This window comes from Oryctolagus cuniculus, chromosome 13 (genome assembly GCF_051225735.1).
Source record: "Oryctolagus cuniculus isolate XC-2025 breed Fujian yellow rabbit chromosome 13, ASM5122573v1, whole genome shotgun sequence".
NCBI classification, from domain to species: Eukaryota; Metazoa; Chordata; class Mammalia; order Lagomorpha; family Leporidae; genus Oryctolagus; species Oryctolagus cuniculus.
This window is the reverse complement of record NC_142879.1, coordinates 94872356-95016534: the sequence shown is the minus strand read 5'-3', so window position 1 is coordinate 95016534 and position 144179 is coordinate 94872356. Positions and strand designations below refer to the sequence as shown.

The 144179-nt window shown below is 41.0% G+C and overlaps 2 long non-coding RNA genes across 6 annotated transcripts; one reads left to right on the top strand and one right to left on the bottom strand.

The window, feature by feature from the left end:
• Positions 1–42699: 42699 nt before the first annotated feature.
• LOC149122759 (uncharacterized) lies at positions 42700–75356 on the bottom strand. The gene is made up of 3 exons (XR_016219846.1): positions 75222–75356; positions 44769–44849; positions 42700–42966 (listed from the first exon to the last, which is right to left on the bottom strand). It is a non-coding gene; the product is annotated as an uncharacterized LOC149122759 (long non-coding RNA).
• LOC149122758 (uncharacterized) lies at positions 74942–103512 on the top strand. Of its 5 annotated transcripts, none has more exons than XR_016219842.1 (3): positions 74942–75350; positions 76112–76307; positions 76464–77251. It is a non-coding gene; the product is annotated as an uncharacterized LOC149122758 (long non-coding RNA). The 5 variants fall into 5 exon arrangements; XR_016219841.1 differs by lacking the exon at positions 76464–77251 and having other exon boundaries at positions 74948–75132; positions 75251–75350; positions 76112–76453; XR_016219843.1 differs by lacking the exon at positions 76464–77251 and having other exon boundaries at positions 74959–75132; positions 75211–75350; positions 76112–76453.
• The last annotated feature ends 40667 nt before the right edge of the window (positions 103513–144179 follow it).

Here is a 144179-nt window from a genome sequence, read left to right as displayed (position 1 = left end):
GTTCAGATCCAGACCAAAAAAGAAAAAAATGGAAAGAAAAAAAAATGGAGGTTCGGATCCAGAAAGGAGAGTGCCAGCCCTGGCAGACCAGAGGGTAATCCTCTGGTCCATGGAGTGCTTGGCAAACTGCTTTTGAAGTTCCATGCAGAGAAAAAAAATAAATGAATAAATAGGGAGGTGGCACACATTCCTCTCCCTCCCCACCCCCCATCTACAGGGACCAGCAGCCAGCCAGGAGAAATGATTCCACTCCTTTGTTTGGTTTTTGGTGTGTTTGTTTGTTTGCTTTCTATTTTTGGACACAGGCAGGTGGCATGCGCAAGGGGAAGCCCCGCCTTATCAAAAGCATGTGCCCAGCCACCACCAATGAGAACTGAGCTGGGTTCCTAGAGGTGGGGACTCCAAGCACATGCCCAAGACCCACAGACCTATAGCAACTCATAACAGAGGGAACCATGCTCACAGGAAAAACACCACAGATCAAAGGTGCAGTTTATTAAGCAGTGCGACCTAGTGTTGAAAACACCAGGAACTAACACCAGGGCATCTTGCAGCAGTGAGGAGGACAGGTGACATTAACAGAGGTGAAAGCCCTCCTCCATCAGGATAACCAGAGGAAAGCTACAAAGCCCCATGAGGGCCTTATCTTGGATACTTGCTCCATCCTGGAATACTGAACAGAGCACCCAGGCCACACCCAACACATACCTCTTGTTACTCATTGAAGTTGGTGGGAATGCAAATTGGTTAAGCCACTATGGAAGTCAGTCTGGAGATTCCTCATAAACCTGAATATAACCCTACCATTCAACCCAGCCATCCCACTCCTTGGAATTTACCCAAAGGAAATTAAATTGGCAAACAAAAAAGCTGTCTGCACATTAATGTTTATTGCAGCTCAATTCACAATAGCTAAGACCTGGAACCAATCCAAATGCCCATCAACAGTAGACTGGATAAAGAAATTATGGCACATGTACTCTATAGAATACTATGCAGCAGTCAAAAACAACGAAACCCAGTCATTTGCAACAAGATGGAGGAATTTGGAAAACATCATGCTGAGTGAATTAAGCCAGTCCCAAAGGGACATTTATCATATGTTCTCCCTGATTGGGGACAACTAACTGAGCACCAAAGGGGAAACTTGTTGAAGTGAAATGGACACTATGAGAAACAGTGACTTGATCAGCTCTTGTCCTGACGGTTAAAGTACAATGTAATACTTTATCCATTTTATTATTTTTTTTGTTCTAGTACCATTGGTTGAACTCTGTAATTAACACACAATTATTCTTAGGTGTTTAAATTTTAACTGAAAAGTGATCACTGTTAGGAATTTGGAAAACATTATGCTGAGTGAAATAAGCCAATCCCAAAGGGACAAATACCGCATGTTCTCCCTGTTAGGTGACAACTAACTGAGCACCAAAAAGGAAACCTGTTAAAGTGAAATGAACACTATGAGAAACAGTGACTTGATCAGCCCTTGCCCTGACTGTTGATGAACAACTTAATATGTTATCCCTCTTAGTATTTTTTATGGTTTGTTCTACTTAATACTTTTGGTTGAATACTGTAATCAATACACAATTCTTCTTAAGTGCTGAAACTTAACTGAAAAGTGATTGCTGTTAAATGTAAGAGTGGGAATAAGAGAGGGAAGAGATGTGCAATTCGGGACATGCTCAAGCTGACTTACCTCAAATGGTAGAGTTAGAAACATACCAGGGGGTTCCAATTCAATCCCATCAAGGTGGCATGTACCAATGCCATCTCACTAGTCCAAGTGATCAATTTCTGTTCACAATTGATTATAATGATAGGACTAAGAACCAAAGGGATCACATAAACAAGTCTAGTACCTGCTAACACTAACCGATAGAATAAATAAAGGGGAGGGTGATCCAACATGGGAAGTGAGATACTCAGCAGACTCATAGAATGGCAGATGTCCTAAATAGCACTCTGGCCTCAGAATCAGCCCTAAAGGCATTCGGATCTGGCTGAAAAGCCCATGAGACTATTTCAGGCATGGAAAGCCAAGACACTCTGGGAAAAAAAAAAAAAAAAAACCTAAATGAAAGATCTCTGTGAGTGAGATCCCATTGGAAAGAATGGGTCATCAAAGAAGGAGGTACCTTTCTCTGAAGGGAGGAGAGAACTTCCACTTTGACCATGGCCTTATCTAAATATGATCAGAGTCGGTGAACTCAGGGGGCTTCCATAGCCTTGGCAGCTCATGACAAGAGCCTAGGGTGATTACTGATGCCATAAACAAGAGTGTCAATATGTTAAGTCAACAACAGGAGTCACTGTGCACTTACTCCTCATGTAGGATCTCTGTCCTTAGTGTGCTGTACATTGAGATTTAATGCTATAACTAGTACTCAAACAGTATTTTTCACTTTATGTTTCTGTGTGGGAGCAAACTGTTGAAATCTTTACTTAATGTATGCTAAACTGATCTTCCGTATATAAAGAGCATCGAAAATGAATCTTGATGTGAATGGAAGGGGAGAGGGAGTGGGAAAGGGGAGGGTTGCGGGTGGGAGGGACGTTATGGGGGGGAAGCCATTGTAATCCATAAACTGTACTTCGGAAATTTATATTCATTAAATAAAAGTTAAAAATAAAAAAAAGAAATGAAAAAAAATTTTAAAAAAAGCCTATCTCACTGGAATGTTGTGAGATTTCAACCTTATAACATATACAAAGTTGTTAGCACAATGCTGTGTACTACATGGTTAATAAACACTAGCATTTATTTTTAAAAAAAGAAAATATAGAAGTCCCACTAAGCCACAAAGACACAAAATAAAGATAAAGGCAACCAGACCAAAATAAAAATACACAAATACCAAAAAACAAAGGAAGAAACTTAAATAAGGAAGACATTATAAGCCCCCCAAAGGAACTCTACAACATTTTAATAGTAGAAGGTGAAGATGAACAGATTGAGTAGATGCCAGTAATGGGATTCAGAAAATTAATCAAATTAATCATCAGATTACTTAGAAGCAACCAGAAGCTCTATTAGTTGTGACTGGTCAGGGAGAACATATATAATTTGTCCCTTTGGGACTTGCTGATTTCACTAAGTATGATGTGCACTAACTTCCCATGTAGGACCTTTGTCCCCAAAGAGTTGTATCATGAGACTTACTAGCAAAACTTGTTCTCCAGAATCACTTCCATTTAGTATACTAAATGGAGGATATTATTATGTTTCATAAGTTATAGTTGTGTCTAAGAGCTCACAAAAAGTGTATCATCCTTGGGTTCTTTAAAGGCAATTAAATGGGGCCAGCACCATGGCACAGTGGGTTAATCCTCCACCTGTGGAGCTGGCATCCCATATGGGTGCCAGTTCTAGTCCTGGCTGCTCCACTTCCAATCCAGTTCTTTGCTGTGGCCTGTAAAAGCCATAGAAGATGGCCCAAATCCTTGGACCCCTGCACCTGCATGGGAGACCAGAAAGAAGCACCTGGCTCCTGGCTTCGGATCTGCATAGCTCCATCCGTTGTGGCCATTTGGGGAGTGTAGCATTGGAAGGAGGACCTCTCTCTCTCTCTCTCTCTCTCTCTCTCTCTCTCTCTCTCTTTCTCTGTAATTCTTCCTGTCAAATAAATAAATAAAATATCTAAAAAAATAAATAAATAAAGATAATTAACTTTCTAAAAGGATAGAAGGGGGAAGAAGGAAGGAAAAAGAGGAAGTGGAAAGAAAGAAGCAAATTCACATTCAAGAAGCAATAACATAGAACAGCCCTTGTCTAGACTGTTAAGGAACAGTTCTCTTAGTTTTTTTATTCCATTCTTTTTTCTGTCTGTTTATTTTTCTTTCTCAGACTAAACAGGAGAGGAAGGAGGAAGTGGGAGAATGGGTGGGAGGGTAGGAAAAGTGGGAAGAGTTATTATGTTCCTAATGTTGTATTTATGAACTACATATGAATAAATAAATGAAAAATAAAAAATACTCACTTCATGTAAAAAAATAAACAAAAACAAAAAATAGATCTTAGCAAAAAATAGGAGTGGGAATAAAAGAGGGAGGATAAAGAGGGGGTGAGAGTATGGGTAGGATGGCAAGCATGGTGGGTAGAATCACCATGTTCCTATTTAGTAATAATTATGAAGTGTATGAAGTTTGTAACAGTAAAGCTGTATAGTTCTGCATACATTCCTACAAACTTATTTCTAAGGGTACAGTTTAAAAACTTGCCATTGGACTTCAAATCCCCATAAGCTGATTGGTAATAATACCATCTTAAGTGTTAAAGTGATCATACAGATAGAATTAAGTGTCTGGCAATAATAATAGATGGAATTAAAAAGGACTGAATGCTCCAACATGGGAAGCAGTCCACACAGCAGACTCATAGAATGACGATCACATTAACTAACACTCTGACCTCAGAATCAGCCCTAAAGGCATTCTGGTCTGGCTGAAAAGCCCATGAGAGCATTTCAGGCATGAAAAGCCAATACACTGTGGCAAATGCCCTACATGAACGACCTCGGTGGGTGAGATTCCAGCGGAAAGAAGTGGTCATCAAAGAAAGAGGTTATTTTTCTCTGAAGGGAGGAGAGAACTCCCACTTTGCTTATGGCCTAAATACTGACAGAGTTTCTGGATTCAAAAGGCTTACATAGCCTAGGCAACAGCCTTGTGTGATCACTGACATCATACATATGAGTGTTAATTGTTAAATTAACAATATGATTCACTATGTGCTAACTTCCAGTGTAGGACCTCTGTCCTCAAAGAGTTGTATTATGAGAGTTAACAGTAATTTTGTTCTTAAAGATTTATTTCATTTTAGTGTAGTAAGTGGAGAATATTCCTAGGTCTCATAAGTTTTAGTTATGCCTAAATATCCAACTCCACTGCTTATTTTCTTAGGTGCTTCCTTAATTAATCATAAAACTCATTATCAAGGATTTACTTTCTTTTAATGTAGTAAGTGGTGGATATTCTCATGTCGCATAAGCTATAGTTATGTCTAAGTGCTTGCAAAAGATGCATAACTCTTGGGTGCTTCTTTAAAGTTAATTAAGCTTCTTTAAAAAAAGAAGTGAAATTAGCTTTGAGATGCAATAACTTTGAACAGCCCTTTTCTCAACTGTTGAGGAACAAGTTTTCTCTTTTTTTTTGATGCAAATTGTTGAACTCTTAGAGTTGGTTCTCTGCCTATAAAGTTAATTGAAAACTGATCTGTGGCCAGCGCTATGGCGTAGCAGGTAGGGCCACCACCTGCAATGCCAGCATCCCATATGGGCACTGGTTCAAGTCCCAGCTGCCCCTCTTCCAATCCAGCTCTCTGTTGTGGCCTGAGAAAGCAGCAGAAGATGGCCCAAGTCCTTGGGCCTCTGCACCCACGTGGGAGACCCAGAAGAGGCTTTTGTTTTGTTTTGTTTTGTTTTGTTTTGTTTTTTTTTAGATAGAACTTAGTCTTGCCACTGTGTATCATTAGTGTAGTTAGTGTAGCTAAAGTGGTATGGTAGTGAGATCAGCAGGTAGTGCCCTTGTTATCCCTTTATTTTCTTAGGTATTGGAGTGAGGGAAACTCATTAGTTAGTGTTTGTGGACAGAAATCTTGGAGTAGATCAGGGAGACCAGCATGGAGGGCCTTGAGGACTTGGAGGCCGAAGCCAGTCCCCAACCTGAGCTCCAGTTGCTGTCCCTCTTGGGTTGGGACAGCTTCAGCATTGTATTTCTGGCCCGCCAGGCATCCAGCAAGCAGCAAGTGGCCATGAAGCTGTTCCAGGAAGACCCTGTCACCCCAGGGCAGCAGGGATCCTGAGCTGGATCCGGAGCCTCATCCTCCACCACTCCACTGCTTGCCTTTCCCCTCCCTGGACAGCTGCAATTGGAGAGGAGCCCTGGTGTTAGCCCAGCAACGGAGCCCATCCTTTGGCCGCCCCCTCCAGCCCCTGTCCCGGGAGCACTGGTGCCAGAGGTCCCAGCAGCTGAGCCTGAGGAGACTGGGACCTCAGCAGCTGCCTCTGTTATGAGCAAGGGCCAGCATGGACTCGACAGCAGGATTGGCGGGAGGAATGTCAGGTTCCTTCTGTGGGCCTGTTACATCCTGCAGGCCCCAGCCAGTGGCCCCGGTCCCCGCAACTGAAGTGGCCCCGGTAGCCTACCTTGGGGCACATCAAGAATAGGGGACTGTAAGCTGAGCTGCCTGAGGGTTTTCTTTTGCTTGAGACTTTTGTGTGCTTCTCAAAAATAAAAATCATAACTGTATGCAAAAAAATAGAAAGTACTATTGTCATAAAATTAAAATGGCATGTATTCATTTTTTAAAATCCAAATAATATCAAAAAGTATTCTGATGAAAACAGAAATCATCAACAATATCACCACTGTTCCTCCTCCAAAGGTGGGTACTATTATTATTTTTATTGCATTGTTTCCAGCTCATTCTTCTCATTATATAGTTCACATTTAAGATACCCACATATTACCACATAAGATATTTCACAATGTGTTTTATTTAGTACAGTATACTATGGGCACCTGTCAATACTCTGAGGAACAGCCCAAAAATAATCTCTCGGAGGAGAATTCTGTTCTGAGTTTAGCTGTTTCCTGTCCTGGCTTCAAAGAGAATTGTGAAGAGTCAGATAGATGGGTTAATAGGCAGGCAGGGTTGTCCCAGTGGAATCTGGGGTGTAGAATGCTTGCTTCCTCCCAAAAGGATATCTTTAGCAAGAGCAAAATGCCTTCTTCCTGAGGAATCTCCATATTTACCAGGAGAATAGCAAGGGAGTAGTGATTTCTTCCTCCTAAACTCGCAGTTTATTGTGAAAACGTTACCTATCCCATCCTTCTGGATGGCTTTTTGTTTTATCATGAGCAAGTCACACAGGATAAATGATTGTAAATAAAGTCTTTTGATGAATTTCGTTCCTACCTGGTAAGGGAATGCCAATCGGATTGTCAAGTTTTTTTTTTTTTTTTTTTTCAAAATTGCATTTAAAAACTCCAGTGCTACTGGGTCCTTTGAGCCCCCTCCATGATGCTCTGGCTAAAGGGTTTTGACTCTTAAATCTTTCTTTAAAACCTTTAAATCTCACTCTTCTCTTTGCCTTGTCTGCCTGGAAATTCTTCCATATGAGACAAAGAACTGAGGTAATAATGGGTTCTCTGCTGCCTTTTTCCCATAACAGAATCACCTTCTATTCTTCTCTGCTGAATTCAGGTCTTGAATTATAGCACAAGTTTTGTTCAAGTTTCTGAATTTCTGGAAGTAGACATGTCGTCTACTTGAAGAAATATGAACAGCTAAAGATCGCTACACATGGTGTTAAGCGTGGAGAGCACAGAATGGATGTGGTTTTGGCTTTGGTGTGGTAGATGCTAGCGGTCTAAAGGAAAGCTTAGCCTCAGATGGGACCTACACATGTATCTACTGTTAAATTACTCACTTGCATTTCCCTGAAATCACATAGAAAGCTCTTCTGGGACCCATAGGAAAAATTTACATTTATCCACCATTGTACTTTTTCAGAATGATCAGTAAACTCTTGTAAAGCTTTTACTTCAGGGAACCACACAACCAAAGTCCTGATGACTACTACTGAATCAATAAACATTTCTTTGGCTACAAGAAAAACAATATTCTTGCTCAAACCAGCACAGACACTGAGACATTGTTCCCTAGTATCAGAGGCAGAGTGCCTCTACTGAGGTAAGTAGTTCTATCATCAATTCTATCATCAATCTTTTTGTTTAAAGATTTATTTATTTATTTATTTATTCGAAAGTCAGAGCTACACAGAGAGAGGAGAGGCGGGGGAGAGGGGGTTCTTCCATCCAATGGTTCTCTCCCAATTTGGCCGCAATGGCCGGAGCTGCGCCAATCTGAAACCAGGAGCCAGGAGCTTCTTCCTGGTCTCCCACATGGGTGCAGGGGCCCAAGGATGTGGGCCATCTTCTACTGCTTTCCCAGGCCATAGCAGAGAGCTGGATCAGAAGTGGAGCAGCTGGGTCTTGAACCGGCGCACATATGGGATGCGGGTGCTTCAGGCCAGGGCGTTAACCCACTGTGCCACAGTGCCAGCCCCTGTTATCAATCTTGATGCATTTTCGGATGCACCCTCCTGCTAGTATCAAAAAGACCACAATAATTTCAGAAGTCACATCCAGACAACACAAAATCCAGGGAAAAGGACATCTATTGTTTTTCAGGATTTCCATCTTAGAGCTGCAGAAAATTTTTCCAGATGTCCCCAAGAAGTCTCTGTCTCCTCTGGTCTCCTTGTCCAGGGACATGGTTTCATCATTTTTTGGTTCAGGTCAATGAGGGACTAGATTTTCCCTCCCAGAGTTATGATAGAGAGAGGAGAGAGAAAGAGAGGGAGAGGCAGAGAAAAGACATCAGAACAAGCACAGGTTCCACAAGGCGAGCAAGGAAGATTTGACTGCTGGAAGGCAATTCACACCTCTGTGCCTTGATGTCCCCCAGCAGGTGTATAGATCATGAAGATGCACTACTAACCTTATTCTTCATTCCACCTTCTGGCACCCTCTCCTGCTCCTGTCATCCTTGTCTTGATTAATCATCTTATTTTATGCAAACTTGTAGGTCTCTCTGCATTCCTTCTGGATCATTAAAAAACATTGCTCATATATACATGAGGTTATACATGATTGCCGGCACATACACATTTTTGGCATTCAATTATACGGCAGCTTCATATACACAATTTCATTTGATTTACATAATAACTCTGTAAGGCAAATGGGTGCATACCATGATATACTTTTTAAAAATCAAGCATACAAAATAAACCTTGACAATGAGTAAGTAATATGCCCACTTTGAATTTGAACCACGTTCTCCAGTGCTTTTTTCTGTATTTTTTAAAACATTAATTTTTTCCCCAGATGGTGGATTAGGGAACAACATACTGTGCTAGGCTAAGGATGAACAGTAAAAAAAATAAATAAAAATAAAAAGTATAGGAAATACACCTTCAGGGGAGAGCTGGAGAGAAAGCCACACTAGAAATCCTACAAGGTGAAGAAGAATGCTATAGACCACTGTAGGGGGTGTAGATGCCCAGCACAAACACGGTCTCAACTGTAGCTACTGAGGGCTGGAGCAGGCAGCAGTTTGGAGATGGAGGTAAGACTGAATGGCAGCAACCAATGGTGATATAGCCAGAGGGAAGGCATGGCGTGAATCCAGACAGGAGCCTTGGAGGCTAGAGGTTGCTAGTGGTTTCCTGCAGACCAAATGGAAATAGAGGGGGCGCGTTTATCTTGCCTCAACTTCTGCACAACAACACCTGGTGCCAGGCTGAGAAAGGAGGGCACCATTTTGGGTTTGGATGGCAGCTGCAAAAGGCTTTGTGTACACGTGCAGCAACTGAGACAGGAAGCCTTTCTCAGCAGTACTGACAGCAGTGGTGGGCAGGTAGCAACATTTGTCCAGGGGTTCTCGTGTAAGCCTGTGATCCAGAGATTCTAGTCGAGGAAACAAGCTATAGTCCCCACTGACTTTGAGCCTACCTTGGAAGTGGCTGGGCAACCATGAAGGACAGTGAGGCCCCCACAACCTTCCAGGATCAAGACACAGGGGTGGAGCTGTCTCATGGAACATCTGCCTCTCTGTTGACTAGACAGGGTGGCAGGACAGAGAGAAATCTCTGGAACCAGTGACTGTGGGAGCCTTGTGTGCTGAGACTGTGGGGACTCTGTGGTTACATGAGAAGGTGCAGGGTATAGGCTATTGAGATCTACCACACCCAACTTAGGTGTTACCCTGGATGCTCTCCCCATCTTGGAACACTGGCCATAGCTCCACTGCCACATCAACCACACACCTCTTGGTATTAATTGGAAGGGCAGACATTCCACTAAGACACAGAGTCATAGCTCGGAGATAAAAGCCATCAGAGGAAAAAAAATCAACTCCAAATGTCAAAATACAATACAGAAATTAAAGAAACAAGAATAAGGAAGACACCATGATGCCTCAAAATGAGCACAGCAATATTTCAATATTAAAATGCAAAGATGAAGAAATTGAGGAAATGCCAGAAATGAAATTCAAAAATTAATCATAGGATTTCTCAAAAGCAATCAGAAGCAAATCCATGTACTAAAGAAAACCACATGAAATGAATGAAAATTTTTCACATGAACTTAAAATTGTAAAGAGAAATCAAATGAATTATTTGAAGTGAATAATTCAATAGATCAAATTAAAAATGAAGTGGAAAGCAAGGCAGAAGAAAGGATATCTGAACTAGGAGACAAATCTTTCAGTCAGACAAAAACAATAGGAAGAAAATAGAAAATTAAAAAACAGTGTTGGAGATTTATGGGATACTATCAAATGACCCAACATATGGGTCTTAGGAGTTCCTGAAGAAGGAGTTCCTGGAAAGAAGGAATGGACTAGAGGACTATTTAGTGAAATAATCACAGAAAACTCCCCCAATTTGAAGAAAGAAAGGGACATCCAAGTAGAGGAAGCACACAGAACTCCTAAGGGATATGACCAGAAAATATCTTCACCATGACACATGGTAGTTAAACTTTCCACAGTAAAACATAAAGAAAAATTCTAAAATTTGCACAAGAGAAATGTCAGATGACTTTTGGAGAATCTTCAATTAGACTCATAATTGACTTCGCTCATCAAAAACCTTATAGGCTAAAAGGAAATGGCAAGATGTAGTCCAAGTATTAAATGAAAAAAACTGTCAGCCCAGAATACTATTCTCTGCAAAGCTCTCATTTATGAATGAAGGTGAAATAAATATCTTCCATGACAAACAGAAATTGAAAGATTTCATCACCACTGATCCCACCTTGCAAAAGATGCTTAAGGATGAGTTACACACAGAAACACAGGTACACAGCCATCATTATGAAAAAAATGTGAAGGCAAAAAAACTCCCTGTAAAAGTATGAAAGAAATCCAAAGTAAGTGATAGGAATGTTTATGGAAAAACAACAGGGCCAAGTTGTTACTTATCATGAATCACCTTGAAGGTAAATGGTCAACTCTCCAACTAAAAGATATAGACCACCTGGATGGACGAAAATAGCGAGACCCATCTATTTTCTGCCTACAAGAAATACATCTCACCAACAAAGATACAAGCATATTAAAAGGGAAAGGATGGAAAAAGGTATTTCATACTAACAGAGACCAAAAAGAGCTGGTGTTGTCATCCTAATATGAGAAAAAAATAGACATCAACATAAAAACTGTTGGACTATGTGATGGTTAAGGGAACAATTCAACAGGAAGATGTGACCATAATAAATATATACATACCCGATCACACAGCACTTGGCTATCTAAAAGAAATGTTGATGAATCTAAAGGCATATATAGAATCCAATACAATAGTAATGGGGACTTCAATACCCCACTTTCAGAAATGGGAAGATCAACCAGACAGAAAATCAACAAGCAAACCACAGTTAATCAACATTATAGGCCGAATGTAACGAACAGATATTTACAGAAATTTTCAACCCAGAGTTGCAAAATACATATTCTTCTCACCAGTATATGGGACTTTCTCTAGGAAAGACCATATGTTAGGCCATAAAGCAACTCTCAGCTAACTCAAAAAATCAAAATTATACTATGCATCTTCTCTGACGACAATGGAATAAAGCTGAAAATGAACAAACTAAGTATCTCTAGGTCTTATGCAAACACATGGAGACTGAATAGCATAGTCCTGAATAAACAGTGAGTCATAGAAGAGCTCAAAATAGAAATCAAAAACTTTCTGGAAACAAATGAAGATAACAATATGTCATATAAAAATTTGTGGAGTACAACAAAAGCAGTGTTAATGGGGAATTTTTTTAATAATCCATGCCTAAAGAAAGAAATCAGAAAGGTACCAAATAAATGAGTTATCAGTGCATAGAAAAACAAACCCAAAATTAGTAGAGGAAAACATAATTAAAATTAGAAAGTAAATAAACAAAATTGAAACAAGAAAATACAATGGATCAGTGAAATAAAGAGCTGGTTTCTGAAAAAAAGACTTGATACACCATTTGTGCAACTAACCAAAAAAAGGAGAGAGAATACCTAGATCAATAAAATCAGAGGTGAAAAAGGAAATGTAACAATAAATAACATAGAAATAAAAAGAATCATCAGAATTACTACAAAGAGCTATATGCGAATGAATTGGGAAAACTAAAAAGTGGATAGATTCCTAGACACATGCAATCTACAAAAATTGTGTCATGAAGACATTGAAAACGTAAACAGACCAAGAAGAAAATTGAATAAGTAATAAAGACTCTGCCAACAAAGAAAAGCCCAGGACTGTATGGCTCCACTGTTAAATTCTACCACACATGTAAAGAAGAGCTAACTCCAATTCTTCTCAAGCTATTTAAAACAACTGAAAGGAAGGGAATCCTCCCAAACTCCTTCTATGAATCCCGCAACACCTTAATTCCTAAGCCAGAAAAAGATATGACATAGAAAAAGAGACATAGACCAGTATCCCTGATGAATATCAATGCAAAAATCCTCAACAAAATATTACCTAATTGAACCCAACAGCACATGAGAAAGATCATTCACCTGAACCAAGTGGGATTTATCCCTGGTAGGCAAGAATGGCTGAACTTTTGCAAATCAACAAATGTAATATACCACATTATAAGCTGAAGAACAAAAATCATATGGTCTTCACAACAAATACAGAGAAAGTATTTGATAAAATATAACACCATTTCATGATGAAAACATTAAGAAAATTGGGCATAGAATGAACATTCCCCAAAACAATCAAGGCAATTTCTGATAAACCCATAGCCAGCATCCTATTAAATGGGGAAAAGCTGGAAACATTCCCCCAAAGATCTGGAAACAGACAAAGTAGCCCACTCCCACCATTGCTATTTAACATGGTCTTGTAAGTTTTAGCCAGAACCATTAGGCAAGAAAAAGAAACCAAAAGGATATAAATTGAAAAGGAAGAAATCAAACTATCCTTATCTGCAGATGACATGATTCTATATATAGAGGAGCCAAAGGACTCAACTGAGATTCTATCAGAACTCATAAAAGAGTTTGGCAAAGTGGAAAGATATAAAATCAACACAGAAAAATCAACAGCCTTTGTATACATAGACAAGATCATGGTGAGAAAGAACTTCTAATATCAGTACCATTCACAATAGCTCCAAAAAGGATTAAACACCTTGGAGTAAATCTAAGCAAGGATGTCAAAGATCTCTACGATGAAAATTGCAAAACACTAAAAAATGAAATAAAAGAAGACATTAAGAAAATGGAAAAGTCTTCTATGTTCATGGATTATAAGAATCAACATCATCAAAATGTCCATACTACTAAAAGTAATTTACAGACTCAATGAGATCCCAACCAAAATACCAATGACATTCTTCACAGAGCTAGAAAAATAATGCTAAAATTCATATGGAAACACAAGAGATCCCAAATACCTGACAATCTAATACAACAAAAACACCTGATTTCAAACATACTAAAGGGCAGTTATGATCAAAACATCATGGTACTTGCATAAAGACAGACTTGTAGAAAAATGGAACAGAATAGAAACTCCATAAATTAATCTATTCATCTACAACCAGCTTCTCTTTAACAGGGTAGCCAAAATCAATCCCTGGAGCAAGAACAGTCCCTTTAACAAATGGTGCTGGGGCTGGCGCTGTGGTGCCTGCGGCGCCAGCATCCCATATGGGCACTGGTTCTAGTCCCAGACGCTCATCTTCCAATCCAGCTTTATTCTGTGGCATGGGAAGGCAGTGGAGGATGGCCCAAGTGCCTGGGCCCCTGCAACCACATAGGAGTCTAAGAGGAAGCACCTGGTTCCTGGCTTCGGATCAGCGCAGTTCCAGCTAGTACAGCCATCTGGAGAGTGAACCAACAGAAGGAAGACCTTTCTCTCTGTTTCTCCCTCTCACTATCTGTAACTCTATCTCTAAAACAAATAAATAAAATCTTGGAAAAAATACAAATGATGCTGTGGAAACTGGATCTCCACATGCAGAAGTATGACACTAGATCCTTACCTTATACCTTACATAAAAATCCACTCAAAACGGGTCAAAATACTAAATTTATGACCTGATACCATCAAATCAGTTGAGAACATTGGGGAAATTGCAAGACATTGGAATAGGCAAAGAATTCTTGGAAAAGACCCAAGAGACATAAGTAATAAAAGTCAAAATTGACAAATGTTGGGGCCAGTGCTATGACGTAGTGGATAAAGCTGCTGCCTGTAGTGCTGGCATCCCATATGGGTATTGGTTTGAGTCCCAGCTGCTCCACTTCTGATCATGCTCTCTGCTGTGGTCTGGGACAGCAGTAGAAGATGGCCCAAGTCCTGTACCCACATGGGAGACCCGGAAGAAGCCCCTTACTCCTGGCTTCAGATTGGCACAGCTCTGGCCATTGCAGCCAACTGAAGAATGAACCAGCGGAGAGAAGGCCTCTCTCTCTCTCTCTCTCTCTTTCTCTCTCCTTCTCTCTCTGTGTGAAACTCTGACTTTCAAATAAATAAATCTTTTTTAAAAAACATTGATAAATGTGGTTACATCAAGCTGATAAGCTTCTGCACTGTGAAAGAAACACTCAGCAAAGTTAAAAGACAATCTACACATAAGAAAAAATATTTGCAAACTGCACAACTGATAAAGATCTAACATTCAGAATGTATAAGAAGCTCAAGAAATTCAACAACAAAACAAACAGCCCAGTTAAGAATTGGACTTGAACAGATAAGAGCGAAAATTCAAATGCCCAACAGACACTGCAGAAAATGCTCAGGATCACTAGCCATCAGGGAAATGCAAATCAAAACTGCAATGAGTTTTCACCTCACTCCAGTTAGAATGGTTTTCGTACAGAAATCAACAAATGATAAATGCTGTTGAGGATTTAGGAAAAAAGGTACACAGGTCCACTGTTGGTGGGAATGTAAACTGGTGCAACCACTGTGGAAGACAGTATGGAGATACCTCAGAAATCTGAATATAGACCACCATATGATCCAGCCATCACACTCCTGGGAATCTACCCAAAGAAAATGAAATCAGCAAATATGAAAGTGTTATCTGTACCCCCATGTTCATTACAGCACAATTCACAATAGCTAAGATATGGACTCAACCCATATGTCCATCAACAGTGGCTGGATAAAGAAATTACAGTGTATACACACTATGGAGTACTACTTGGCTATAAAAAAAAATGAAATACTGTCTTTCCCAAAAAGATGAACACAACTAGAAACCATTGTAATTATTGAAATAAGACAATCCCAAAAAGATAGATATCATACATTTTCCTTGATCTGAGGTGACCAATAGATTACCTGAAATGCAATGTTTTGAAGTGAAATAGACATTTTGAGATTCAATGATTGTTTGTAGCCTTTGTCTCCTCCATTGAGGAATAGTGCTTTTTTTCTCTTCATACTATTTGTTGAACTCTTTTACTAGAGTATCATTAACTATACAATCATTAAGAATAATGAAAATAGATCTTAGTAAAACTTAAGAGTGGGAATGTTAGAGGGAGGGGGGAAGAATTGTTGTAGCATGGGCAAGAGGGAGGGTGGGGGGGAAGTATCACTGTGTTCCTAAATCTGTATATATGAAATATATGAAACTTATACAACTTAAATAAAATTTTAAAAGTAGGCAAAATATTCATTTTATTTATTTGAAAAGGGAGGGAGAGCTAGAGAAAAAGAGAGGGAGAGAGAGAGAGAGATCTTCCATCCAGTAGTTCACTCCTCAAATGGCTGCAATGGCTAGGGCTGGGCTGGCTGAAGCCAAGGGCCAGGCATTTCCTCCAGGTCTCCCACATGGATGCAGGGGCCCAATGACCTGGGCCATTATCCGCTGCCTTCCCAGGCACATCAACAGGGTACAGGATCAAGAGTGGAGCAACCAGTACTCAAATGGGCACCCACATGGGATGCTGGCAATGCAGATAGTGGCCTTACTGGTTATGCCACAGCAGCAGTTGCAAATATTTTTCTTATAATCCTTCCTCATGTACATGAGCACGTGTCTACAGAAAACGCTCTGTACTTACGACAAATAGAAATCCTAAAGGTGTGGAAGTTTGGAATACCTGGAATATTCATTACCATTAGAAACAAGCTATTTAAAGCAAAACATGACTCAGCGACCTGATTTCATATATTGGACAATATAAGTAAAGAAATAGAAATGCATTCAAACCACAATTATTTTTTAATTTAAAGTTTTCATATAAATTTATAAAAGAGCTTTAATATGTTGAGTGTGGCAGGAATCATGAAAAGTCTTGATTGGAGGAAAAATGTTCCTGACAATGACTAAATATCTTCTACCTTCCTGCAAACTTCCTATTTGCTTGTCCTTCATACACTCATTTGGAGAACTGACTTGCAACAAGATACCAATCCTTAACTCAAATATTAAATAAGTACAGTTTTTTCAAATATTTCATAATTTTGGAAGTTAAATTTAATTATCTAAAATAGATTATGCACTATTACCAATAAGTCAGTGAAACTGAGCTGAGTTCCTCTGAATTCAAAACCACAGTGAGAATTATAACTTTCTGATAGCTATAACTTTAGTGTAATTTTTAATTAGGAAAAGTAAAATGATATAGGCCACAATTTCAATATATTTTCCTATTGATTCCTTCACAAAATACAGAAATTTTTTAAGAACAAGAATACTTGGCATGATGAAGTCTCTCAATGAATTCTAGTCTACTCATGTCTTTCCCACTTCTTCTAGGTTATGCGAGACTGGGCTCTTGTCTGCTTAATAGAGATGAGCTGGCTTTAATGAAATCAACATAATTCCATCAGTTTCATTTTTCTTACTGAAAGTCCCTCCTGAAAAGCAATGAAGCATTTTTGAAAGATTGAGAATTTCTTTGACATCTTTTCCAGTTATAAATAAAAAGTTTTTCGTTGCTAAAGCTGATTTCCTTGCCTTGAAAATATGTTGACAAGTAGTTACTATTTTATTTTCCTATAACACCCAGTTGTTTGTTTTTTCTTTGTATTGTATGTCTGCTTTTTTGGGAGAGGTCAGAGACATAGAGGCATCTGTTAAAAAGTCCACTGACCTCATTAAGATGATTGCTTTCCTAGTTGAAAAAAATAGGTCAGAGAAGATATTACATTAATTAAATTCACAAAGCCTAGAGACAAACCAATAGGTTCTAATTTTCTTTTGCCACCCAATAGCATCTGACAGAATCACTTAACCATTCTGTGCCCCAGTTGTTCTGAATTAAAGTGTTGATAATAAAGGTACCTACTGAGCAGGATTGTTATGAATGACAGATGCATGAATAAGTTAGAGAGCTCAAGCCTGCACATGCCATAGAGCAAGTGTCAAATTTGTTTGTTTAATAAAATATTTAAGTAAACAATATATTACAGATATAGTCACTTCTACTCTGAGGATGCATGATTTGCTTTTGGTTCTATGACACCCTCAATCATCCTGCAAGTCAGCAACTTTTGCCCTTTGAAATGCCAACATTGCTTTGATGATCCCAGTCCAATGTAGTCAAAGGAGTAAAGCTCCCACCAAACCATAACTCAATGAGTCACATGAAGAAAAAGGTTTTTGAGTATGAACTCTATAGATTTTATCTTAATAAAATCACAAACCTGAAAGAGATTCCAACTGTTACCTACTCGTTTCCCTGACCCTTCTAGTCTGAAAAAAGAGAAAGAACAATTTCAATATCTTGTGAAAGACTTAAAGTATGAAATGAGAGTTCAGGAAAAATGGTTTCAGAGGAAAGAATGTGATGTTTGCTCAGTTTGATATAATGTTTAGTTAATATTTGGAAGGGATCACATAAACAAGAATAGTGTCTGCAAATACTAGCTAATAGAATAAAAAAGGGAGAGAACGATCCAACATGGGAAGTGAGATACACAGCAGACTCATAGAATGGCAGATGTCCTAAACAGCACTCTGGCCTCAGAATCAGCCCTTAAGGCATGCGGATCCGGCTGAAAAGCCCATGAGACTATTTCAGGCATGGAAAGCCAAGACACTCTGGGGAAAAAAAAACACCTAAATGAAAGATCTCCATGAGTGAGATCCCAGTGGAAAGAACGGGTCATCAAAGAAGGAGGTACCTTTCTCTGAAGGGAGGAGAGAACTTCCACTTTGACCATGGCCTATCTAAATATGATCAGAGTCAGTGAACTCAGGGGGCTTCCATAGCCTTGGCAGCTCATGACAAGAGCCTAGGGTGATTACTGATGCCATAAACAAGAGTGTCAATTTGTTAAGTCAACAACAGGAGTCACTGTGCACTTAGTCCTCATGTAGGATCTCTGTCCTTAGTGTGCTGTACATTGAGATTTAATGCTATAACTAGTACTCAAACAGTATTTTTCACTTTATGTTTCTGTGTGGGAGCAAACTGTTGAAATCTTTACTTAATGTATGCTAAACTGATCTTCTGTATATAAAGAGCATCGAAAATGAATCTTGATGTGAATGGAAGGGGAGAGGGAGTGGGAAAAGGGGAGGGTTGTGGGTGGGAGGGACGGTATGGGGGGGAAGCCATTGTAATCCATAAGCTGTACTTTGGAAATTTATATTCATTAAATAAAAGTTAAAAAAATGGAAGCACTTTTTATTAAAACAGATGTAGCTGAAGGTGAGGACTTAGGTAGTCTCAAAGGAATTATAAAATTATTTACCAGTGATACATTCAGGTTAGGTCTATAAGAAACAAATAATACTTAATTAGCCACTTTCTGGAAAACTCATATTTGATCAAATTTACCAGGTGAATATCAATGACATATGAAGAATTACAATTCTGAGTCCGGTGGAACATTAATGAGATGTATCATAGAACATTGTCATAAAATTTCACAAATATCAATAAATACATAAAGACACCAACTTATTTTTGTTTTTTTTTAGCTTTTATTTAATGAATATAAATTTCCAAAGTACAGTTTATGGATTACAATGGCTTTTCTCCCCCATAAATTCCCTCCCACTTGCAACCTTCCCTCTCCCCCTCCCTCTCCCATTCACATCAAGGTTCATTTTCAATTATCTTTATATGGAAGATCAATTTAGCATATATTAAGTAAGGATTTCAACAGTTTGCACCCACACAGAAACACAAAGTGTAAACTACTGTTTGAGTACTAGTTATAGCATTAATTCATATTGGACAACACATTGAGGACAGAGATCCTACATGAGGAGTAAGTGCACAGTGACTCCTGTTGTTGACTTAACAAACTGATACTCTTGTTTATGGCATCAATAATCTCCCTAGGCTCTTGTCATGAATTGCCAAGGCTATGGAGGCCTTTTGAGTTCACCAACTCTGATCTTATTTAGACAAGGTCATAGTCAAAATGGAAGTTCTCTCCTCACTTCAGAGAAAGGTACCTCCTTCTTTGATGACCCGTTCTTTCCACTGGGATCTCACTCACAGAGACCTTTCATATAGGTTTTGTTGTTGCTGTTTTTTTTGTTTGTTTGTTTGTTTTGCCAGAGTGTCTTGGCTTTCCATGCCTGAAATACTCTCATGGGCTCTTCAGCCAGATCTGAGTGCCTTAAGGGCTGATTCTGAGGCCAGAGTGCTGTTTAAGACATCTGCCATTCTATGAGTCTGCTGTGTATCTCACTTCCCATGTTGGATCGTTCTCTCCCTTTTTTATTCTACCAGTTAGTATTAGCAGACACTAGTCTTGTTTATGTGATCCCTTTGACTCATAGACCTATCATTATAATCAATTGTGAACAGAAACTGATCACTTGGACTAGTGAGATGGCATTGGTACATGCTTCCTTGATGGGATTGAATTGGAATCCCCTGGCATGTTTCTAACTCCACAATTTGTTGCAAGTCAGATTGTGCATGTCCCAAATTGTATATCTCCTCCCTCTCTTATTCCCACTCTTATATTTAACGGAGATCACTTTTCAGTTAAATTTAAACACCAAAGAATAATTCTGTGTTAATTACAGAGTTCAACCAATAGTATTAAGTAGAACACAAAAAATACTAAAAGGGATAAAGTATTAAGTTGTATTATGAGACCAACTTATTTTTGAACATTTCCCAGAATGAAGATTCCATGGCATGACACGGTGTTTTATTCTATCATGCAATTTCTTCCCCTCTTTTTTTAAGTCTGAGAAACAACCAGACAACTGTAGACTTAAGTGATTTTTTAAGTAAACATTCCTTTTTCACACGGTGTTGGGTTGGAAAAAAAATCTACTGCAGACATAAAATTAATACCTCAGAGGATCCTGAACCAATTTTTCAGAAAAGATTTACAGATGTTCTTAGAATTATGAGATTGTCTGATAAGCTGCCATAATTTAAAATTAATGTGCACAGGTTATCAGTGTGTACTGACTAAAGATTTATGTTCAGGAAGATAAACAACAACAAAAAAAGAATCTATGCAACATGAATGGCTTCCGTGTTCACATCTGTGATGTGCTCTAAGGTTTTCACAAACATTTAGACCAAACTCAAACTTATTTCCCTCTCTTTTACTTAAGCTCCATTACAGATATTCTCTGTATTATGATTAATCCTTTCAAGATATAAAAAGATTGTACTAAGTAGTGTCCTGCTGAATCCTAAGCTCAGTAGTGGCCCCAAATGCACCTATCTCAAAAAAAAGTTAAACTAAATTGGTCAATGCCTAGAACACTCAATTTGAATTCTGTATATCTATAAGCAAATATGATCAACACTAGGATTTTACACAAATATGGTTTCATCTTACATGTAGCAGTTCTAAAACCTGGGAAATTTAAGTGCTGAAATAATCTTGGTTGTGAGGTTAAACAAGGAAATATAAGAAATAAACAGGGGCCATCACTGTGGCATAGTGGGTTAAGCCAACACCTGTAGCACCAACATCCCATACAGGTGTTGGTTCGAGTTCCAGCTGCTTCACATCCAATCCAGCTACCTGCTAATGTGCCTGGAATAGCAGAGAAAGATGGCCCAAGTGCTTGGGCCCCTGTAACCACATGGGAGACCTGGATGAAGCTCCTGGTTCCTGGCTTTAGATTGGCTCAACTCTGTCCATTGTGGCCATTAGGGAAGTGTAATAGTGGATGGAAGATCTCTCTCTCTCTCTCTCTCTCTCTCACTCTCTCTGTCTCTCTCTTTGCCTCTCTAACTCTGCTTTTCAAACAAATTAATATTTTTAAAAATTAAAAGAAATAGACAATTTCCAAGTATTTACTTATAAACAATTAATATATTTCTTTTAGTTATGGGCAAATTCACCAGATAAGAACCACTAAAAAAAATTGGAGTAAATTTAAATTTTAAGAGTAATCTTCCAAAACCACTGATAGGGAAATGATATGTTTTGGTCAGAATGAATTATCAAAATGAATTTGCTGATTTCAAGGCAGAAGAGAGCACTTCACAATCAAAATATCAAAGGCAAGTTACTCCAAGTTAAAAGAATAAAAATGTCTATTTTGAGCCCCTTCTTTTTTTTTATCCCCCCCATAACGTCCCTCCCACCCACAACCCTCCCCTTTTCCCACTCCCTCTCCCCTTCCATTCACATCAAGATTCATTTTCGATGCTCTTTATATACAGAAGATCAGTTTAGCATACATTAAGTAAAGATTTCAACAGTTTGCTCCCACACAGAAACATAAAGTGAAAAATACTGTTTGAGTACTAGTTATAGCATTAAATCTCAATGTACAGCACACTAAGAACAGAGATCCTACATGAGGAGTAAGTGCACAGTGACTCCTGTTGTTGACTTAACAAATTGACACTCTTGTTTATGGCATCAGTAATCACCCTAGGCTCTTGTCATGAGCTGCCAAGGCTATAGAAGCCCCCTGAGTTCACTGACTCTGATCATATTTAGATAGGCCATGGTCAAAGTGGAAGTTCTCTCCTCCCTTCAGAGAAAGGTACCTCCTTCTTTGATGACCCGTTCTTTCCACTGGGATCTCACTCATGGAGATCTTTCATTTAGGTGTTTTTTTTTTCCCCAGAGTGTCTTGGCTTTCCATGCCTGAAATAGTCTCATGGGCTTTTCAGCCGGATCCGCATGCCTTAAGGGCTGATTCTGAGGCCAGAGTGCTGTTTAGGACATCTGCCATTCTATGAGTCTGCTGTGTATCTCACTTCCCATGTTGGATCGTTCTCTCCCTTTTTTTATTCTATTAGCTAGTATTTGCAGACACTATTCTTGTTTATGTGATCCCTTTGGTTCTTAGTCCTATCATTATGATCAATTGTGAACAGAAATTGATCACTGGGACTAGTGAGATGGCATTGGTACATGCTTCCTTGATGGGATTGAATTGGAATCCCCTGGTATGTTTCTAACTCTACCGTTTGAGGTAAGTCAGTTTGAGCATGTCCCGAATTGCACATCTCTTCCCTCTCTTATTCCCACTCTTACATTTAACAGACCCTGAATAAAGCCGTAGTGAGCTGGGAATCATGGCAGTTGGACAAGTCTTTCCAGAACTGGGCTGAATCAGAGAGAAGGTACAGGGTCTTTGGCTGTTTTTCCCATAATTCATTTACTAATATGCAGCCAAAGGTATAAAGTTACAAAAATAAGTATCATTTTCTAAAAAGTTCATTCATTTTACTTATTTTGAAGGCACTATCTTTTTTGCAAATCTCTCTCTCTCATATCCATCAATAAACCTCACAAACCTAATGTACATATGTACAATTCCATTTATATAAAAACCATGTTCAAGATCAACAAATGATGATCAAGAAAGTCAGAAAAATGATTTCCTTTATGAGGCACAGGAGGGGCCGGCGCTGTGGAATAGTGGGTAAAGCCACCACCTGCAGTGCCAGCATCCCATATGGGCATCAGTTCAAGCCCCAGCTGCTCCACTTCCAATCCAGCTCTCTGCTATAGCCTGGGAAAGCAGTGGAAGATGGCCCAAGTCCTTGGGCCCCTGCACTCACATGGGAGATGGGGAAGAAGCTCCTGGCTCCTAGCTTCAGATCTGCACAGCTCTAGCCATTGTGGCCAGTTGGGGAGTGAACCAGCAGATGGAAGACCTCTCTCTCTCTGTCTCTCCTTCTCTCTCTGTTTAATTCTGACTTTCAAATAAATAAATAAATCTTTTAAAAAAAGAAGAGGCACAGGAAATTTACTTGATGAAAATTTAAGAAGCTGTATATTTATGATTTTTGCTTTTCTGTAGGTGAGTTATATTTTAATTTTTAAAATATAGCTAAATATGTTTTTAAAATGTCATCATCATTTAAAACTGTTCACTAAGATTAACATTAATAAATTTAAATTTTTAAATCAAGAGAAAATAGTGTACTAATCACAGTGTTGTCTTGCATTCTTGCATCAGGAATCTGATTTCTATGCAATTTCAGGACACTGTGGAACAATTGTTCCTTCTGTTTGTTCATTTAAAGGTCCTTTGGGCATGCAATGTTACCAGCAAATAAGTAAAAAGTCTATTGTGCATGTGGGTAAGAAAGACCCCTGGGAACCTGCTCACAAACAATAAATTTCATATAGAAATCATCAAAAAACAAATGTTGGTGAGGATGTCAGGGGAAGATACCCTACCTAATCCATTGTTGGTGGAAATGTAAACTGATGAAACCACTATGGAATACAGTATAGAGATACCTCAAAAATCCAAACATAGACCTACCATATGACCCAGCCATCCCAATCCTGGGAATTTACCCAAGGGAAATGAAATGGGCATATAAAAGAGTTTCTGTACACCCATGTTTAATGCAGCTCAATTCACAATAGCAAAGACATGGAATCAACCCAAATGCCCATCAAGTGGAGACTGGATAAAGAAATTATGGGATATGTACACCATGGAAGACTACATAGCAGTAAAAAAAATGAAATCCAGTCATTTGCAACAAAATGGATGAAACTGGAAAACATCATAGTTAGTGAAATAAGCCAATCTGAAAGAACAAACACCATATGTTCTCCCTGATCTGTGGTAAGTAATAGAGCACCTAAAAGATAATCTATAGAAGTGAATTGACACCTTGAGATGCAATGACTTTGAACAGCCTTTTTCTCAATTGTTGAAGAGCAGTTTTTATTCATACTATTGTTCAACTCTTTACTGAGTATAGAGTTAACCATATATGTATGAAGTTAATTGAAAATAGATCTTAGTAAAAAAAAAAGAATGGGAATAGGAGAGGGAGGAGGAAGGGGGTGGGAGGGTGGGTATGGTGGGAAACATCACTATGTTACTAAAGTTGTACTTATGAAATGTGTGTAGTTTGTATTCCTTAAATAAATGGTTTCTGGGGGAAAAAAGTTAAAAAATAAATAATCTGATGGTATCAGTTTTACAATTTTTCAAAATTTGTAACATAATATGAAATGTGCTCAGTTGGTTTAAATTTTTATTTATTTATTCATTTACTTATATGAAGGCAACAAATTTCATGTATTCATATATATGTAGTTTTAAGAACATAATTATATTCCCACCTTGCCTCTCTCACTCCTACGTTCCCTCTTCCTTCCTTTTTCCAATTAATGTTTACAATGAAATATTTTAAATTTACATTATAATCACTAGGTTAATCCTCCACTAAATTAAGAATTCAATGAGTAGCAAATACAAAACCACTGTTCCTCAAGAGTATGGAGAAAGGCTATAAACAATGATCAAATCTCAAGATGCCAATTTCACTCATATACATTACATTTTTACATTCTCTTCATATATATGTGCGTGTATATTATATATATATACACACACACACATATATAAACTACTTACCACAAATCAGAGGAAACACGTTATTTGTCATTTTTGGTACTAACATTTCACTAAGTATGATGGTCTCCAATTGCACCCGTGTCATGGAGAATGACAGGATTTCATTAGTTTTTGTGGCTGAGTAGTATTCCATAGTGTATATATACCAGTTTTTTTAAGATTTATTTATTTATCCAAAGAGAGTTACAGACAGAGACAGAAAGGTGTTCTACCCACTGGTTCTCTCCCCAGATGGCCACAACAGCCAGAGCTGGGCTGATCCAAAGCCAGGGATAGGAGATTCTTCCAGGTCTCACATGTGGGTGCAGGGGCCCAAACACTTGGGTCATCTTCCACTTCTTTCCCAGGCCATAGCAGAGAGCTGTATTGGAAGAGCAGCCAAGACACAAATCTACTGCAGGTAGAGGCTTAACCCACCAGGCCACAGTGCTGGCCCCTATACCAGTTTCTTTATAGAGTCATCAGTTGATGCACATCTGGGTTGATACCATATCTCAGCTATTGCAAGTTCAGTTACTAGAAACATGGGGGTATAGACAATATGCTGATTTCATTTCCTTTAGATAAATTCTCAAGAGTGGGATGGTGGGGTCACATGGTAGATCCATTTTCAGATTTCCTAGGAAACTGCATACTGCCTTTCATTATCATTGTTCTTGTTTATATTCCCACCAACAATGTATTGAAATGCTTTTTCATCCAAGACCCATCAACATTTATTTCTTTTTAATTTTTGGATGATATCCATTCTAACTGAATTCAGGTGAAACCTCATTGGGGCTTTTATTTGCATTTCCCTGATGGTTAGGATCCTGGGCATCTTTCCATGTGTCTCTTGGCCATTTGTATTTCATCCTTTGAAAAATGCCTGCTCATGTCTTTGGCTTATTTCTTAACTGAAATGTTTATTTTCTTGTTGTTGAGTTTCTTGACCTTCTTACATATTCTAGGTTTTAATCCTTGATCAGATATATTATTTGCAAGCATTTCCTCTCATTTTATCAGTTATCTCTTCACTTTATTGATGGTTTCCTTTGTTGTGCAGAAGCTGTTTAATCTGATGTAATCCCTTTTGTCTGTTTTTGCTTTTATTGCCTTTGATTTTGGGGTCTTATCCAAGAAGTCCTTTGCTAGTCCAATGTCTTGCAGTTTTCTTATGTTTTACTTCAGTAATTTGATAGTTTCAGGTCTTAGGTTTAGATTCTTCATCCATTCAGAGTTGATTTTTGTATAAGGTGTAAGGAAAGGTAGGGGTCTTGTTTCATACTTCTGCAAGCAGAGATCCAATGTTCCCAAAACCATTTGTTTAAGAGACTGTCCTTTCTACCAAGAGTGATTATAGCTTGTTTGTCAAGGATTAGTTTGTTGTAGATGTATGGACTAATTTCTGAGATTTCTAATCTGTTCCATTTTTCCACATATGTCACATATGTATTTTTGTGCTAGTAATAGGCTGTTTTTAATATAAATATGCTGTAATATGTCTTGAAATCTAGTAGTGTGATGCATCCAACTTTGTTTTAATTGTTTAAGACCACTTTAGTTACTCACTGAAAGAGGAAGGATTGAAAATGATATTCCAAGCAAACACAAGTCAAAAATGAGCAGAAGTACCCATCCTAATGTCAGAGAAAATAGACTTCAAAACAAAAACTGTTAAGAGACAAAGAAGGACATTTTGTAATGATTAAGGGGTAAGTTCAACAGGAAGATGTGACTTCAACAACTGATTTTCATCAATTAGACAAAAAAATAAGCAGAACAACAGAGCAAATCTACAATATTGGCCAAATAGATTAATTGATGTCTACTGAACATTTCATCCCACAGCTGCAGAATACACGTAGTTTGCATCAGTATATGGAACATTCCCTCGGACAGACCAGATACTAGCCCATAAAACAAGTGTCAAAAATTCATAAGTTTTGAAATCATACCATGACTCTTTTCTGACCACAATGGAATGAAGCTGGAAATTAACAACATAAGAGGCCATCTGCCACATGTTCATTCTGTGAGCATGCTGGCAGTTGGTCTACCTCTGTGAGTTTATTCTCTTTGGTTCGGTCTGGCTGAGAGTTCATAGTCTGTCTTCTCTCTGTACCACACCTTTGTCCTTACATTTGGTGCTCCATGTGAGGAGAGGAGCAAAGGGTCAACATATTTCCCAAACCAGACACTCCTGCATCCTCTGGGTAAGAACTGTGACACCCGCCAACCCTTCCTCCAAATTTTCTTCTCCTTTTTGAAACCCTTCCCCATTTTACTGTCTCTGCCTACCCATTACCTTCTCTGTCCTAGAACCTTTCCCCCTTCTGACCCAGATGGCCCTGAGACACGTCTCTCCAAAACATTTTCTCATGCCCCCTTGCGGCACTTTCTCATTTCCCAATGAATTCACAGCCAGAGCTTCTTCCAGATCTTATCACTACATGCCACATCGAACCAAATTCTCAATCCATCGGATTGGGAAGAGAGTTCTCTGTCACCTCAAGCACTCTGGGGCTAAGCTCTGACTAGTCCATCTCCCCTTAGAGGGCCTGGGGTGTCCGGTCAGTTTCCCTCACTAGGGGAAAATGCTCATTTACCACAGCTTATAGAACTGGGACCCTGATCTAAGCTTGGGGATTCTTGCTGTCTCTTCTTAGAGGACTCAGAACTTGAGTTCTCAGTTGGAGTGATTCTTTCCTGGCAGATACCCTGTGAGCGAACCCTCTTCCCTCAGGCTGTATTTCACTTAATCCATGGGTTCCAAATGTCAATTCCCCTCTGGCCTGCCTCTTGCACAAGCTGGGCCTGAAGGGGGGATAAAGTAGAGGCAATTAGTCCAACTATGTACTAAAATTTGCCTCAATATAAATTGGACAATGAGTCTTAAATGGCCAGAATTCTGCATTTTTGTCTCAAAATTCTCTAAGATTTTAATAACTTTACACGGAGAAATAGCAAATGGTCAGAAGTCACCTATTCCAAGTTTTTTCCTCCTTTGGGGTCAATATTCCTCACCATTTAAGTTCTCATGGAGGAAAAAGCCCTAGAGCCACCCTGAAATCTTCTTACTCCCACCCCTCCCTTCTCCCTCTCTCCTGAGAACCCAGCCTCTTAAGAACATATAGCCCTTTTCTCACTCCATTCTCCCTCTCTCTACTGCCTCCTCTCCCCTCTCACCAGCAGTCGCAGGAGCAATTACCACCCCTCCACTCTTCCCCTCTGCCCCGAACATGATATATCGTGTTTTCCCCTAGCAAGAGAAACCTCCCTGTAGGCCCTGCACACCACTGTTCTCTCCCTCATTCCATCCTCCCTGTAATACTGACCTTCTTCCCTACCCACCCCAGGGTCCTCCCAAGCAAACCCACTTGATTCCCCTACATCTAAGGCTTTGTCCCTCCTGAGGCCAGCTTTCCTCATCCCAAGCCCTTGGGCAGGAGAAAGGCTTGGAGTCTCCTATTGAACCCCTACTTTCCGTTCTTCTATTCTTGCTCTCCCCTCAGGGATGCTGCCTCCTCTGGAACATGATCCCCCATTGCTTTGTCCCCCTGTCTGGCTCTTCCCCACTCTCCATCACCGGCAGCCAAAACTGCCTCTCTCCACTTCCTGACCTCTCCTCCTCCATCTTGCCACTCTCTCCCCATGGACACAGAAAGGTAGCGTAAAGGCTAATAGAGTGTTGATTGCTGTGGGAAGCCCCACACCTGGGACATTCCAAACTCCTAAGACAATGTACTGTAAACTTCACCAAGGAGCCTTTCTCTAGTCTTCTTCCCACCTTATCAGAGTCCATGCAGTACCCTGCACCTCCCACAAGAAGCAGCTTGAGAGGACTCAACCTGCTGTTCAAATGCAATGAAGCCTGACTTCAACACACCCACCCCACCTCTGCCCTCTGTTATTACTCTCTTTACCATCCCCCATTCTGTGCTCCTTAAAATAAAGTCTTCTAAACTAGCTGCCTCCTCCCTGTCTATGAATCCAAAAATCCTAAAACCTAACATAATGGAGGCACATCTCACAATGCTACCCTGCCTCACAACTAAACTCTCTCTCATACAATGACAAAATCTCTGTTCCAACATCTCCAGCAATATATTTGACAGAGCTAGCAAAACAAAACAGTGATCCAGCTGATACAACAATGGATAATCAGTTCTTCTCAGCCCCTTAAAGTGGCCTTTGCAGTATGTTATGAGATGATTCCACATGCTAATTCATATTTAAGGTTTTTATTTCTCATTTTGGTGACAGACCAAAGAGACATCAGTTTTGTATCTACTGAGATAATCTTTGTATTCTCTGACTCTCCTTTATTTCTGATCGTGTATGGTTTGTTTGAATATATACTCATTCTAAAGCACTTCTGTAATTACCTCTTAACAATGGTCTATATTATGTCATATATTATGTCATGATGTTAAGGGATCTTGTTTCTATCAGATATTTTAAGCTTTCTTGGAATATTTGATAGGCATTCAAAAAATACCAAAGTTCAAATTCTTTGGACTTTGATATTTCAAGTTGTGGCCCTGGAAATATCAGAGGATATATCTCTCATCTCTCATCTTGTAGACACCAATAAGGCTATTTGGATTGTATTAAAGGTACTGTCAAGATGCAAAGAGGTGGCTGGTGCCACGGCTCACTTGGCTAATCCTCCACCTGCAGCGCCAGCACCCCGGGTTCTAGTCCCAGTTGGGGGGCCAGATTCTGTCCCGGTTGCTCCTCTTCCAGTCTAGCTCTCTGCTGTGGCCCAGGAAGGCAGTGGAGGATGGCCCAAGAGCTTGGGCCCTGCACCCGCATGGAAGACCGGGAGGAAGCACCTAGCTCCTGGCTTCGGATCGGCACAGTGCACCAGCTGTAGCAACCATTTAGTGGGGTGTACCAACGGAAGGAAGACCTTTCTCTCTGTCTCTGTCTCTCACTGTCTAACTCTGACTGTCAAAAAAAAAAAAGATGCAAAGTGGTGTTAAAGTTATTAGTCATGATGGTTATCTTAATGAAAAAGGCCCAGAGGCCTAAAATGGTTAAATGTTTTATGAGATCTTACAGGTGCTTTCTAAGATACTGTCTGGGGTAAGCAAGTGCCTCTTCTTGTTTGGTTAATGAGTTTATAATTTCAACCGTGGCTATTTAAAGTCTTTTCTCATCCACAGTTTTGTATTCTCCTCCAAGTACTAAAAATCAGGTTTACTGTTCATGGAAATTAAAACATGGTTGGTTCTGTGTTTAAAATGTGTCCTCTTCAAGGTTCTGAAAGACTTTCCCCTTGATTTTTATTGTATTCAGTACTTTGGAATAGTTCTGTAAGCAGATAAAGCCAATAACAGACTATAGGTTCAAACCAAGAAAAAGCATGTTTAATTCAGATTACTAAGGACAGGAAGTAATTCTAATAGATTGATTGTAATTTTAAAAAGCAGTTAAAGATTTTTAATAAGTATTACTGAAACATTTATTGTTCAGTCTTATATATTATGTTACATATGTGTACATATTTTATGTCTACATGGGGAAATTTATTAAGAGCTCTTTTAATTGGCTTACATTTGTATTAGTGATTCAAGAAATATTTCCAATTGCATGTACTCTTAAAATTTATAGAAGGCATTGGACCTTTTGGTAAATGTTTTTGTAAGTTGGTATTTAACAGTTAACATTTTTGCCAAGTTGTAGTTAGCATTAGTTACTAAGAGTAAGCCATCTGGGAAGCCTGACTCGCTCCCTCATTTCTCTGCTATACTCTTCAAAGCTGGAAGTCAACAAGGTGTCTTCCCTAAGGAGGTTCACACCTCTCTTATGATGTCTCTTCCAGTAACTCATATGAAGACAATGTCTGGATCTCACATACACCTGCCCAAGCCTTAATGTTCACCTGATTATTATCAGGCCTCTCCTGTCAGTTTCTGTCTGCCTCTCAATGGGAAACCCCCTCCTGGTTTGGACAGCACCTTTTTAATCCTCTAATGACTCTGTCTGTAGTTTTGGAACCTGTGTATCTAACCTGCTTGTTAGATTCATTTTCTCCAGACTTGAAGCAGAAGAATTCTAGATGTCTATGCACATGAAACCTCAAATGTAGACAGTTTCTATGAGATGGCACTGCAGCCACCTCGAGAGGCCACATTCTGCTAGAAACCTGTCTTGACCACAGGTCCCTACCTCACCCCTACTCAGCTTCAGTTCTTGCCCAAACCTCTAACAGCAGCCAGGGTTTCCATAAACAGAGGGAGAAGATGAGGGAGCCCAGGACTAGAAGCAGGCCAGGCTAACTCCATCCCACAGCTCCTTGCCAGCATGTACACACTAAACAAAATGGAAGTGTTCATTCCCTGTGGCAACCAGGCATACACCTGTCTGCCTATTAACTGGACGGGACTCTTATATTCCTATTTCCCCATTTGTCATCCTCATTTTGCCCATCTGTTTTCCATCATGGGCAATGTCTCTATTATCTCCTTTTATCCTTGTAATCATAGTGCTCCTATTTCTACCATGTATAATTAACTTATTTCAAAAGTTCTTGCAGGAACAAATAACTGCTACATCTCTCAAGTCTTTAAGCAGGATCAACACAAGACTGCTTGCTCTCCTTCTTCACTCAATCTGATCCACGGTATTGACACTCCACCCATGTCTATGCCCCGTATCGGCAGGAAGCAGCCAGAAAGAAACCAGCATCCAATCTCCTTATCTATACTCAAAGTCAAGATTGATGGAACAAGGACATAAGCCTCAGCCATTTTAAGTTCAGGTTCCCCCTGCATTCTTTCAAGAGACCAATTCAGTCTCACATGCTGTATTGTTCCCCACCACACCCCTGCATTCCTCTCTAGGTTTGAAAGCCCATGGTAAAGCCTGAAAAACCTGTGTGGAGAAGCTCATCTCAATCTACTGCCCCCCACCCCTACCCAAGCACCTAAGATATAAAAAGGCCCAGGCCCTGGAGTCATGTGTTCCGTCTGTGTGCATGCTGACAGTGGGTAAACCTCTGTAAGTTTACTTTCTTTGCATAAATTTGGTCTGGCTGCAAAAGCAAAATAAAACAAAACAAAATGTAAAAAACTCCAGAAGATATACAAATACATGGAAGCTGAATAACATGCTCCTTAATGAACAGGGGATCATAACAGAAATCAAAAGAGAAATCAAAAAGTTTCTAGTAACAAATAAAGATGACAACACATAAAAATTTATTAGATACAGCAAAAGCAGTATAAGAAGAAAGTTTATAGCAATTAGTGTTTATATCAGGAAATTGGAAAGGAATCAAATAAGTGATCTAACAATGCATCCTAATGTCACAGAAAAACAAGAACAAACCAAACTCAAAATTAGTAGAATGAGAGAAATAATAAAAATAGGAACACAAACAGATAAAATTGAAATTTGAGAAAGCATACAAAAGATCAGTGAAATGAAAAGCTGGTATTTTGAAAAAATAAACAAAATTGAGACACCATTGTCCCAAGTAACAAAAAAAAAAGGTGGAGAAGACCCAAATTAATAAAATGAGAGATGAAAAAGGAGTTGTTATAACAGATAACACAGAAATAAAATGAACCACCAGGAATTACTACAAACAGTTATATGCCAACAAATTGGAAAATCTAAAAGTGGATAGATTCCTGGACATTTAGAATCTACCAAAATTAAGTCATGAAGATAGAGAAAACCTAAACAGACCAATAACTAAGATGGAGATGGAGTCAGTAATAAAGATCCTCCCAACAAAGAAAAGACCAGGACTAGATGGCTTCACTGCTGACTTCTATCAGACTTTTAAAGAAGAACTAATTCCAATTCCTCTGAAGCTTTTCAAAATAATTGAAAGGGAGGAAATTCTCCCAAACTCTATTAGGCCAGCATTACTTTAATTCCAAATCCAGAGAAAGATACAACAAAGATGGAAACTATAGACCAATATCTGTGATGAATATAGATGCAAACATCCTTAACAAAATATTAGCTAATCAAATCCAACAAAATATTGAAAAGATCAAACACCCAGACCAAGTAGGATTTATCCCTAGAATACAGTAATGGTTCAACACATGCAAATAAATCAACATGATACATCACATTAACATTGAAGAATTAAAACCATACAATTATCTCAATAGATTCAGAGAAAGTATTTGATTAAATACAATATCCATTCATGATTTTAAAAAATCCTTAAGCAAATTGAGTATAGAGGAAACATATCTCACCCCAGTCAAGACAGTTTATGACAAACTCATAGTTCTGAAAGTTGTAGCCAGAGCCATTAGGCAAGCAAATTACATCAAATGGTTATGAATGGGAAAGGAGGAAGTCAAATTATCCCTGTTTCCAGATGATATGATCCAATACATAGGGGAACCAAAAGACTCCAGAAAATAATTATGAGAACTCATAAGAGGGGTTGGCAAAGTTCAGGATGCAAAATGAGTACACAAAATTAATAGCATTTGTATATGCAAACAAAATCATGGCTTTGAAAGAATTTGTAAGATCAGTCCCATTCACCATAGCTACAAAAAAAAACTTGAATATACTGGGATAAAGGTAACCAAGGACATGAAAAATCTCTACAATGAAAATTACAAAACATTATGGAAAGAAATAGAAGACACCAAAAATTTGAAAAAATTTGCTGTGTTCATGGATTGAAGAATTAATATCATCAAAATGTCCTGACTATCCAAAACAATTTACAGATTCAATGCAATCCTATTCAAAATATCAAGGACATCAAAAAATTTTTTTAAGATTCTCAAATCTTCTGGTAAAATTAATGAGTTCGTGTTAGAGCTGCCTTTTACCTTTGCACTGTCTATATAAACCACATCCTCCCAATTTTCCTGAAATAACTACACACACACACACACACACACACACACAAGGCTTCAAAAAGTTAGGAGACATGGAATTAAAAGATATTATGCATTTCTCATGAACTTTTCTCAATCCATCAGGTTAGTGTAGAAAAAAGATAGATCTCTTAGTTATTCAGCTTGCTATATCAAAATTCTCTAAACTGTGGATCAAGTATCAGCTTGGACACTGAAAATCCAAGATCCAGGCACCAACAGTTTCCATGTCTGGGAATAGCCAACTTCCTGGTTCAAAGATGGTGCCTTCCGGAAGGGGCAGTTGAGCTCCCTCAGGTCTCTCTGTCAGAGCACATTACTTTACACATGAGGACTCCAGCTTCAAGACTAATCCCTTCCCAAGGCCACACCTAATAACATCATTCTGGGTGTCAGCATTTAGCCTATGAATTTGAGAGAGACAACAACTTTCAGACTAGTTCAGTACTGCTGTTTCTGCAGACCAGAGAATGGTAAACAATGAAGAAATCTGTCTAATCATTTTCAGATTGCTAACACTTATTTGATAATTGCTCAATTTTCACAAGGAAAATAAGATAGCCTTATTTGGTATATAGATTCTGTCTTCTATTTTTGCATAGTCTTCATTGTCTAGTGAGGCCTTACATTTAAGAGAAAAATCACCACATAGAACTAGATTAAAATTTCACCATTTGCCAATTGTAGCATGAGACCTCTTAAGTCATATTCTTCTAATAATGTTCTATTCACTTATGCCTAAAATACTTTCATGTGGGTTAGAAAAAAATATGTTCCTCCATTTCTTGGCACAACCATTAGGGCATTTTTCTTGCCTTTAGAGAATCATTATCATTCTCCAAAATCAATTGAATGTATCTGTTTTTACAGATGACTTAACTGAACAAGAAATTAGAGTGGAATTATTTTTTAATGATATACAACCCTCCCCCTGCTTTTTATAGGTTGCAATAAAATTATGGAACTATTCTCAACGATGACATTCATGAACATATGCACTGTCCTCATTACTTTCCCTTGTTTTTAAACTACAGAGTTATTTTAAAGCTTTCTTCTTTTGAAAGCATTTATTTGTGTGTTTGCCTGATGTATTAAATTTAGCATTCTTCGAACCTGGGTCATGAGCAGAGATACATATGTACATGTTTGCATTTGGGGGCAGGACAGATAAGAGGGATTGCACAGTCCATTAAGCAAGCAGTTGGAGTCATAAAGTGAAGTACTGAAAGGATCTCATTTTGAAGCAGTTGTTGGTTCAATTTGCTTCTGGTGTACTTACAAATGGCAAGTTTGGCAAAGTTCCCTCATTAAGTACTTTATAAATTCTCCAAAAAATACACAAAAAATACGAAAGGGTAACACAAGACTTTAACACAGATTATCATAATAATATTTCAAAATAAAATAAAATCCTTATAGCCCATTCCATGGGATTTTTTTGGAAAGCAGAGATGCAGAGACAGAGAGATAAATACAGTTCCCATTCTCTAGTTCAGTTCTCAGATGCCTTAAGTAACAAGTGACTTAACCACTTGGCCAAATGCCTACTGTAATTTTTCAAACACTCAACTGTATGTTGTCATCTTTCACTTTACAGATAAAGAATACCAAATGCCTATTGAGAGTACTCTGTGACACTTCTCCCTTATCTTTAAAACAGGGCTGATACTACTCATTCTATAGAACTATTGCTAGGATTAGCTTATGTGTTTTGGGAAATTAAAACAGTGTATGGAACATAGTAATGCTTCGTAATGGTCAGCTGTTATTATTTACCTCATTAGACTAAATTTTATGAAACCTGCATTTTTTAATTAATGGCTAAATAAAATGCTTTTAGAATATTAAGAATATATAATAACTAAAATAATTTAATGAGTAAATTAGTAGAAGATTGAATACAATATGTTGTATAAAAAATTCTCAAAAGGCAAATTTTATGGTTATATAATCATATGATTTTGTTATGTAACCATAAGACCATAACATTTAATTTTGTATATTATATATATATGTATATATATATACTTAAGAGATTAATTAAAATTTATATTAGCCAGTAACAGGTGCATTATATAACTTTGAATCCAGTAGACCAAATAAATAATAAATCATTAACTGTGCTGCTATACTGAATAAGTATTATTCAACAAATACCTGATTGCTATACAGCTAATGTGAAATTGTTTGCCACTTACTCTTGGAAATTACTGGGTTTCCTTTATCTCAGATGTAAAGGGAGTAGTTTTTATTGCTTAATTCAAATTTAAGAGTTTGAGAAAGAAGAGCATAAAAAAGGGGGGGAAGAAGAAGAGAAAAAGGAGATAATAAAAAACCAGAAATCACTATATATAATAGATGAATTTGAAAATATGGTCTCAAAAACATTAAATAAAATTGATAGAACTCTCACAAGACAAAGATCAAAAAAAGAAAAGAAACAAGTCATAATTATTAGAAAAAAAGAAACATGCTATCACAACATATCCTACAGCCAAGCATCAGAAAGATAACAGAGGAATATTGCAAAAATAATACTTTAGGAGCAAGAGTTTATCCTAATTTAAGATGCCAGCTAGGATGCATGCAGCCTATGTCACAGGGACTGTGTTCAACTTTCGATCTTGTTCCTGATTCTAGCTTCCTGCTAATGAAGATCCTGGGAGACAGTGGTTATGACTCAAGTAGTTGGGTTTCCATCACCCATGTAGTAGACCTGTATTGATTTTCTGGTTCCACAGTGGCATGTGTCACTGGTGATATTGCCTGAGGGAGAACCTTGTGGACTACATGGACTTTGAATCCAGCCTGGAGCACTAGCAGGGGGCAGGGTGCCCACCTAAACCCATGAACCTAGAGCACATTGCCAGCTTCCAGTCTCCCTAGAGGGATCCCAATGAATAGCAGGAAAGAAGCACCCTCATAAAGGCAAGTACAGAGACCAGCGCTGTGGCCTAGTGGGTAAAGCCTCCACCCGCGGTGCTGGTATCCAGATGCCAGTTCAAGTCCTGGCTGCTCCACGTCCAATCCAGCTCCCTGCTAGTGTGCCTTGGAAAGCAGTGAGAAATGGCCCAAGAGCTTGAGCCTCTACACCCATGTGGGAGACCCAACAGAATTTTCTGGCTCCTGGCTTAGGATTGGCCCAGCTCTGGCCATTGCGACAATTTGGGGAGTGAACCAACCAATGGAAGACTTGTCTCTCTTTCTTTCACACTCTCTCTGTAACTCAGGCTTTCAAATAAATAAATAAATCTTGAGAGAGAGAAAGAGAGAGAGACAGATAGGAGCGAGGGAGGAAGAGAGGAAGGAAAGGAGGGAGAAAGGGAGGAAGGACAGAAAGGAGGAAGGAAGAATGAAAAATGAGTAAAGACTGCAGCAGCCCTGAGCCCACGATTTTATCTGAGAGATAAATCCAAAGTACCCATTGACATTCAGTCTGGCCTGGAATGTTGGCAAGTGTCAGGGGCCCATGTAAGTCTGGTAGGCACTGCTCTCCATTCTATACCACTGGTGTACATACTTAAATGGCCAAAGCAGAACACCAACAGGAAACTGGCTCTGAGAATGTCTCAACTCTCTATGGACAGAGCAGCCTCAAGGGAATGAGAGTGGATCCCCTGCTCCTTGTGCAGTGACTGGGAATTCTGAGACGGCACAGTAGGGCGTGGAATATAACTGAGTCTCTGGGCAATCACTGTGTCTAGATTCTGAGACTCAGCAGTGCCTTAGTGCCTGGCTTGGGTCATTGCAGAAGGTTCTGTGCTCTCAGAGAGGACCACACAGATCCTTTCTGTGGTACTTGTGAATGTTTGAGTGTGTATCCACTGTGGACTCAACACGGGCATTGATCACCTTAGCAGAGAAGTATTGCATCAGCCAATATGATCATACCCTGCCCACTGCTGACAATCAAGGAGATCTATCACACCCAACGTTGATGTCAACCTGGACTCTTGCACCATACTCAACCATACTAACCAGAGTTCCCAGGCCCCAACCAGCAAACATCTCTCAATATTCACTAAAAGACAAGACACAGATACATATTTCAAAGATAAAAGCTAACTGAGGACAAAAACCAACAAGTGATTTCACAAATGCCAAAAATAAATGTGGAAACGCAAGGATCATGCACAATGGAGACAATATGACTTCCCCAAAGGAACACAACCATTCCTCAATATCAGAATGTGAAGACAATAAGATTAATGAAATGCCTGGAAAGTTACTCAAAAGAATGATCATAAGATTACTCAAAAGCAATAAGAAGCGTCCGGCGCCGCGGCTCAATAGGCTAATCCTCTGCCTGCGGCACCAGCACACCGGGTTCTAGTCCCGGTCGGAGCACCTCTTCCTGTCCAGCTCTCTGCTGTGGCCCGGGAGTGCAGTGGAGGATGGCCCAAGTGCGTGGGTCCTGCACTCGCATGGGAGACCAGGAGAAGCACCTGGCTCCTGGCTTCAGATCAGTGCAGTGCACCAGCTGCAGCGCGCCAGCCGTAGCAGCTATTGGAGGGTGAACCAACAGAAAAAGGAAGACCTTTCTCTCTCTCTCTCTCTCTCTCTCTCTCACTGTCCACTCTGCCTGTCAAAAAAAAAAAAAAAGCAATAAGAAGCAAATCCATGAGTTACAGAAATTGATACATGGTGTGAATGAAAATTTTCCTGCAAGATAGAGGTATTGAAGAGAAATCAAACTGAATTATTAGAAATTAAGAACCCAATACATCAAATAAAAAATACAGTGAAAAGCCTTAACAGCAGAGCTGTTAAAGGAGAAGAAAGAATATCAGAGCTAGAACACAAATCTTTAGAATTATCTCAGTAAAAGGGAATGTTTACAAATTGGATGTCATCAAAGTTAAAGGCATATGCTCTGGAAAGACCTTACTAAGATAATGAAACTGAATGTTGCATCACAAAAAAAAAAAATAAGTGCTTGAGATGACAATAACCTAAATAATGATTTCATCATTACACAAGGTGTAAATGTATTGAAATATCATATAACAGGCTCTAAAATTCACAGTGATAGAGGCAGGATAGAGGCAGGAAAGACAAACTCAAACTAGGACAAAATATTTGCAAATTACACAAAAAGGACAAGTACCTAGAATATATTAAGAACTGTATGTATAAGCTCAAAAGAAAGAAATAATCCAACTAGAAAATAAGCAAAAGAGATAAACATTTGATTAATGAGGATATACAAATGCTCATGATCATAGGAAGAGAGGCTTAGTTTCAATAACCATGAGAAAAATATATTCTAAAATCAAAATAAGGTTTCAGTATGCAGCTAAGATTATAAAATGATATAGCCACTCTAGAAGAGTATAGAAATTTCCTATAAAAAACTAAGAATTTAATTAGCAACTGTATTCTTGGCCATTTATGCCAGAAAATTAAATATGAGTTCACAAAAAAAAATCCAAATGCAAATGTGTTTGTCTTCTTTATTCATGAAAGCAAAAGCTGGAAGAAACAACTCAAATATCTTTCAGGGCAAATAGTTAAACAAATTGTAGCTGCATACATATTTAAGCAGTAAAAAGAAATACATGCAACAACTTAGTTAAATCTACAGAAAATGGTACAGAGTGTAAGGTATCAGTTCCAAAGATTACATACTAATTCCATTCATATAATGTTCTTGATTTGAAAAAAAATGTGGAAAATATTTTGGGACTTTCTAGCATTAAATACAGCAAAAGATGGTGAGGTAGAAGTGAGAGAGGTATAGGGCGTTCATAAATTGGCTTCATAAAAATCCCAGTGGTTATGGGATGTCCTACATCTTGACCATGGTTCTGGGTACACCATCCTGCAAGTATAATGACATTTCATACAACCAAACACACACACACACACACACAAATTCATACAAATAAAACCGGGGAAATCTGAACGAGACTGATAAATTTTGTTAATGTTGATATATAACGATCATGACATGATATTTTGGCATATTTTTAAAAAATGGTTTTCTTTGTTTCAATTAATTAATGTGTTCTATTTTGTTTCTTAGAAAGACATGGTGTCTACAGCCATACCATCCTGAACGTGCCTGATCTCGTCTGATCTCAGAAGCTAAGCAGGGTCACCCCTGGATAGCACTTGGATGGGAGAAAGGGTGAAAGAAATACAGAGAGCTCTCCCTGCTTCAGTCCCCCAATTCCAGGCCAAAGCCAAGAGCTGGGAAATAAATCCAGGTCTTCCACGTGGGTGGCAGAAGTCCAATTACATGAGCCATCACTGCTGCCTCTCACATTCTGTGTTAGCAGGAAGCTGGACTTGAGAGAGGAGGCAGAACTTGAACCCAGGATCTCTGACCTAGGGCACATGCTTCTGAACTAACCTCTAAATTGGTAAGCCAAATGCTGGCTTCTTTGGTGTAGTTTGGTTCAATGTTATCTTTAGGGGAACCTGAGTAAAGAGTCTATGGGATCTCTGTGTCTCCTTTCTGTCTATAACTCTGCCTTTCAAATAAACAAAATAAATCTTTTAAAAAAAGGAGGTCTACAAGATCTTTCTTGGTTTTTTTATATTACATGAGAATTCAACATAAATAAGTCGGCCGGCGCCGTGGCTCACTAGGCTAATCCTCCGCCTGTGGCGCTGGCACACCGGGTTCTAGTTCCAGTCAGGGCGCCGGATTCTGTCCCGGTTGCACCTCTTCCAGGCCAGCTCTCTGCTGTGGCCAGGGAGTGCAGTGGAGGATGGCCCAAGTGCTTGGGCCCTGCACCCGCCTGGGAGACCAGGAGAAGCACCTGGCTCCTGGCTTTGGATCAGCGCGGTGCGTCGGCCACAGTGGCCATTGGAGGGTAAACCAACAGCAAAGGAAGGCCTTTCTCTCTGTCTCTCTCTCTCACTATCCACTCTGCCTGTCAAAAAAAAAAAAAAAGATAAATAAGTCATGATTAAAAAATTTTTGAAAAACATGTTTAGAGCAATTCAAATATCTTCAATAGAAACAAATGGCAGTTATGAGTGAATGCATTTGATTCCTGCAGTCATTTCAACCACACTGCTATAGAACATAGAACAGTTGTACTGTGATGGTCTCTGCCCCATGTAATTTCCACTTGGCTACATGACAACTTGAGTTGAAGACACACTCATGGTTTGCACAAACGACTGCATTATGTCTCATTAAGGATCATAAATACCAATCAACCTAATCACAAAAGGGCTGTTTCAGTGTTCGTAGGGCTATTTATTCTGGGGCAATGGTGACAAAGATGAATAATTTTACTGTTAAACATTCTGTTTACTACTACGGAGAAGAGAAGCACAGCTCTTATGTTGGTTTGAATGAGCCGTATCTGGAATTTTGCTTCTGAGACTTCCTCAAGAGAGAGAGAGAGAGAGAGAGAGAGAGAGAGAGAGAAAAGAAGAAGGAGGAGGAGGAGGAGGAGGAGGAAGAGAAGGAGGGAAGAAGGGGAAAATTGAGCTAGAAAGAGTGTGACATAGAGACATGGCAGGGGGAAATTTAGGTCTGGAGACAGGCTAATCTGAGTTTGAGTTCTGTTTCTGCAACCACATGGTCTTTAAAAAAATTAACATTTCTGAGCTGTTTCCCCATTTGTAAACAAATAAAAAACAGTATTCAGTCCTATTGTGCTGATTTGGGGAGAAAATAATGAATTAAAGCTCTTAGCTCACACTTATTAATTAATAGTTGATAGCCATTATTTACCAATAAAGAGTAGTCTGTGTACTTCACTTTGTACTCAAATTTAATTTAATCCCTGTTTATTGATGGGAGGACACGTTACTTCCAATGTGTTCCCTTCCACCGGAGGTTTCTCTAAGATTGCTAATCACACGTTTAACCATTTTAGATTCTGAAAAAAAATCAAGAAATAGACATGAAGGATAAAATATTTGCTCAACATTGAAAAATGTCTTAAACCCACTCTAAAGCGTGCTTATTCTCCTGTATTCCCCCATCTAGGTGTGGACAGGGAAGAATGACATCCTCAGAGAAAACATGTACACAGCTAGCTATGAAAGTCTCTTCTCCTGATTACCTTTATATCAAGAACGGAGGAAGACAGGCCCCAGTGTTTTGCTACCGCTAGAAGACACACTGAGGACAGGAAATGCATATGTCTAATGGAGAGGTGGGTCTCAAAGAGAAGTCTGCAAAAAGGATATTGATGCACGTGCGCAGACCTTCCAAAAACCTTACCACCAGAAGAGTCACTTTAACGTCATCATAGCAAGACTGGCACAAAGTCCAGAGTCCTATTTCCAGTACCTCCCTGAGAAGTCACAATGTGACGGACGTCAACAGAGACTCTGAGCAGGAAAACACAAGTCATTCTGCGGATGCCATCCTCTTTCTGATTTTTATACAAACCAATGCAATTAATCAATGACAGTGTGGGGGATTCTCTGCAAAATATCTTTCTCTGTCTGATACATCAGAAAGGCAAAAAAATATTTTATGGCTCTATGCAGTGTATAAGAGAACTTAATTTTTGAAGGTTGGCTTTTTCACTGCTCCCAAGCTGCTACTTTTGAAAGTTAAAGAGACCTGGCAAGACCTGGCAGAGTATATCTGTTTTCACAGGGAAACAATTGTCCGCTTGAAGACATTGACCTTTAATCCCAAGAATTTTGTATGAGAAACTGAAGAAACACGAGGCCTTGCAACCAATCTTCAAGTTCATATACTCTTATTTAGTTACTTTCATAGCTGTGTATCCGGAGGCTTTGGTTTGAAAGGGGGCTTTTATTGGCATTCTGGCATAACTTATTTTAGCAATATCAGTGTCCTAGCAAGATGGATACCGGGTACTCAACACTTGTTCGTTTGGTAATCTGGTTGACCTCACTCATATACCTAGTAGCTGATGTTGAGCAGATAACAGAGCCATATGCCTCCCGCTGAATTTCCTGGGCTTCTTTCCATGGATCAAAAAGAGTTCTTAGAATCAGAAAGGGGAATGCCCAATGAGAAAGCACAGTTTAAGTTTCTATTTGATTTATATTTGCTAAATTCCCATTGAGTAAAATAAATCATATGCAAGGATTATACAAGTGTGTTGACACAGGGAGGTATTTGGGGGCTGGGGGGGTTACAGAGCAGCCTGCCATCCAGACTCCTTGGTTCATGTCACTTTCTTCTACAAAATACACTCATCTCCATCTAGCTCCAAATTCATAATCTGGTGACTTGCTTGAAGTTCAGATGTTGATGAGGTTCTTCAGGTGAAACCTTTCTGCTGTGGTTCCTCTTGATTACATTGGAACAATGGCCACATAAATGCACTAGAAAGTCCTATTAAAAAGGGGATTGATGAGCAGTACATGATAGTGGCCAGATCATAGAAATTCTGAAATCTAGCCAGCTACATCTTGCCAGTCCCATGCCTCTGGGGAAATTTCTTCATTAGAGTCCATTTGTGCTGAGAGGGGACTTCCATGCACTATTTCTCATGGATCTTAGCCAGGCCATTGGTCTCCGAGCACCACCCTCTTGGATATAAATGGGTTGTGTTTATAGCTGAGTACATTTTTCAACCTCACATCTCCTTATAAAAAGCTGGAAGCCCAATGGCACTTATAGACTTTTGAATAGTCTAAGTTGATCCAACTTTTTTAAAAATGTGGGTCTCCGACTTACCTTCAGGAAACCATGCCACGCTATCAGTTATATCCTAGTTCATTTTGAGATAGCATTGTTTCTATTTTTAGAATATCTATGTTGGGGCCGGCGCATAGCTGCAGCAGGTTAACAACCTGGCCTGAAGCACCAGCATCCCATATGGGAACTGGTTCGAGACCCGGCTGCTCCACTTCTGATCCAGCTCTCCACGATGGCCTGGGAAAGCAGTAGAAGATGGCCCAGGTCCTTGGCCCCTGAACCTACGTGGGAGACCTGGAAGAAGCTCCTGGCTCCTGGCTTTGGATCGGCACAGCTCCGACTGTTGTGGCCAACTGGGGAATGAACTATCAGATAGAAGACCACTCTTTCTCTCTCTCTCTCTCTGCCTCTCCTCTCCTTGTGTAACTCTGACTTTCAAATAAATAAATAAATCTTTAAAAAATAATATCTATTTTAAACAACTCCTTTAGAACTCTTAGAAGACTGCCCTTAAATCTTGTGGAAGTTTTAACAAAAGGCCTTAATACCACACTTTGTATTTTATCATGACATTTGGTCAGATCTTACTTTTAGAATCTTTATTTTCCCAACTATCAAATGCTGAGCCCTTCAAATTTGCTCTAAATTCTGTTTATGAAATGAACAGTTTCTTCCTCAGTTCATTTTTCTCTTGCAGTTTTTTATCCCATATCTGGTAACACACAACAGAGAATTTCAACATGCTCTTTATATGTAACTTCTGAGTCCAAATCAACAAATCCCTTAAAGACAATTTTTAATTCCAAAATATGACAGCCATTTTCCCAGGTCTCACACCATGACATACTACATGGTGCCCTTTTTCCAAGCCTCCCATAGATGTTTCCTCTTTCCTATTCCAGCCTTGCCCCATCACTCAATTCTAAAGTTATAACCATTTTTCAAGTTTTAGCTATAGCATCCCATCTTAAATTATCTATTATTTCCCATTTATTGCTAACAAAAAAACATCCCCAAACATAGTATATTGCTTATTTATTGCTATTTGTTTATTTATGTATATATTTGAAACATGAAGAGACCCATTTCCCATCCACTATCTGCTGGTTCACTTCCCACAACAGCCATAGCCTGGCCAGGTCAAAGCCAGGAAGTGGGAATTCAATCCAGTTCTCTCCCATGTGGATGACAGGGAGACAACTTCATAAGCCCACACCTGGTGCCTCTCAGGGTACATATTAGCAGGAAGCTGGACTCTCAAGTGGAGCTGGAACTTTAATCCAAACGTTTCTATATGGGATGTAGTTATCCCAAGCAGCGTCTTGACCTCTATTCTAAATGCCCATCACCCTAAAGCATGCTACTTATCAGCTCATAATACTGGAGGTACGTAATATGGCATATGGACTAGGTTCAGCTGGATGCCCTTCTGTTTTTTTACATTTACTTACTTAAGTATCTACAGTTATCTGAGAGCTCCTCTGGAGCTTACTTGCCTGCAAAATCCTCATTCATTGATCTGAATTGAATACCGGTGGACAGGTCCTGGCTTCTTCACATGGAAAAAGAAAATATCTCTGCAACACAAAAGGATAAACCCTGACAAATATTGCTCAAGAAAATATCTACTTCTAGTTTGTTCCTCTCCAACTAACTGAACCAAGACATATGGCCAAGCCCAGAAACAATATGTCAGGGTAGAGTATGAGTCCAAAAAGGCCTGGATTCAGGGAGGCATGACTGTTCAAGGGTGATCATGGCAGTACTATACTCAAGGTCGTGAAAATAGTGAGTCTATAATAGTGCCTAATAGTTACAGAGGGTTGAGTTGGAGCCTTGCCAACGTCTTCTCCCATACTCTTCCTCAAATACTAGGAAGATGCTACCAGCAAAACAACCTTTGGAAAGATAAGAAAATAAGTTTAGAGATGTCTATGACTTAGGATAAAGAAGTATTTAGTGTTAAAGCCAAATTTCAACCTAAGGTCTTTCTGATAGAATCTGTGTTGAACCACCGTATTATGCTGCCTCCCTGTGTGTCATACTTCTACTGAGAACTTCAAAAATACTTTTGGGTTCTGACTGACTTCCTTTTTACAAAGATATGTGAGGCAGATGCTTGGTGCAGCCATTATGACACCACTTGGAGCACCTGTATCCCTTGTTGGAGTGTTTGGATTTGAGTATTGACTCTACTTTCAATTACAAGTTCCTGCTAATGCTCACCCTGGGAGTCAGCAGATGACAGATCAATTAGTCGGGTCTCTGCCATCCGTATGGGAAACCTGTATCAAGTCGTTGGCTCCTAGCTTTGGCCTGGCCCACCTCTGCTGTTGTGGGCATTGTGAGCATTTGGTTGAGTAAATCAATGAATGAGAGTGCTCTCTCTCTCTTGCTCTCTCTCTCTCTGCTTTTCAAATACATGTGTGTATGTGTGCATACTGCATCATTCAGGCAGAAAAAAAGACTTTTTCTATGTTATATTTCTATAAAAAATCAAGAAAATCTTTATTTTTATATGCCACTCTTATCAATCAACCAATAGACATTCGTCAGACCCAAACTTTCAAGTTAGTGAAATAAACACTAAACTTATAGTCAGAATGCCTGGTTCGAACTCTAGCTCTGTCACTGAACACATGTGCGAATTTTGGTGAATACTCTATTCCATCTAAGCCTCTATTTCCTTGTCTGTAAAAGAAGGGTAGGGACCAGTGCTGTGGCTCAGTGGGTTAACGCCCTGGCCTGAAGTGCCAGCATCCCATACAGGCGCCAGTTTGAGACCCGGCTGCTCCACTTCCCATCCAGCTCTCTGCTGGGACCTGGGAAAGCAGAAGATGGCCCAAGTCCTTGGGCCCCTGCACCCGCATGGGAGACCCAGAAAAAGCTCCTGGTTCCTGGCTTCGGATCGGCACAGCTCCAGCCGTTGTGGCCTATTGGGGAGTGAACCATTGGATGGAAGACCTCTCTCTCTCTCTCTCTCTTTCTCTCTCTCTCTTTCTTTCTTTCTTTCTCTGTCTCTCCTCTCTGTGTAACTGACTTTCAAATAAATAAATAAATCTTTTAAAAAAGGATTAAAAACTTTCTCACAGACTATCCTGAGGATTTGTGGAAAAACACACTTTATTAACTGTAAAGTACTATATAAAAATACAGCATCTTAAATTAATTTTTAAAAATCTGGACTTCTTTTATGTATACCTATCCCTTCTTTTGATAAAATCTCTTTTTGAGACTGCAGCAATGATACAATACAGTGACAGATTAATTTAGGTGGAATTAGTTTTTCTACCTCCTAGCTAGAAAAATCATAATAAATATTTAATGTAGCATTTTTATAACTTTTTTATTCACCTTTATTCTCCTTGAATCGTTATTTTTTTTATTTGTCACTACTGGGTAGTTTACCTTTCCATTCCTACTGCAAATCTGAATTAGGAAGAAACTATCCTTTCTTATTCCCTTTCTCAAACTATCATTCTCACCCAGGTCTCTCATCATGTTGATCTACGTTCACATTTACAATGGAGTTCAGCTTGTCTCTCATGCCGTCTTCCACCTCTCTCCCATCACATTGCTTCCTATTTACCCATTGAGATGCTATGTGTAACTCCGGAGCCCGTCTTGGAGAAGGCAGTTATCACACATCACTGTCAAAGTACTTCCAAGGATAACCTATTTCTGTGAACCACTGCCAGAGACAGGAAGAGCCCTTGAAGAATTGCTTGATACTTTATGACAGCATTTAACCTCGCCACAAAGAGCCCACACTATTTTATGAAGCCAGATCCCTCAGTAAATACTCAATAAAATCCCTTTTTTGGATACATTTTTATAGAGCAATTACCAACTCTACAGCTCTAGGCCAGAGAACAAATTAGAATTCTCATCTTCCACGGATTTAAAATCTAAGAGGAAATATGATAGCGTTTGGATGTGATTTGTCGCATAAGGGTTTGTGTGTTGCAGGCTTGGTCCTCAGTGTGGCAATGCTGGGAGGTAGGACCTTTTAACAGGTGGGGCCCAGTGGAAAGTCCTTAGACCTTTGAAGACATCACCCTTGGAAAGAAATATGTGTCTCCTGAAATGACTCTTGTGAAAGGAGGTGTTTATAAGGCCTAAACGTGATCTCTGATTCTCTCTCTGGCTTCCTGTTTGAAAGCTGATCACTGGCTCCCACATGTATTCCCACCATTAACTCGTGCACTAAGATGCATGAGGACATGATGCAATAAGAGAGCTCTCTGGTGCCAGCGCTACACCCTTGAAATTCCAAACTAGGAGCTGAAAAAAAAATCTCTTTCATTCATGAATAGCCTGGCTCAGATATTTTGCTATAATGATGAAAAGCTGACTAATAGAAAAGGAAAGACATCATTCTAACAAGTGTCGAATGGTAAGCAACTTGACAGACAGAAATGTTGTGTGCTGACATAAGGAGGATGTTCTATAGTCCAATCAAATGAGTTGAGAGCCGGCTGCAGATTTATTTTCAGGGTCTTTTACCAAACTTGGGTGAGCATTTTTTTAGCATACACTATAAGTAAGTACTTAGCCATTTGGCTCGCTTAGGGTTTAGTAAATTCCTCTAGGTGCTCATTTTGCTTTTCTTTGCTGTTGTTGTTGTTGTGTTACTTCACAACTTTTTCCCCCAGAAACTTTTTATTTAAGGAATACAAACTCCATGCATTTCATAAGTACAAATTTAGGAACAGAGTGGCTCTTCTCAGCATACCCACTCTCCCACCCACACTCCCACCCCTCTTTCTCCTCCCTCTCCTATCCCCATTCTTATTTCTTACTAAGATCTATTTTCAATTAACTTTATACACATATAATTCTATAATAATTCTTAAAAGACTTAAATTGCTTCTCTTTGAATCTACCAAAATGTAAACCTATAGAATATCTTCAATATTTTTTCCTTTGTTTTGCTTCTACTGACAGAGATTCAGACTAAATATACTGATGTATTCATCTTATCCATTTGTTATGGGTTTTTAAATTTATTTTTATTTATGTAAGGTGAACAAATTTCATGTAATTCATTTATGCAGATTTAAGAGTATAATGATGCTCCACACTGTACCCTCTCTCCTACCCATGCTCCCTCCCTCCTTCTTTCTTATTTTTTCTTTTGATTTTTACAATGACATACTTTCAGTTTATTTTTTAATCTTTCACTACATAAAGAATTCAACAAACAGTAACTTGAAAAACCCCTATTGTTCAAGAGTGTAGACAATGGCTGTAAACAATAATCAAATCTCAAAATGTCAACTTTGCTCTTACAGATTTTTTTGTACTCTATATTATTACAAATCAGGGAAAACATATGATATTCATCTTTTGGGGACTGGCTTATTTCACTAAGCATAATCATTTCCAGTTGCATCCACTTTTTTGTAAAAGACAAGATTGCATTCTTTTTTATGCCTGAGTAGTATTCCATTGTGTATGCACTACAGTTTCTTTATATATTCACCAGTTGATGGACATCTATGTTGATTCTACATCTTAGCTATTGTGAATTGAGTTGCAGTGAACATGAGGGTGCAGATAACTCTTTAATATATTAATTTCACTGCCTTTGGGTAAATTCCCAGGAATGGGATGTCTGGGTCATATGGTAGATCTATTTTCATATTTCTGAGAAATCCCCATACTGTCTACCACAATAATTATACTAGTTTACCTTCCCACTGACAATGTTTTTTTTTTTTTTTTTTTTTGGACAGGCAGAGTTAGACAGTGAGAGAGAGAGACAGAGAAAGGTCTTCATTCTGTTGGTTCACCCTCCAAATGGCTGCTACAGCCGGCACGCTGCACCGATCCAAAGTCAGGAGCCAGGTGCTTCTTTCTGGTCTCCCATGTGGGTGCAGGGCCCAAGGACTTGGGCCATCTTCCACTGCCTTCCTGGGCCACTGCAGAGAGATGGAATGGAAGAGGAGCAACCGGGACAGAATCCAGTGCCCTACTGGGACTAGAACCTGGGGTGCCAGCGCCACAGGCAGAAGATTAGCCAAGTGAGCCAGGGTGCCGGCCTCACTAACAATGTTTTAAGATACATTTTCCCCCACATTCTCACCAACATTTGATTTATTTAATTATTTTTGGATGATAGCCATTCTAACTGGGTGAGGTAAAACCTCATTGTAGTTTTGATTTGCATTTCCCTAATAGCTAGTTATCCTCAGCATTTTTTCATGTGTCTGTTGGTCATTTGAATTTCATCCTTTGAAAAATGCCTGTTCATGTCCTTTGCCCATTTCTTTACTACATTATGTGCTTTGTTGTTAAGTTTCTTGAGCTCTTTATAGGTTCTGGATAATAATCCTTTATCAGTTGCATAGCTTGCAAGTATTTTCTCCTGTTCTGTTGGTTGCCTTATCACATATGCAGTGCAAAGCTTCTTAGCTTGATATAATCCCACTTGTTTATTTTTCTTCAATTACCTCTGCTTCTGAGTATTCTCCAGTTATAACTGTCCTACAGTGGGATTTCTTAATTTTTGCTATGTTTGAATATTGCAATCAGCTTTTGCTTTTGTGAAAATTGATTCAGTTAGCTTATTTTAACTGATTTACTGCAAGTCAATTCATTATCTGATACTCTTACTGCTTTAGCCTACTTAACTACTTTTTCTTGATGTGCAGTGCTGATAAAAAGACTTTAATAATACATCTGTAATTACTGCTTTCCTTTTTCTGGCCATTTCTTTTTCCATGAATATAGATTTTTGCAATACAGTGGATTAGCAAGCACTCTGCTGCTCTGCTTTAACAAGTTGTGCAGCACTGTTGTAAGACCTAAGTTTTTAATGCTATCCTTTGTTGCTAGTTAGTCCTCACACTTAAATGACAGTATATGGGAGAATTCTTCAATTTCAGTTCAAAGATTGGCTCCTATAGAAACTTTTCTTAACTGTCTAGATAAATGTTGAAATTTATTCTGCATGTCTACCTCACTTTAGACATACTTTAATTTTATATAGTTTAAAATATAGTTGGCATGTCTATCTCATCTCTGGACTGTTAAATTTTGTATTTTTTACTGGTAGCATAGTGAGATTTTTCAGTTCTTCTATATATGCCCCCTCTCTTCGCTCCATGCTCTGAGATGCTGATTTGTACCATTTCTTGGTAGCCTCCTGTTGGACCTGGAAGATGAGCCCTAAGGTATGGAAGAAAGAAGTAGAATAAGCTTAGAGCTTTCATTCTTCCCTCAACACAGGAACTCTTCAGAAATTCCATAGACTAGTTGCCTTCCTTAAAAATCTTTGCCCTCCATATGTCTGATTTCAAGTTACCATAACTGTAACCACTCCAGAGCCAGGTGGTCACTGACCCTATTCTTTAAGTCCTTGATTATTTTTTGTTTGCTTGTTTCTATACAAACTCCTCATTATTTTATAAATAGTACCTTTATTAATCTCTTTCAAATACTCCATTTTAATGTGCCTAGTTTCTTTTCTATGACACTGACTTATGTAACTAGTGACTACCCCAATTCATAGCATATCAAATTGTCTTATTTATTGAACAAAATAGATAAACATATACTAATGATACAATATTTCCTCCAGGAAAAAATATTAAGGAGAAAGGAATTAACTTTCTGATTGCATATCTGTAACTGGAGAATACGGAAGTAATAGGTCAAAGTTTGAGTTGTTCTATATAAATTAGTTTAGAGATTTAGGTTGCCTTGTTCTTCGAGACAGAATCTAAAATAAAGAATTCCACAATGACTCATATATTTATGACCTCAATTTTGCCTTTAAAAATAAATCTGACCTGTTAGAAATACATTTTTAATATTGGCCCCATTTTTGTGTCCTGGTTGTAGTTCATCCCTGGACATATTCAGTACATGGGTCAATGTGTGGAGTCCATTCTTGACACAAAAAGAGAATGATGTGACTCACAGCGCATGTTAAGCCAGAACATAGTTTAAAGTCCAAATAATATTAGAGCTTTATTTTACTTTATTTAAATTAGTATATAGGTAACCAGCCAATAAACTGATTTAATTTTGTTTTCCTGAAATGAACTTATATCAAGACATAATGATTTTCCCCAGAAGCCTTATTTGTTGACAACAAGAAAGATCAAGTCAACAAATTAGCTCTGAGTGGTTACAATTACTCATCTGGGAAAGAAGGGGTAGTTAGGAGGAGACTGTCAGATCCAAAGAGACTAGATTTTGAGTTCCAGCTCTACCTCCTAGTTGAGGAAGTTATTAACTCCTCTGAGATCCAGTTGTTTCATTTATCAAATGTAAATAGTGTATTAATCTCATATTCATCTGAGACAGAAATGAAATAATATCCACAAACATTCCCAAAAGTGTACAGTAGGAGCCTAATAGCCATGAGTATCTTTCTTATTGGGTTAGCAAAAAGTAAAATACTTTCTTGTTGCAATTTCAAAAATGATTTTTCTATGATTTTCATTAAAATGATTAGCTAACACCTGTCTACCTGAGGCTTTTGAAAACCTGCAGCCTGCAAAATTGAATGTGTATTGGTGCCAAGTAGATTGCTTTTAGCCAAGTACGTGGATTTCTCATCTGACTTGGGCCCCCAGTGGAGCACAACCTAGATGGAGTGCATATATTTTGTTTTAGACATACAGAAACATCCACATGGGAGCAGACATAAGATGTAGAAAGGAAAAGCTTAAAACAATGAATGCATTATTGATCCAGTCACCATAATAAGTCACTAAAGTTAATCCTACAGAGAAGCTCAAGAAATTATGTGACATGTGCCTTAGAATCAAATAAACAAGAGTGAAGGAAATTTAAAACCCATTCCCACATGTCAGTGAGTAGGTGCTACATCTTTGAGGAGGTGGGCATGGAGAAAAAGCAAGCCCAGCAACCTGATGGCAGCCCTCTCAGGGCAACAATGATGTTGGCTCTCAGACTAGCTTTTCTAGAATTGGCCAGTGGAGCTGAGTTCATGCAGAGCACCAGTAACAGCTGCATACTCTTTATATTTATCCACGCCTCTGGTCAAGTTCCCTCTATCTTTTCCTCTGCCTATTGCCTGATTGGAATACAGAGAGGGAGAGAGAGGGAAAGGGGCAAAGAGAGACAAAGAGAGAGAGAGAGAGAGAGAGAGAGAGAGAGAGGGAAGGAGATAGAGACATGGAAAGAAAAAGAAAGGAATAAAGAAAGGAGAGAGGGAAGGAAGGGCAAGGTCAGTTTTGTAGAAACGTTAGTGAGACCTACTATAGCTCCTCCCAGCTGCAGTGTTTCCACTGTTAATCATCTTTCCTTCCCACCCATTCTAGACATCACTTCAGCCTTAGTCAGCATTACTGCTGCTTTAGATGAATGACATGCCCAGTAGGGAAAACCCAGGCCTTCATGTTTGAAGGAGTTGACATCCCTGGTTGAGGTGCCTTTGTCAGGTTGTGGCTGTTGCAACTTCTTGTTTACAGTTATCACTGGCCTCAGATGCTTCAAAAGGCACTCCAGTGACTCAATCTGAACTCTGTATACACCTTCCACCCACATCGGGAGCAGTAATCCTATCTCTCAGGGAAAATCAGAGCCCATTCCTTCATCTAGTAGTATGATTTTTTTGCCTACTTCTCAGCAACCAGGATTTGTTCAAAATATGGAGTCCTACAACGAAGTTTAAATTCTGTGGGAAGCATACTGAGACACCTGGTTGAAGTATCCCTCTCTTGGGAATCAGGACCTTCAGATCAGCAGAGCCAAATTTTCAGAAAACAGGACATGATCTCAGATATGCACAGAATCTTGAGGGAAAGCACTCTAATCCATTGCACCCCAGGTGGAGCTTTAGGAGACCATGGGCATATCTGGTAGTCCAGTATTTCAAAATGTTGCATTATACGGTATTGCCTGATCATGGACTCACAAGCTTTCTCATGGCTACATCTTTACTATGAATTGGGTATGTAAGGCAGAAAAATGTTCTTACAAAAAATAAGTCTTAAGAAAGTGAGTGGGGCCATCATTGTGGTACAGTGGGTTTAGATGCCACCTGCAATGCCAGCATTTCCTAAGAGCACCTGTTCCTATCCTGGCTTTTGTACTTCCAATCAAGCTCCCTGCTAATGTGCCTAGGAAGAAAAGCAGGTGAAGATGGTCCAAGAACCTGGGGACCTGCAAACCATGTGGGAGACCTAGATGGAGTTCTAGGCTCCTGCCTTTGGCTTGGCCAAGTTCCAGCTGTTACAGCCATTTGGAGATTGAACCAGCGGATGAAGAGCTCTCTCTCTCTTGCTATCTCTTCCTCTCTTTGTGTAACTACCTTTTAAATAAATAAATACACTTTTTTAAAAAAATATATAAAGTTAGCTTTCACTTCAAACCCTAATTTCTTCACTTATAAAATGTCTCCAAAACCTGTTAAATGTCTTGCATTTTGAGCATAGTAGGAATAGAATTGTTAGTAAATTTACCTTAAAATAAGAGGATTGACCTGAATTGTCCAGATGACCAAGGATATAATCACAAGAATCTTTATAAATGTAAGAGGCAGGCAAGGTCAGCGCCGCGGCTCACTAGGCTAATCCTCCACCTTGCAGCACCGGCACACCAGGTTCTAGTCCTGGTCGGGGTGCCGGATTCTGTCCCGGTTGCCTCTCTTCCAGGCCAGCTCTCTGCTGTGGCTCGGGAGTGCAGTGGAGGATGGCCCAAGTGCTTGGGTCCTGCACCCGCATGGGAGACCAGGAGAAGCACCTGGCTCCTGCCATTGGATCAGAGTAGTGTGCCGGCCGCGGCGGCCATTGTAGGTGAACCAACGGCAAAGGAAGACCTTTCTCTCTCTCTCTCTCTCTCTCTCTCTCTCTCTCACTGTCCACTCTTCCTGTCAAAAAAAAAAAAAAAAAAAAGAGGCAAGCAGTAGAGCCGGATTCAGAGTGAATTATCATGAGAAAGACTTGTCTGGTTCCTGGTGGCTTGGACATGGAAGACAGTGCCAAGAGCCAAGGAATGTAGATAACCTCTAGGAGAATGACAAGACCAGGAAAGGATTCTGCCCCAGAGCCTCTCAAAGGAGCACAGCCCCACTGGCATCTCAGCTGCAGCCCAGTGAGACCCATTTCAGACTTCTGATCTCCAGAATTATGAGACAATAAATTTATATTGTTTTGGCCAGCGCCGCGGCTTAATAGGTTATTCTCTGCCTGCAGTGCCGGCACCCCAGGTCCTAGTCCCGGTCGGGGCGCCGGATTCTGTCCTGGTTGCTCCTCTTCCAGTCCTACTCCCTGCTATGGCCCAGGAAGGCAGTGGAGGATGGCCCAAGTGCTTGGGTCCTGCACCCGTATGGGAGACCAAGAGGAAGCACCTGGCTCCTGGCTTCAGATCGGCACAATGCACCGGTCATAGTGGCCATTTGGGGGGTGAACTAACGGAAAAGGAAGACCTTTCTCTCTGTCTCTCTCTCTCTCACTGTCTAACTCTGCCTGTCAAAAAAAATTATATTGTTTTAAGATACCAGATTTACAGTAATTTGTCATAGCAGCAACAGGAAATTAATTCTGCAAGTTTCTTTTTATGCAAACCTGTGAAGAGCAGAATAAATAAGGCAACAAAACAATCAAGACCCTGTGATGTGGATGCTAGCCAGGACATCACTGCAGAAAGTTGACAAAACCCAGGGTATGCATTGATCCCAGGGAGTGTAAGCTCTGCTTGGCACCACAGTGGAAATGCACTTATTGTCGTAAACATGAAACATGAGTCTGGTGGACCTCCTTAAGGGCATTCAGCAATGACTGAATCAGTGAATGAGAGGAAGCCCATGCGTGGGACCCATGTGTAGCCATTCAGATCACCATGGTTACCCACTTATAAGCCCATTTTGCCAGCACTAGAGTGCCCAAGCACAGAGGCCCATTAACCTTCACTGGATGACTCATCCCTATGGACAGGACTCACTCTAGGGAACGTTGACATAAGACTCAAAGAACTTTGCATTTGGTTCATCTTTTAAACAGGCGTTTATTCTTAAATGCCTCACTCAGATCTGCCACTCTTGCTACTAGGATTCCAACAAACAGCAATGCCATTCCTCTCTAATAAGGGCCCAATCAAACCTCCGGTCAGTTTTCCCTCCAATGAAATTGATGATAAACTGGCAACCTGAAGCAAGGTCACCCATGAAAATTTTAACTCACCATTTCTTTTCACAGCCACTCCCGAAAGGTGATTTAGGGCAGCTGGAGGCCATTTTTAATTTTTATCAACTCATCAAAGGAACAGAAGTAAAGAACACAGTGACACAGAGAGAGGATGGCATAGCCAAGAGCCATCTGGCTATTCAGCCTTCTTGAGTCCTTTGGATCCATTCAGACTTGCAAGCTCTAATGCTGAATGTTATGGTTTTTGGAGCCTTTGAGAGGTTATCAATTATTAGAGCAGGTCCCCATGATGAGGTTGGTAGTTTTATAAGAAGAGAGACTCAGAGAAATCTTGATCTTCCATAACAACAAAAGGCCTTGTGAGAACACAATCCAGAAGGCAGGAGTCTGAAAGCCAGGAAGACAGCCCTCAACAAAAGCAAAATGTTTTGCACCTTGATCTTGGACTTCTATGAGGAATAGAGGCTGGCTTTGTGGGATAGTGGATTAAGCTACCAACTGCAATGCTGCAGTTCCATATGGGTGCCATTTGTACTTGACTTCCAATCCAGCTCTGTGTCAATGTACCTGGGAAAGGAGTGGATGATGGCAAAAGTACTTCAGCTCCTGCTACCCATGTGGGAGACATGGATGAAGTTCCTGGTTCCAGGTTTTGGCCACAGCCATTGAGGCCATCTGAGTAGTGAATATCAGATACAAGATTGATCTCTGTCTCTGTCTCTCTGTCTTTCAAATAAATATATAAATAAATATTTTTAAAAGAGAGAGAGAACAAATAAATGATACACCATTGGAATCCTACCCTCAGGACCAGCTTCAAGGAACATGTGAGTGTCACAACATTCATGGTTAAAAAAAAACTGAGAAATCACAAAAATACATAGTGCAGAATTCTAACAAAACAGCAAGAAACAAAGGTACTTCTTGAGGAGATATTATGGTCAAGGGTTATTACCAGGAGTTATTATAGATTCACAGTCATCTAGATCTACTGCACATAATGGGGAAATTGGGTTCCAATCACTGTGTAGAAGATTTTTTTAGCAGATGCAAGTGTTGGGCAATGGAGAGAAGTTGGAATCTCAGATATAGAATCCATGAGAGCGTACAAAAAGTGCTATCCACATCCTTTAATTGGATATATTTAATTGGATGTTTGATATACTAAAGTACAGTAATGACTTTGTATGTAAGCAGACTGCTGTCTTTCTGTGAATTAGAATGATTGACAATTGTAAAACTGATAGATGTCTATCAGCATCTGTAATTTCCAGATGCTTATATAGCTGCAGATGCAAGATATAAACACATGAAATGTTTCTGAGAGAAAGAGAAAGAGAAAGGGGGCAGAGAGAGAGAGAGAGAGAGAGAGGAAGGAAGGGAGGGAGGGAGGAAGGAAGGAAGGAAATGAAAAAATAAACTATTTAATACAGTAACACTGGAACTGTCTCAAGACAATACATGATTAATTGTCAAGTGAACAATACAAAAGGAGAATTCTCTAGGAGTTCAGAATATTATGAATTCTGACTTAGTCATAACAATATTTGTTAAATATCATGATCCTTCATCCAGATGTTGGTTCCTAATCAGAAGTGCATTATACCAGACATGGGAACATCTGACCTGACATTGTACTGAGGAAAAAGTTCCATCATGAATTAGGCATTTTTAACTCACATCATGGACTTGCTAAACCTAATAATAGGCTCATAGAAGTGGAAAAAAAATTGCTTATCTTACCAGTTTCTATGTGACTTGGGGATTCATATATAAGACTTTTTTGTTCAACCTGACAACCAGGATAAAGTAAAAAAGAGAATGAAAGCAGAGTCATTTTCTATATTAATCAATTTTTTACCAAATTTTTTCAAGATTAATTCCAGATTTTCTTTCAGTGGTAAGTGGAGCATTGGGAGAGACTGTCGCTATAGAGACGAGGGTTGTTAGCTCTTTCAGACCACACTGATATCTTTGATCATTATGTTGTCATTAGACTCAGCAGCTGCCTCTTTGCAGCCTCAAATATAGACTTATTTCTCTGACTGCCATTTACATTTCAGAAGATCCACTACACTGAGCATTTTCAATCTTCTACATGAATTAGCCTGTAGATTGTCTGCCTCCTTCTCCCCACCAGCCCTACCATGTCTCTCCTCCCACCCAGACAAGTTTCCCTCTCCCTATTCCAGTTCACAGTGACTTTAATCCAAGAAAAACACAGAATGATGTTATTTAAGGATGAGCATAGCATTGCATCACATTTGTAAATGGTGGTTGATCTCAAATCTTTTTTTTTTTTTTTACTCTTTTTTCTTGTCTTCATCATCAAATGGGTTTAGTGGTTGCTAGATATCCGGAATATAAAGATTCAATGACAAGTATGCATAAGATATTGCTGGCAAAGAATAACTACGTGAATGATAAAGAACAAGAGATGATATATAGGGAGTGCTAAATAGTGGGTACAAACCATAAATTCCAAAGGGGGTATGAGTGAAGCGAGAGATGATGTTGTGGGTTCTGATATCTTGTATTTTAGGAGAGATTGGCCCCAAATTGTTGTGTGCTGCGGCCAGATTTAAAGGAAGGAAGTAATGTTAACGTAACATGCAGTGCCTATACATATTTTCTAGCCAAGGCTTCTTTGGAACACTGTATGTGTGTGTGTGTGTGTGTGTGTGTGTGAGAGAGAGAGAGAGAGAGAGAGAGAGAGAGAGAGAGAGAGAGAAAGGCCGTAATAGAATTATCTAGGGGACTGTTTGAATTGGAACTTCCCACCAGACAGATCTTAAGAGAAATAGTGCCTCCAGTGGTTCTGATACAGCCAGATTTAGGAAGCATGGTGCAAGAGCTAACATACCCAAAGGATGCATAGAGTTGGAGCTCTTCATTAAGAGGACTTTAAATTAGTTTTATTGAACTTATGCTCATTGCACAGGGAAGTAAATATAAGATAGGATAAAGACTTCCTTTGTTCCCACCCATCAGGGGAAAACACTTCAAAAGAGAATGAAGCTGCACTGCTCTAAGACACCCACGACATGAACTTCTCTTCACATCAGAAAAAATACCAGTATTTTATCATGTTCTCAGTGTTTTAAAAAAGTATCATCAAATAATTTTCTGCGTTCTGTTGTTCAGATGAACACCAAGCTAAGTGATTTGTCCCCCATAGAAGGGCTAAGGGTAAAGACCCTTAAATAAGCAAATAAAGAGCAAAAGGGAGCAAGAGAATAATGGAAGTCACTGACCATGAAGTTTAAGTTTAGGTGGGAAAAGAAATATTGAGGGTGGTGACAAACATCATGAAATGGAAAAAAGTAACAGTGGCATGGTTTCAATGGGTTGAAGATCGTGTACAAGTAAAGGATTTCTGGCCAGGCAGCTCTTGAGAAAGTGGGCTGGGAAAGCAGTAGCTGACTGTCAAAGAGGCTGAATCAGTAATAATGGAAGAAGGTGGGTGATAGAGGTATAATAGAGAATGAGACCATCAGAGGGGTTCCAGGAATGGAGAGAGAAAATGTTTCGAAAATCCTTTCATGTACACTGAAAGTAAAGGACTTAAAACAGAAGTAGTCTTGAAAAAAGCTATGCTGATCCAGTTCAAGATTTTTGAGAAACGAAAGGATTACAAAACTCTGAAGGAAGAATATAATCTCACATTATGATAGGCAAAGCTGCACATTTGAGGAAGGAGAAAGGGAGAAAGGTCTCCAAATCTCAACTGAGGATCACAAAGACAAGGTTCTTTGTTTGCCCATGGGAGAAAAATGATTATCACTGTGGAAGACTCTGGAAAAAGAGTTCTTCAGTAAAATGCCAGGTGTCCACCAGAGTAAGATGAAGGCACATCCAGAAGACATTAATGATTGGCTACTGAAAGATCTGTGTCCCCCTCTTAATGTTTGACCTACTCGTTTTCTTTCATACAATGCAAATTGATTTTCTCTGTACTAGAATTTCCCGAAGCAAAACCTACAACCCAGCAATCATTGCCACGGAAACAAGTTGTGATCCATCAGTTTTAACTAGGAGCATTCCTACTATAACACCAATGCCACATGAATCACAGCAGAATCCTAAGACAGTCAACCCTGCCCGAAAACTTCCCTTTTGATCAGTCCTGCTTAGTAATTCAGGAACTAGACCTTCCAAGCTTTTACAGGGAAGGAATTCAGAGGTGGCTTCACAGGTGAAGTAGCTCAGGTACACAGTGGCTGAAGCAGCAGTCAGTTTGAGTGGGTTTTCTAAGGCTGTAAACCGGGAAGTGCCATTTGAAAGGCCCCTGGGGAGCTGTTCATCCGACAATCAGATGATCTACAACTCACAGTTCTTGACCATCAGTCTGTCTCCTCATCCAATTATTTCAGGCACATTGGCAAAGAGGAAAACAGAAAAAAAAAAAAGAAAAAAAAAAAAAAACCACCTCACATTCATGTGAATACATTTGTGGATTTTTCCAGTCTTCTATCCTGTGCTCATAAATTATTTTCCCATATTGTCAGCATGGGGGGTCACTTTTGAGGAAAACATCTAAAACAATGTTTCAAGATTATTATCTTGCTATATCCCCTTTTAATATGAATTGGGAAGCTTTCCTTCTTTTTCTGTATCATGGCAAAGTAGTTAAATATCAATGAAATTTTCTTTTTTTTTTTTTAAGAATTAATTTCCTTTTTTCCCAATTTTCTCCCACTTCTCTCTTTTTTCATTGCCCTTTCTCTTTTCTCCTTTCTGTCCCATTCCAGTCTCAATTACATCCAAAAGCCATTAGGTAAGAATACAATTGCAAAGAATGGGATCCAAGAAGATTGGCGTGAGATACCAGAGCCTGAGCAGGGGAGGAGTGAACAGGCTGCACAGGGAGAATGGGGGTGAGGTATTGGAGCTCAGCAGGGGAAGGGAGTATTCACATAAGAGGGTGGATATAGAGTGTGAGGTATTAGACACCAAGCAGGATAACCAAGATATCCACCTTGGAGGGGGGATGGGGCTCAGGTGCCTGGAGGCAGCAAACATAGGATATCAGAATCTGAGTAGGGTAAAGAGTGGCCTGGGGTTAGGACAGACTAGGGAAGGATTTTGGAATCTAAGCATCCATGTATAGTGGGATTGGAAGACCAGCAGTAGCTCCATACAGACCTGATGATGCATGATTGAGAGATGATAGATAGATAGATAGATAATTGATAGATGATAGATAGATAACTATAGATTATAGATAGAGAAATAAATACAAGCATAGATGCAAGTGTATATGCATCCATATATACAAATAATGTATATGTCAATAGCTAAAGTGCACCTAGAGCCTGGTTCTTCATTTCTAAATAGAGTTCTCCAGTAAAAGAAATGATGACTCATCTGAAAAAAAAAATGTTTAATTCCAGAGGTAGGACAGAGAAAGCATAAAATGAACCTGAAATTGTGTATGCCAGTAAGTAATATGAGCTCCAAAAGTGAAGTGATTTGCAAAAGGATATAGAACCAGCGGGATTGGACTCATACTGGCAATGTATGAGAGATTTGGAAATCAAGATAAACAGTGATAATAATGGATACTGATATATCAAGCTAACTTGAAAACCATGTGTATTAAATGTAAATTTAAAAATAAATTAATTTATAAACATTAAAATAAATAAGTCAACAATTCAAAGATTGAGATAGCAGAGTAAATAATTTCATGCTATTGCTGCACAACAGATTACCTGTGAACTTACTGACAAAGCAGCAATAAATATTTTTACCTCATTACTTCTGTGGGTCAAGATTTTGGAGTGGTTTATGTGGATGGCTCTGGTCCTAGGTTCTCCCATGATTTCTGCTATCAAAATGTTGCTCAAGGTTGTAGTTCTATGAGGGTTCAACTGAGGTTAGAGGATCAACTTCCAAGATCCTCACGCGTTTGTTAACAGGAGGCCTCAGGTCCTTGCGCCCTGGACTAAAAGGCTACTTGAACAACCTAACAGTATGGCTTCTGGGCTTGCCCCGCACAAAGAATCTAGAAGAGAACAAGGTAGAAGCTGCAAGTCTTTCATGAGCTAGCCACAGAATTCTAATGCATCGGCAATATACTACTGCACACAGATCAGGTCTTAGCATGTGGGAGGGACTACATAAGCATCAATACCAGGAAGTAGAGTCACCGGGGACCATCTAAGTCAAAGTGCTGGCCAGTCTGAAGCTAAGAGTCATCTCCTACTTGGGTGACATGGTCCATCTTCCACTGCTATTCCCTGGCCATTAGCAGGGAGTTGGATCAGAGAACCAGCACCCATTTGGGATGCCAGCATTGCAGGCAGTGGAATAAACAGCCACTCCACAACTCCAGGCACCATATTATTTTTCAAAAAAACAGTCATTGTAATCTATTAATTCCAATGCTTTCTGTATTCTATTTAGTTTCTGATATTGTGTTTTCTTACTTATTTCTCTTAGCATTATCCTTTATAGCTTCTAAGAAAAAAAAACTTGGCCGGCGCCGCGGCTCACTAGGCTAATCCTCCACCTAGCGGCGCTGGCACACCAGGTTCTAGTCCCAGTCGGGGTGCTGGATTCTGTCCCAGTTGCCCCTCTTCCAGGCCAGCTCTCTGCCGTGGCCAGGGAGTGCAGTGGAGGATGGCTCAAGTCCTTGGGCCCTGCACCCCATGGGAGACCAGGATAAGTACCTGGCTCCTGCCTTCGGATCAGCGCGGTGCGCTGGCCGCGGCGGCTATTGGAGGGTGAACCAACGGCAAAGGAAGACCTTTCTCTCTTTCTCTCTCTCTCACTGTCCACTCTGCCTGTCAAAAAAAAAAAAAATCCCTTGATTTATTCTTTTATATTCATAGAATCTCATGCATTTTTCTAGCATAATAAAACATTTCTAAATATGAGCTTTATTTGGAGAATAATTTTTACTGAATAACATGTTTTTGAAATATAATATTACTGTAGCTCATTTCAACCTTTTATACAATTACTATTGCTATTTCCTCATTGAATTAGGAGGTGTACAATTTTTTCAAAATTTTCTTAACTAGCTTCTTTTTTAGTTAATTGTTAGTTTTGTTATAGCTAAGGGATGTTTTCCACCTACAATTACTACTTCAGAATATTTACTCTTATTCTTTTTGAGTCCAGGTTTTATGTTGCAAAAACAGTGGAGAGAAAATGTGTTGTCTTCATAGGGTACAATGTTTTATGGCCATCCACTGAATAACTATCTGTCTTCTCTTAATTTACATATCAGTTTTTTATGTTTTTTGTTTTCTAGATTTTTAAGAAAGAGATCTTCCATTATAATTACAGTTTAATTTTTTATAATAGTATTTGATACTGTACTAAAAATACTCAAGTATGTTATATCTGCATTAGAGATGGTGAGAGTTTTTTGCCTTGAATTCTACTTTTTCCAACTTATTATAACCAATGCATTATTTTATTTACGTGTTCTTAGTATAAACTTATTATTCTTTTAATTTTTTTCTCTTCCATGCCCTTCTTCTTTAAATAGCTATGAAGCTATACTGCACTTCTTCCTCAATGTGACAGAATTGTATTTTAGTATCATTAAAATGAATATATTTAGTATATATTGACAGTCATCTGATTATATCCAGCTTGGTTAGTTGTTAAATATTACCTTACTATTTGTTCTTATGCTTTTCCTATTGTCCAGTGCATTTTTCAAGTCTTCCATATATTCTCTCTTGGTTTCTCTCAGGTTATTTTGAATTAATAAAAATCCTTCATATTCCACAAATATTGTAGGTATTGTTAAATGTTATTTTCTACATCAAGAATATTAGCTACTATCATGTTAGTTCTCCATGTACAAAATTCCCAACAACACACTTAGAATTCCTTTGGAATAACCTGATCCATTGATCTATATGGTTATTATTAACATACTTCAACATTTTTTCCCTTTGATAGCTCTTTATACTTGCATAAAATTTGCTTTTAACACTATACATATATTTACATAAATATACTATACATTTTCACACCTAACATATTTTATATATAATCTATTATGCATTTACATATTGACATAAATATAATACAGATTAAAAATCAATTCAAACATCAATTACATTTAATTTACATTAAATTACATAAAAATCTAGCACATTTTTTGTGACTTTTCTCTTTCATTAATAAAACCCTCAATGCCATTTCTTCTTTCATGGTGCATCCATCGACCACAAGTGAATTTTCTTTTAGACATTTGAAAGGCAGAATGACAGAAATAGAAAGATAGAGAGCTCTTACATCCACTGGTTCACTCCCCAAATGGCCATAACTGCCAGGGCTGCACCAGGCCAAAGACAGGAGCCAGGAACTCCATCCAGGTCCCTTACATGGGTAGCAGAGGTCCAAGTATTTGGGCCATTTTCCGTTGCCTTCTCTGACACATCAGCTGGGAGCTGGACCAAAAGCAGAGCTGCAGGACCAGTGCTCTTGATATGGGACACTGTCATTTCTGGTGGCAGCTTTAACCCACTGAGCCACAAGGCCAGCCCCAAAGTGATTATCTGATATACACACCACTCAGCCACACACCACCTCCTTTTCACTTTTACTACCTTTCAGTGTGGGGATAATGTCTCCAAACCATTCATCTCTTTCTGCAGTAAACAATCCAGTTTTTCACCTGAAAGCAGTATTACTTAGATTATTCTGTTCTGGAAGAGGCAATATAATCCCAAATTGTGGCAAGAATACCAATTATAACACATTGCTTATTTTATTGTTGCTGTTATTTACATTTTGATATTCCTTAGGAAGTTTTCTTTTTTTGGTGCAGAAAATAAAGTTATGTATAATCAGGAGAAAATTTTAGAATTTAAATTATGATAAGTTTGAATTTATGTCTTGATAGGTATAGTTGTAATTTAATATTCACAACAGGGTTGCTCCCCCCCCCCCCCCGCTCCATTTTGTCAAGATGTAAATCAATCTCAAAAAGAAATACCAGAGCCAGGCATTTGGTACAGCAGCTGGGCAGCCACTTGGGATGCCTGTTTCCCACATGAGAGTGCCTGATTTGAGTCTCAGCTCTTCTCCTTCCAGTCCAGTTTCCTGTTGGTGCACATTCTTGAAGGTAACAATGATGGCCCAGATAGCTGGTTCCCTGTCACCCGACATGGGAGACTCAGATTAAGCTCCAAGCTGCTGGCCTCAGCCTGGTGCAGTACGGCTATTACAGACATTTGAAGAGTGAACTAGTGAATGAAGGATTTCTCTCTCTCTCTCTCTCTCTCTCTCTCTCTCTCTCTCTAATAAAATAGAAATAAAAATTATTGAAGAACAACAAGAGGGGACAGCACTGTGACGTAGTGGGTAAAAACTGCCACTTGCAATGCCGGCATCCCATATGGGCTCCGATTCTAGTCCCGGCTGCTCCACTTCTGATCCAGCTCTCTGCTATGGCCTGGGAAATCAGTAGAAGATGGCCCAAGTCCTTGGGCCCCTGTACCCACATGGGAGAGACCTGGAGGAAGCTCCTGGCTCTGGCTTCGGCCACTATGGCCAACTGGGGAGTGAGCCAGCAGATAGAAGACCTCTCTCTCTCTCTCTCTCTCTCTCTCTCTCTCTCCCCTTCTCTCTCTCTCTCCTTCTCTCCTTCTCTACTTTCTCTCTCTTTCCACCTCTCCTTCTCTCTATATAACCCTGACTTTCAAATAAATAAATAAATCTTAAAAAAAAAGAAAAACAAGAAGAGATACTAGTTCTGACACTCCACAATCACTTCTTTCTTTCTTATGATGATACATCAGTCTTTTCACAAATCTAGTGATTTCTCCATGTCTCATTTTTAGAGAGATGTGCATTTATAACAAATTCACAGTGAATTTTTCAAAGACTGTGTTAGATCACAACCTATTGTTGGGGGACCTATCTGGTAAGCTGAGATATCCAACTAGCAGGAAGTCAAGAGCTCTGCTGTTGTCCTCAGTGGTACCTCCATCTGTTCCGGGTGCGCCCAACAGGTCCCTTTCCCAGTTCTCACACAGGTTCACATTTGTTCCCACCGACTGTCCTCTCATCTGCCTTCCTCTCTGCTTTTCCATTCAGAATTTACAAGAGCCTATGCCAGTCAGAACTGTAGCTGTCCATAGGGTTAAATGTAGCCACGTCCCTAAGGGCACCTTCTTTTACACAGGCATCCACTGTTTAACAAATATCCGTTGGTATCTACTGTGTGCGAGGCTCTCAGAATTCACTGCCATTCCCTGCACTTTGCCTTTTCTCCAGCATTTGGTTAGCAGTGACAAATTTCTGGGTCATTCTACCCCTTTTTATCAAATGGTATTGCCCTTACTAGAAACCACAGCAACAAATCCCCCACTGCATACCAGCACTAAATCAATCCCAGAGGGGAATTTCACTCACTGGCTCAGTTTTCAGAAACCTTGAGTATATTCTTGGCTCCCTGTCGGCAGTCCCTGAATTTTCTCCAACTTCTGGTAATGTGGTCTTACAGGTATATGATGAAAGATGGAGCTGTAGTTGTCAGTGAGAAAGCCAAAGAGGTTAACAGGAAGGCTAAGGATGAAAATAGCACCCCACTCAACTAAACATTTCCGTTCTCTTAAGTTGCTATTTAACGTGAGTTGGGTTTCTCATCATTCTCCAACCAGCACAAAAAAAAAAAAAAATTGTTGAATTGCACTGTCGATTTTGCTTTGCAGTGGTTATCACGACCAACGACGAAGCACGAATGAAGACTGACTAGATCAAGGAGCTCAGAGCGGTCGCCTCATGGCCACAGTTGTGCATATACCCTGGATGTGCTCCTCTGAATTTGAAGGCTGTAGGAAACACATCTACTAAATGCCTCAATGAACCCTTCTCAGCCGCGCAGGTAATATCTGACTTTTCTCATGATCTGTCCTCACTTATCTCAAACTGTCCAGACAAGAATAAAGTATCTAGCTTTTCAGAGGGGTGGTTGCGGCAATTGGCCTAGTGGTTATATCACTGGTTAGGATGTCCCTGTCCACATGGGAGTACATGAGTTCAATACCCTGCTCCAGCTCCTGATTCCAGTTTCTAGCTAATGCATACACCGGGATTCAGCAGGTGGTGGCTCAAGTAGTTGAATTTGCTGCCACCCATGAGTGAGACCTGGATTAAGTTCCTGGGTCTCAGCTTCAGCGCTAACTGGGGATCTTTGTGGGTATTTGGAGAAAGGACCAGCGTATAGGAGAGTTCTGCCTACACTTATGTGTGTGTGTGTGTGTGTGTGTGCATGCATGGTTCTCAAATGCACAAATAATTTTTAAAATAAAGAGTTTGGCTTTTAAGTAACACCTTTCTCCATTTTTCACTGATTTTTCAGATATTGTTTTTAATTTTGTATTTCAATACCATGTTCATGAGAAAGAGAAAAAGTATTCAAATGGTCGTCTTAGACCCCCTTCCTAGGATTGGTATGGGCTCCTTTCTCTGAGGCCCCATTGATCTCAGGACATACAAACATCGATCCTCTTCCTGAAGCACAAGTGTCAGTTTCACTAGACACTAACTGCATTGCCACTGTACCAAGTGCTGTTGCATGCCAACCCAACATTCAACTGATGCAGTTTCAACCATGATGAAGTCTAGCTTAAAAGAAACCAATGGCCGGCGCTGCGGCTCACTAGGCTAATCCTCCACCTTGCAGCGCCAGCACACCGGGTTCTAGTCCCGGTCGGGGACCGGATTCTGTCCCGGTTGCCCCTCTTCCAGGCCAGCTCTCTGCTGTGGCCCGGGAGTCCAGTGGAGGATGGCCCAGGTGCTTGGGCCCTGCACCCCATGGGAGACCAGGATAAGTACCTGGCTCCTGCCTTCGGATCAGCGCGGTGCGCCAGCTGCAGTGCGCTGGCCGCAGTGGCCATTGGAGTGTGAACCAACAGCAAAGGAAGACCTTTCTCTCTCTCTCTCTCTGTCCACTCTGCCTGTAAAAAAAAAAAAAAAAAAAAGGAAGAAGAAGAAAAAGAAACCAATGGCCAGCGCTGTGGCTTACTAGGCTAATCCTCTAATCCTCCACCTGCAGCACCGGCACCCTGGGTTCTAGTCCTGGTTGGGGCAACAGATTCTGTCCCGGTTGCTCCTCTTCCAGTCCAGCTCTCTGCTGTGGCCTGGGAGTGCAGTGGAGGATGGCCCAAGTGCTTGGGCCCTGCACCCCATGGGAGACCAGGAGAAGCACCTGGCTCCTGGCTTCGGATCAGCGCGGTGCGCCAGCTGCAGTGCGCTGGCCGCAGCGGCCATTGTGGGGTGAACCAAGGGAAAAAGGAAGACCTTTCTCTCTGTCTCTCTCACACTGCATAACCCTGCCAGTCAAAAAAAAAGAAGAAAAAAAATAAAAGAAACCAATCAGCAGCCTAGAGGGTTACATTTCGTGAAATTTCCCCATCTAGTGAGTGTAGACACTATTTGTGAAATTACTTTTTGTTTGAACAGTTATCTCTTTCGTATTTAAGCCTTAGTGACTCAATTCTCTCTCTTTCCCAGCATTTACAAATGGTCTCAGGAAAAGTGGGAAGATACCTTGCCTTCACCTTTTTCCCTCCTGCCCTTCTTCATTTCTTCTGGAGTTAGTACCTGTCTATGATTCTGACCTTCCTAAGTGTCTGAGCAAGTGCTACCTGAAATGCTGGGTCAATTAGGATAACAAGTCACCCAGACTAAATAGGGCTAGAGATTAACACCCAAGTGAAAGGGGGGCTTAGTAAAATAGCCTCCCAAATTATCAGAAGACAGCCACCAGACACTGGACAGCCTTGGAGACATGGAAATAAGATTCATGGATTATAAACCAAAGATAAGCTAATAAACTAACCAGGAAGGGCCATGCATGAAGATAAACCAGGTCTGCAACTCAAGTTCCTGAGACAACCTGGGGAAAACAGCAAAGCAACACACGTCCTATCCAAAGTCTGTTTTCCAACCTTTCCTGGGGCCAGGCTGTTGAGTGCTGCCATCTGACATTCCCTGTGCAGTGCTGAATGGCTGCCTGCTCTCCTACTGATGTCCCTTCATTACAAAACCTGGAAGTCAACTGCTTTGTCACTTGTTCAAAGAGTAGCCTACACTCCCCAGACACTGAGCCATACCACCGTGCATGCAAGATGGCAGTAAACCATTTGTTTGACGCCTAAATTTTTTATGTCCTATTAAATTTCCGTTTGCATTTTTTAGCAATTCCTCTTTGTAATTCAATGTATTGATCAAAAAAGTGGTTCCTGTCTGTTAAGAGAAATGGAACTACACGTCTGGCTTCTGTTTGTTTCTGTTTCTTAATGTTTTGTACTTTTACATTATTCATGCACCCAGAGGCTTTGCGTGATGGCCACATTTTTATAAATCCCCCCAAATAAATAAGTAATAGCCTATTTGGAAAAGCTACTTTGGTTTACCTAGGACTTTTCTGCTGGTGTCTGATAAGTCACCTCCAGCAACTTACACCAAAGGACAGCAACTGCAGTATCTCCTGTCATGTTTCAAACATTAAAAATTATAGGCATCCCACTAGTGTGTAAGTGTGAAGTGAATAACCCGGCATAGCATTTCTGTTGTTATTCTCTTCCTTGCTTCACTCAGAAATCTAACTTACTCATAAAAAGTGGAGATAATTGAATGATAAATGACCTTTGAAAACCCTCTTAAGAAAAACTACAGGTTTTTTTGTGAAATAGCATTTTTAAACAAATGTTTGCCCTCTGACACATGAGGTTAATAGATGCTTTTAGGAGACTGGACAAAGGTTGATTCATTTGGAAAACTGAGATATAACAGGAAGATAATTTTCCTTGTTACGCTTGTCCTGAGTTTCTGCTATTGGAGAAAAGAAAGAACACAAATTTTCCAGTGATGCCATCTGTGTTTATCGGATTATTTTGGAACATACTCAACTCTCCACTAACTGAGACACATCCAAACATGTCTTGCCAAACTGTACAAAATTGTCACTCTCCATGGCAGTATCCAGCTCTGAAGGAAAAGCATGGAGCGTCAACACTATTACATTATGTGACTTGCAATGCAATGAAATTCATTTAGAATGACTCACGCTGCATTAAGACATTTCCCTTCTTTGCAATCTATCTTAGGTCCTTTAATTACAAGGGCAAATCTCCATGACAACTTGCTCACAGACAGCATGGCTATGCAGCCAATTCTGCAGTTTTTCCTACACTTCACAATGTCAGGAAGACTTCAGGCTTCTGGATTTTTCCATTCCTCTCATCCAGGAAGCTTCACATTATAAAGCATGTTTTATGCACATAGCCCTCTCTCCTCTCCTTTGTTGTGAAACACATTAAACTTTCCCTTAGTTTCACTTTGGCTTAAGATCAATATTTCGACTAAATTCATACCTTTGATATATAGCATTTCACTAGGAGAATATAAGAAGTCATATATTATTTTGCTCTTAAGAAAAATGGGAATCTGATCTGGATATTACCTGCTAAGCGGTTGTGAGGATTTATTTGAATTCCTCTAAGAACCTGTTAGTGTATAATTTGTTGCACAGGATTTATGACCCTCCCGGGAGAACATTTCCCTGACATGTCAGATATGCCACTGTGCTAGAGTTTTTGCGTATTCACAATGGAGCCGCCTTGACACTTCTCATGACAACATGGCTGTTCAGCAAAGGCATGCTTCAGGGACATTCCAACATGGGAACCACAAGGCACATTCCTTGCCATCAAGGCCATCCTCATACCCCAATTTGCCATAGTTGAAATTAAATGCAGGGGCCAGCACTGTGGTGCCATGGGTTAAGACACTGTTTGTGACACTGGCATTCCTTTTGAGTGCTGGTTCAAGTCCAGGCTGCTCCACTTCTGATCAAGCTCCCTGCTAGTACACCTGGAAAATAGCAGAGGATGGCCCAAGCGCTTGGGTCCCTACACCAATGTGAAGATGCAGATGAAGCTCCTGACTCCTGGCTCTAGCTTGGCATAGCCCCAGCCATTGGCGGCCATTTTGGGAGAGAACCAGCAGATAAAGGATCTCTCTCTCTCTCGCTCTTGCTCTCTCTCTCTTCTTCTTCTCTAACTCTGCCTTTCAAATAAATAAATAAAATCTAAAAAATAAATAAGTTAAACTCAAGGTGGCCTTAATATTTTTTGTTCTCTCAAATCTCTTAAATGGGTATTCTCACAACAAAAAGATCTAGAATTTTTTTATTGATCTTATGATTTACTGTCATATATTTAATTTCATCACATATTTATGACTCAGAAACAACCAAGGTTTTTATTTTTCAAACATATTTGAAGTAGATTTTAAGTAGAAAATATTTTAAGTAAGAAAATATAAAGTTGTTGAGCATGACATAGTTTTGTTTTGCTTTTTTCTACACATTTAGAATGGCCTGGTTCTTTTGGAGTCATGGTCTGAAACACAGTCAAACATCATTTTTTCAGAGACCAGGTTCTAAAATCCATAATTGTGACAATGGTGGCTAAACTAAAATGAACCTTTGTGCCTATCATCAGATTTGTTTTTAAGTATCCTAAAGTGATTAACAATGTGAATGATTTTCCAGGGTTAATGTCTAGTTCAACTATTGAACTCCAGTTCAACTATTGTTAGTAATGTGGTTGCCTCACAAAGAATTACAAACAAAAAGCACTAACACTGATTATGACGAATTATATTTACACATTAAAGCATCAGGTTTTATTCCTAAAAAGATTTTTAAGATATTTATTCCAACCGGTTTCACTGAAGCTGTTACCCGAGAGAACTTTCCCTTCAAGTTCCCAGTCAGTTCAACACTTGAGCCTTTCCAACATGTAGTTCTAATTTTTTTTTTAAATTGCAATTCTTCCCCCAGCTTCCACATACATTAAATTTAATTGTAGATTAAATGAGTCGTTTAAGCTCTAGAATTATTTTTATAAAAGTGGAACTGGAAATCGCACATCTTCCACTTTAGTCTATTTATGCCTATAAGAAAAATGCATAATTCAAAGTGGATAACTGAAAGTCCTCACTGCTGATTCCATCGCCTTGTCTTAGGAGCAGATAGGCAGGCAAGGCCCAACTCAGACCTCTCTCCTCACTTTCCCCTCCGAGAGGAGAATGAATCTAATGAGATGAGAGGTTGAGAAAAGGAACTGAGTTTATTCAACTAAATGTAGCTCAGTTTTTCTAATTTACTTGCTATGGAGGGCAAGTTTCCAGAACTGTTTGTTGCTGATTCACTACTGTTGGGGAGCCGGTTCTGGCCCGGCCAGGATTTGGGCAGGTGCATGAGCAGTTTAAAGTTGCAATGACATATTCAGATGCCAACTGTGCATCTAGATCTAAGTTTTCCAGTTTTCCAGCCCATCCACTAAACGCAATAAAGCTGGACTATTCATTGCCATCTCTCAAGCATCCACCCTATCTCCTTCTTAAAGAAAGGTGGTCATGTATTGCCCCTCAGTCTCCTGCATCTTGGTAGATTCCTCAGAAAACCTGAAGAACACAGGCAGAAGAAGAACTTGTGAGAATAAATATGCAAGTGGGAATTTGATTATGTGAGAAAACTAATTTTTTTAAACAGAGGCCATAATTTTGTTGTTAATCAAGGGGGTAATTAATTGCTTGGATGTTCACTGGTCCAGAGTAGCTTTTCATCAAGTGGGGGTCTTTTCAGAGCCTCAGTAGCAGCTTGTCTGGCTTCTTCAGCCGACCCTACTGTGATCCATCAGTTTTGCCATATAAAGATAGATTTGAGAAAAGAATTTGTAGTGTCGATGCTATGGCACATAGGTAAAGCCGCCACTTATGATACTGAAATCCCACATAGACTGCTCCACTTCTGATCCAGGTCCCTACTAAGGGCTCAGGAAAAGCAGCAGAAAGTGGCCCAAGTACTTTAACCTCTCCACCCACGTGGAGGCTGAGAAGAAGCTCCTGGTTCCTGGCTTCAGCCTGGCCCAGTCCCAGTCATTGAGGGAATGTGGGGAGTGAACCAGCAGATAGAAAATCTCTCTCTCTCCTCTCTCTCTCTCTCTCTCTCTCTCCATCTCTCCTTCTGTTTATGTAACTCTGACTTTAAGGTAAACAAATGAATCTAAGGAAAACAAAAATTTTAAAAATAAAAGGACTTGACTGTAGCAAAAGATAATGACTTTGTTCTACCGAAGGCTTTTCTTGGCACTGAAAAACACAGGTGCAGGCTTCAGGCAGTGGTGGGGAGGTGGTAAAAAAATGTTTCACTGTTTTCATTCTGTTTCTTGACTAGGTCTTAAGGACTGTACGAACTAAAAATGCACTAAACTCTGCATAGACAAAAAAGCTAACGTGGCTCTGCTATGGTTTCTCATTGAAAGCAGATATTTATGGCTAAGTATTAATAATTGGGCTGATAAAAGCATCAGTCAATATTGTTCCAAGTAAATGGAGAATTATGGGTACCTGATAAGCATCTAACTCAAAATTGTTAGTTCCAGGATTTCCTAAGGCCAGACGAACTTCCCTAATTCCCATTCTGCCAACCAATGGAGCTTTTGTTTTGGTTGGGGAGTTGAAGGGAGGCTGAACTCCTGGAATTATGCAGTTCATGAATTTGCTCTTTTGTGGTCTCCAGTTGGCTTCTCATTTGTTAATTACACCAATGCAGATCAGGCCCTTAGATTTTAGACACTTCAGTTGTGGTTTACCTCACAAAAGGGCAATGAATTTTATTACCAAAATTGTAGGAAGCAATGGGTCTCTTACCATACTGAGGACGCCATCACCATCAGGTAAGATAATGAAAAAGTTCAGTGAAGATACTTACCACCCAGAACCTAAGAAATCAGTTAAATAGACCTGTGCCTGACAGTCTTTGACTTGCTCAGGAATTTAAAGAGCAGCTGGACTTGCTTATAAATATCCTTAGGCATTGCCATTAGAAGAGGAGCAAGAGCTTGGGTCTGTAGAGAGCAAGGCCAGCAACTGGGCTTTGAGCTCTACTGAAATGGTATTTAATGTCTGCAAGTACTGGTGCCTTCAAAAGATTTGGACCGTATCATTCTATGGGCAAAATCATATTGGAAAAGGGATTAAAATGACAAAGGGGAGTAATAATAATCTCATATTAGTAATATTTTAGTTTTTTCATAGAAAACAAAACAAGACCTCACCTCTACCTTGATACCATACAACAACATCTCAAAGATGTTGGAAAGAAAAGATAATAGGCATATGTCATCCTCCTTCCCCTCACGTGGCAAAATCCAAAGCCTCCCATTTGAATTCAGATTCACCGAATTTGGAAAGTTGGCTCAGAATGAGTGGCCTATCCATGAGACTGAAACTGAAACAGTTTTCCGCCTGCCTCTCTCCTCTCGGGCTTCTGGGAGTCTTTTGGGGACTATAGTCAAGAACTGGCTTTATAAATCAATAGTTGCCCCGCAAGTGTGGGTGAGATATTTTTTTCTAAATTATATAGAGTCAGCACTGTGATAATACAAGGTTTCCTTTTCACTCAATGAATACGCAATTTCTGGGATCATAAAGAAACCAATTCTAGTGGTAGACAGCCTGGCTAAGCAAAGACTGATTGTCCAAATCGTGGATTAAGAATCATCTGGCAAAGTATAAGAAATATGAAGAAAAAAGTTCTTTCCTTGGGAATATCAACTCACAAGTTTAAGAAAATGTGCTTTTCTTTCACTTTTTAGTTTTAAAAATAAAGTTTGATTTTTTTTTCTCCAAAATTTTCTTTTTTTTTCTTTTTTTTTTTTTTTTTTTACAGGCAGAGTGAACAGTGAGAGAGAGAGACAGAGAGACAGGTTTTCCCTTTTCCGTTGGTTCCCCCCCATACTGGCCATTGCGGCCAGTGCACTGCAGCTGGCACACCGCGCTGATCCGAAGCCAGGAGCCAGGTGCTTCTCCTGGTCTCCCATGCGGGTGCAGGGCCCAAGCATCCTCCACTGCACTCCCGGGCCACAGCAGAGAGCTTGACTGGAAGAGGAGCAACCGGGACAGAATCCGGCGCCCCAACAGGGACTAGAATCTGGTGTGCTGGTGCCGCAGGCAGAGGATTAGCCTATTGAGCCGTGGCGCCAGCCCAAAATTTCCTAACTTCAGAAGTTTCTCTGATGTGTTAGGATATCTGGCACAAGGCAAAGAAATATTCAAAGTCAATTTAAGCACAAAAGAGATTCTGTTCACATGACCTGTTATGGCATGAACAGGATTTAGCTTTCGAAAAGCATGCAAAGCTTAAATCCCAAAATCTTCTGTTAGTGGTGAACCAGCCCAAGGAGAGGCCTAAACTATTGGAGGTGTGGCTTTGGAAAGTAGCTCCAAGAAGGAGTTGGTTATTTAAGCCAAGCTGGGCCTAGCTCCCTCTCTGCTGCCTGGTTCGCCGTATCATGGCCTCTATGCTACCCTCTGGCTTCTTCAGAACCAGACAGTGAGGCTGTCTGATTTTGGACTGTGAACTTCCAATTGTAAGTTCAAATAAACCTCATTCCTTCCCAAGAAGCTCCTTCCACACGTTTCAGTTAAAGTCACAAAAACCTGGCTATTCTAAGACGCCGGCATCTCACCATGTGGCAGGGGAGAAAGGCATCTGGGTTTCAGGTGGAGCCAGCGTCATCTTGGATCTGTGCAGCTGTTTTCACTTTTGCCTTGATTTTACAAGGCCACAAAATGGAAAACAGCCTTGCCTCTCCAAGCAAAAGAGCAGCTGACCAAGCCAGCAAATCTCCTAGACTCAAGGCAAAGCCCCAGAGTAGCAAAGATAGTCCCAGCCCAGGGGAAGGTGAGACTCCTGCCACCCCTGGCTCTTATTCTGTTGCTTCTGGCCACTAAAAGATAAAAATAATTTGATGTGCTTTAGAGCGAGCTTACCGACACTTCTTTCGACATTTGTGACCCAGTGATTCCCCGTGGAGGCGCCGTCTTGAGCACTGCGAGACTCGGAGCCCACGGAAGTCAGCCGCGCGGAGCAGGTCACACCCCCTTACTGAGCCGGAGCAGGTAATGTTGCCTTTTCCAAGCACCAACGAATATCCGCTGTGGGTCGGCACCACCTCTGGCTGGGAATGACTGCTTCCTAGTCACAGATTCGCGACCCCAGGTGGACACTCCAGCTCCTAATTTCTGTGTGATTTGGGGTAAATTAGTTCTCTTTGTGCTTCAATTCTTTCATCTCTGAAGTAAGCTTTGTAGTAAACGATAGTAAGATTTACCTAACAGGGGGAACACCATAATTTTCAGGAACAGCGTGGGCAAAAATCTTTAACACAGTAACATGTAATAAACACTCAGTAGTTATAGTAATATTTTCAAAATAAAACCAAATGTTAAGCTTTTTTGTTTATAAGAAATATGTCATATACAAAGTTAGTATCTATGCATAGGAAATTATTTAAGTATGCTAGTCAAAAGCTGAACTAAAATATATTTGTCACAAAGAAGTCTTGCAGTATTTCACTTATAAATATCTCAAACTGTTATTTACATATTCATTTCTTTTTCACTTTTTCAAATTTTCATTTCTAAAGAGCCTTCAGATATATTAATATTCTTCAATTTATCCTGCCCAAAATATTACCTTTTCTTTAATATTTTCAAAATGGGAGAGATTAAAGAATAAATAATGAAGGATGGAAGAGAGAGATAAACAACTTTGAGTTTAACTTGAATTAAAATGTACTAATGAAAGGCTACTCATAAATTTCTGGAAGTGGAGACATGTGGTGCAGAATGATATTTAAAACACAACTCTTGTGTTTCAGTGAGGAAGCTGTGAAAGAACCTCTCAAACAATCACAGCTGTGCCTGGAAAAGGATCTTCTGTGTTGAAGAGCCTCATTCCCTTGAAAACAGAAACCGGCTGGACTTTGACTCAGATTTCTGGAAACCCGTGGAGTTCTCCAGATATAACCTGAGGCTTAGCATGAATTCATGAGCATCTTCCCAGCTTAAGCTGAGGTTGTATCTGCCTGCCTGGCTTACCAACAACAGCGGTGTTTTGTTTGTGAACACTACTGTTTGTTTATCCAGGAGGGGAGGAGGAAGAGATAGAAAAACTATTGGAGAGAGCTCTCCCCTGATTCACTTTCTTTCTTTTTTTTTTTTATTTGACAGAGTTAGACAGTGAGAGAGAGAGAGAGAGAGAGGTCTTCCTTCCGTTGGTTTGCCCCCAAAATGGCCGCTACAGCTGGCACTGCGCCGATCCAAAGCCAGGAGCCGGGTGCTTCCACCTGGTCTCCCATGTGGGTGCAGGGCCCAAGGACCAGGACCATCCTCCACTGCACTCCCGGGCCACAGCAGAGAGCTGGACTGGAAGAGGAGCAACCGGGACTAGAACCCAGTGCCCATATGGGATGCCAGCATCACAGGCAGAGGATTAACCAAGTGAGCCACGGCGCCGCCCCCCCCTCCCCCATTCACTTTCAAAATGGCCAGGGTTGTAGGGGAGAAGGAGACAGAAGCAGCAACATGATCCAGGTCTCTCATAGGAGTGGTGGAAACCCCAATCACTTGAGCCTCCACTGCCACCTCCCTGGGGTCTACATTAGCAGGAAACTGGAACCGGGAGCCAGAGCCAAGACGCACTCTGAAGTGGGAGACAGGCATCCTAACCAGCAGCCCATGCGTGTGCAGGGCCCAAGCATTTGGGCCATCCTCCACTGCCTTCCCAGGCCACAACAGAGAGCTGGACTGGAAGAGGAGCAACTGGGACAGAATCCAGCACCCCAACCAGGACTAGAACCCAGGGAGCCGGCGCCACAGGCGGAGGATTAGCCTAGTGAGCCGCAGAGCCAGCTGGCCCATCTCTTAAGTGGGTTGTTTGTTTTGTTGTTGTGGAGTTTCTTGATCTCTTTGTAGATTCTGGTTTTTAATCCTTTATCTGTTGCATAATTTGCAGAGTATGAACATGTAGACATTTCTATTGCTGTGTGGATGGTGTGGCATTTTACTTTCAAGTCCACCTGTGTCTCTTTTGAAACTATGAGCTCCTTGAAGCTGGGACTTCACCTTGCTCATCACCGAATCCACAGCACCAAGAACAATACTCTGCAAATAGTAAATAGTCGATGAATGTCACATTGAATGAAACTGGACAGAGGTCTTTCCTGCATCCCAGGCAAATGTAACCTCACATTTTGCTCATTTTATGTGACCCACAGTGGCTTATGCATAGCTTTGTACAGAAAAGCTTGTGAGGCCCCACAGCTGGAAGAACATGCACTGAATTGAGATGACCTGGTTTCCAATTTCCTCCCATCAAATCTGTTCTGTGGCTCATTAACCTCTCTAAATTCAGTTTCCCATATATGATATAGGCAGGGTAGTGTTTGCCTCATGGAGGTAGTATAAGAATTAAATGGGATAACTCCTGAAAATGGCTTGGCATAGACTCCGTAATAGTTCTCCAGGGGAGCCATAGCAAAATACTGCAGAGTGACAGCTTAAACAACAGAAATTCATTTTGTCACAGTCCTAGAGACTAAAAGTCCCAGATCAACATGTTGGCACAGTTGGTTTTATCCTGAGGCATCTTCCTTGGCTTTTAGCCTTGTCTGCCTTTTACCTGTGTCTTCATATGGTCTTCTTTCTGTGGGAGCATTCCTGGCATCTCTTTGTGGGTCTTTCATCCAAATATTTATTGGTTTATTTATTCATTGATTTATTTGAAAGGCAGAGCTACAGAGACAGAGGGAGAGACAGAGAGCACAAGAGACAGAGAGATCGTCCCTCCACCGGTTCACTCACTAAATGGCTGCAATGGCCGGGAGTAGCCCAAGCCACACCCAGGAACCAATAAATACATCCAGGCCTCCCGTATCAGTGGCAGGGGCATCTTCCATGGTATCAGCAGGAAGCTGATTGGAAGCAGAGCACCTGGGACTGGAACTGGCTTCCCGTATGGCGTGCTGGTGGGGCAAGGGCCTGCTTGACCACTGTGCACAGTCCTGGTCCCTCTCTGTGGGCATTAATCTCTTCTTATAAGGACGCCAGTCATTTGGTATGAGGACCCATCTTAATGCCTCATGTCCACTAAATCTCCTCTGTCAAATACAGCCACATTCTGAGGTCCGAGGGTTAGAACTTCAACCTCTGAGCGTGGGGAGGGAGAACACAATTCATCTAGTAACACTCCAGTACATCACAATGTTATTAACACAAGTATAAGTGAATAAGTGAATGACCTATTATCTATCTATTTATGTCTGTTTCAAAAATACAAGAGAAAATGTTTCATGGGCTGAATAAAATAAGATTCCTGCCCCGCAAGGAGCTCCCTCTAGAGCTGAAAAGACTAAGAGATCAATGGTTACCATGTGTTCTGGTAAACACGTCCTGGCTTCCCCAACTACGTGTCTTGGTAACTAGCAGCAGCCCACTCTGCTCCAGCAAGAAGGGCCTTACTAATATTACTGATATTCACACAGGAAATACAAAATCCTAAAACTGAGCAAAAAGGGACGTCATTTATCTTGGCTTGCAATTTGCAAGTGACTCCATAATAATCTGACTTCACAACCTGAGACACAGAGGGACAGAGAGTACTGAGACAGGGACAGAAAACCACGAGTTGTAAAAATACACAAAGACTCGGAGTATTAAGTAATAGGTGTTCTGGACTGAGTAGCTTGGATGAGAATTAGACTTCTTTATAGTTATAAGTAAAAAATTCCAGTTATAAAAACCATGGAGGAAAAAATAAGCAGAAATTAGCATTAAAATATCATATTTTCTTAAGTTTATTACCCATAAAAACCTTAGGATACAAACAGTGTGGACAGCATGGAACAAACAGCAACACAAACCATGCACTCACATGTAGACACAGACAACAAACCCAGACACATATGCGTACATACAAACACATGCACACGTATGCATCCACCTACAGAGACACACACACATGCAAACAAGCACATATACTCATACAGAGAGACTGTCATATACACACACACAAGCACACACTTAGCAAGGCCTGCACCACCACCAAATAAAAATTCAGACTGATGAGAAAAGAGGCAGTTTTCTGAATCACACTGGGATCATGAAAAAGGCATTGGGGTTAAACACTACGGAATCACTTAATTTACCACTTAATGATTGATCATATACAATCATGCTTGAGTGCATTATAAACTAACATGTAACTCAGTTCATGTGGGTGCAAATACTCTCAACTGATTGTTATTGGCTTTCTTACAGTGATATTTTAAAGACTCCCTCTAGGTATTTTGAAAGGCCTCTCTGCCAGGTTCACCAAACTGTCCACATAGGATTCCTACTTTCTACGTTATCCACAAGTGCACAGTAACCTTCACAGCACTGTGTTTGTCCCAGACTAACTGATGCCTATAGTGCACGCTACACCTTAAATGAGTATAAAGTGCTGAGATACAGAATAAAGGGGAGAGGCTCTTTAACTGCCCCCAGGACTGCCAGAGCAGCTGTCTATTGCCCTAGAGCAAGAAACAGTCATGCAGGCATCACAGAGGGCCCTGGAGATAAGGTCTGAATCCTCATCTAAATAAAGACCCCATGCGGTCATTCAGGACACAGGACTGGGTAGGGTACCATCCTATGGGGGAAGCCAACTACCCAGATCTCACATCCGTAACAGCATTTCTTGTCTTAATGAGACAAAATGAGCAACAAAGTTCTTCTGACATGTTTCATGATATATGTAATTGTCACTGTGCCGCATGCTAGTTAGACATCAGTCATAAGTAGTTCGTCTAAATGACTATAATTGAAAAGACGTTTGCACAGCCCACCCAGGCATCTTAAGGCAAGGAACCAGGCAGGACAGCAATGCATGCAGGTAGGGTGGCTCTCTGAAGCTCTTCGGAGAGTTGGTGGCCTGAACTGCCATGAAGCATCCCCTAAAGTGATGGCTCAAGACTAAGGGTTTACCAAGAGCTCTGGCCCTGGACAGGCTTCTCCACACCTCCTGCCAGGCTTTCTGCTGAAAACCTGGGCTACCCTCAGCCTCCCCTTACCCACAACCTTTTCAGCTATACCCTCTGGTCTACACTCTGCAGAGATTGTCTCATGCATCACTTCTGAGCTAGGTGTCCAACAATGGGAGCCACATCCCATGTGGGCATCGGTTCAGGTCCCAGCTGTTCCACTTCCAATCCAACTCCCTGCTAATGCACCTGGGAAAGCAGTAGGAAAGGACCCAATTGCTTGGCCCCTGAACCTACATGCAAGACCCCTAAGAAGCTCCTGGCTTGTGGCTTCAGATCAGCCCAGCTCCAGCCATTGCGGCCATTTGGGAAGTGAATCAGCAAATGGAAAATCTCTCTCTCTCTCTCTCTCTCTCTCTCTCTGTAATTCTGCCTCTCAAATAAAAATAAATAAATCTATTTAAAAAAGAAAGTATATTAAAAACAACTCATCTGAAAGTGGAAATGACAAGAGTGAAGTAAAATCTTTGTTTTGCTGAACAAGATGGCCAGGACTTTCACCCTTCTCCAAAATCAAGTGGTAAAGCAAGAGACATCAACAGAAAAACCTCAGAGCCTCTACCTTCCCCCACAAAACAAGAGACCCCCCTTCTGATTCAGTCTCCCTGGGCACCACCCTAGGAAGGCTCTCGTCACAGGAGACTGCACTGGATTTGAGGACTGTTTAGTTCCTCTGCCAGTGGAGTCAAAGTGGAGTTGGATCCTCAACTAACTCACAAAATAATCCACCATGAGAGCGAGGAACTGACAGCTCGTGTATCTGAATTACACGGTAAAACTAAAATAGAAAGGGATTCACTTAAAACCTAGACATTTCTTACCACCTTTAATTTACATTCTCAGTTTGGTAGAATCCATCTCAAAATCAATTTGCCAGTTAGTTGCAAAATATCCATAGAGTTTTAGCAAAAATAGTCAAAAGATCACCAGATTTCCTGGGAATAATCTTGCATGCCTGCCCAAGGCTGACAGAAGTTGCATTAATGAAGCCAGGCTTTGCTATTGAACTCTGGGTTTCACAGGACTCTTCATTAATGCCTCCATGCTTAGTAGATTTATACTGTTCACAGAAATATTATAATAAAAATCGCCACACTCTTAGGTATTGCTAATTATCAATATTATCTACTAGACCATTGTTTTTAAAGTTAATATTCACCATTTTATCCACATCAAACTGTTAATAATAATAGCTTCTACTATATCCTTACTTTTACAAATATTTACATATTGGTAAAACGGCAGTAAATAGTAGACCCTGCATGTATTTTAATCCTAAGAGCCTCACATACAATTTCTGTTAATATGAGGAAAATGTTTTCTTTGAAGCATTAGTTCTTCCAAATATATTTAACCTAAGAAGCCTTCTTTAGGGGTTTTAAAAAACAAATGTTGATTGGCACATTAATTAAAAAAAAAAAAAAAGAAAGCATGCAAACCTCCTAACCCCTAAATACACACACACACACACACAATTAAGCAACAGTGCTTAAGAGTTCCATGTTATCATTTCATTTTTTATTGTTTATAACACTTTCCTAATTTCCTTCTAAACTATCATATTTTTACTTTTTATTTGTTGAACACTTTATTTAGTAGATCCATTAAGTTTTTGATGATAATGTAAATTAAAAATGTTATCTCAAAAAGATTTAAAACATATTTCCATGTTATCTTAAATCCAACATATTTAACAAAAAGGAATAAAACTAACAAACAGCAAAGAATAATGTTCTCTAAATTTTCAAAACTGTTTCATGGAAAAGACTGTAAAATACACAGCATTTCAAAAGTAGTGAAATTTCAGAAATTACAGAATAAGGTAATTCTCTGGAATTGAGTAATGAAGAAAGGCACATATCTGAGACAAATTTAATATCTTAAAATGGGAAGATCTTGGTGTCAAAGACAAAAACAGGAACAGTCCAGTGAGTCTCTGGGAAAATGGCAGTGAATCAGGCAAGAGTCACGGTACAAAATGTTCAGTCGAACACTGAAGTTCAGAAATCAAATTCATCAAAAAGTCACGGCTGGATCCTGATTCTTAAACCATACACTTAGGCTGGCGCTGCGGCTCACTAAGCCAATCCTCCACCTTGCGGTGCAGGCACACCGGGTTCTAGTCCGGTCGGGGTGCCGGATTCTGTCCCGGTTGCCCCTCTTCCAGGCCAGCTCTCTGCTGGGGCCAGGGAGTGCAGTGGAGGATGGCCCAAGTACTTGGGCCCTGCTCCCCATGAGAGACCAGAATAAGTACCTGGCTCCTGCCATCGGATCAGCGCGGTGCACTGGCCACAGTGCCGGCCGCGGCAGCCATTGGAGGGTGAACCAACGGCAAAGGAAGACCTTTCTCTCTGTCTCTCTCTCTCACTGTCCACTCTGCCTGTCAAAAATTAAAATTAAAAAAATAAAAAATTAAACCATACACTTAGAAGTTTCAGATGAGTCTCTAAAAATATAAGAATTCTCAGGCAATCTAGAGACAGATTTGAGAGTCTAGAGATTTCCCACTCAGGAATACATCAGTTGAAGTTTGAGCAAAGAGAAACTAGCAAAGCATAGAGAGGAAAGTGGTTAAAAAGGGAAAGGTAGGTAAGTAAAGTGCAACTTCTCCCAAGCCAAGACAGGACAGTGCTTCACAGGTGTGTACTGTCAGAAGCACAGAGCTGAGTTCAACAGCATTGGGCATCATTAACTCATCTTTAAATGAAGAGGTCCTCACAAGATGGCTGTGAGACTTCAACAGTTGAGTTCTCAGCTCAGACACCTTATAAAAAGTCAAGGGGAGTCTGTGCTCAAGTTACTGGCAGTAGTTGTCCCCACCAGCAAGAGGAGCCACAGGTCTCCAAACTGTTGAGCAAATGCATCCCCTTCCTTAACCTGTGGGATTGAACCCTTGATCTGCATCAAAACTCCTCCTGTCTCCTTTCTGCATCTCTCGCCAGGATGAGATTCAACTTTTTTCACTGTATTAAATGTATATACTCATCAAAATAAATGCAGGTTTTTAAATTTTGTTTTATTCATTCTTCAAGCATATATTAGCATAATGAAGCATTTGCCAATGAAGATTATAGTCAGAAACTCTGTCAAGAGATAGCGTTTTGGAACAAGGACAGCATTAAGAAAATCAGATTTTCAGCCTCACTCTTCACTAAAAGAGAAGAATTTGGTAGTTAATCAAATTCATTTATCCTGACTCATCCAAATGGCAGAGAAAAAAGAGTTAGCACTATCTTTTGGTAAAGATCGTATTCCATATCTCTTTGGCACATAGTAAGCATTCTATATTGTTAATGATTAATAATGCAAGTTTAAGTAATGATGCTCACAAATATTGGATGTGCAGTAATCAATATATACTTTAATTTATTATATGCAATGCAATGGTTTTAGGTTTTTGATAGAAACAAAAATGTAGAAATTAATCCTTCCTCTTGAACAGTTGAGTAAATCCAGTAGAGAAGCTACTAGAACAACAGCATGTTTTCCCCCTCTTCAAACTCTCAGGATGGGAGTTTGGAAAATTAAGCAGAAGATGTGACTGGGTGGAGCTGTATATGCCCTTTACCAGGTTCCTGATATGTGGAGAGAAACCTTAAACTTGTGAAAGTAAAACCCAGCCCTGAATGAGGGAAATAGACAGAACATAGGGAGCAATAGCTAGCTCCATCCTGGAGAGAGAGGAGAGGAGACAGGAAGAGATTTGATGCAGACCAAGGGTCCAATCTCACAGGGAAAGGAAGAGGCTGTGGTTGCTCAACAATTTTTGGAGACTCATGGTTCCTCTTGCTGATTGGAACAGCCACCTGCAGTAAATCGAGCACAGATGCTCCTTGAATTTCCATGAAATTATGTCCCCATAAACTCATCATAACTTGAAAAAATACTGAATACACTTAACCTGTTGAACACCTAGTTTAGCAACACAGTGCTCTATAGAGTAGTCATTGTTTACACTTGTGATTGTAACATTGAAAAATTGTTAAGTTGTACTATCTTGAGTTGGGGGTCATCTGTAGTGCATAGACATAGTACCTCAGCTAAAAAGCTTCAGGTCCTTCCCCTGTGTGACTTATCTGGGGAGAATCACCAGAGTCATTGATGTCACAGAAGGAAGTGACAGTAGAACGCAGAGTTAGCCTCTCATAATAAAAGGAGTTAGTCTAGTTACCCAATTTCGTCCAAAATAACCATCTCTTTCAAAATTTTCTGCAACCTGATGGCTCAGTCAGTGGCCATAGGTAAAGGAGACAACAATATATTTCATCAAAGTGTGGTCAATACTGTGGATTTTTCTTTTAGAGTTTATAGCCTTAAAAGCTTGAGGGAGTGTGGAAGTGTGGCAGCATGGGTGAGAGGGAGGGTAGGTTGGAAAGTATCACTATGTTCCTGAATCTATATATATGAAATACGTAAATTTTGTGTACTTTAAATAAATTTTTTAAAAATCTGTGAGAATAAAAAAACCTAGGGGAACCCCCAAAATAAGGATTAGATAAAAATATTAAGTAATTTTGAATTATTGATTTCTAAGGATATTTTATAGTTTATAATGACAACAATGTTAATTTCTAGACATGAGAATAAGCAAATCTCTGTGCAGAATACTTACTATCCAAGTAAATATTGAGTGTTGGCAAGCATTTTAAAATTTTAATCTATTTTGAAAATACATTACCAATATCATATTCCTTCCAACATTTTCAATAATATTATAATATTAGCAAATCTATTTTTTCAGATGATGTAGATTGGAACAATAAATGCTAACAAAATCATTTCTGGTATTCAGTGCTAATATCCTGATATCCATTGCTTATAGGGGCTTTTTCTCTGAAACAATTATAATTAACAGTTGTTTCATTTAATAAGCCTGATCTTCTGGATTTACAAGAATAATATCAATTCCAGAGTATAATTGTAAGAAAATGCATTGACAAAGAGGAGTATAAGTAAATAAAGTAGATTTGTACTGGGAAGGGGTTTCTGTATTGTAACTGACTGTGTAATATGAAAGTCATTTGAGTTGCGCTGTACTTAACCTTAATAATTATCCAACCTTTCTTCTCTATTTCCCAACCATTGTCAGTCTACAAATATATGCCTTCCAATTTGTTTCTAAGTCCCCAATTTATTGCCTTTTCTTGTAGTTTAGATCTTTCTTAAAAAGGGCTCATGCTGCAGGAGAGAGAGCAACTGTCCATAGGTCAATATCCAAGGAAGAACACTGAATGGTTCTCACAAGGCCTCTAATATGCATGAGTTGAAAACAGTTCTCTCAAAAGGTAAGTTCAGATCAAAGGGCGTTAATTGGCAAAGTTCCCACAGACAAATCTGTAAATGAAGCAGGGCCTCATGTCCTCACCTAGGAAACAAAGGTTATGTGTCCAAAATCTCTGACAACACCCAAGTGAACCAAAAGAAATGCTACTTTCAGCTTCTATGAATCTATTTCAGGGGGGATAATGCAAAGCACAAACACTCAGTGGCTCTTCCTTGGCAATGTCTTTAATTATTGCTGCCAATTGCAGCTAATGCTATTTTCCCACACCCTCTTTTCTCTTATCCCCATGAGATGCATTGCTCATTTGAAATCACTTCTCATACACAGTCCAGAAGACAAACTCAAAAATGAGCATATGACAGGGCTGATGAGTGATTTCATATATTGAGGAATACAGTCTGACCATATTGCAAAACTGTACTGTATATGAGAAAACTTCAAGTTTACTGTTACTGTTGCCCAATTACTAGAACTCTAGGCACCCTTGAGGATTTTTTTATTGGCTAGTGCACATGAAAAAGAAGCAAGATGTGATAAGAACAGTTGGGATGGGAGGGTTTAAACTACTAATTCAGAGAGGGTTTTTAGACTCATACAGGGAATGTGATGAAATAGGAAACAACAGTAGAAACAAAACTATTCATAGAATGTGGGCATCACTGAACTACATGTAGAGCCATGGCTATGTGGCATATTCACTTCAGTTTCTGCCCCCACCACAAGTGTCAAGCTCCTATAATATAACATATGTGCACAGAAGAAATAGGCTGTGTGTCAACTGGTTGTGACAATGCAGGGAAGGCATTGGAAAGATCCAGGACATCAACAAAGAGGGGGTTATGAGGTTTTCTTATTCTGGCTCAGACTTTGGCCCTAGAACTAGTGGATCTCAGCAGGTGATAAAAGTGACCTGCTGCACCTAAAAACTGTTCAAGCCTTAACTTGAGAGAATGGACCCAGTGAGGTCAAGATCTTAAAAACAGCATCCCAGGGGCCAGCACTGTGGTGTAGTGGGTAAAGCTGCCGCATATAATGCCACCAGCATCCCATATGGGCACTGGTTTGTGTCCCAGCTGCTCGACTTCTGATCCAGCTTTCTGCTCGTGGCCTGGGAAAAACTGGAAGATGGACCAAGTGTTTGGGCCCCTGCCACCCACATTGGAAACCTGGAAGAAGCTCCAGGCTTCTGGCTTCAGTTGGTCCAGCCCTGGCTGTTGTGGCCATTCGGGGAGTGAACCAGAGGATGGAATCTCTCTCTCTCTCTCTCTCTCTCTCTCTCTCTCTCTCTCTCTCTCTCTCTCTCTCTCCATGCCCTCCTTTTCCCCTGTAACTCTTTCAAATAAATACATGCATAAATCTGAAAAAGAAAAAAAAAAGCACTTCAGCCCTAAAGGTTAATGACTTCCAGGTGAACAGAGAACTAATGGCCAGTCATCACACTTCTGCCCCTCATCTTTCAGTTCTCCATAAACCCTGGGAAAAGCCCATAATGTTGTCAAGAGTTCTCATCAGGGAAGGAGGCATGGACAATTTTGTCTGCTCCTTCCTGTCCAGGACCTCAATTTTAATGCCATATACCTGGCCTGCATCCACTCAATGACCCCATCTGGTCAGCAGAGTTTCTGGAGAAATCAAGTAGCTTGCTCATGAGAAAAAAGTTGAAATTCCCTCTCCCAGACTTGTGATAGAGGGCAGAGCCTGCTGCCCGGTGCTGAAGGACAGCTCCCTAACCCAGCCAGGCTGAGCCCTATTTCTCCACTGTCTGACAGAGTGACTAATCATAGCTCCTTGCTCTCTTCTCCACCTCATTTTCAAGTGACTCCTTTTTTTCTGTAATTCATAAATCCTCACTTTCATGGGAGGCTTCTATATGATACTTTATCAAATGCCTTTTGAAAACCTCCCTAGAAAATATAACCCAAGTCCTGGACTTTTTTTTTTTTTCTCTCTCTCAGCTCTTCCTTCAGTAATGGAAGCAATTTTTTTAAAAAGAAAACACACAGCAGGGCAGGGAGAGGACCTGTATATACTTTGCTTCCCTCCAAGGATCTCTAAGCACTAACTGAAAACTCTGTGTAATTTGCCTCATTGTGTGCTTTCTGTGAAAGAGAAGAATAAATTCTAGATTCTCCCCTGTGGTGTAAATCTCTAAATCCTTGAAACTATTGAGCAGACACTCTCAAAAATCACCCTACAATCCAAGTTAGTGGGAAGTATATATTGTCTCCACATAATGAAAACTGCAGGCCATCAAAGAAACATGAATGTGACCCCAAGCCCTCCCTCAAGACTGTGTTCCTAATGCAGTATCCTCCCCAGCAGGCGGCCACCTGAAGACCACAGCCTGGGCTGCTCTGTTCTGCCTCTCAGGCTCTGGATGCCTCCATCAAAGGCACAGTTGGGAACAGAAGATGCAGAATGACCACTTCCTAATTTATAAACGAAGAATGACCACTGACTCCTCTTGATTCATAGAATCCTAGGACCACAGGACTAGAAAGTACTCTTTTCTGATCATTGTATCCTTTACCTATTGTCCATTGATGGAATAAACCCATTGGATGTGACACTAGACATTGGAGAAATACCAAAGTACACAGACAAGAAAGTTCCAGCATTCGGATGATGAGATGGAAAATCTGACAGAGAGTGATAGCAGCAATGACCACAGGCCTCAGGATAGCCCATGCAAGGGGCCACACATGGAAAATGAAGTCTACTCCTCACCAGTAACTCCCATTAGCAGAAAGGTCACTGGCACTACTCTGAGTTATCCCTCTAGTATCCAATTTTTTGCTTCTGTTCATGATTTTATAGCATAATCCACATGTTTCTGAGATGTTTTATTCATCTACAAAGACAGGACATACAAGCTAAACCCTCTACAAGATCTCTGCCTTGACTGTGTCAGTAAGTAGGTGCAAGGATTTACTATTCATCACACACAGAGCCAAGTTCAAAATTAATCCATTTAAGTTAACTCACCCTTAAAAAAATCTACCAATAGCCCAATTCAACTCCTGATGAAGAAACTTAAGAGAGGATTTTTTTTTTGACAGGCAGAGTGGACAGTGAGAGAGAGAGACAGAGAGAAAGGTCTTCCTTTGCCGTTGGTTCACCTACAATGGCCGCTGCAGCCAGCGCACTGTGGCCGGTGCACCGCGCTGATCCGAAGCCAGGAGCCAGGTACTTCTCCTGGTTTCCCATGGGGTGCAGGGCCCAAGTACTTGGGCCATCCTCCACTGCACTCCCTGGCCACAGCAGAGAGCTGGCCTGGAAGAGGGGCAACCGGGACAGAATCCAGTGCCCTGACCGGGACTAGAACCCGGTGTGCTGGTGCCGCAAGGTGGAGAGAGAGGATTTTTAAAACCATTCTTTAACAATACCTTGCACATTAGCTTTTATGTGAGCTGAATAAGCACATATATGACAATAGCACAGTGATTTGGGGGGCCAATTGTCCTGCCTCTTCTATAAGATATTGAACCTTTTTGGTATTTGGAAGCTTCAGGACTCTGCACTCTGAAGAAGCTGCATAAATTGAGAAACTCTTACAATGGGGTTTGGTCTAATATCTCCCTGATCATGGCTCCTCAATGACTTGCAGTTCTGACTGATTGGGTCTTCTCAGCAAGATCTCCTATCACAACGACGACCATTCAGAATTGCCTCCGTTCAGGGCTGTCTGCATTCCCTTTATTAAGCTCCTTTGTCAGAGCTTTATAATTTAGCTGTAAAAATCAGTGTGAGCTAGAGCTCAAGCTACAAGCTGAGGAGAGCTTTAAAAAAAAAAGTCACTTAAGCTGCATTCTCAGGCATTGTGAGATTTAGAACATCAGGGGATGCCAATAATAGAAAATAAGACTTCCTCCCTTGTCTCAATTTTCTGCTTAACCCTACTGTCCAGGAGAAGAAGGTGATGTTTTTCCAAAGTATTTTCACTCTATTAAATATATTTTTCTTCTAAACCTTTGACACTTACCCTGTATGATACACTAGCCATTTAAAATATTAAATAGGTGTATCTATAAATCAATTGACTTTTCTAAAATATTGGCTGTGTGTTTAGCTCAGTGAAGCAAACAGGAGCCTAAGAGACATTCAGTTCTAAACCAGTGATCCCAGGGTAAGCCCAGGGTATGTTCCAGCAAAAGCATCTCTAAACTCTATCCTGACCTTCAGGTGGACATGGGATGGACACGTTTCACCACTGCCCAAAGATCTGTAGGTTCACTGAAGCTCCCACTCTGCGGTAAGCTGGCCTGAGACATTACAGAGATCCCTGGTCAAGGTGAGCTCTTTCACTACACCCACAACACAAAGGAAAGCTTATAGTTCCAGTAAAGACTTTAAGATTAAGTCAAAGACACAAAGTCTATAATGCTTGATTAACATAAGGAGCATTTGTCTGGCATCTCTGCTTGACGTAGGCAGGAAACAGACTCTGTGTCAGTAATGCCTAACGTATTTACTATATTTATAGCCCATTGGAGCTATCAAGAAAAAACATCCAAAGCATGGAGAGATGATATGTAAATATTTGTTTTGAAGATGCAAAAACTTTGGGAGAATTGATTGATAAGTAACTAAAGTGGGACAATTAAGGAGAGCAATAGAAAAGGAGTGGAAGTTTGCAGTAAGGACAAGAGTCTGAGGAGGCAAATCACACTGAGGGGTGGGAAGAATTGAAAGAGTGTTGAGACTGAGCTAGGGCCATGTAGCACGAATATGCGTGGGCATTTAGTCTTGATCCTGGGGAACAGGTGCTCATGGACTGGTTCCTCGATCAGATAGAACAGAGAAAGAAGTGCTCCAGAGGTGATAGGTAAATTCAGGAGCAACACCTCACAGACTGGACATCAGACAGCTCTCAGGAAAATCCAGCTGCTACAGCTTGAGTATTGGCCCCCATGAACTGAGGGGTTTGATACCTGGTGCCTATGTTAATAGCATTGAGAGGCTAGAACCTTAATCCTATTATGGTGTTTGGCATTGAGGCCTTTGGAAGGTTAGCTGAATTCATTTGGATCCATAGGCTGGATCCCTCCTTGATTGAACCCTGGAGGCCTTATAAGAGACCATATGGGCTTAGACAGACATGCACACTCCCTGTCTTATGCCAAGTGATGTGTTTGCCACCTCAAGACTCTGTCAACAAGAACGTCAGCCAGTGGGGCCTGACAAATTTTGGAATGTGAAGTTCCAGAACCACAAACCCATCCCCATCATGTACTGTCTATAGATGTTACTAAGGGCATTTTTTTTTCATTCTACAATCCTTCTCCACTCTCCATAAAGGTGTTGTCTCTTTTCCATCTTAAATATGTCTCTTTTCAGGGCTGGCGTTGGGCATAGCAAGAAAAGCAGCAGAAGATGGTCCAAGTGCTTGAGCCCTTGCCTCCCATATGGGAGACCTGGAAGAAACTCCTTGCTCCTGGCTTTGGCCCTGCCCTTTGCAGCCATCTGGGGAGTGAGAGTGAACCAGCAGATGGAATCTGTGCGTGTGTGTGTGTGTGTGTGTGTCTCCCTCCCTCCCTCCATCCCCCTCTCTCTCTGTAACTCTTGACTTTCAAATAACTAAGTAAATCTTATATATATATACACACACACACACACATACATACATACATATATGTGTCTGTCTCATTTCCTTTCCAACTGCCACCCTCTTCTTTGTTCCCCTTTTCAGTAATAATTCTCAAGAAAAGATGTCTTCATTGCATGTCTCTAGTCTCCTCCCCTTTCCTCATTTAGCCTTTCCAGCCCAGCATTTATTAACTTCCCTCTCTGTAACCTCCTCCCTGAGACCTGCCTGGCTTGGTTGCTTTAAAATTAAAACTTGAGGCTGGCAGTGCAGCTCCCTAGGCTAATCATTCGCCTGTAGCACCAGTACCCCGGATTCTAGTCCCTGTTGGGGCGCCGGGTTCTACTCCTGGTTGGGGCACCAGGTATTAGTCCCAGTTGCTCCTCTTCCAGTCCAGCTCTCTGCTGTGGACCAGGGTGTAGTGGAGGATGGCCCAAGTGCTTGGGCCCTGCACCCACATAGGAGACCAGGAGGAAGCACCTGGCTCCTGGCTTCAGATCAGCGCAGCGTGCCAGCCTTAAGCAGCCATTTGGAGGGTGAATCAACGGAACGAAGCCCTTTCTCTCTGTCTCTCTCTCTGTCACTCTCTGTCAAAAAAAAAATTAAAACTTGAGCAAGGCACTTGCCACAGCAGTTAAAGTGATGCTTGGGATACTCCCATCCCATATGGGAATGCCAGGGTTTGATCCCAGCTCCTCTTTTGATTCCGCCTTCCTGCTAATGCATACCCTGGAGGCAGCAGGCGAGCTCTCAAGTGATCGAGGCCCTCCCACTCACTGGGGAGACCTGGGCTGAGTTCTCATCTCCTGGCTTTATCCTGGCTCAGCCTCAGCTGATGCAGGGCATTTAGGGGGTAGATGAGTGGAAGGAACACTTATTTTCTCTCTCTCTCTCTCTCTCTCTCTCTCTCTCTCTCTGTCTTCTTTCAAGTGCATAAGAATAAATACATAAAAATTTAAGAAAACAAAAGTGAGTTGCCACAATCTAGGGACCCATCCCTTATAACCCAATGCACAGCTCTATTTTTTTTCTACATAGAACCCATTTCCCTCTAATATATTATTCAATTATTTTCTATGAGGTTTCTTTTCATTCTCTCCTCAGACAGTGCTTGGAACTATAATTCCTTTTTTTAAGTTAAAAAAAAAAATGTTACAGCTAGAGATCCAATTGAGTAACTTCTCCAAATCTCCTTCCAAGAAAACTTCCTAACACGACCATGAAAGCTCGCGTCTCGAATAAACAGCAATTTTTCAAGAGAAGTAAAAAAGAAATGGGAAACATTACTAATTAGACTATCAAAGTACCAAGAATTCGCATTGTGGGATAAGGCTATTTTATATTGAATACTAAGATTTGCTCATCTTGAATAGCAAGATTCTAAGTCAAATAAGTTTCTCCTACTGAATGGGGTAAAGATCTAGATACACAGGGATCAAGCTTGTAAAATAGGAATTCATTTACTCTCTTTCTCATGCGGTGAGCATCAGAGTACTGAGGATTCACAAATGTACAAGGAAAGGTGCTTGCTTTTGAAAATCCCACCATCTAATCTAAGTCTGTTTGAAATGCTGCCCTCATTCAGCTACCTGTTGGGCTACTACACTTCTACAATGCACATAGGTTACATAAAGAAAATATTACTGACAATATATTGCATCTTTTCTAAGGCCATAAGACAAAGTTCACACCTGTTCATTACAGGAATTAAAAAATGTCTTGCAATAATTAGCAATTGCAATATCACCCTTGGTGATATTCTATGAGTTAGATATTCTAAAACAGACCTGCTTTCTGTTTTTACCCCAGGCAAGACAGAAGACAAATTCTCTTGCACCTGCCTTCTTGAAGCCCAGTGGGGACCCCACATAGACAGTAAGCTTAGAATTTAACGGATTCTCAAGACTGATGAGTAGACAGACTTGGGATATCCTCAAAAAGCAGAATTTCCCAGCAGTGAACCCCAAAAAGCCACTCTTGTATGAGATGATTATTTTCAAAGTGTGTGCCTTTGCTTCCTGTAGGCATTCCCAGTAGCACTTTCTGCCTTGTGTTGATTTCCAGCATTAAAGAAATGCTCTTCTTGGTTTAATTTATGTGCCTTATATTGTGAAAACAATAGCCATGGATGCTTTTGTGAAACTAAATGCCACCCTTTGGAGGGTTTGTCCATTTGTCCCTCCTTCTCAGTTGAGACCTGCTAATTACATCAGAGACCGAACATGCTAGACAGCCTCCCATTATTTTGAAAGCCTCCCATTGCCATAAATCCCCTCTTTAGGGACACAAACTAATCATTAGTCATGAAAATTTATGACCTCTCCATGTCAATCACATTACATGGACAGCATGTGAGAAAGTAAAGCCACATCCCAGGCTTTGAGGAGAGAGCCACACACAGACGACAGATACCTTAAAGGCAATCGGAGTGACTAGAAAAAATGTAGTGCAATTAATACATAGTGCAGTTAATAAATAGCAGGACCTCAGTAATATGCTGGTAGAACAAGCCACTTTCCTTTATATCACCTCCTCTCTATGTGCTGTTTTGTGAATGTGTCCCCCAAAGTTGATATGTTAGAAGCATCATTCCCAATGTAACAGGAGAGGGAGGTAGGGCCTAATCAGAGGTGATCAGGCTATAAGGGCCTTGCCCTCATGAATGGGGAAATGCCATGAATTAATTCTGGAGTGGGCTAGCTATCAAGACAGTGGTATGATATAAAAGCAAGTTAGGCCAGCTCCTGCTATTCCTCTCATCATGAGACTCCTCCCATCATGTTATGAAGCAGCAAGGAGACCTTCACCGGATGCAGCCCTTGATCAAACAAATTTCCTCCTTATTATGAATTAGCCTCAGGTATTCTAATACAGCAGCAGAAAGCAGAGTCAGATACCACTCTACTAAGCTTAGACTCTCTGCATCATTGAATAAATCTAAACCTATTCCTGTCTCCCTTCCTCCTGCTCCACCTCCTCTCCAATTTGGCTGCCACTGTGATGCTTCTAAAATGCAGTTCTGACCGTGCTATTCCATAGTTTAAAATGCTTCACTTTCTCATCATTGCTACCACAGGAGCTCCAAAGTAAGGTACTTACATGGACCAGGTAGACTGTACGTATTCTGGCTGTGTATGAGAAAGACAGCTTGAGTTTAATTATAATTAATGAATAATGCTTGACCTCACTGCTGGGGTGACAAAGTAGAGGGCTGGAAGAATGTGGTAAACTGGAGTGAATTTGTTCAGTGTAAACTGTTGGAAGTGCCTGTTGAATATTATCTGGGAGACAACTAGAGAGAATTGCACCTCTTTCGATTTATCAAGAAAGACTAACAATCTGAAATTTTTCAGTGAAAATATATAGAGCTTTCAAATTTTGCAAACTAGTTCAATGCATTAAAATACCATTAATTAATTTCATAAACAGCAAACAAAGCATAGCTGTGTCCTATCTATCTGGTTGTTTCCTGTAGCCCATGAGAATAAGTCAAAACAAATTAACACAATGTCCAAGTTCCTTAAATCCCTTAATTGTCCTAATTTGACATCACACACACACACACACACACACGAACACACACACACACGAACACACACACACTTTTTTCTCCATTACTCTAGGTCTCTTTCTTCATTTTCTGAGATCCACTGTTGGATCTGATCCTCCTTGGTAATGGATCTATTTTTATTTTTTTCTTATGTCTGCTTATTTATTTGAAAGGCAGAGTAAGAGAGAGAGAGGGAGTTAGAGAAGGAAAGAGAAATCTTCCATCCACTGGCTCACTCCCCAAAGGGCCACAATGACAGAGGCTGGGCCAGGCCAAAGCCAGCAGCTAGGAACTCCATCCAGGTCTCCCACATGATTGGTAGGGGCCCAAGATCACGGATCATCTTCTGCTACTTTCCCAGGAGCATTTGGGAGGAGCTGGATTGGAAGCAGAGCCAGCACACCGATCTGCAAACAACAATGCAACCTTCTGCACCACAGTGCTGACCCTATATTGGTCTATCAAGGTTAATTCACGGCTACAATGATCAGTCTCAGTGTTGTGGCACAGCAGTGCAAACTGGTTGAGTTCCGGTTTCCCTGCTTCTGATCCAGTTCCCTGCTAAGGCACCGGAGAATGCAGTGGAAGATTGATTACTTGGACCCCTGCCAACCATGTGGGAAACCTGGATGAAGTTTCAGCCCCATGGCTTCAGCTTGGCCCAGCCCAGGCCCTAGCTATTGTGGGAATTTGGGGAGTGAACCAACATATTCTGGGTAATATCTCTCTCTCTCTCTCTCTCTCTCTCTCTCTCACTCTCTCTCTCTCTTTCCCGTCTCCCTCTCCTTCTCTCTCTCTCTCCGTTTCTTTCCTTTTCAAAAAGTTGAATCTTTTCTGTAAGATTGATCAAGGTCTCATTGATGCTCTCTCCTCACCCCTAAGTAGATCAGCTCACTCCCTCCTCCGTTTCCTATCAGTCTGTGGATTTCTGGTTTTCTGCACATACTTGTTTGCATTCCTTTCTTCTTCCACTGTATTTTAAGGCCCTTGAGGGCAGACGGACATCATTGTAAGTCCACAGAAAACAGGGACTCCCAAGTGAAGTCATGACTTTTGGCAAGGCCAAGTTGCTAAAGACTGAGGGACTTCCAGTGCAGGAGCTGGCTGGGCAAGCAAAGTCTCCCAAAGGTATCAGAACCCTTAGAATTATCAAAGTCCAGCTGGACTGGGTGGGGGAGGAATTTGTCTTGTATCAGGGTGCGAAAAAAATGAGATTTTAGTTATTGTAAGCTTCTATCCTCATAACACTTTTCTCCCACTTTATTTAAGGATAATTGATCTGAACAATGAAATATACCAACAAATGGTACACACCAGAAAAACAATGGTGTACAACAGGAAAGCAATAAGCAACATGGATTGTCTATTGAATATCTCCTTTAGGAATTAGGAAATCTAATCTGTTGTTTAAAAGATGGCTCAGAAACTCAATATTTAGAACCTTTTAAAGAATCACTCTCTGGGCCAGCGCCGTGGCTCACTTGGCTAATCCTCCACCTATAGCGCCAGTACCCCAGATTCTAGTCCTGGTTTGGGTGCCGGGTTCTATCCCAGTTGCTCCTCTTCCAGTCCAGCTCTCTGCTGTGGACCAGGAGTGCAGTGGAGGATGGCCCAAGTGCTTGGGCCCTGCACCCGCATGGGAGACTGGAAGGAAGCACCTGGCTTCTGGCTTCAGATCGGTGCAGCGCCCTGGCCGTAGTGGCCATTTGAGGGGGTGAAACAGCAGAAAGGAAGCCCTTTCTGTCTGTCTCTCTCTCTCACTGTCTAGCTCTGCCTGTCAAAAAAAAAAATTTTTTTTTCTCTTCCTGAACATATAGCAGAGTTTCCTCTTCTCCAATCTTAAGTTATGAGGCCAATTTCCTTCCACATATTGTCTGTGTCACAATTGTTAATTAAATAAACATATATGTATGCTTGTATATGTACAGTTTTTTCATAATACTCATTTTGATGAACTTTTGAAGATCCCCTCATATACATGGATTTCAAATATTTTCACACCAAGATAAAGCCATCTTTTAATTCTTTCTGCAACCTTTTGGAGACCCTTTTCATGTGTTGTGTAATGCTGGAGATAAAGTCTGAGAAATGCTCAGTGAGCAATTTGTCACTGTGTAGACATCACAGAGTATACTTGCACAAACTAGGATGGCGCCAACTCCACTAAGCAACACAACCATAAAAGAGTCATAACTGTATAATTTTAAGATTATATGTGTATGGCCGGCGCCACGGCTCACTAGGCTAATCCTCCGCCTAGCAGCGCCGGCACACCGGGTTCTAGTCCCGGTCAGGGCGCCGGATTCTGTCCCGGTTGCCCCTCTTCCAGGCCAGCTCTCTGCTGGGGCCAGGGAGTGCAGTGGAGGATGGCCCAGGTGCTTGGGCCCTGCACCCCATGGGAGACCAGGAAAAGCACCTGGCTCCTGGCTCCTGCCATCGGATCAGCGCGGTGCACCATTGGAGGGTGAACCAACGGCAAAGGAAGACCTTTCTCTCTGTCTCTCTCTCACTGTCCACTCTGCCTGTCAAAAAAAAAAAAAAAAAAAAACAAGATTATATGTGTAGTTCATAATGAATGGAAACATTGTAAGGCAGTGTGTGACTGCATGTATGCATAGACACTATTGATATATAGACAGATAGGTAGATGATAAAGAAATATCCTAGGAAGGCAGTAGTAAACTTCAACAAATTTATATTTTTCTAAGTTTATATATTGCAAAGGTTCTTCAAAAGGCTTGTCAAGAAGTTGAAAGAGAAGGTCTATTTATCTTGGTGCAAAAAGTTTTGAAATCCACGTATCGGTTTTCATAACATGCATTTCCAATTAATTTTTGAAGACTCTATATTGATTAAGCATTAGAAAAGGTAAGGATGAGGCAGTTTTTAAAAGTTCACATCAAATTAAATTAAGCGTCAATGCACATTTTCCATGAAATTTTGAACTCCTTTTTAGACTTTAGAATGGAATAATGGGAACCAAGAATTAAAAATAGTAACAACACTACAAAGCACAGAGTCTGCATTCAGACTCCTGTCACAAAAATACCACAGCTTGGGGGAGGAAATACAAACAGTGATGGAGGTCAGGAAGCCAGGATCAAGGTGCCTGCCCACTTAGTGTCTGGTGAGGGGCCCTTTTATAACAGCTCTCTGCGGCCACTAATCCCGTTCTTGGAGGCTCCGCTCTCATAGGAACTGTTCAACTCCCAAAGGCCTCATCTCCTAACACCATCACCCACCGTGGGGGTTAGGATTTCAGCAAGTGAACTCTGGGCAGGAAGGGAGGACACCAACATTCAGCTCATAGCCCCCATGTTTTACAAAACGTGAGGATCACATTGTGATATGACAAAAGTTCAAAAACAGGAGATGATTTAAGTGGTACTTTATTGGTTCCGCTTTAGTTAAATTCTACTTCCTCAAACAAAATAGCATCATATAATTGCTATATAATTATCAATTTGAATATTTAATTATAATTAAGCGTTTTAAGCATTTGGAGGGAACTCTGTAGCAAAATGTGCTACTAACTCATAAAGAATCTGGAAAACTGATAAGCAATATTTGAATGTTACTTACCAGACCAGAAGACAGACAGAGCTCTCAGTAACTCCACTCAAGAACGTAATCACCATCCTCTCAAAAATCAGCTTATTATTAAGTCAGGTCACTCAGAAAACATAGGCGGCAGCTTTCTGTTTGTTTTGCTTCAAAGGAAGCCATTGCAGAATTGTTCTTGAAATAACTTTGTGACCGAAGGCCAACCTGCAAATATCGTCAAAGAGTAACGTCCTAAATTATTTCTCCAATAGCTTATATTTAACACTGAACTTAGTGACTAGAGCACTCGACCAATTTCCATACCTAGTGCTCGTAGTCTGTCAAAATAACTTGATTTGTACATTTTGAATATCACCTGCACATTAGCAGGAATGTCATATTGGGTTCTCCATGTTGTGGTTTCTCTGTCTTACAATTTAATGGATGAGAAATTAGTTTATCATGAGAAATCTCTTTTACCTCAGAAGGCAAAATGAATGGTGGGTATTTACCCAAATATACTCATGATATGAATGTCAGCATGGGTAGCTAAAAGCCAAACTGGAAGTATTGTAGGAATAGAAATAATTACATTCTAATCCTATTTCTGTTAAAAGATACTACTTCAGTGAAGAAAATGAGATCAAATCCCTATTACTAAACCTAGAGAGAAAGAACAACAGTCTGAGAATTGGGTCCATAATTTTTAGTTTCGACTCATGTGTTCACTTGCTTCATCATTTTATAGTGGTGGAAACTAAAACAGAACTCAGTTTTCATTGCCCCATACCAAATGCTTTAAGGGATGTGTCCTGTCCTGCTACACTCTGATGTAATATCCCACCAATGGTGTAAATCCAAGAAAACCACACTCTGTCTTTCATGTTCATGGGAAACTGGTTCCAGGACCTGCCATGGATACCAAGACCTGTGGGTACGCAAGTCACTTATGTGAAATGGTATATTATCCTACACACATCCTCCCATATATTTTACTTTTTTAAAAATATATTTATTTATTTATTTGAAAGTCAGAGTTACACAGAGAGAGATTAGGCAGAGAGAGAGAGAGAGAGAGAGAGAGATCTTCCATCTGCTGGTTCACTCCTCGATTGGCCACAATGGCCAGTGCTGTGCCAATCCAAAGCCAGGAGTCAGGAGCTTCTTCTGGGTCTCCCACGCGGGTTCAGGGGCCTGAGGACTTGGGCCATCTTCCACTGCTTTCCCAGGCCATAGCAGAGAGCTGGATCGGAAGTGGAGCAGCTGGGACTTGAACCGGCGCCCATGTGGGATGCTGGCATTGCAGGTGGCAGCCTTACCCGCTACACCACAGCACCAGCCCCCTCTAAATTATTTAAAGCTTCTAATACAATACAAACACTATGTAAGTAGCTTTTTATACTCTATTTTTAGGGAATAATGAAACAAAAAATATCTTTCCCTGCTCAATTCAGATGTAACATTTGTCAAATATTTGCCCCTCCTTGCTAGCTGAAGCTACAGATGTGAAATCCATGGATATAGTGAGCCATCTCTGTATTCTTTGGACATGCAATAAAAAGTTAAGGGGAACATTGTGATTGTTTTAAAATAAGGTGACTGTTTAACAATAAGCTCTCCAGAAAAAAACAATTAAAACCCTTCTGAGTAAGTGTTTGCCAATTTCCCTGGTGTAAATACTCCCAGAGCAACCAATTTTAAGTTATTACTGAGCTGAGCACCATGACTGTCAGGTATCCATATGGATTACTCAAGCACTATATCAAAGTCTTCTAACTGAAGCAGATGTAGGAAACAAAAACGGGAAGAAAAATGACATGAATGCTATAGTTGAGGATGTTAAATAATGGTGAGCCATACCTGCTTCTAAGAGGAGAGTGGTTTTAAATTTATTTATTCTTAGTTATTTTTAGTTGATAGTAATTGTAGATATTTAGAGTACAGTGTGGTGTTTTGATCTTTGTATATATTGTAGGAGGATTAAATCACTCTAATTAACATATCTATCACCTCACATTTTTATAGTGAGAATGTTAAAAATCTAATCTAGGGGCCAGCGCTGTGGCATAGCAGGTTAAGACTGCAGTGCCAGCATCCCATATGGGCGCCTGTTAGAGTGCCAGCTGGTCCTCTTCCAATCCAGCTCTGCTATGGCCTGGCAAAGCGGTGGAAGATGGTCCAAGTGCTTGGGCCCCTGCACCTGCATGGGAGACCTGGAGGAAGCTTCTGACTCCTGGCTCCTGGCTTCAGACAGTCCCAGCTCCAGCCGTTGGCTGCCATTTGTGGAGTTAACCAGCAGATGGAAGACCTCTCTCTCTCTCTCTCTGTAAGTCTGCCTCTCAAATAAATAAATCTTTTTAAAAATCTAATTTAGTTATCTCTAAACATACGCCACAGTATTGTTAGCAGTGGTCATCACACTAACAGTAGATTAAAACAGTGCAGTAGATCAAAACCCATTTCTCCAGGTGCAGATTTTGCACGATTTGGTCAGTTTCTCTTTTGTCCTGGCCCTTCTGTCCCCTGATTCCAGCCAACAACTCTCTCCTCTGTTTCTATGAGATTGACGTTTTTAGAATACACAAGCAAATGAGGCCACACAGTACTTATCTTTCTGTGCTTGGCTTATTCACTTGGCATAATATCCTCCAGTTCCATCCATTTCATCACTTTTTTAAGGTTTTTTTTAAGGTTGCGTGGTGTTCCATTGTGTGTGTATATCACAATCTCTTTGTTTTCATCTGTTGAGGCACTACTGCCATATCTTGGTTTCATTACGAACAATGCTGCAGTAAACATGGGATTGCAACCATCTCTTGGACCAACTTCAGTTCCTTTGGGCATGTACAGAGAATGCTTTGAGGGATCTTGTTTCAAACGTTAGAGAAAGAGTGTGATTTGACTCTTTCTTCTATAAAGGTAGTGATTTGTAGAGCCATCTGACACAACCTAATGATTTTCAAAATATTTAAGTTATTTTTCATTGTAGTATGGACAATGATTATAAAAATCCAGGCTTTAGAAGCTAACTGCCAGCATTTAAAACCTAGCTTGTGGAGTAATAGGACAAAAATGCAACTTCTCTGTGCCTCGGTAATTAAGGCACCTATTGTGGTAGGCAGAACAATGACCTGTTCTAGTCCTTGGAACCTGAGACTGTACCTCCTTATATGGCAACAGGAATGTTGCAGCTTCTGATTAAGTTAAATACCTTGGGTGGGAAGATTATTTTAGATTACCAAAATGGGCTGACTCTGATCATTTGTCTCTTTAATTTAGAAATGGTGTGAAATACATGAGACTCTCAATAAAGCCTTGCTAATAAGAAACAAAAAACACTGGGAAGAAAATGAGGAATGAGTAAAGAAAATGTGAATTTGAAAATACAATAGGAAGCCGGCACTGTGGCTCACTAGGCTAATCCTCTGCCTTGCTGCGCCGGCACACCGGGTTCTAGTCCCGGTCGGGGCACCGGATTCTGTCCCGGTTGCCCCTCTTCCAGACCAGCTCTCTGCTGTGGCCAGGGAGTGCAGTGGAGGATGGCCCAAGTCCTTGGGCCCTGCACCCTCATGGGAGACCAGGAGAAGCACCTGGCGCCTGCCTTCAGATCAGCATGGTGCACTGGCCGCGGCAGCCATTGGAGGGTAAACCAACGGCAAAAGGAAGACCTTTCTCTCTCTCTCTCTCTCTCTCTCTCTCTCACTGTCCACTCTATCTGTCAAAAAAAAAATACAATAGGAAAAAAAGACTACAGTGTGAATGAAACAATTGGAATAATTTACTCTCAAATGTGAATATAGAATTTCATTGCAACCAGTGTCTGATGAAAAAAAATACTTCAAAATATTCTCTTTACTTGCCTTTTTTCTCAAAATTATCTCTGTTCAATATTAAAAAGAGGAGCCTGTGAAAATATGAAAGATATTGTCTACAGAAGTCAGTGGAGCCCTCTGAAACAGAAGTCCTGTACAATTCCAGTAGGTTTGTTTTGTTTTGTTTTTATTTGACAGATAGAGTTAGACAGTGAGAGAGAGAGACAGAGAGAAAGGTCCTCCCTCTGTTAGTTCACTCCGCAAATGGCTGCCACAGCCGGAGCTACGCCAATCTGAAGCCAGGAGCCAGGAGCTTCCTCCTGGTCTCCCATGAGGGTGCAGGGCCCCAGCATGTGGGCCATCCTCTACTGCACTCCCGGTCCACAGCAGAGAGCTGGACTGGAAGAGGAGCAACCAGGACTAGAACTCGACGCCCATATGGGATGCGGGTGCCACAGGCGGAATATTAACCAAGTGAGCCACGGTGCCGGCTCTTCCAGTAGTTTTTATAGTACAGGAAAGGTGGCCCCATCCACAGTGGAGACGCTGAGCAGTGGAAAAGAGAGCACAGATCCGAATGCAGGTTTCACTGACTTTCCTTCTGGAAAGAGGTTTCAAACAACACATCAGGAGTGAATGACAGGCCACACAGAGCCACTTTGGCTGCCTGGGAAAATGCTTTTCTGTTGACATGAAATTGCATTTCTAGAAAAAGTCTTAAGAATGCCTACTAGGAAAGCATTGCTCTTCACAGTGTTTTTATCTGTGTCTCTAGGATTTCTTCCTGGTGTCAGCCCAAATCACCCCATGCACTTCTAAGTACCAGCTGGAGGCACCGAATGACACCAAATCCCAAACTGCAGCCCCCCACAGCTGAACATCAGATAGGAGCTAGGCTTTCCGGACCTGGACTCCGTGTGTTTGCCACTTCTGCCTCACATGACACTCTGTCAGAATTTCTCCCTGGATATAGAGCCGGAAAGATGATAAAAATCTGCCAAGAAATGGTTTATCTGTCCTGCACAGATGGAAAAAAGCTTTGTCGATTTCTCTGGCATGGTTTAATCAGATGTCTTTGAATGTGTGAGAGAGAATAAAGTCCGCTTAATAAACATGTCTTGCTTAAAAACTCTTTGTAATAGCTCAATATTTGTTTCCTTTTCTCCCCTTTACTTTTTTTTCATGCCTTTGAAAGCTGCCATTTGAAGCCAGACGGCTGAACTTTCCCTGCTCAGCGTGCGTGTGCAGATGAGAAGAGGAGCTGCTATTGTGAGCCCACTCCTCTTTTTGGCGTGAGAGATAAGGCTGCACAGAAAACTGCCGTGCCTGCCTTCCTGAAATTTAAGAAGACATGAAAACAAAGAGGAGGGAGAGCGAAGAAGAAGACATGCAACCCGCAATCGCTAGGCTTTTAGGAATGCTCTTATATTATTTATAGGAAGACACAAAGCCACAAAAAGAATTTTCCTTTTCCTTATATGCACAAACTCGTCGACTACCACGACAGCGTGAAAGCCGAGTAGACGTGAGATTTTTCTCAGGGATGAAACTCTCAGGGGCACTGGATATATTTGAGACCAAGAAAATACTAATTTCCATGGTTTAGCTTTGTCATTTTTTCAAAAACTGTAACTCCAAGTACTTTAAAAAGCTTATTCTTTTAATAACCTTGAATGTTTAAAGTATCGTGGACTGCCTACCGCCGCTGTGTCCTCCACACACACAGAGGCGCATTGGTCCTCCCAAACTTTTAGCTGTCTGATTGCTCACACACATTTTTGTGCATGTCCACCATCCCTCTGGCAGGCTCGGCTGTGTGTGGTCCTCACACACACAGAAGAGTGTTTGCGGAGGTCGCGAAATGAGTATTTCCTGGACAGACAAGTGTCATCTTGTCAGGAGTGTAGCCAGTAAGCAGGCTGACTTAGAGAAGCCTGAGTTTTGTCATTTAGTTCCCGTGACCTTGATCCACTGATCAACTCCTTCAGGCTCCCCAGGTCCCTCGTCTGTAATAAGAAACACTTCCCAGGAGTTTGGTGACAGGCAAAAAAGGAAAACAGATGTGAATTATGTAGCAAAGGGTCTGGCGCTCACAATTACTTCATTGTGAACCCAGAATATGCACATTTGTGATGGTTTCACCATTAATATCTTTCTATAGGCCCAAAGGATTCCCATTTCTCTGATATCTGGTCTGAAGCAATTTCCCAATAAATAGGTTCAAAATAATCTGAAAAACTTCTTTTGCCACTGTGTTTCTTTGATTTATGATATCTTGCAATACACGTTTGCATCAATTCATGAATCACATTCTAAAACAACATTCGTCGGGAAATGACAAATTGATGGGATACCCTCCTAAGCCAAAATCATGCAGCCAGCAACCTGAAGTTAGTGGACCATTGTACATCTTTGTCACAACACATTTTCATTCACTTGTGAATCTTTGTTTGGCAAAATTGAGGCTGACCATCATTCACACACATAAGAATCAGCTATAAGAAGGTATTCTCTTAACGTGAACAGGCCAATTGAAAAATTTGAGTGCTTTTGCCTAAAAGGGCACAGAATTCTATGGTGGTGGCTGCACGAAAGACCTCAACATTCCACCTCATTGCTCCTCCCTGGTCGCTCTGTCTCATAGAGGCTCTGAGAGTTTGCGTTCCTTCTCCTAGCCTCATTTATGCCTACAAGTGACCCTGGGACATAACACTTTCCAAGGAGCAAGGCTCTAGAGAAATTTTTTTTTCTATTAGAAGTCAGTATCTGGCACCACCCCTCCCACTTCTGTCTTGAGCATGGATTGAGCAGCCTAAGGCAGGTAGGCATCTGGCAGCAAGGAAGCTTCCAGAAAGCACACTGTGTAGAGAGATGGAAACCTGGGCTCAAATGTCTTCTGTAGAGCACCATACAGACCTAGTCCTACATCCACCACCCTGCACACATCATGGTATACATGCTATTTGGTGAAGTTTTTGCAGTCAGAATTTTGTTGCCTGCAATCAAATGCATCCAGTTATCAAAGATAGGAGACACAATGACATGGTCAGTTCTAAATTTACTATTCTGTCTTCCATAGATGTTTGCATTTTGTTAGGCCACACTAGAAAGGATTTTATGTTAATAGCTATGCACAACTTTGCTGTTTACTTGTAAACCATGGAGCCTAGTTAATTTATGTTTTGTTTGTTAATATATTTTTAAAGACATTTATTTATTTATTTGACAGACAGAGTTACAGACAGAGAGGGAGAAACAGAGAGAGGTCTTTCATCTTCTGGTTCACTTGCCAGATAGCTGCAATAGCCAGAACTGAGCTGATCCAAAGCCAGGAGCCAGATGCTTCTTCCTGGTCTTCCACGTGGGTGCAGCAGCCCAAGCACTTGGGCCATCCTCCACTGCCCTCCCTGGCCACAGCAGAGAGCTGGCCTGGAAGAGGGGCAACCGGGACCGAATCCGGCACCCCGACCGGGACCTGAACCCGGTGTGCCGGCGCCGCAAGGCGGAGGATTAGCCTAGTGAGCCACGGCGCCGGCTTGTTTGTTAATATATTTTTAAAGACATTTATTTATTTGAGAGACAGAGTTACAGACAGAGAGGGAGAGACAAAAGAGAGGTCTTTCATCTGCTGGTTCACTCTCCAAATAGCTGCAACAACCAGAACTGAGCTGATCCAAGGCCAGGAGCCAGGAGCTTCTTCCAGGTCTCCCACGTGGGTGCAGCAGCCCAAGCACTTGGGCCATCTTCCACTGCTTTCCCAGGCCACAGCAGAGAGCTGGATCCGAAGAGCTGCTGGGAAATGAGCTGGTGCTCAAATGGGGTGCCGGCGCCTCAGGCAGAGGCTTAACCCACTATGCCACGGCACCCACCCTGATTATTGATATTTTTTAACTTTTATTTAATAAGTTTAAATTTCCAAAGTACAGCTTTTGAATTATAGCGGCTTTTCCCCCTGCCATAACCTCCCACCCACCCGCAACCATCCCGTCTCCCACTCCCTCTCCCTATTGATATATTTTTAAAGACAGCAGACAATCTTGTGGCTGGAAATACCTCGTTTAAGAGTGTGCCTATCCACCCTGACAATAGTGGAAGCAGAAAAGTAATACTGCTTACGTTGCTCAACCTCCCTGTCATTTGTTGTGGAATCAGAACTAGGATTAGCCCCCAAACCAGTGAGTTATTCAAATCTTTCCTTGAAAGAATCCAGCACCTGACCTGGAACGCCGATATCTCAGGTGGCAGCATAATGTGCTGAACCACAACGCCAGACCCTCAAAGGTTCCTAAATCATGCTCCCTCCTCCGCATCCCCATTCCTCCTCTCAACAATGGTTCATGGTGTACCTACTAGCTGCTTCTCTCTAGGAATAAAGCAGAGAGAAAAATGCACACGTTCCCTAACTTTATGTGGCTCAGTGATGCTCCCACATATCCTCCACCTGGTTGGTAAACATTGACCCTTCATCATAGAGAGGCAATAAATGCTTATAGAAATATTGAAACCTAGCATTATAGATTCTGTCTTCTTAAGGTGCATGTTCTACTTCCAAATGGGAGTACACATTATTTTTTTTCTATCAAATATTGAAAATGTTTTTTTAAAAGATAGCAACATTAAGTTTTCATTTTAGACAATCTTAATTAATGTCACAGTAAGTATTTTGGTGCCCTTGAGGGAAATGGGGGCATACTCAGGCTATTTGCTCAACATTCAACTTTTAAATTATCAAAAAATAAAACTGTTCCTGATGTACTTGGATTTATGCTATTTCATTCTATATACAAATGTACTAAATTTTAGCAGTTATTATTAAGGAGTTTTCAAAATTCAATTAATTAAATGCTTGTAAATATTTCAAACTGTGTTTGTAAATTTAATTTATTATGATTTCCTTACATTCACTTCAATAGTCTCATTTATAAAAAAAAACTTCCCACATATTTAATAGTTCAAGTAAATGTAATAAATTTTCTTAAACATTCCAGCCCTGTGTACAAGTATTACTAAATTATCTTATGCCTCTCAGTTTAAAATAACAAGTCTAAATTTAACTATGCAATTACACATTTTAATTTGGAATCATGAGTCTAATCCCTTGGATACTCTATTTGTCAGATTCTCTTGACTATTACAATTTCTTTTATGGATTACAATGGCTTCCCCCCCCCCATAATTTCCCTCCCACTCGCACCCCTCCCATCTCCCGCTCCCTCTCCCATTCCATTCACATCAAGATTCATTTTCAGCTGGCGCCACGGCTCACTAGGCTAATCCTCCACCTTGCGGTGCCAGCACACCGGGTTCTAGTCCCGGTCGGGGCGCCAGATTCTGTCCCGGTTGCCCCTCTTCCAGGCCAGCTCTCGGCTGTGGCCAGGGAGTGCAGTGGAGGATGGCCCAAGTGCTTGGGCCCTGCACCCCATGGGAGACCAGGAGAAGCACCTGGCTCCTGCCATCGGATCAGTGCGCTGCGCCGGCCGCAGTGCGCTGGCCGCGGTGGCCATTGGAGGGTGAACCAATGGCAAAGGAAGACCTTTCTCTCTGTCTCTCTCTCTCACTGTCCACTCTGCCTGTCAAAAAAAATATTCATTTCATCTATCTTTATATACAGAAGATCAATTTAGTATATATTAAGTAAAGATTTCATCAGTTTGCACCCACACAGAAACACAAAGTGTAAAATACTGTTTCAGTACTAGTTATAGCATTACTTCACATTGGACAACAAATTAAGGACAGATCCCACATGAGAAGTAAGTACACAGTGACTCCTGTTGTTGACTTAACAATTTGACACTCTTGTTTATGGCGTCAATAATCTCCCTAGGCTCTAGTCATGAGCTGCCAAGGCTGTGGAAGCCTTTTGAGTTCGCCGACTTCAATCTTATTCCGACAGGGTCATAGTCAAAGTGGAAGTTCTCTCCTCCCTTCAGAGAAAGGTACCTCCTTCTTTGATGGCTCCGTTCTTTCCACTGGGATCTCACTCACAGAGATCTTTCATTTAGGATTTAGGTGTTTGGTTTTGGTTTTTTTTTGTTTTTTGTTTTTTTTTTTTGTTTTTTTTGTTTTTTGCCAGAGTGTCTTGGCTTTCCATGCCTAAAATACTCTCATGGGCTCTTCAGCCAGATCCGAATGCCTTAAGGGCTGATTCTGAGGCCAGAGTGCTGTTTAGGATATCTGCCATTCTATGAGTCTGCTGTGTATCCTGCTTCCCATGTTGGATCGTTCTCTCCCTTTTTGATTCTATCAGTTAGTATTCGCAGACACTAGTCTTGTTTGTGTGATCCCTTTGACTCTTAGACCTATCAGTGTGATCAATTGTGAACTGAAATTGATCACTTGGACTAGTGAGATGGCATTGGTACATGCCACCTTGATGGGATTGTATTGGAATCCCCTGGCACGTTTCTAACTCTACCATTTGCGGCAAGTCCGATTGAGCATGTCCTAAATTGTACATTGCCTCCCTCTCTTATTCTCACTCTTATATTTAACAGAGATCACTTTTCAGTTAAAACTTAAACACCTAAGAATAATTGTGTGTTAATTACAGAGTTCAACCAATAGTACTAGAACAAAAAAAAATACAATTACAATTTCTTAAGGTACCAAATGTAAACAGATTGTTCCTAACAACCAAACAGTGTTAACACTGTGGGTTTATTTTATGCTTTCTGTTCTTAATTCTAAGCCTTCTCAAGAATCAAGACACATAGTCATTAATAAAGAAATAATACCAGCCCATGCAAACCAAGTCACCAAATACTTAAGGTTTTCTTCTTATATCTACCGTTTGTCAAATCTCTGGACATAACTGGGTGGGCATCTCACAATTTATCTCACTTCCTGAGTTAGACCAGACCCCAATATTCAGGTCTAAATCCCACAAAGCTGCTCCCCCTTCAGATGCCAATCACAAGCCCCAGACCTCCTGTCCCTGTGAGCAACCCGCTAAAGTTAGAGGTTACACAACTGTCTACTCTAGGTCAATAAGTTGCTAGAATGTCTTGCAGAACTCAGGTAAACACTTTATGTAGCATTACGTGTTTATTAGGAAGGACATCACAAGGAATTCAGATGCACAGCAGATGAAAAGGTACAAAAGGTGACAGTCCAGAAGGGTCCCACGTGCACGAGCGTCTGTTCTTGTTGAACTGGATTGCACAATATTCTTGGAATATCGACGTGCTCCCCAATCTGGAAGTTCTCCAAAGAATAATGTTCAGAAGTGTTATGAGGCTTTCATTTAGAAAGGCCCGATTGATGAAATCACTGGGCACAGAACATTAACTCAATCTCCAGTAGAGAGCTGGGCTGGAAGTGTCAACTCTGCAAGCATGCTCTGATCTTCCTGGTGCTCAGTGCCCAGCCTGAAACTGTCTGGAGGCCCCCACCTCTATGTTCTTGGTATATGTGGAAGAAAGAAAGAAAGAAAGAAAGAAAGAAAGAAAGAAAGAAAGAAAGAAAGAAAGAAAGAAAGAAAGAAAGAGAGAGAGAGAGAGGGGGAGGGAGGGAGGGAGGAAGAAAAAGAAAGGGAGGAAGAAAGAAAGAAAGAGAGGAAGAAAGAAAGAAAGAGAGGAAGAAAGAAAGAGAGGAAGAAAGAAAGAAAGAAAGAAAGAAAGAAAGAAAGAAAGAAAGAAAGAAAGAAAGAAAGAAAGAAAGAAAGAAAGAAAGAAAGAAAGAAAGAAGAAGGAAAGAAGGTAGGGAGGAAGAAGGAAGAAGGAAGAAGGAGGAAGGAGGAAGGAAGGAAGGGGAGGGAGGGAGGGAGGAAGAAGGAAGAAGGAGGAAGAAGGAAGGAAGGAAGGAAGGAAGGAAGGAAGGAAGAAAGGAAGGAAGGAAGGGAGGGAGAGAGAGAGAGAAAGAAAGAAAGAGAGAGAGAGAGAGAGAAAGAAAGAAAGAAAGAAAGAAAGAAAGAAAGAAAGAAAGAAAGAAAGAAAGAAAGAAAGAAGAGAGAGAGAGAGAGAGAGGAGGGAGGGAGGGAGGGAGGGAGGACCTTTTTCACATCACATTGGAGTTTCTAAGCACTAGACTGAGATCAACTGTTACTAAAGGAACCAGCGCTGTGGCATAGCAGGTAAAGCCGCTGCCTACAGAGTCAGCATCCCATATGGACGCTGGTTCAAGTCCTTGCTACTCCACTTCCAATCCAGCTCTCTGTTATAGCCTGGGAAAGCAGCAAAAGGTGGCCCAAGTCCTTGGGCCCCAGCACCCACATGGGAGACCCGGAAGAAGCTCCTGGCTCCTGGCTTCAGATTGGCCCCGCTACAGCCATTGCAGCCATCTGGGGAGTGAACCAACAGATGGAAGACCTCTCTCTCTCTCACTCTCTCTCTCTCTCTCTCTCTCTCTCTCTTTGCCTCAGCCTCTCTATAACTCTTTCAAATAAATAAATCTTTAAAAGAAAAAATTCCTAAAAAATGTATTAATTAATTACTAAAATGTTCTTCTCACCCTTATTACTCAGGAAATTTCAGAAGCTCTGTTGCTGGTACCCAGGAAAAGGGACCAAACAAACATTTCTTCTTAATCACAATATCACACTCTTTATCTGCTAGCAATTGGGGCAGGAATGTTGACATCCTGGAGACTGTTATTTTAACCTTACTGCTCTGAGCCTTAAAAAAAAAAAAAAAACTTGATATGCCACAATGAATTCTAAGATCATTTAAATTGAGTGATTTTTATAGGCATTTTCCTTCTGATTCAGTTGCTTCTCTCCCAGTTTTTCTGAGATCACTTTCAACACCATTGCCTCACGTGGGTGTCTGACACCCTGGAGCTGTCCCACAGTTGGAGCACTAATGCAGTGGATTCATTGAACCAATTTGAAGTCTGATATTGAGGAATGTAGCCATAAATCTGCCCTTTCTATGTCTCTTTAATGACAGAAACATGATGGTTTTGTTAGGTTTCTATTATTATTATGGTTTAGGTCAATTCACATGAGGCAGTTAACTTGACCCTCACCTACATCTTCTCGATCAATTCCGAAATGAAAAGACTAAAGTGAATGTGCCACCTTCTCAATTCCAAGATGATTTTTTCACTCGGAGTTAATTAATATCAAAAGAGAAAATACACTTTCTTCATCTACAAAGAAATCTGCAGCAGCCAAACACTGAACAATCTCTTCAGTCATCTCTGTGGATGGATGCTCTAAGCATTTAGTGACTTCTACGACTTCCTGAGTGTGGCTTTATTCTAAATTTTTCGAATGAATAGATCATTCTCAAAGAAACTCAGATTTAGTTCTAAAACCCACTTGGATGTGCACTTGATTGCATTTCATGTCCTCAAACTGAAATGAGGAATTCTTGTAGTTACAAAAAACTTTTTTGATATTTAAAATATGGTGAGGGACCGGCGCCGTGGCTCACTAGGTTAGTCCTCTGCCTGCGGTGCCGGCATCCCATATGGGCACCGGGTTCTAGTCCTGGTTGCTCCTCTTCCAGTCCAGCTCTCTGCTGTGGCCCTGGAAGGCAGTGGAGGATGGCCCAAGTGCTTGGGCCCTGTACCCACATGGGAGACCAGGAGGAAGAACCTGGCTCCTGGCTTTGGATCGACATAGATCTGACCGTAGCGGCCATTTGGGGGGGGGGGGTGAACCAACGGAAGGAAGACCCTTCTCTCTATCTCTCTCTCTCTCTCTGTCTAACTCTATCTGTCAAATAAATAAATTTTAAAAATAAATAAAATAAAATAAAATATGGTGAGGTCACAGTCCCAAATTAAAAGTTTGATTCTACCTATAATTTAAACCACAAATGATGCTTAATCTCTTTGAACCTCAATTTCCTTGTCCATAAAAAGAAGGAAAGTTCCTTCCTGTTAAAATATCGGAAGTCAGCAGGTTGGCCAGGAAGAGAAAAAAAAAAAAAAAAAGAGAGAGAGAGAGCGCGAAACCAGTACCAGTTAATTTTATCATGAACCTTATAAGTGGAAAGTCAAAAAGGTTGGAATGTTTCCTTTTAAATAATTTACTTTGCTGTAGCAATATTTTCATAAACTGACCTGAACTTTCTGCGATGAAAATGTGAATTTTCAGATGACCAGAGTGGAATATGACAAGGGAAATATGCTGTGAAAATTATGCTGAGATTGTGATCCTGATGGAACTTGGTAAAGGTCTCCTTATGCCACGGAAACCATTTCAGGTCAGACAGTAACAGAGAGATGAAGCTGTTTTAAAAGGACTCACTGTAAAAGTTCTTAGACTCGCTTTAACAACCAAAGACTCAAGAGGGTGACCAGTACATCCTTTCAGGTGCCCGGTGCCAGAATACACATTCAAAGACCTATTTTTGGAGTCACAAGCAAGAAAAAACAAGCTTGGGTTTGTCAATAGCAGTCAAAAACACATGCCAAGTGTTCCTGTGCTCTAAGTGCTGTTCTGAAAATGCAACAGACATTCTCTCTCTCTTGCAATTCCTGTGTCAGCACCACATCGAGGGCGAGGGAACAGCCCGGAGAGGTTAAGTCACTCCCTCAGGTACCAGCCTAGTACTGGATGAACGCTGAATCTGCGCCTGTCTACACTGTCTCCCTAGGAGGAAAGATTGGGGCGTCTCTGTTGGAGAACACCTTAAAATGTCCTTCATATCAGATATTCCCCCTTTTCACAAAATGCAAATGATTTCCTGAAGCTGGAAGCTACTTAATAACACTAAAATAGCTTAATTCTAAAAAACAGTCTGCAATTCAATTAGAATATTCTGTTTTACCTCAGGCTTATTTATAGAAATATGCTTAAATTTTTGACTAGCTATCTAGGGTAAGAGAGTAGAGGGGAAATGTGAAAGGAATACTAACAGGTGAACAAATAAAGAAATGGCTCCTAATGTATTATCTGACAGTAAGTACACTAGCAGAATAGAATTAAATATTTTCTTTTTTTTTTTTTTTTTTTTTTTGACAGGCAGAGTGGACAGTGAGAGAGAGAGACAGAGAGAAAGGTCTTCCTTTTGGTTCACCCTCCAATGGCCGCCGCGGCCGGCCCTCTGCAGCCAGCGCACCGCGCTGATCCGAAGGCAGGAGCCAGGTGCTTCTCCTGGTCTCCCATGGGGTGCAGGGCCCAAGGACTTGGGCCATCCAGAATTAAATATTTTCAATATCATTAATAAAAGGAGTTCTTTGTCATTAACTTACTAGCAGAATATACTTTGAGAAGGTCTTTACCCAAATGTCCTACACTGAATACTTGGCCAAATATACAGATCTCTCCCTTAACCATTGAGAATGGGGGAAACTATATTTTCAGGAAAAAATGTTGTATTCATGTATTAGGTAAGGAAAGAACAGATGATATCCAGTCACACTCCCACGGTCACCACTCAGCTTCCTTTGCACAAATTGGAGTGTAGTGGGTGGACACGGGGCTACAGGTCAGTGTAAAACCAGAAATCTCTTACAGCTGTCACTGAATTCAGCTGTTTCTAATTTTATTTTAATGCAAGATGCTAATCTTATATCACTTTTTAAAAATGAGGGGAAAAACAGCATTAAAATACTTTAAAAACTCAGATTTAAAGTGATCAAACATCTACAACACTTCTACTCCAGAATATTTTTGCTTTTCCAAGGAGAGAACCATTTGTTTCTTAGGACAAGAAGAGAATTTACATAATGCTGGTGGCCCCCACTCTGTACACATGTTTTCTTTAGAAATTAACAGCATGCTATGCCATCTAAGTGCTTTGGGACTCATTACTGAAGTCATCCCAAATTATGTGCAATGGTCTTGGATACTCATGCTTTTGCTCTCTACTGTGCACTGCCTTTCTTTCCATGTCCTGCCGCACCTACTCATGTCCATATCATGCCCCACTGTTTGGCCATTGCATTTGTAGAATGTATTTGAGGACCCTATTGTAAACTCACATCATGACACCTTGTCAGAACCTGAGTGGTGTACAAATCAGGCAGGTAACAGTGCAAACAGTATTCAATCATAAGCAACTTGAAGGCCAGGTTCGTGATAATTACAGAATACCAGGGACCATTATAAACACAAAATAAATATTTCGATCATATATTTTTCCATTACATTTGAGCTCTTACTGTATTCTGGATGGAAACCATATTTCCATAAAAGCAACTTAATAAGGCATTCGTTGACACCCCTTTGGAATATTTTTCTGGCTTTACCTAAGCTGTCAGTAGCTAAAACATTGCTGTGTGCTCTAGAAAAAAATACCCCATTTAACAAGTACCCCAGAAGAGGCAAATAATGGAGAAACAGCATGTTTTAGTGGAAATTTCATCTTACTCGACAACAAAGGCATCCAGTAGAGTTTGGGACCTGCCCTGGAAGAAGAGCTATAGATTCAGCAAGGTGAATGTATTCCAAAGGTAGATGGTATTCAGTTGAGCTTCTCAAGGGAAGAGGAGAACTTGAATGCTATGGAGAAAGACAAGGACTCTAAGCTTCAGAATGTATGGAATGGGAAGTGCCCAAAGAGTAGGAAATGAAAGATGTACCCCTGATTCTAAAGCAGTGAGTCCTACACTAAGGATAGGAAAAGGTAATGGGATGTCAAAAAAAAAAAATACTTTATGGATGTGTGGACTGGACTTGATCTCTTGCACCTTCTGCACAGTCTGTACACCTACACTGGGATTTCCGTGGAAAAATGAACTGGACAATAAGAACGATGGCCAGGGTCAAACCTTAATCTTTAGCTGGCGCCGCAGCTCACTAGGCTAATCCTCCGCCTTGTGGCGCCGGCACACCGGGTTCTAGTCCCGGTCGGGGTGCCGGATTTTGCCCCGGTTGCCCCTCTTCCAGGCCAGCTCTCTGCTGTGGCCTGGGAAAGCAGTGGAAGATGGTCCAAGTGCTTGGGCTGCTGCACCCATGTGGGAGACCAGGAGAAGCACCTGGCTCCTGGCTTTGGATCAGCGTGGTGCGCCGGCCGCAGCGCACTGGCCGCGGCGGCCATTGGAGGGTGAACCAACGGCAAAGGAAGACCTTTCTCTCTGTCTCTCTCTCTCTCACTGCCCACTCTGCCTGTAAAAAAAAAAAAAAAAAAAAAAACACCACAAACCCTTAATCTTTTCTCACAGCAGAAGCATAGAATAGCAGTTCACAAAACTACATGTCATGTTTCCCAGAAAGCTTCTCCGTGTGTGTGTATCCCCAAGCCCCACAACATGTCCATTAAAACAAAACTTGGGGGTAAGACCTGGTCATCTGTATTTGTAAAGCTCCACAGGCAATTCGGTTGCATGGCTAGGATCAAAGAGCAATGCTATTGGCATCCTTGGCAATCCAGACACACACATGGTTGGAATCTGAAGGTACCGAGCAGTCTAAATCAGCAGAAACACATTCATTTAAAGGTTGGCAGCTCATAGGTGATACAGTGAAGATAAAGCACACCTATGGCTTAAACAAAGAGAAGGTAGAGTGAGTTGCGGGCACCAACATGCAAAGCTTACACTGCTCTGTTCCTGATGGGTCAACCCCTCTTCCTCCCCATAGGTGAACACCTGCTTCTGCATTTCTCACTATGAGTGGTTGACTAGGACTAACTCACAATGCGCACAAGACAACTTGGGCATTATGAGCTTCCTTTTGAGTCTTGCATTGTTTGAACAACCCCCTAAGTCAGCAACAATCCCGTTAGCAACTGCTCATCTGCTTACCTTTGTCACTATATAAAGGCTACTTTAATATTTTTTTAGAAAGATAAATTTTCTTTGATGCCAAAAAAATTTGAGATCCATGCACCCAGGTATCTTCAAAAAGTTCATGAAAAAAATGCATATTATGAAAAATCTATACATGGATTTCAATAACTTTTTGCAGCAAAAATAAACTGATATTTTAACTCCCTCTTCCCACAAAGTTTTGAAGCCACTTTGTATGTTAAGAAATTTGCACTCTTTACTTAGTGTAAGGTTAATCTTAAGTGTATAACTTAATTGAAAATAGATCTTAGTAAAAAATAATAATAGGAGTAAGAGAGAGAGGAGGAAAAAGAGTGGGAATGTGGAGGAGAGGGAGAGTAGGGTGGGAAGAATCACTATGTTCCTAAATTTGTATTTATGAAATGCATGAAGCTTGTATACCCTAAATAAAAAGAAAAGAAAAAGAAAGAATAACAAATTAAAGGGAAATGTGTAACCCACAAGGACATTTACCTAATAATTAGTTTTTTAAAAAATTTGTTTATTTGAAAAGCAGAATTACAGAGAGAAAGGGCAAGAAAGAGGGGGGGGGAGAGAGAGAGAGAGAGAGAGATCATCTACCCACTGGTTCACTCTCCAAATGGCTACAATGGCCAGAGCTGGGCCAGGATGAAGCCAGGAGCCCCAGAACCCCATCCAGGTCTCCCATGTGGGTGGCATGAGCCCAAGCACTCACGTCGCCGTCCTCTGCTTTCCAGGCACACTAGCAAGGAGATGGATTGGAAGTGTAGCCCCTGGGACTTGAATCGGCACTCATTTGGACTGCTTGCATTAACCCACTGGGCCACAATACTGGCCCCCTTTACCTGATGGTTGTAAACAAAAACAAAGAACAGTTTAGAAGTCTGAAGTTAAAAAAAAAAAAAAAAAAAAAAAAAAAAAAAAGGTTTCTCTCAAAGATGGCATGTCCACTATCTTTAGAAATTAGGTCTCTGATTTGTGACAAATACATCATGTTAATAAGGAAATCTGGATGTGGTTTATTCATCATAGCAAACATACACTAATGCCAAATAGGGATGGGGAAGCTGGTTGTGGGGTACGTGAGAGATCCGCACTACTTCACAGTCTTTGTTTTGTAACTTTAAAACTCCTTTGAATTATCATTATGCTCTTAAACTGTAGATATGAAACAGATGAAATTTTTGCCTTTATATAAATAATAAAAAAAAGTTCATTAAAAAATAAAGAGAAGAAAAAGAAGAAACTGAGGCTCTGGCTCATGAGTATGTTCTGAGCGCCCTCTGCTGGAAGAAGCAGGCATCACCTGAGCATTTTCAATGCAGAGCTGTTTGGAGGACGCTTTCCCTGTGTGAGTCAGCCTGGTCATTAACACCAGCCCTGTTTGGGAACGGGAAAGGAGCCTGGGGCTGGCTACAGGGTTAGTAAGTGAGGGTGGCAAAACAAAGAACCATCTGCTTAACTGTTCTCAATTAGGCACTTATGCAAGAAAATAGAGCAAATTATCAATTTGACACTGCAATTGCCAAAAATAACTAAATTTTGTCTTCTTCCTACGTCAAATCATTTTAATTCCAGAGAAAAGGAAAGGAGATATTAGCAAGTTTTAATTACCAAGACTCTGCTGATCTCTGTTCCCTGGGAAGGTGTGAGACATTAAAAGCCAAGATGAGACATGGTTCAAGAAAATCACAGCCTCTCAAGGGCCTTCCCAAACATGAGAGTTTCTCAGCTTTAGTCTCATCACCCTCACTCTTAAATGTGAATGCAGAGCTGTTCACTTTCCCTCTTTCCTGACCCTCTTTAACGGTAGCAATTCTGATCTCGGCATCTGAGGTCTCAAGGATTTTTCTCTGCATAGAATTTCTATCACTGTTCTCTTTGCACTTGTTAGACAGCCTGTTATCTAAAGGAACACGAGTTGCAAGGTCGGCCATAAGAGCTGACTTAGTTCATTTTGAGCTATTTGATCTCAGCCATCTTGAAGAATTGAATCACATTTTTAATAGTCTAGAATATAAGATGTATCATGGCAACCAAACACATGCATTACAGATCTCCTTCATGGAACTTAGACATAAATTAGCACCTTAATGGAAAAGGTGTCACTTAAAACACTTAAAAAGCCAGAATGCTATGAAACATCATAGTTTAAAGAAGAGAGAAGTGGAGAGTACATCTATGTTGAAATGCTTAGGAATTCAATTTCACTTCCAAGCAAAGTCATGCCCATATATTGCCCTCCCAAGGAACCTATATAGGTGACTCACTAACAACTTGGTGATGCTTTCTCAAATTCAGTATAAAAGCAAATCAGTTTGACTGAGTTCCTCCTTTTGAACAAACTATTGGTTTAACCATTTTCCGAGACTGCATAGGTGAAAACTTCCTATCATCTACTCAACTATGACATAGTCAGTAGGCTAAGCATTATCACACCTATCTTCTCCTCAATCTAAGGAGTATGCCAACATTGTCCCCATTTCCTGGGTGAATGCTTAGTGATTTAGAATGGTGGAGCATCTTTCCCAAGACAGAAGGAAGTAGATCTGTCTTCCTCCACCCTGAACTGTTCTGCATCCATAATCTGCCTTCTGCAAGTGTCTTCAAAGTCAAGGTACTGGCCAACAGAAGGGTTGTATTTTGAACCTAGAATTGTCCAGCTCAGGAGGATAGACTTTGCACCTGTACAGTCTCCTGGCTCACCTATTGAAATGCTACCCATTCTACCTTCATATTAACACTGTATTTTACCCAGAGTCCAGTAAAATAAAATGAAACTCCTAAACTATACCGATAAAATCAGAAGCATGAAGAAGTATGTGTCTATGCAGCCTCAGAAAATGGCTAAACCAATAGTTCATTCAAAAGAAGAAATGTTTATACTGATAGTGTTTCTATTAAAAGTAAGGTTTTTCAGAAGAAAGTCCTCAATTTTCCCTTTTGCTACTCTGTTCCTTCAGTAATCATCATTTAGTGTTTAACATGTTTTCCATTGGAACAGATACAAGAAACAAAAGCAGTAGGTAACTCTATCTCTACTATCAAAGTATAGACATAAGTTATAAACAGTTGAATTATACTTTTTGCACATAATGCCATGATATGTGTGTATATGACACGTTGTGGTAATGACTGTTATGATGTCATGGTTATTTTGTATTCAGGCAGTCACAATCAGCCATTCTCTGCTTTAAGTCATTTATGGTTTGTGTATTACTCTCCCAGTTTTAGGACTAAGGCCCAGTGAATATTTGTATTTATTGAAAATAAGAATTTATTGAAACTAAGAACTGTCCTCCAGGTTAGGTACATCCAATAAAGTTCAAATTTATTTATTTATTTCACTTGTCTTTGTGGCAAAGTGATAACTGCTTCACTAGTTCATCCTCAATGGAAAAACAACTTTGGACTATCAGGAGGATACTTGTTACTGCATAGAAATACAACTGTTGGACAGTAGCCCCAAATATCTGGAAAAGCAATGAAATTGTTTTGGAGAGAGAGAGAGAGAGAGAGAGAGAGAGAGCTACCATATCCCTTGATGGTTACCAGAAAGGAAAAGAAGTACAGTTTTAACCATCTTACAAACCATAAGACCATGTGCCAGAAATAGTGATCTTGAGGGCCACTGACCTCACAGTCTTAGAAGAGTTCTGTCAACCTCCTCAGAGATTTTCCTCCAGAATCTGAGAGACTCTATGAAGTTGCAGCTGGATAACCATCCACAGGATGTATAGGATCAAGTCTCAGCTAAACATCATGTGCCAATCAAAAAGCATAAATTCTCTCTGGTTTTGTTGTGTATATGCCCGCAGGTCCATTGAGGAATCATTGTAAGTGCGGGGAAAGGATGTGATGGTTGGCTTTACGTGTCAACTTGACTGGGCTAAGTGATGCCAAGACAGTTGGTAAATATTATTTCTGGATGTATCTGTGAGGTATTTCTGGAAGAGATTTGAGTCAGTAGACTTTGTAAAGAAGACACACCTTGATCAATGTAGGCAGCATTATTCAATCCATTGAAAGATCAGAGAGGGCCGGCACTGTGGCTCACTAGGCTAATCCTCTGCCTGTGGCGCCGGCACCCCAGGTTCTAGTCCTGGTCGGGGCACTGGTTCTGTCCCGGTTGCTCCTCTTCCAGTCCAACTCTCTGTTGTGGCCCGGGAAGGCAGTGGAGGATGGCCCAGGTGCTTGGGCCCTGCATCCGCATGGGAGACCAGGAGGAAGCACCTGGCTCCTGGCTTCAGATCGGCGCAGTGCGCCAGCCGTGGTGGCCATTTGAGGGGTGAACCAACCAACTGAAAGAAGACCTTTCTCTCTGTCTCTCTCTCTCACTGTCTGACTCTGCCTGTCAAAAAAAAAAAAAAAAAAAAAGGAAGATCAGAGAGAATAAATGTATGGGAGAAGGGCCAATTTACTGTCTTCTCGAGCTGGTACATCCATCCCATCCTGTCTTTGGTCATAGGCACTCTTCTGGTTCTCAGACCTTTGGATGCAGGCTGGGACTTACATCATCATCTCTCCCAAGCTCCATCTTGCAGTTGTCAACCTGTCAAACTCAGTTTCCATAACTACATGAGCTGAACCATCTTAATGGGTCTCTTCTGTATAGTTACATTTGTAGCTATTTATCTACCACTATCTGTCCTATTGATTCTGCTTCCCTGGAGAACTGTGACTAATGCAGTACAGAAAAGCTCTGGAAGGAGATATTGTGTTTTTGCCATTGAGGTACGTAGGAGCATAAAAGATTAATTGCAAAACAACAACAAAAAAATATGGCCATATATGTGCCTTGAGTTGGTGGAGTGAGGAAATACCATTTTTCAAGGCTACATACTACTTCCATGTAAAAATAAAATCAACACACATCAAAGAATGTGTATAACTCAGTAATAAATCAAGGAAGCAATAAGTTATTGACTCATTCAACAGGAAATGTAGAAAGCAGAGATATGCATAGACAGTCAGAATGCTGAATGAATTTGCTAATAGGCACAAAGCTACTAAATGTCCTGTGCACCAATAAAAAAAACATAATGTTTGTGGTTGTAGTTTGTATAGAAAGAAAATCAATTGTATCTCTACTAGGCAAGATTCATTTGCATTGCTATAGACAAAAACTGTTTGTAGTACTATCAGTTTTCTTACCATTAATTTCTATCCCTGTCAGTCTGTAAAACAACCTGTTCAACAGGAAATCAGTGAAAAGAGCACTCCACAGAACGTGGAGGACCAACCCAGCACTCCACTGAAAGGACCTCCACCTACCTCCAGATTATTGGGTAGTAATTCCTGAGAGGAACAGTTCACACTATCCGTGATCAGAAAATATAAGATTCCAGAGCTTAACTGTCAAGAGACACAATGTGATCATTTGGAATTTATTAACTTAATGGCCACCCCAGCTTTGCATTTGCAAATTAGAAAGATTAATAAATTCTCATGATTCAAACCTTCCAAGGAAAACAACCCCAACTATGAAACTAAAAGAGAATCATGCAGTGGTTTGGGGGGTTCAGAATAAAATAGAGGACCTAATAGGTAGGAAAAAAAGTGCTTTTATTTATTGGTGAGAAGGAAGAGGGTAGCGTTATCAGCTATGTAGCTTGCAATAGGAAAACAGAAGCAGGAAGGACCCTGCTGACAAAATTCACATGTGACCAGAACCTCTGAGCCCTGAGTATTTCTTTTTTTTTGTTTTTGTTTTTGTTTTTTTGACAGGCAGGGTGGACAGTGAGAGAGAGAGACAGAGAGAAAGGTCTTCCTTTGCCGTTGGTTCACCCTCCAATGGCCGCCGCGGCTGGCGCGCTGCGGCCGGCGCAACACGCTGATCCGATGGCAGGAGCCAGGTACTTATCCTGGTCTCCCATGGGGTGCAGGGCCCAAGCACTTGGGCCATCCTCCACTGCACTCCCTGGCCACAGCAGAGAGCTGGCCTGGAAGAGGGGCAACCGGGACAGAATCCGGCGCCCCGGCCGGGACTAGAACCTGGTGTGCCAGCGCCGCAAGGCGAAGGATTAGCCTAGTGAGCCATGGCGCCGGCCAGCCCTGAGTATTTCTAAAAGCCCATGGATGTTCAAAGTTCTCTAAGGAGCGGCCATCACTGTGGTGCAGTGTGTTAAAGCCCCTGCCTACCACGCGGTGCATCCCATATGGCCCCATGTTGGATGTTCCACTTCCAGTCCAGCTCCCTACTAATGCACCTGGGAAAAGCAGTGGAAGATGGCAGAAGTCCTTGAGCCCCTGCAACCACCTCTCCATGTTAGTGCACCTTGGAAGGCAGGAGATGGTGATGCAAGTACTTGGGCCCCTGCAACCCATCTGGGAGACATAAATGGAGCTCCTGCCTCTGGGCTGGCCCAACTCCAGCTGCCACAGGCATTTTGTGATTAAATAAGCAAATACAAAATCTCTTCCCTTCCCCAACCCTGCCTCTCCCTGCCAATCTGCCCTTTGAATACATATATAAATAAATCTTTAAAAAAAAAGAAGACACAGTTTGGAATGGCTTCTGTCTCCTATGATTCCACAATAATCAAATCATTAATGAATAGGTCTGGGTACCTCTTGAATTTAGTTTTGCTGAAAGAAATATTATTCCAAATTAGTAATACTCATCGCACCTGAATTAACACTAAAAATTCCATAAATTTTAAATCATTCTGCCCGATTGGAGTTGTTTCCAGGATGCCTGCACATGGAGAAATGAGGGTGAATAAAAATCAAACTAAAGGGTGGACCACAGGACAAAGCATTCAGATCTCTTGAATAGGAGCTGGGAGCAGGGGTTCAATAATCACACACACAAATTTGATTTTACAGATCTTCTCCAGGCCCACTGCTATAAGAGGGTTTTGTTTGGAAGGAAGGGTGCTGTTTATATGTGGTTTTATGGCAGGCAAGAGGGTAGCAGAGAGATTGATGAGGAGGAGGAGAGAGGAGAAAGCTCACAGATAAACCCAATACTTGAGCCAGGCCAGTGTGTTTCCTCTTGCTAGAAGCACTGAATTAAATTTAATTCACAGGCCTGACACTCTTTCCAAGTGCCTTTAAAGTGGGATTAGCCCAGAGTAATTATGTTGGCAAGATTAACCAGAAAATTTTAAAGGTATTCCCACCTGCCCACTTAATTGGACTGTTTGCCAGAAAAAAAGTCATCTGGATGCATTTCCATGGCATTGAACAATGGATTAATTACATATGTAGATGTGCAAAGTCCATTTGGAAAACCTGCCAGCGTTCTCAGAGAGGCTGTTGACAGCACGTTAGGGGTCTGAATTGGTATTTACCAGCATAAATCTCCAGCTGTGCCCAGCTTTCCTGGACGCTGCCTTCTTTTTCAGTCCTGAGAGCTGTCGGACTGAAAAGTATCCTCATGTATTTTGCATCCTTGAAATACAAACTCTTTTATATGGCATCCAATTTGAAGGGAATCCATGGACCGCATGTGAGTGTGTTGGTGGATTTTGTTCATATTTTGTATACGAGTAAATCTTTTATCTGTCCACATAAATACACGTACACACACACACACATCACAATTGAAAATCTCTTAGTAGAAATGCATATTTTTAAGTGGGCTACAGGAATGCTGGATAAAGGATAAATTTCCCAGAGTTGGTATGCTGTTCAAAAGAATCTTGAAAAGACAGGGTAAAAAGCCTTCCTGTCAAGCATAAATGGAGGTATCTCAAATTAGCCAGTGAAAATCATCCATGCTCTGTGTGAGTTCTCATTTAGATGGCATGGGCTCCATTGACTGTGGGCTGTCTGATTGTGCCAAGGCTGCAGAAATGAGGAAGCGGGAGCTTTCAGCCCAGGAAAAAGAAACAAACTCCTTAGATTTCCAGCAGACGATGGGAAATTATACTATCTTGCCCTAACAAAGCTGGAAAGAAGGAAGGGTTCAACTTCTTAAAAAAATAAATAAGACCTTTTCCGCAAAAAAGGTTAATGTACATTGTATATTAAAATATATATCTCCTTGGAATAGTGGAGAAAAAATATTGGATGAACAACTGGGGGAGGGGTGTACATGGTTGACTTTCACTACATCCTCAGCTTTTTTTTATTTCAGGTCATGTTTCTCCAGCAAATTCACTAATAATTCCAAATGAACTGATGAGTGCTGACATGAACTGAATCATAAAGGAGAGGAAAATTCTAGAATGCACTTTGGTTAATGCAAAACAGCTTACTGCAGGTGCCCAATAGCAGTGCATGTTTTTGAACAAATATGAATATGCAGAGTACTTTTCTGCAAAGAGAAAAAAGGAACTCCTTCTTTTGAAGGGAAAGAAGAAAGAGGGAGAAGAGGAAAGGAATTTCTAAACATAGAATATTAGCAGTATCAGAAGAGTATGTAATATTGAACATCTTCACCAAAGCTATATTACTTGTTTTTATTGATTGTGTGGATTCACAGGGGTTCCAAAACCAACTCCTCGGAATCTCTAATCAGAAAGAGCAGTGCACATGTGCCCCCAAATTTCCTTCATCTACGTTTTCTTTTACTCGAGATATTTGCAAGTATCACAACTGAACAAAAGGCATTCTTTCCAGTACCTTTGCTTGTTCCCACCTTGTCTATATAATATGGATCTTCCCTGGTTTGTGTGCCTGCAGTCTTTGCTGATCCTGAAAACCAGATAAGAGTGTGGATACTTTCCGCAGATGTTGAATCAACATTACCTTGAAAGCACACTTTCACATCTACTTTGGCCCACATTTCAAACATCACACTATGCCCTAAGTTCCTTCTTCATCAAAAGAAGCCCAAAACTCGCCATCCAGATCATATCACTTTCATTGTAAACTCATCTGTACTCAAGCATTGTTTTTTGTTTTCTGGTTTTTGGTTTTTTTGACAAGCAGAGTTAGACTGTGAGAGAGAGAGAGACAGAGAGAAAGGTCTTCCTTCCATTGGTTCATTCCCCAAATGGCTGCCACGGCCGGTGCACTGCGCCGATCTGAAGCCAGGAGCCAGGTGCCTCCTCCTGGTCTCCCATGCGGGTGCAGGGCCCAAGCACTTGGGCCATCCTCCACTGCCTTCCCAGGCCACAGCAGAGAGCTGGACTGGAAGAGGAGCAACCGGGACAGAATCTGGCGCCCCAACCGGGACTAGAACCCAGGGTGCCAGCACTGCAGGCAGAGGATTAGCCAAGTGAGCCGCGGCGCCGGCCTCAAGCTTTGTTTAGTCATCAACTTTGTCTTCTTTTCAAGTACTCTCACTTGAAAACTTCATGAGAAAGATGGACAGCTTGCAATAGCCCCAGTGGTGCCCACCCTGCCTCTCGAGACTCAGCATTCGGCTGTGGCCCCTTACTTAACAAAAGTACGAATTAGAAGTGCTGGGACGCCATTTCCAACATTAGGTTCAAAAGGTGGCATTTTCATGCATTCTCTCTCCTCTCTTTGCTTCTCCTCCGCCACGCACTGTAAGCAAAGCCATGCTTGGGACAGTCCCTTGCTTGCAACCTCAAAGTCAGAGCCACCTGCTGACTCACTTGCAGATCCCGATCTTCAGAGGGTGTGTGGCATATGTATGTGTGCTGCATTGCCATTCACGTAGAGGCCATTTGTTAAGCAGCAACAGAGAGCTAAACAGAGGAATCACTCCTGTGTTCAGTCTCTAAGATGTTTTCACTGAATGCATCACATGTTCTCATTCTCCTCACCCCTGCTGGGAATCAATTCATCATTTATCTTCTTTCTAAGTGGCTTCCCAAATTCCATCTCTTCCTCCAACCTTTTTTTTTTTTTTTTTTTTTTTTTTTTTGACAGGCAGAGTGGACAGTGAGAGAGAAAGACAGAGAGAAAAGTCTTCCTTTTGCCGTTGGTGCACCCTCCAATGGCGCACCGCGCTGATCCGATGGCAGGAGCCAGGTGCTTCTCCTGGTCTCCCATGGGGTGCAGGGCCCAAGCACTTGGGCCATCCTCCACTGTACTCCCGGGCCACAGCAGAGAGCTGGCCTGGAAGAGGGGCGACTGGGACAGAATCCGGTGCCCCAACTGGGACTAGAACCCGGTGTGCCGGCACCGCAAGGTGGAGGATTAGCCTAGTAAGCCGCGGCGCCAGCCAGATTAATAACCTTTATACAGACTTCCAAGTTTAATAAATTCTCCCCAAAACCTATTTGGTCCTCACCAAATCAAAGTAAAATCCATCTTTCCAGTTCTTTTGTTCTTTTTTTCCTTTTATTGGCCTTTTGTCTGGCCTTCCTTAAAAAATTTAGATTTTATTCAGCAAAAATTATCATTAATAATGACTTTTCATGTAATAACTATTAGCATGTGCCATTCACAAAACTGATTCATACAGGTTAATTCTATTTGCTCTTTTATTCAACCCAACATCAAAGATGTTATTTAAAGTGTCTAATCTCATCAGGTGTATCCTGATGTATTAGGCAGAACTGTTTCAGTTGTTAGCTACAGAAATAGAACATGAACTAAGTTAACCGGAGGGCAGGGGGTTATTTGTATATCTGCATTTGTTTGCTCTTTTTCTTGATCTTGCTCCCTTGTCCTATATAAATATTGAACTAATTGTCAAATAAATATGCTCCCAAAAATCAGAAGGATTATTACGATAAGCCCCAAGCTTATTCTTTGAAGCTTTGGCCAAAGGAAATGAGCACCTCCCCTTCCCAGCATCCATATAGCAACCCCCATCAGAATTGCAGGCATTGAAGATTACTGTGCCAAAGGTCAAGGAGACCTCACATTGTCTAAACAATGCAAGCTCACCTCTGCACTAAGAGATGGGAGGTGCCTAGGAGGGAGACTACAGAAGAGAATGGCCCCTTCAGCAGAAATGGGCTAGCAAGGCTGACAGCTGATGGTGTCAAAATAAAGAGAAGGCAGAGTATTCAATGTCAAATATTGGACTCTGGGGCCAGCGCGTTGGCATAGTAGGCCAAACCTCTGCCTGTGGCGCCAGCATTCCATATGGGCACCAGTTGGGATCCCAGCTGCTCTACGTCGGATCTAGCTCTCTGCTGATGGCCTGGGGAAGTGGTAGAAGATGGCCCACTCAAAGAAGGGTGTACTTTTCTTTGAAGGGAGGGTAGAACTTCCACTTTGCTTCTGGCCTTGTCTAAATACTGACAGAGATTGTGGATTCAAAAGGCTTCCACAGCCTTGGCAGCTCCTGTCAAGAGCCTTAGGTGATCACTGACGTCACACGTAAGTGTTAATTGCTAAACTAACAACAGGAGTCACCGTGCACTTACTTCCTATGCAGGACCTCTGCTGTCTTATGAGAAATAACTGTAAAACTTGCTCTCAAACAGGTTTATGTGTATGTGTGTGTATGAATTGTTGAAATCTTTACTTAGTATAGAGTTGCTCTTCTGTATATAAAGTTAATTGAAAGTGAATCTTAAAAGAGAATGGGATTGGGAATGGGAGAGGGAAGAGGAAGGGGGGGGGTGGGAATGGGGGTGGCAGGGAAGGTATGATGGGAAGAATCACTATATTCCTAAAGTTGTCCTTATGAAACTTGTACTCATTAAATAAAAGGTTTCTTTGGAAGAAAAAAAAAAGAAATTGTGTGGTCCACAACAACAAAAAAAAAAAAGAAGAAGAAGAAGAAGAAGAAGAAGAAGAAGAAGAAGAAAAGATGGCCCAACTGCTTGGACCCTGCACTCATATGGGAGACCCAGAAGAAGCTCCTGGATCCTGGCTCCTGGCTTGGAGTTGGCCCAGCTCCCTGTTGCAGCCGTCTGGAGAGTAAACCAGTGGGCTAAAGACCTTTTTGTCTCTCCATCTCTCTGCAGTTCTCTCTCTCTCAAATAAATAAATAAAAACTTTTAAAAAATACTAGACTCTGCTCTGGCACATGCTGCCTCACATATTAGCCAATCCATTCTTTAGTCCAATGTTCTCGTTTCACTTGTCCCTCATGTCATCTCTCCATGTATTCAAATTCCACTCATTTTGGAATTTGCCCATTTGTCATTAATTCTCTCACCAGCTCATCACTCATGGATTTTGCTTTTCTTTTATACTCTACAATGTTAGTCATTTTTTTATTAATACCTAATTCGACACTGTAATAGGCAACTAAGATACCTGCAGGTGCTACACATGGTAAATCAAGAGTTATCGGGGCCAGTGCTGTGGCACAGCAGGTTAAAGCCCTGGCATGAAGCGCTGGCATCCCATATGGGTGCCGGTTCATGTCCCAGCTGCTCCTCTTCTTGTCCAGCTCTCTGCTGTGGCCTGGGACAGCAGTAGAAAATGGCCCAAGTCCTTGGGACCCTGCACCCGCGTGGGAGACCCAGAAGAAGCTCCTGGCTCCTGGCTTTGGATCAGCGCAGCTCTGGCTGTTGCAGCCATCTGTGGAGTGAACCAGCAAATGGAAGACCTCTCTCTTTGTCTCTACTTCTCTCTGTAACTCTGTCTTTCAAATAAATAAAATAAATCTTAAAAAAAATGTTATCACTTGGAGTCGACATTGTGAGTGCTTGTTTGAGTCCCAGCTGCTCCACTTCCTATCTAGCTCACTGCTAATGTGCCTGGAAATGCAGAAGGTGGCCCAATTGCTGCTTGGGACCCTACCACCCATGTGGGAGATACGATGGGAGTTCCTGGTTCCTGGCTTCAGCTTGCCCCAGCCCTGTCAGTTTCAGCCATTTGGGAAATAAACCAGCAGATGGAAGACATCTCTTTCTGTCTCTCTCTCTCTCTCTCTCTCTCTCCCTTTCTCCCCCCATATTTCTTTCTGCCTTCAAGTAAATAAATCTAAATAATCATTTTTTAAAAGAGCTAGCACTTATAATCTGTATTAAGCATTTATGGTATTTAAATATTTAATCTTAGATCAATTGCTATTATATCATTGGACTAAATACTAACAGCGCGTATCAATCTTCAGCTACTTGAGACCAGGCACCCATTTGTTCAGGAGTCAGAAGATCATAGTCAGCCAGCGCCGCAGCTCAGTAGGCTAATCCTCCGCCTATGGAGCCGGCACCCTGGGTTCTAGTCCTGGTCAGGGCGCCAGATTCTGTCCCGGTCGCTCCTCTTCCTGTCCAGCTCTCTGCTGTGGCCAGGGAGGGTAGTGGAGGATGGCCCAAGTGCTTGGGCCCTGCACCCCATGGGAGACCAGGAGAAGCACCTGGCTCCTGCCATCGTATCAGTGTGGTGCGCCGGCCACAGTGCGCCAGCTGCAGTGGCCACTCCCACGTGGGTGCAGGGGCCCAAGGACTTGGGCCATCTTGTACTGTTTTCCCAGGCCATAGCAGAGAGCTGGATCGGAAGAGGAGCAGCCAGGACTAGAACCGGAGCTCATATGGGATGCTGGCACTTCAGGCCAGGGCGTTAACCAGCTGCACCACAGCGCCGGCCCCAGAAAATGTATTTTTTAAGAATGATTAGTTATTTGAAAGGCAGAGTGCTAGAGAGAGAGCGATTCCTTCTGGTAGTTCACACCCTAAATGCCCATAACAGCCAAAGATAGACCAAGTCAAAGTCAGGAGCCTTCAAAAATTCTGTCTGGGTCTCCCACAAGGGTGACAGCAAACAAAACACTTGGGCTATCATCTGCAATCTCACAGGCACATCCCAAGAAACTGAGTAAGAGTGAAATAGTTTGTAGTTTAACCAGGCACTCTGATATGAGATGCAGGCATCCCACGCAGTGGCTTCACCCACTGTATCACAAATCCTACCCTTCTATATTTTATTTGTGTATCTTCTTTGTTGATACAGCATGTGTAGGCATACTGATTAATATATATAATATTCTACTTTCTAGATAAAATTTCTTCTCACTGTTTTTATCTAAAAGGAAAACATGTTACCTTTTTTCCAATGGTGTCACCCAACTTACACTCAACAGGATAAGACTGAGTCCGGAAGAAGGCCAAGGCAGTGGATTAGGCTAAATTCATTCACTTCCAGGATCTCGCTTAAATCTTTTATCCTGTTTTTTATTTTTATTTTTTTAAAGATTTCTTTTATTTATTTATTTGAGAGGTAGAGTTACAGACAGTGAGAGGGAGAGACAGAGAGAAAGGTCTTCCTTCCGTTGGTTCACTCCCCAAATGGCTGCAACAGCAGGAGCTGCGCCGATCTGAAGCCAGGAGCCAGGTGCTTCTTCCCAGTCTCCCATGTGGGTGCAGGGGCCCAAGGATTTGGGCCATCTTATATTACTTTCCCAGCCAGAGCAGATAGCTGGATTAGAAGAGGAGTAGCTGGAACTAGTACCGGTGCCCATATGGAATGCCGGCTCCACAGGCAGAGGATTAACCTGCTGCACCACGGTGGCAGCCGCAAATCTTTTATCCTTAATCAACACTGGCCTCCCCAAGCTGACTCCTTTCCCTAGTCCGCTTTAATCTGGGGACCCATTACCACAGTGTATTAGCAGACACTCTGTGCAAGCTGATAGGTCAAACTGCCAACACAAGTGTGTAGATCCTTTCACTACAACTCAGTGGAATCCTTTCAGATGCCTGGAGTTTCACAGCTGGTGTGAAACTTAGCACCTGAGTACAAGGACAAATTAGCCTTGCTATGCATTTGAGTAATAAAACAAACAACAGCAAATCTCTGAACTACCGAGATCAGCTATGAAGCTTTTTGTAGGAAACTTCTGGTGAAATAAAGAAAAAAATTATACTGAATCACATTTGTACCTCAAAGCACAAAAAAAATGTAAAAGGTTGGGAAAGAAAAGAGCTGGCAAAAAAATTTAGTATGTTCTAAAATGTATGAGAATTGACCAGCAGTTAGAGGAGTGGGACTGTCATGAGAACTTGGAAGAGAATAACTGAACAAGCAAAAATTAAAAGTGAAGTGGCAATTCTTCTCAAATTCATTCTCAGAGAACAGAAAAGAGACAGAAACAGAAGCTAACCTGTAGCTCTTTTCTGAACCATAAAGAAAGAAATACACGTTTGAGAGGCAGAAGGAACTGAAAAAGGAATAGAAAATATATCACACTCTTAATGAAAGAGACAAGCTCCTGAGATAGAGGGGACCCCCCCCCCAGCCCCAGAGCCTTTCACGAATGCTGGGTCTACTGAAGACAAGAGAGCAGGATTTCTTCTCAGTTTAGGGAAGGAAGAAATAAAAGCAATCACAAAGTCACAAATGCCATGAGCACCAATCACGCATGTAAGAAAAGCGAAAAGTTAGGCGGACATCAGGATGTCCCCCTGGGTGCCGTTGCGTTCAGTTTATGAAATACTTTGAGAAGCCTTATTGAAGGGACTAATAGGATAATCGAGCAAATGACATACTTTTCTGAGAAACTGCACTGAAAGCAGAAAAGAATGGCAGGACACTTAATCATGTCGAGAAACAGGTCCCCATGTCACAGGGGACAAAAAAAAAATAGTCATGCTCCCGGCCAGATCATAAAAGACAACCACTAGTAACACTACGACAGGAACTGTAACAAACGCTCACCAAAAATGCTTTTTACACTATTTTCACAAAGAAGAAAATACCCATGACTACCTGCCCCAGTTAATTCTACCAAAAGTGGCCGGCGCCGCGGCTCACTAGGCTAATCCTCCGCCTTGCGGTGCCAGCACACCGGGTTCTAGTCCCAGTCGGGCCGCCGGATTCTGTCCCGGTTGCTCCTCTTCCAGGCCAGCTCTCTGCTGTGGCCCGGGAGTGCAGTGGAGGATGGCCCAGATGCTTGGGCCCTGCACCCCATGGGAGACCAGGAGAAGTACCTGGCTCCTGGCTTCGGATCAGCGCGGTGCACCATTGGAGGGTGAACCAACGGCAAAGGAAGACCTTTCTCTCTGTCTCTCTCTCTCTCTCTGTGTCCACTCTGCCTGTCAAAAAAAAAAAAAAATTCTACCAAAAGTTCCTTTAAGAAAGATTAGTGGCTAAGGAACTCACAAAGCACAAGGCACATCCCCAAATCCCCCTCTGCTTTGATGACATGATTACATGTACTTGTCTCATGTCCTGTTCTTTCTCAGCCTCTTCAAATTAAAAATTCTTAGGTGAGTGAGAACAACGTGTTTTCTTACAGACATCATAATCCACAAAATTTAGGCAAGTGACAAACCAGAGCCCGATGACTTTGGTCAGTAGACTAGCCTGAAGGGACAAGCTGAACCATGAAAGGGAAGTGAGTCTAAAACAGAAAAAAAAAAAAAACGTGTTTTTATTTCAGGGCTCTATGAGGCCTTACACCTACATGAGCTGAAATAGTCATGAGCCCTGTACAGCCTGGGATGGATGAAAGCTGGACTTTAGTCCCTGTCCTCACAGCCAGATGGGTGTCCCCACCCAGATCTCCCCTCCCACTCCCAAACCCTACCACTCCCACATTCTAACATGGCGATTATGATCTAATTTTGCTGCTAGATGTGGACGGATTGGCCGGGCAAAGCTGTCTGTCCTCTTGCTTGATCTCTGAATCTCATCCTCACTCTCAGCCATAACAACTATGGATTCATCCCTTATCTCAACACCACCAGCCTCAACATCTAGTGTACAGCACTGATGTTTTATTAACCCACACTACAAACTAAGTTTACAATTTATTCTAAATCACAATCCTGATGATAGCATTTTCCTAATTTCTCCACCATAACAAAGTCTTGAAGACATTAGAAAGAGGTGAGACCCCAGTGTCCTTTGCTAGTGGAGCCACTTCCATGTTCTCAACTCTCTGCCACCTCCTCTCTCCTCTACTCCCCTTTCCACTGCCTCGCAGCTTTTGATCCACCCATCCCATAACTGCCCTGAGTCTCTGAGCAGTCTTACCTCTGTCAAATGGTGTCAGAGAGATTAATTGGGAGCACGGAAAACAGGCACATCACGCTGTTAGTAGAAAAATAAAATGAGGCACTCTCTTTGAAAGGCAATTTGGCAGACACGTAAAGGCACATTTGCTTTTCACAATTCATCTACTTTTAGGAATGTATCCTAAAAGAGGGAAAGAAAAATTTGAACCGGGGTGGGGCGGGGGGGTGGTTCTGCAGCAACAGCAAGGGAGGAAAGGAAGGAGGAGGGAAGAAAGAAAGGAAAAGAGATAGACAGGCAGAGAGATGTAGAGGCAGAGACAGAGAGCTTAGCAGGCTTTTAACTTTTCCTCCTGGGAGAACCTAGCAGGATGAGAAAATCCCCAATGGACTGTTTACTGGGACACCCAGATTGCAAAGAAAAGCATCTAAATTAAAATGCAGTAAAGAATAAAATTTTAAAAAGGAATACATGTCCTTTCCCGGCTGCTTCTTGCAGAGTTGGCAGAATGGGGAATATTGGGATATTCATAGAGCAACTAGAGATGCAGGACAAGTGGCAGACATTGCTAGAGCCTGGGCACTAGGGTCTCAAGATCACTGAGCTCACTTCATGGTAGCGCGCATCACCTAAACCCTAGCTTCACGTGTTTCACTGAAGATGGATCCAAGTCTGCACGAATGCGAACAGCGCAGGTCTCCTCTTGGCTCCCTTGTACTATGAGAGTCCCCAGGGCTTGCTGCCTGCTCCGCTCTCCTCCACAGCGCTCTGTTGGTCCTCGAAGGTCCCTCACTGTCAGCTTCTCTCTCACTCTCTCACCGTTTGACTCCCAAGAAGGAGTCTGCAGCCCTGCCGCCCAGCAAGGCTACAATATTCAAAATGAAAATGGGAGTGATCAATCTTCTGATTACAAAATCCCGGAGAGTCAGGGAAATTTTCTCACAAAAGCAGCAGAGGGGAAGTCAAATGGACTGGAGCCGCCCTGACTGTAGCTCGTGCCGTGCTCAGGAACCGTGACACTGTCTGGCACCTGCTGATTAAGGGCTCGCACTGGGCCGCAGAGGAGGCCAAGATCTTGTCAAGGGAAAGTAACTGGGAGTGCTAGAGTCTCCGCGGAGCCCAGCTGTTGGGAAACCACCCACAATCACCCCCCACCCAGGTTCTCTGGGAGAAATGTCATATATGTCCCAACAGGGAGAGGGGACAAGAAAACGGGGTCCACAAATGGAAACTCCCAGGTACGGAATACAACGGCTCTTCACTACTTTCTGCTTCATGTACTCTTATGGAGATAAAATAAGACCTTGAGTTGAAAACCAGAATTGAAGCAAACATTCATCATTCCTTTAGTTATATGGATTTGTGTCTAATTATTGGTCATGCCTGCATGTTTGCTTTGGCTCTAATTGCTAATAATAATTGTTTTTACAGTGAGCCTTATAACTGATTGGCCAGGTCCAAATATTGGCTGCACCACTCGCTCTGTGATCTTAGATGGCCATCTAATCTGTCTGCCCCTCAATTTCCTCATTGGTAAAATCAGTAGTGTGTATCTGAAAGGGCTCTGTGAGAATTAAATGTTGATAAATTAAAGGGCTGTCTGGTCCGACGCTGTGGTGCAGCAGGTTAACACCCTGGCCTGAAGCACCCGCATCCCATATGGGCACTGGTTCGGTCCCAGCTACTCCACTTCTAATCCAGCTCTCTGTTATGGCCTGGGAAAGCAGTAGAAGATGGCCCAAGTCCTTGGGCCCCTGCACCCATGTGGAAACCTGGAAGAAGCTTCTGGTTTCAGATCAGCGCAGCTCGGCCATTGTGGCCATCTGCGGAGCAAAACATCGGTTGGAAGACCTCTCTCCCTTTCTCTCTCTCTCTGTCTCTCCTCTCTCTGTGTAACTCTGACTTTCAAATAAATAAATAATTTTTAAAAAAGAAAGAAAGCTTCAGATTCTATAAAAAATAAACAAGATAAATTAAAGGAATTAAATAGTTTCCGCTGACCATGAGCAGAAAAGTGAGAGAAGTGTTTTAGAAAACAACTCATTCAGAATCACCGCTTCTCTAGTTAAACAAAGATGTACCTACTGTAAGCATGAGGGTTCATTTATTAATATTTAATATTGCCAGTCAAAAATCAAATTCCTTAGTATTGGAAATTTGAACTCTGGCCAACAACTGCTGGCACAGTTGGGTAAATCTTAGGGATTTATTTATAATGGAAAGTTACTGTACAAAAACAGAAACAGTCTGAAGGATTTTGAGAAGGTATGGACTGAGCTGCCATCTTTCCTCCAAAGGCTGTTGGTCAACAAAGCATGCAGCCCATGGAAAGACAGAACTGGTAAAGAAAATGTCAAATACACATTCAAGATATTTGTTCACTTCTCCCAGAAGCCCTAAGTGCCTTCCATGTTTCGACTAATAATTCATTAAAATGAATTATACTGTGCATTTAAAAATTTATTTTGCTCCTTTCCTGTCTGTGTAAATTCATCTCTTTGTGCAGCATTTTTGTACTTAGATCATTAGTTTCTATTGTGTTTAGTGTCTTTCTCCCTAAGAAAAGAATGAAGTGTTTATTAATATAGATTTGATTTGTATAGGTGGCATTAAATCTGTCTCCATTCTTTTAATATTTACTTCACAGTGGGATTTAAGTCTTTTACTTATTTTTCACCTCAATTCAACAACACTTAATTGAATGTTAACATTGAAAAAAGCTTGCACCCTATGTTATGGAGGAGACAAAAGTGAAAGAAGTATCATTCCTGCCTTCAGACAGAGTACAATCCAAAAGGTGATAGGACAAAATAGGAAAGGATTCAGTTGAAGGTGCAGCTTTTAGAACAGATTGGATTCCTTGTTCTGTCACTTACAACTATGAGACTTTGAGCAAGTAATTTCCATCAACATCAGGTTTTCTGTGACATAAAAAAAATAATCCTGGCCAGTGCCGTGGCTCAATAGGCTAATCCTCCGCCTGCATTGCTGGCACACCGGGTTCTAGTCCCCGTCAGGGCACCGGATTCTGTCCCGGTTGCCCCTCTTCCAGGCCAGCTCTCTGCTGTGGCTCGGGAGTGCAGTGGAGGATGGCCCAAGTGCTTCGGCCCTCCACCCCATGGGAGACAAGGAGAAGCACCTGGCTCCTGGCTTCGGATCAGCACAGTGCACCGGCCACAGCAGCCATTTGGAGGGTGAACCAACGGAAAAGGAAGACCTTTCTCTCTGTCTCTCTCTCTCTCACTGTCCACTCTGCCTGTCAAAAAAAAAAAAATAATAATAATAATCCTGACAAAAGTGTGGTGACTAAAGACAGCTTGGGTATGTAGCTTTTTAATTACCTCTCTCAATGGAAGATATAATCTATCCCATTTCAGAGCTGAGGGCCACCTTGTCCTGTGAGATTTGAATAAACTTAACAGGAAGCTCCACTCCCAAGTAAGGGAGACTCAGCATTTGGAAATACATTTTGTTTGGAGGATGGACTTCCTCCAGGTTTCTGTCCTCATATACTTGTCTTCTTACCTGTTTCTTATGAGTCTTTCCTTCTTCCCAACTACATTTGCATGAATATGGAAGCCAGATCTATTTTCAAGAATTTCTCTAAATCTATCCATACCAAACACTGAATATAGAAGAATGCAGCATGAATGTAATATCATCATAGTGAGGCCGGCGCCACGGCTCACTTGGCTAATCCTCCACCTGCGGCACCAGCACTCCAGGTTCTAGTCCATGTCGGGGTGCCAGATTCTGTCCCGGTTGCTCCTCTTCCAGTCCAGCTCTCTGCTGTGGCCCGGGAAGGCAGTGGAGGATGGCACAGGTCCTTGGGCCCTGCACCCGCATGGGAGACCAGGAGGAAGCACCTGGCTCCTGGGTTCGGATCGGTGCAGCGTGCTGGCCATAGCAGCCATTTGGGGGGTGAACCAACAGGAAAAAGAAAAAAAAAAAAAAAGAAGAAGACCTTTCTCTCTGTCTCTCTCTCTAACTCTGCCTGTCAAAAAAAAAAAAAAGAAAAAAATATCATGATAGTGAAGGAATTTAGACATCCTTCTACCTATAGGGGTTTCAGCTTGTCTCATCCTGGATAAGGTGGCCTCTTCTCTTGAAACTACCTCATCACTATGCGGCTCCATACCTTGCCTCCATTGCTCTGGCTGCTTCTCCCTGATGGTCTCATCTCCCAACCATGAGAGTGACTGTCTGTTGCGATGCAATGCAGTCTAGTCTTTTCTTTGTATCACTTCTTTTCCCTCCCAATCATGGCCTACAAGCTACATTTCTCCAAGAAAATTGGAGACCCAAGGATTTTCTAAAGCAAGACAGTTCTCACTCCTAGGAGAAAAATCTGCTTCCCAGTTTGTAAACTAACTTCTTAGCCCTGCTGAACTGATGTTAGTAGCACCACGCTCTAACCAACTGAGCTAACCGGCCACCCTAAACTGATGTTAGGAGTAGGAAGGATATGGTAAATATTCTTGGCTGAGAGAACGCCTCCCGGCTGTCATAGGAGAGAGTGAGAGACAGAGGTGGGATGATAGAATACAGGGCAGTTTCATGGAATACATGATATTTAAGTTGCTCTTTGAAGAATATGTAAAAATATTTCCAGCATAGGTAGCAGTATAACAAAACACACTGTCAGAAAAACATGAGTGGATGTGAAAAAGGAAAAATAATCTAATAAAATGAAATGCTAGGCAACATGAGTGAGAAATGGTAAAGCGAAAGTAGTGGGAGACATGGATAGGAAAGTGCAGCTGGTTCATATATGAAAGGGATTTGAATACCTTAATAAGCAGTTTAAACTATTGTGTAGGCAATAAAAATTTTTTGAGCTCCAAAGTGAAGTCATCCAAAAAAGAGGTTTACATGTACAGTACAGGATTGGCTTGGAAAACCTCTAGATTTCCATTCAATTTTTCTATATTTGATTCTAAAATCAGACCTGTGGATTTAGAAGGCAAGTCTGCATCATTTTTTAGGAAGAATTGCTGGAAGCTGAGGCTGGAACAGAGGACTCTTAGTTGATCACATGGAGACATGAAATGGTTTAATAGGAACCTAACCTAAAAGAAAAGCAGTGTAAATATGAAGGAGAGGGGTTGTCTAGGGGTGTTTTGAAACTAGGACTTACACAAATGGGAAAGTAATTAGAAGTGGAAAATAGAGAAAAAAGAATGTGTGATTCTAAAGTTCAGAGCAGGATTTTACAAATTGAAGTGTCATAATATCTAGCATCAATAATATCTAAGAGCCACCAATAAATAGCAATAAAGGCCTAAGTCCCGTTGCAGGCTGTCAACATCTCCATGAGTGAATTTTGGAAAAGGAAGCAGGAGAGACCAGCTCAGGGGTGGGTCATGTGGCCCGGTTGTTAAGATGCTACTGGGGATGCCCACACCCCATATTGAGTCCCGGCTCTGCTCCTGATTGAAATGCCTGTTAGTGTGCCCCCTGGAGGCAGTGGCTTATGGCTCAAGTATTTGAGTCCCTGCTGCCATGTGAGAGCCCAAGAACGCGTTCTAGGCTGGCTGTTGTGGGCATTTGAGGAGTGAACCAGCAGACGGAAGATCTGTCTCCATCTCTCTCTCTCTCTCTCTCTCTCCCCACACACACTCCCCCTCTTGAAAATTAAAAAAAAAAATCAACTGCATACATATATATTTGGGTCCATTACAAGATCTTCTATTAGGTTTTATTGATCCACTTTCCATCATTACATAAATACTACACTGTAGTATGCAAGGCCTCTAACTTACTTGCCACATTGTCTTAGCTCTTCTGAGTCCCTTCCAGAACAATTTTCACATGAGCTTGTTGATTTCTACCAAAAATAAAAATCCTGTTTGGGGAAGCCGGTGATGTGAAATAGTAGACTAAGCCTCTACCTGCTGCTCAAGCATCCCAAGTGGGCACCGGTTCATGACCCACCAGCTCTCAGCTTGTGGCCTGGGAAACAGAGGAAGATGGCCCAAGTGCATGGACCCCTGCACCCATGTGGGAGACCTGGAAGAAGCTGCTGGCCCCTGGCTTAAGATCAGCTTGGCTCTGACCATTCCAGCTATTTAAGAAGTGAACCAATAGATGGGAGACCTTTCCCTCTCTCTCTTTCTCTCTTTTCTCTCTTGCTCTCTCTGTGTAGCCCTGTCTCTTGAATAAATAAATAATATTTTTTAAATCCTGTTGGAATTTTTTATTGAGATTATCTTAAATCTATAGGTCAATAAGGTAGAGCTGATTTCTCAACACTATGGAAGCCTCTGATTCATGACATAGAATTTTACCACAATTATTTAGTTCTTTGACTCCTCTCAGCAGTGGTCTGTAGTTTTCAGTATCCAGGCTTGCATATCTTCTGTCCTATTTATCCTTAGGTGTTTCATTTCTTGATGTGTTAGAAATGATATTTCTGTTTCAATTTCAATTGCAACTACATAGAAGGGAAAATGTATCTGTATTGATCACGCTTTCTGCAAACTTGCCAAACTCACTTGTTAGTATTATTTTAGTTTTGGTAATTTTTTATGGATTTCAGGGACTTTCTCACATAGATGACCATGTCATCTGTAGATGAAGATGGTTTTAAATCTTTTCCTATAAGGATGCATTATATATAATATATTATTATGATATATAACTATATTATATATCATTATAATATATATTATATATAAAACCTTATATAGAAGTTTATATATTTATATATATATATATAAACCTTATATGTATTTCAGTGGCTAGACTCCAAAACAATATTAAAGAAAGAGTTGAAAGAAAACATTTCTGCGTTCCTTGTCTTTGAGTACAGTGGGATGGGAGGGCATTATTCACTCTCCATCACTAGTCTAATGGTAGAAGTATGGTTTTGCACAAGGACCTTTAACAGGTTGAGAATGTGACCTTCTATTTCCAACTTGCTGAGAATCTCTAACAGAAATGGATATTGAATTCTTGTCAAATGCTCTTGTGTGTCTACCGAAATAATTGAATGACATACTAGAATTGACCTAACTTGTTTTTTTTTCTTTAAATTTTAGCTTCTTAATATAGCTATTACATTTAGAGTGCTGATTTCCAAATGTGAAATTAACTCAGAATTTCCAGGAGAAGTGCACTTGGTCATATGTTAATTTATTTTTTTATTTTATTTGTTAGAATTGTGTTTAGTATTTATTTTTATTTATTTCTTAATTTATTTTATTATTTTAGAATTTTTTTATTTTGTTATTTTACTTGTTAAAATTGTGTTTAGTATTTTTATATTTATATCCATGGCAATATTGTGTAGTTTTGATTTCATGGTAAGGATGGCCTTAAAGTTATTCAGAAATAATCCATTCAACAACACTTTCTGAAATATCAGGCATAATTGATGCAACCCATCCCAGGTGCCTGGGAGAACTCACTAGCAAAACCAACTAGGCCTGGAGTTTTCTTATTAGGAAGGTTTTAAATAAATATTTAGCTTTGTAGTAAGATTTTTTACTGCAATGTAAATTTAAAATATGTTATCTCAAAAACTAAAAAAGGAAAGAAAGGGAGAAGGAAGGACAGTGGAGGGAGAGAGAGGGAAGGGAGGGAGGCAGGGAGCAAAGGAGTATCATTACGTTCTAAGAACTGTATCTACAAACCATACTGAATCCATTTAAAGTTCATTAAAAATTTAAAATAAATTTTTAAAAAATTTAAAATTAAAATAAAAATGAAATTAAAAATTTTAAAAAATAAATGTTTAATTTCATTTTTATTTATTATTGAAAGGCAGAGAGTCAGAGAGAGTGGAGAGAGAGAGTGCAATGTGTCTTCTATCTAATGATTCACTCCCAAAATGCCTGCAACAGCCAGGACTGGCCCAGCCTGAAGCCAAGAGCTCAGAACTCCATTGGAGCTTGCCACAAGGGAGGCCAAGGCTGAAGTACCACTTCCCAGCCACATTACCCAGAAGCTGGATTGGAAGCATAGAGCAATGCAGGCATCCCAAGGGGCACTTTAACCTGCTGTACCACAAAGCCTGTCCTCAAATTTAACTTTTTTTTTTTAAGATTTATTTGATTTGGAAGACAGAGTTACAGAGAGAGGTACAGCCAGAGAGAGAGACAGAGGTCTTCCATCTGCTGGTTCAATCCCTAACTGACCACAAAGGCCAGAGCTGAGCTGATGCAAAGCCGGGAGCCAGGTGCTTCTTCCAGGTCTCCCACTTGGGTGCAAGAGCTCAAGGACTTGGGCCATCTTGTGCCGCTTTCCCAGGCCATACCCAAGAACTGGATCAGAAATGGAACAGCTGGGAGTTGAACCGGTGCTTCAACCCACTGTGCCACAGCACCAGCCTCCAAATTTAACTTTCTAATAAATTTGGACCTATTTAACTACATTCTACAAATTTGGATGCACTGTGTTTTTATTTGGATGCACTGTGTTTTTATTTGGATGCACTGTGTTTTTATTTTCATTACGTTCAAAATGCTTTCTAGCTTATCTGTTAATTTCTTCTTTGAATCATAGATTACATAGATGTGGATTATTTGAGTTTTATGTATTTGGGAATTTTCCAGATCTCCTAACACTGTCAATTTCTGAGTTAATTCCACTGTGGTAAGAGCAAATGTTTTGTGTGATCTAAATTCTTTCAAATTTCTTAAGACCTGTGCCATGGTTCAGAATACGGCCTTTCTTAACTGTTCTTTGAACACTGAAGGGAATATATATTCTCCCGGAGGACGGGGCATTCTACAAGCAGTGGTTAGTTCAAGTTAGCCGACCCTTTGTGTCTCTTCATCCTTCCAGGTGATACTTTTCCCAGTTTTAGATGACTTCGTCCTATGTTGGGGAGTACCGTACTCAACTGAATACCCATGGAAGACCCACTAGAGATCTCCAGATGTCATTCTCTGTGCAGTTCTGTCCTCTCTAGTACTCTACTCTGAATTCTTGCAATCTTAGCTTCCACGAATTCTCTATTTCGTTTCTTAATCTAAGTGAAATTGCCAGATTCTGCCTAGCTTTTGTCTGCCTGCACCAAAGATTGGAAACCTTGTCAAGGCAGTAAATGGGATCAAGAATAAGACTCAGGACATACTCCTACTTTCAGAAACCATCATCCTGCCTGGTGCCCAGTGCACTGAATATCACTGATTCATATAGTCTGTCTGAGTATTTAGTTTCTGGTGGGATGATAAATCTAGCTTTCATTTGGGTTGCTTTTCCCAGGCCATAAGCAGGGATCTGGATCAGAAGCGGAGCTGCCAGGACTCAAACCAGCAGCTATATGGGAAACAGGTGTTGCACACAGTGGCTATACCTGCTAGGTCACAATGCCAGCCCCACATCAACATAGTATTACACTGAGTCTACAGTTTCTTACCATTCAGTCTTGGTATTGTCAATCTATTAATTGGGACAAATATATAATGACGTGTATCTACCATTACGGTATCATATAATATAGTTACACTATCACACAGATAGAGATATCGTAAGTTCACTGCCCACTGTATTTGTTTACCGCTCTTTCCCACACCCTTGGAAACCATTGATATTTTTACTGCCCACTCAGTGTTGCCTTTTCCAGAATGTTATACAGTTGAAATTTTATCATATGTAATCTGTTCAGATTGTCTTCTGTCGGTTAGTAATACATACTTAAAATGTCTATTCATGGCTCGGCAACTATCTTTAGTTCTAAGTAGCATTCCATTGTCTGGATACACCACAGCTTATTTATCCATTCACCTACCAAAGGGCATCTTGCTTGCTTCCAACTTTCAGTAGCTATTAACAATGCTACTATGAACATTCGTGTGCAGGTGCTTGTGGGAACTTAAGTTTCTAATCCCTTCAGGTAAATACCAAGAAGTGTGATTGCTGGCCAGCGCTGCAGCTCACTAGGCTAATCCTCCACCTGCAGCGCCGGGGCGCTGGATTTTGTTCCGGTTGCTCCTCTTCCAGTCCAGCTCTCTGCTGTGGCCAGGGAGTGCAGTGGAGGATGGCCCAAGTGCTTGGGCCCTGCACCCCATGGGAGACCAGGAGGAAGCACCTGGCTCCTGGCTTCAGATCGGCGCAGCATGCCGTAGCGGCCATTTGGGGAGCGAACCAACGGAAGGAAGACCTTTCTCTCCGTCTCTCTCTCTCTCACTGTCCACTCTGCTGGTCCAAAAAAAAAAAAGAAGTGTGATTGCTGGATCATATGTTAAGATTAAAGTTCTGTAAGACATAATTTATGTTTCAAAAATGTGATCACTTTGTTATAAAAATAAAGAGTGGGAATAGGAGAGGAAGGAGGAGGAAGAGTAGGAAGGGGGTGGGAGGGAGAATAAGGTGAGAAGTGTCACTTGTTCCTAAATCTGTATACGTAAAATTTGTATACCTTATTTTTTTACTTTTTAAAGATTTATTTTATTTATTTGAAAGACAGAATTACAGAGAGAGGTAGAGAAAGACAGGTCTTCCACCCAGTGGTTCACTCCCCAAATGGCAGAAACGGCCAGAGCCAGGCCTATCCGAAGCCAGGAGTCAGGACTTTCTTGCAGGTCTCTCCCATGAATGCAGGGGCCCAAGCACTTGGGCCATCTTCCACTGCTTTCCCAGGTGCATTAGCAGGGAGCTGGATAGTAGAGGAGCAGCCAGGACTGGAACTGGTGGCTGTATGGGATGCTGGCACTGCAGGCTAGCTGTGCCACAGCGCTGGCCCCAAAATTAGTGTACCTTAAATAAAAATTTAAAAAATAAAAGTAAAAAAGTGATCACTTTTGAAACACAGATTATATATCGGCTTCTCCCCAAACTCCCCTAAGAACTTTCAATAGTGTCTCATTGCTCTTAGGACGAAGAACTATCTATCATGACTTTAACATCCCTGCTTATTTTTCTTAACCCTCATCTTGCACCGCTTTCCCCTTTGGCTAGTCTGTAAATGCACTATGCTTCATAGGTATTTCGCACATACTCTTCTCTGCTTAGACAGTTTGTTTACTTGCACTCTATTTTCTCAGTAATTGTCCTCTACTGCTCACTTACACTTCAATTGGATGAACCCATTCAGAAGGTATTTTTTCTCATCCTTCCTCCAAGAATGTATCAGATTCTTTACAGCATGAAGATACCAAATCCATTTTCTCTTTCTTTGGTACACTTTCCTCAGTACATAACTAACAACTTTTAGGGTAATTATTGGATTAGTAGTGCCTGTTTCCCCTGTCAGACTGAAAGTGCATGAGAGGAGGAACCATGTCCACTTTGGCCAATCAATATTCTCAGTGTCTGTGCATGCGTTTAGAAAATATTTATGGAATGATCGGATGATTCTGTAGTTCCAACCTAAGCTAGAGACTTGAATGTAGGAGAATGAAAGTAGATCGCAGCCACAAAATAGACTGAGTGAGGGGAGAAGGGAAAGAGACGTAAATGGGATCTGATGGCTGAATATTGGCATAGAAGAAGCAGACAGGAGTTCCAGAAGCAGGAGATTTTTCAAACTTCATGTCTTGTTTATACTCCTACAGAGTGTAACTCCCATGACCCTTCTCTATTGCCACAGTTCTGTTTGATAACAAGGAGAGAAGCAGTGCATTTGAGCACACAATTATCCACCATATTTTCTTAGACTTGTAAGCAAATGCACAGGAAATAAATTAGAAATGATGTCCCAGTATTAAAAAATTCCAAGAAATGAGAAGTCACATGGGAAAAAAAATCAATGTTTTAAGACAATTTTCAACATA